The sequence below is a fragment of the Lepisosteus oculatus genome, chromosome 8 (assembly GCF_040954835.1).
Source record: "Lepisosteus oculatus isolate fLepOcu1 chromosome 8, fLepOcu1.hap2, whole genome shotgun sequence".
Taxonomy (NCBI): domain Eukaryota; kingdom Metazoa; phylum Chordata; class Actinopteri; order Semionotiformes; family Lepisosteidae; genus Lepisosteus; species Lepisosteus oculatus.
The window spans coordinates 36001210-36128127 of NC_090703.1; the positions used below are offsets into that span (position 1 = coordinate 36001210).

The window sequence follows — 126918 nt, forward strand, 5'->3', positions numbered from 1 at the left end:
AAGACAATGCTATTGTTTGCACTGTTCTCTAATATTAAAATAGATGTACCATACACACAAGCAGGTATAATAAATTAATGTGAATGTGGTGGTGCATTTCAAATGGGGAAATCACCAGTCAGAATTGTGTAATTCCAATGAATTTGGCTTTACTCTATGCTAAAATATATCCAGGTCTATATTTAATTAAAATGTTGCAGGAACTTTAAAATTGGCACTTACTCTTCACTAATTAGGGTGTTGGAATGGTATTGAATCATCGGGTAATTCTAAATCCCATGTTATGGATTAGCTGTTTTAACAGATTTTTCATCAAGTATTTTTGTTATGGCCACGCAGCTGACTAATACAAAGACAATCTCCCCTTTTCTTCAAAGTTTAAATGATTCATCACGTCATTTGGTCTCTCGTCTGTATCTAAAAAGTTTTAAGACATTAACAATTAACCCATGTTTATTATTAGTAAAAACAACGTTACATTATTAATGTTGATGTTTATTATACGTACTTTCACGTAATAATTCCAGTAAATTTACGGCTGTGCTAATAGCATAATCGGTTTATGACCTGTCCATGGTCCTGAAATCTCTCCAGGCTAAATTAGGGAAATTAAGAATTGATAGGCTGAAGCTGTTCTCCTTGTCTCGGAGAGTTACAAATCTGAAGATTTTATGAAGAATTTGCAAACAATCCATTTTGAAATACTGGGGGGATTTAATACAACTATGTAAAGTTATAGCTTTTAAACTGTTAAAGACTTGTTTAAAAGATTTCTTCCGTTTGGCATCGGATTTAAACAAATTTCACCATTTACATATTAATTTTCCACATGCGTGGCGACATATGGGATAGACACATGAATATGTCACACCATAAGTAATTTTACATATTTAATTTACAAACTGTATAGGGGTTTAAATTTAACTAACTCTCCGTTAAATAATTAGTCGTGATAAGGATAGGATGTGGTGATCTACTGTATATTTCATGGAAAACCTCATTCCAGCTCCTGTCCATCACCATCATTTAAGACTTTACAGATCTAATCCTTTTTTTTTCTTTTCGGACTAAAACTAATATTAATAAAAGTGTGTTTTTTGTTTACATTTCTAAATGCTATTCTTCAGTCAAAAATTTGAGTTCACCTTCAAGGGCTTCCATGGTTTGGATCCTGACTCCATCGGTGAACTCTTAACTCATTTTACGCCTACACGTGGTTTGCGTTTCATTGCCTCTGACCTTGATTTGGTCGGACGAACTCCAGTCTTACAGATGATCAGATACTGCATGTCAGTTAGCACTTTAAACTCCCGTTTTAGAAATTTAAGTGTATAAGGTATCATAGAATTTTGCTTAATTTGCCGTGTTAATATTTGTGTTTACTATTTCTTGTATGATTGTAAAACGCTTTGAGATGATGCACGATGTAAGTCTCTATATAAAAACAATCAACTTATTATTTTATTATACTCTCAAAAGAGTGTTGATCTTGTAAAATATGTCGAATATCCGTTCATATGTTCAGGATCCGCACTATTCTTACGACTGTTGCACTTTTTGAGGCTTAAATAACCCATATAGCCTGAACCATTATGAGTCAAATAAATATATATATATTATTATGATTGCAAGAGATACAGGTGTGCATATTGTACGTAGTCTGTAACTGTACTTGTTTAATTTTTTGTTATATTCATAAAAAACCGGAAATAAAAGCACGTTCAGATCAATCACAAATACCTGTCTAAATCATATTTAATTTAACCTTATCATCAGCTCTGCACAGTTTGGTGGTATCGACTTTCAAAGCGCGCCTTCATATTTGTCTCAAACAAATGAAATGTAAATGTGTGCGAACTCTGAGTGTGATGCAAACCATGTTCCTGTCCCGTTGAAGTGCCTTGTTCCTTTAAATGTGTCTTCGCACTTAGCCTTCGGAACACTTGTGCTGCTGCTCTGCATCACTGCTCACACTGTGTTGCTAAGCAACTAGGCAGCACACAGATCCCTGCAGAAATTCTCATTTTCTATAAACAAAATAACCTTATTTTTTTGTGCAGTTATTGTAATAGTGAAAACTCCAGTATTTTTTTATCACTTTCTGCTAAAAAGATGTATAAATTTCGGGACTATGCTGGTAGACCTTGTTCTCTGTGACATCAAAGATGGTCCCAAAGTGGCCAGAATTGCATAAAAAATGCACCGGGATACACTTACTGCATTTTAATGGGTTGCAGGAAGAATCGTCTCTTAAAGGCACCATTTCTCAACGTCTTTTTTTCGCCACTCGACGTGGGGGCAAGACAGATCTCTTTCGTCTTTGGTTCAGTGTTATCTTTATTGGCCATTTTTACTGGCATTAATAATTACTTTAAACATTTCGTCAAAGTTGTGATTTTTCCCTTACAATTATATTTAAAGTCGTTGTTTTTTGTTATACGTGATTTATTTCGATTTCATTTAAGCATCATCTGTGCAATGGTGCAATGGACGAAATAACGGAACTACAAAGGTGTACGCGGAATGTACTGCTAGTTATCGCTTAAACAAATGAGACCTATGTTTTTGCAACAAAGCTTGCCTATCTTTCGGCATTCGAAGAAGACTGCAAGATTACTAATACTGTGCTTGTACAGTTACTGATGGAATTCGGGATATTTTAAAATAAAAGGGTATACCTTTTTCACTAAAGGGTTAATATAGCCTGCTCTGACGTCTGAATCTCAATTTGTTCAGTGCATTTTTTTTGCAATGTGCAAATTTTTCCCTTAGTGACTTTGCAATGAGAGGAGCAAATCTACATCATCATCAGCAATAACAAGGGAATGCAGATCACCCCCCCACCCCTCACCCACCCACCCAAACGTTTACATCTGAAAAAAGAAAGAAATCCTTAAACACAAAACACACTGAGGAGCTTTCGCCCCTGGAAGGAGAAGATCTGGAACAATGTGTCTCCTGCAGATCTCGACTGGGAAATTGCAGCAGCTAATCTAACTTGGAAGAAGCTGCTGCATTTTTTTTTCCTTTATGTTACTTTGTTATTTTTAATTATTTTTGTACATTCGTTTATGTACAAGATGCCTGATTTTATGGTGTTGGTAGAAGGGATCTGTGGTTTGCACGGATTTCCTTAGGTGGGAAAATATCTGACGAATTCTTACCTTCATATATATATATATCCCAGCCTTATTGATTTTCGTGTATTTATTTATTTTTCCAAGTGGATTTTAATTAATTATTTTACTGAATTAGTATTCTTATTATTTCTTATTGTACTATTCGTTTAATTCTTTGGACCAAAGGCGGTTGGATTATTGAAACTGTGAAAAAGGAATAGTGGAAATGTGGGGTCTCCAGGAAGATAAATTATGTGGAATTTTCTGTGCTCTGGCGGCTCTGTCACTTGTCTGCTGTGCTCAAAGGTAAGAAAATATTAAACATTGCATTGAAGTATAAACACGTTTTTGACTTGTACACACGGGTACATAAATACACTTATCACAAGTACACTCAGAAATCCATACGCAAACACCATGATGTGCACACAATTTTTAAAATGAGTACACAACATACACTTTGTGTTTTTCTCCCTTTAAATCCATACTCTTAACACCTGAAACGCTAAAGAAAATGGCAAGAGTCTGCTGTTGATTGAATAGAAATTGACAGCTATACGGGTGTACGTGACAGAAGATCAAACACTAAATCCTATAAATCCACATTTTCAAACACAAAAAATAAGTGCACAAAATTACATTCATGGTGGGGTAAAGGGGTGGAATTATTTGTAGTGGAATGGGCTGAAGTCATGCAAATTACTAAAATATGGATTTTTCAAAGCAAATTGTTGATGTATTGGGGGATAATTCTAACCACGTAGTTTTTTAACCAGTTTTAATTGCACAGACAGGCATTGCACGTGCACAATATCACTTTAAATAATCATAAACGGAGTTTGAAAGATATGCTCTGTTTTATAGCTTATTACCGTGAAATCTCAATGCAATATCGTATTTTCAACAATAAAGTAAATGAAAACAGCGCAGATGTGTGTCAAAAGCAAAGGCTAACACCGATCATTGTGTGAGAGAAGCACAGGTGCAGTCAGGTAAAGACTTTATTTACAGTTATAAATACCTATAAGTAGATTTTTGATGGTATAAGCTTTTCTTTCAGTTATTCTTTTAGAGGATGTTCAAAATATAATTTGTCATTGTTGTATGTAAGATTTCTTTATATATGTGTGAGCAATGGAAATAAAGTAATCAGGGCCATTCTTATTACAATTATTTTTTATTAAAACGTTAAAAAACTGCTTGATAAAACGTAGGCATTGGGCAACTGGATAACCGTTATACTCTATAATGGACGTTTATTGTCGTATTTACTAAACCGCGGTTCTCACGAGTATAAACCAGCTGTAGCCATAACCTGAACAATATGTCTTCCATTTTGATATTGTGATATTTCAATTCTCTTGTTCTGTGTTAGACATATCAATATATTATACCTCAACATGAAATATATTATACATATCACGTGTTCATTTTTATTTTGCTTTGTAATAAGATCTACCAGCGTGAACCCTGACGAAAAAGGCCTTATCTTCGGACACATTTGTCAAGCATTTTATTTCGCAAGGTCTAAAATACAAGAAGTTAATCAAAAAGTCAAGATAATAAATTCATTAACTTTTTTCCCCTTTTATTTTGGTAAATACAAATGCATTTTAATTTTTCTACCAAGCTACTTATTTTTTATCTCTCTGTGTATTTGTATTAATGCAAATATACAGTACCCTGTCATCATGTCTTCAAAAAGCTCGGTTTTCTATTTTATTAATTTTATTTTTAACTGAAATCCAATTCTCTATGAAAGCCTCCCTGGAAGATTAAAAAATGGGGTTTGAGTGCATCCTTTCACAGTAATAGCATTGGTACAGTACCTGAGAATGGAGAATTATAAACAGCCAAAGGAGTTACAGTCTCTGCATCCCAAATTTTTTATGCTGTAATGCCAATTATGGACAGAAATATACTGTATATTGGAACAGTTTTGAAAACCAACAGTTTCAACGATTTCAGTTTAGTATGAAGTCTGGAAAAAAGTATTTTCTAATGTATTATATAACTGCTATGCGTTCGGCAGAAACATTCAACTTTTTCAGATTTAATATTACAAAAATGAAATGCTTAAAATAAATGTGTCATTGTTATTTTTTATCAGCCCTTCCACCGGAAATATATCTGTGGCAAAAAAGACAGTGGACAAATTGCTGAAGGGGTATGACATCCGCCTGCGACCTGATTTCGGAGGTATGATACTGTAAATTTCATTCTGAGACTCTGAACAGTGGTCTCTTTTTTCTTTTCCAGCGAACAGTGGGATTAGCGATAAATTGGCTTTATGCTCATGAAATATGGGAAGTTGTCATTAAATTTAAGTAACAAACTTTAAGACTTCATGTTCATCAGCTCATCCCACAAGCCTCCCTTTCACAAAACAGAACAATCATTTATCTGGGTCTGTCATTTCTGTAGTTAGCCAGTACATAATACAGACATTCAGATATGCTCCAGTCCAGGACAGACAGACAAATGGATCACCATCTGATTAATACTGTAGGTTAGGGGTTAAAAATCATTCTTTGATAATATTAGCCTTGGTCACGGCTTGTTTTTTTGTGAATAAAGTAATAAAAAGGTAATACCCAGATTAATATCTAGAAAGACTCACTAGATATGGCAGACTGTTTTTTTGACAGTAATCAGCCTTATCCTCAGGCCAAACACAGTCCATCATGTATTTCATGTAAGTTCGAGTGTCTGATGTGATTCTACAAAATGGAATAAACAAGCACAGATGTCCAAAAGTTACTTTGATCAATTCATATTTGATACTTTTGCGTTTTTTCCTTTAGCGGAAACTGTAGTTTCACGAGTAGGAAATGGTTGTCTTCTAATTGTTTGCTGTCCATTCATGCTGATGGTGTGTAAAAGCTGTACAGGTCAAACCTTTACAATGACTGACAATTTATGTTAGCAGTTTTTGCAGGTAGGTCCATTTCAGCTTCATAGACACCCTTGAAGCTCTTATTAGATTGCACGTTTGCAAAAAAAAAGGCACAAGCATAAAAAACTGCAAGACATCTTAAAACTGACAAGATCTAGTTAAAGTGGTTACTTTCTGTTATAAATTGCTTCTGTCATTCAGACAATAATAACATGGCATAACAGGTAAGGTCTGGTAATTTTCTGCTGAAGTATTTTAAGGTGCCACCATTTTGAAAAATATAATGCCACTTCCTTTTAAATGCACCTCTAGATGTTCTAGATTTGTTCTATTAAAACAGTTACATGGGGCTTGGAGTGTTGACACATGTCTACACACAACCCCAACCCTAAACCTAATCTTAGCTCTGACTGTAATCCTAACATTTGTCTTTTCACTAGTCATAAACATGACTTTAATCCTAACTCAAAACCTAGACCTATAGTTAGACTTTTTGGCATGAAGCACCAGGAGTTTTGTAAAGTATATCTGTTCTTTTTACATAAACCAATTGGACTCTCATATGTACATGTTCTTATGCTCAGAGGTTTTCTGGACTGGAGGGTTTTTAAACAGATGGTTTGGTAACATGCTCTTAAACTCTTAATGTTTTAAAGACCCAGTGAATTAGTATATTCATAGTTCAGAAAATTCTACCTATTTGCAAGTCAATATCTCAAAATAAAAAAAAATCAGTTTAACAAATGGAAACAGCACAGATAAAATTGGAAACATGCACTGACACACACATATATGTGTTTAAAAAGATCTGTATATTTTAAAATCATGTATTACCACCCTAATTTCTTCTAATAACAGAGTCCAATTGTGTATTTCTCACCTTCTGTCTTCTATTTTGTACACTTGCTGAATTTGCCATTTAAGGCAGAAAATCCATGCTCTGTTAAAGGAAGTAGAGAAAACTGCAAGTGAAAACAAACACACAGGCAGTTCTGACATCCTGATTGACAGGCTTGCTTTCTAAAACATTTACTTTTTGGGGCTGTTAATGAGTTTTAATGATTGCATTTAGTATTTTTCTAAACTCAGGTTTTTGGAAGCAGAGTTGCTGGAAAGAAATGATAAGAAAAAATGCAAAGACAATGACAAAAACAACAAGGGCTTTTTTTAATACAATTAAACTCTTGTAGTTTTTAGAAGTGATTGGTATTCCATTTCAACATCTCAAAAACAATATGTAACATATCCCATTCTGTACGTTCCAGCTAAAAACTAGTTCATGAGTAATGCACTCTGAGTAATGAAGAAACCTGGTTAAATTCAGCACATCTTCTATTACAGTTCACAAACAATCTCAAATCTTTTGAATCTGAGTTTTGATTCTTAAATGGTTCTTGTATTCATACCAAAGCTGTACTGCATATTACTTACCAGTAAAAACTTTTCTGGATTGGTCTGCTGTCCAATGTGAGTGAGAATGGGCTGTAATTGTTCTTGACAATTTTAAGCTTACTTTTATATTTCCCTGGTAACGTAAATACATTAGCTTCCATTATTATACACCTCTCTCCAAAAGTAAGGGATTATCAATTAACTTGAGTTTAGTGATAGCAATTTCAGTCATATTGAGTTCATATTCTTAAAATCACAATTTGCCTTTTGAGTGTTTTCTGAGGGCTGAATAGCTTCCATATTCCCCGTGGTTATGGGTGGTGTGAGTTTTTGATATCCCTACAAGCACAAAAAACATTTTCCAAGAGAAAAGGGTGAGACTTCATTCTTTGCCCTTTTTAACACATACAACCTAGCTATTTTTAAGACGTTTAATAAAGCTCTGAATAATCACTTGACTTGAAAGGGAAGTAGGCAAATATCAACATGTAATATCTTAAATATTATTATTTTCTATAATAGATGATTATGAATCTTTTCTCGTGAGGTAAATCGTGCATGGCATTAACAGGGTGAAGTTGTTCATATTTGCTTACTGGATTGTCTTCTGTCCAGTTGTTTTAAAAACTGTAACACAAGTAATAGAACCACTACCCAGGACCTTAAAGACATATCTGGATGACATATCTATTGCTAGAAGCCAGAAAAAAGTGTACTTGCTGACATCCTGAAGTGAGATAGGTGGGGCCTTAGTGAATTTTGACAAAACATATGAAAACATAGCTGAGGTATGATTGTCTGAGAGTCTTGGATGCTATCCCTTAACATATGCCTATGAGTGCATTCTCAGGTTTCCTGCCAAATCAGGTCTTGTCCAGGTACAAGCTGAGTTGTCTGGGAGTAGTATGTTTTTCCATTTGGCTTCATTAGCGCACTGCTGGCAAAAGCCATGAAGGACTGACAGAACACAGCACTTTCCTTTTTTTGGGTTCTGAGGGTGAAAAAACTGCACCATGAAATGAGCATTTTAAGAGGTAATATAACCCATTCACTTATTGCCACAAACAATATGCATGTAAGTTTATTTGTTACAGTTGTCTTATTGTGGTATTATGAGATAAAGAAGGGTAATTTCAGCATCAGAAAATGAAAAAAAAACCCATCATCCAACAGTCTACCTTTGTGAGACAGTGTAAAGTTCTGATGCTGGAGAAATTTACACTGACTACTGTATTTGTCTGATCATTTTCCTCATAATTTAAGTAAGGACAGAAAATTGTATGAAATGATTGGGAATCTTTTTTAATTTTCTCAAGGTTCCATTCCAGTGGCACAAAAAATAATGTTTTTCAACTTAAATAAACTTAAATAGGTAATAAGTCTGTTATATGTGGTATGTAAATCTGGTCCAATAGAGTATCGCTTTTAGTTCAAGTTTAATTCTACCCTATGCTTTATTGCACCAGTTCTTTTCCATATTTATTTGTTTTTGCTGTGATTTATCAACCAAAAGCATATGGAGTTATTATCAGACAAGGTCACAGCCAAGCAGAAACAGATATCACCAAGGGATGAACATACCAAATTTAATTAAACATTAAGGCCCAACAAATTTGTTAATTAGTAATGCGCCTAAGAATGTTCACCTTAGAATTAATTCCCAGGCTTTTACATTATAGGCTCTAAAAATGTTAGCATGTCTAGAATAAGATCTGCATGGTGGCACTGTGGTTAGCATTGCTGCCTTGCAGCACTGGGGCCCTGAGTTTCATTCCTGGGGTGCTGCATGGAGTTTGAATGTTCTCCCTGTGGTTTCATGGGTTTCTTCCCACAGTCTAGAGACATGCTGGTAGATTTTTTGGCTTCTGGGAAAACAGTCCCTAATGTGAATGTATGTCTGTGTGCCCCGGTGATGGACTGGCATCCTGTCCAGGTGTATCTTGCCCTGTGCCATTTGTTTGCTGGGACAAGCACCCTCTCCCTGCGACGATGGATTCGATAAAGAGTTTAGAAAAAGGATGGGTGGACATCTAGAGAAAAGGAAGAAAAAAGAAAACAGGAAAAACAGACCTCGCGTACACTTGTTAATCTGGTTTCTAATTACAAAATACTTTCAAAATATGAATGGGTACATTATTGCCTGATGTGTGACACTTACATAAAGTATGCATGAGATTAGCAATCTTGGTCTCCAGATTGCCCATTACTGGCTGGCTTACTGACATCAGTTATTAGCTACAGTAGATATAAGGTAGCCAATATGAGCTTAGTGAGGTTCAATTCTGGTGAATGGCCACGCAGTAGCAGTGTTCTGGTGCCTTGATTTGAGTTTCTGTCTTTGTATGATTACATGGGTAATTTTATTCAGGACACCACCTTGACCATTCTATGATGAAGTTTAATGTTCTGAAAGTGTGAAAAAACACACTGGTTAACTGTGTGTAATTTACCACTCAGAAATTGAAAATAAAAGTATCTGAGAGTACCTGAATCAGTTAAAAGCATATGCATATTTTTCACACAATCACAAAGATCACAAAAATTAATCAGAAAAAAGATCATAACATTTAAAGTACAACATGCTAACATGTACCAAGTTATACGTTACTTGTACAGTCTACATATTATACATTTCTAGTTTTAAAACCACACTCCTAGCGTTATAAGACACTACTAACATAATATATTACAAAAAACTTTTATAAAAGTTTTATAAAACTCTACTCCTACATGCCCTGCTTTTCATAACTTCATATATAACTGCCTCTCCTGAGTACACCACCCAAACATATGTCCAGTTCATATTTGATTTATGACTATTTTAGCAATACTTTTCTCACCATTTTTAGACATCCTAAAATATGACAAACTAAAATGGCTAAGCCCTTGCATATCTTGTTAGATAAAGCTATACATAAAATGTTAAGTAATATCGTTTGAAAGGTTTCTAGCAGTTTTATTGATGTTGTTTCAAATATTCATTAAATATTTATCTCATATATTCTACCACTATTTGACAAGAAAGCATCCAATGGCGATGTCCCTGCACATACTAGAAGTTAAATGATTTTGTGTAAAAGACGAAACAGAGAAGCTCACATGTGTTTTGTGGAAACCCCCATACAAGAAGTCACATTAGTCACTGGCTTCTCCTGAGCTGTTAAATGAAGCGTTTTTTAAATGTTAAGTTCAACTAATGGTATATTGTTCTTAAGGCAAAGATAACCATGTAGGTGTGAGGTGTTGATAGTATGTGTCATAGAAATGTACAGTAGATCATCATCTTATCAGCTCTGATGTTATGCTCGCCCCTGGATTAGAGATATTTATACTCCAAGCATCTAAGGAAATATTTCACTCTACTTATACATGTTGTTAAAATATAAATTCTAAAGAATTTGGATATTAACTTATTTTTGTCATTTTGATGAATTGATCACAATTTAATGGTGGCACAGTGGTTAGCATTGCTGCCTCACAGCTCTTGGGCCCCAAGTTATATTCTGGACCTGGGGTGCTATCTGTGTGAAGATTTTATGTTCTCCACACAGATGGAGTTTTCTGTGGGATTTCTCCAGGTGCTCCTACAGTCCAAATACATTCTAGTAAGTTAACTGTCTCCTGGAAAAAATGACTCTGGTGTGCATGAGTGGGTGTTTGTGTCCAGCAATGGCATCCCATCTAGGGTATATTCTACCTTGGCTTCTGTTCCTCGTCAGAATAGGCTTCAGCTCCTGCTACCCTGTACTGGATAAAGCAGTAAGAAGATGAATGGATGGACTGATAGGAATATATTGAAGTGACTTTTACTGTTGCATAAGCACTAAATCCTCGTTAGTAAGAGAGCAAAATTGGCCACAAGTGATTTAACCTGTTAAACAATGAGCACCATGAAAATTAAGGAAGAAAAGCATCCAGGAACCTCTTTTTGCTGCTTATCAAGAGAACATACAGTGCCTTGCGAAAGTATTCGGCCCCCTTGAACTTTTCAACCTTTTGCCACATTTCAGGCTTCAAACATAAAGATATAAATTTTTTATTTTATGTGAAGAATCACCAACAAGTGGGACACAATTGTGAAGTGGAACGAAATCTATTGGATTTTTGAAACTTTTTTAACTAATAAAAAAATGAAAAGTGGGGCGTGCAAAATTATTCGGCCCCTTTACTTTCAGTGCAGCAAACTCACTCCAGAAGTTCAGCGAGGATCTCTGAATGATCCAATGTTGTCCTAAATGACTGATGGTGATAAATAGAATCCACCTGTGTGTAATCAAGTCTCTGTATAAATGCACCTGCTCTGTGATAGTCTCAAGGTTCTGTTGAAAGCGCAGAGAGCATCATGAAGACCAAGGAACACACCAGGCAGGTCCGTAATACTGTTGTGGAGAAGTTTAAAGCCGGATTTGGATACAAAAAGATTTCCCAAGCTTCAAACATCCCAAGGAGCACTGTGCAAGCGATCATCTTGAAATGGAAGTAGTATCAGACCACTGCAAATCTACCAAGACCTGGCCGTCCCTCTAAACTTTCAGCTCAGACAAGGAGAAGACTGATCAGAGATGCAGCCAAGAGGCCCATGATCACTCTGGATGAACTGCAGAGAACTACAGCTGAGGTGGGAGAGTCTGTCCATAGGACAACAATCAGTCTTACACTGCACAAATCTGGCCTTTATGGAAGAGTGGCAAGAAGAAAGCCATTTCTCAAAGATATCCATAAAAAGTCTCGTCTAAAGTTTGCCACAAGCCACCTGGGAGACACCCCAAACATGTGGAAGAAGGTGCTCTGGTCAGATGAAACCAAAATCGAACTTTTTGGCCACAATGCAAAACGATATGTTTGGCGTAAAAGCAACACAGCTCATCACCCTCAACACACCATCCCCACTGTCAAACATGGTGGTGGCAGCATCATGGTTTGGGCCTGCTTTTCTTCAGCAGGGACAGGGAAGATGGTTAAAATTGAGGGGAAGATGGATGCAGCCAAATACAGGACCATTCTGGATGAAAACCTGTTGGAGTCTGCAAAAGACCTGAAACTGGGACGGAGATTTATCTTCCAACAAGACAATGATCCCAAACATACAGCAAAATCTACAAAGGAATGGTTCACAAATAAACGTATCCAGGTGTTTGAATGGCCAAGTCAAAGTCCAGGCCTGAATCCAATCGAGAATCTGTGGAAAGAGCTGAAAACTGCTGTTCACAAACGCTCTCCATCCAACCTCACTGAGCTCGAGCTGTTTTGCAAGGAAGAATGGGCAAGAATTTCAGTCTCTCGATGTGCAAAACTGATAGAGACATACCCCAAGCGACTTGCAGCTGTAATCGCAGCAAAAGGTGGCTCTACAAAGTATTAACGCAAGGGGGCCAAATAATTTTGCACGCCCCACTTTTCATTTTTTCATTAGTTAAAAAAGTTTCAAAAATCCAATAGATTTCGTTCCACTTCACAATTGTGTCCCACTTGTTGGTGATTCTTCACATAAAATAAAAAAATTATATCTTTATGTTTGAAGCCTGAAATGTGGCAAAAGGTTGAAAAGTTCAAGGGGGCCGAATACTTTCGCAAGGCACTGTAGGTGTGTTGGATACTGGATTAAGTCAGAGCACTGTCAGAACACTGAGGTTTTCACAGCCAGCAGTTTGCAACCTGGAAAGACACTACAGCCAGACCTTGCTTGTCAAAGACAGTCTATTATCTATCATGAGTAACCAAGTTTGACACGTTATCATGCTACATCTTCATGAGGATTTTTAGTACTTTTTTAACTGCATCATAAATGTCTGGTAGCACAAACCCATGCATTAGCAGTTCATTTTTGAGGAGGCAAACTGAACAGTCCTAATTTTCAGAAAAATGAACACAAAGCAGCCCAGTACACACCAGTATTCATCAATGGCAAAGATATAGGTAGTGTGAGGAGCACCCCAGGTGGAGTCACTTATAGGAAAAAGCCCTGTGTAATAATGAATTAAGGTGTATTGTAGACCAACCTCATGGATGTCAGGGAGCATGGTGCAGATGTGAAGAATGATATGCTAATTGCTGTGTACAACAGACCAATCGATGTGGAGCCCCAAGTGTGATGGACTGGGTAGGAGCGTCTAGTCGCTAGAGAACTCCAGTTGTGATTGATGGCAACCTGACCGCACAGTGCTCTATTAATCAAGTCCATGAGACCTTACTTGCAGCCCTTCCCGCAGGCTCATCCTAACAAGACAGCATTCCAAGAGGAAATGCATGTCCTCGTGATGCTTTTGGAACAATGGCTTTCAGTTATGTCATTCATGCCCTGCACACCAGACTTGAGCCCCATTGAACATTTGTGAAATTAACTGGGATGTTGTGTAGTGCCTAGAGCTAAGAGACCACTGAATGGGCACATATTGTCCAGCATAACACAAGATGAATGGGACAATTCCACAAGACAGCATCTCTAACCTGATGCAAAGCATACAGTATGTCATGTATTTCTTGAAATGCTTCTAACAGTGGCCTCACACCACTAGCCTGTGACACTCACACTAGATCCCGTGTTGATCACCCCTCTTCATGGGAAATCTTGTTTTGCATGATGAATTGTATATACTGTTTGTCTTGTCTGTTAAACACACTATCGTTCTGCCTGCTACAAAAATATATTTTCCTCATGATCAATTAGTGAATTTCTTGCAATTGCATGCAATGTGATTTTTTTCATGTTCAGAATATATACAATTTGTCAGTCAATCTATAAATTAACAAGTAAGTTTAAGGGCTTATTAAGTGTTTGGTCAGTCAGTAATTAAGCTTTGTCAATTAATATATAATAGACAGCAATTTCCAATATTACTTTAATAACACTGGCTGATACATGCCACTAAATTTTTAGCCAGCAAATACATAAATCTTACTGGTTCAGAGACTTACAGACTTTGAAAATCAAGTCTTTATACAAACATACTGTATTTATATACATACATGTACGTGTACACATACTGTACATACACCAGCCCCGAAGATCCCATGAATGTTATTATGTCTGGGGCAGTGATACGAAGAGTTCAAAAGTGGTATATCTCAGGGGAACCACAAAATCCAGTGTGGTTAGTGTCAACTAGAGATGACATTACTGACACCTGGGGCAATAAAAATAAATAAATTAAAACCATGTCTCATATTTAAACGAGACCAGAAGTGTTTGGTTGACATAGTATTATACATACACAATACTATATGCTGTAATTCCATTATCTTCCAATTTCCATCACTGATATTCAATGGTTTATGGCATTTGACAGTTATAGAAATGTTTTAGAATATAGGTTTCATCAGTCATCATATATAATGATGTCTGTTGATTAGTACAGTGTAAAACAGCTTATTAGGATGCAAGCCATGGTATTTGCCTTCTCAACCAAACATGTGATGCTACTAATCTAACCAGAGAGTATAATTGTTCCATGTTACGCATATAGAGTATGTGTACATATTTATTTATATTGAAGAGTCTGTACTATAGTTTATTAACATTATAAAATAATTATTAACATTATCAAATAATTTCAATTAGATTGCCAAATGTGATTCCAGGCTGGTGCAGCTGTAGTAATCTGTTTTCTATAAGAATCAAACGTGCTTCCTCTGTTTTCATTTTTTTCTAAGATCAAAGACTTGTTGTCTGGATGTTTTTCAAAAGAAATAGTCTTAAAATAAATAAATCAATAATTCAATCATCAAAGCGAAGTCTGAATTAAGTCACAACATGGGGAGGTCATTTTGCTTCAGGTCTGAAAGCATTATTCTGGTTTCAAAAAATGAACAACATGGCACACAGAGAAAATAAATTGCTTTTTCTAAATAGAAACATGAATAGAAGAACAAAGCTCAGAATATTAGGCGTCACAGGGGTTTGAATGGCATTAAGGAACAATGAAACACATCCATACTTCTCTATTAAAGTTTCATAGTATTTTGTAATGTTTTTGGTGTTTCATCAGTCATTGTTTAGGATAAAATGCTTTATTTCCTGTCTAGTGTTATTAAGGAGTTATTGCTTCAGCTGCAGCTAATGTTTTTAAGCACTTTTCATATGGCAGCTGCCTTATTATTGTTGCAAAATAATAACAACACATTTTTGGTTATTAACAGAAAATTAATAGATATTAGTAGGAGTGAAAATGCGGTGTGCATTTAAGGTAAAGCAAAATTCTTTAAAATTATCCCATATGTCTAGGATTTCAGCCCAGCTTAAGGTCTCAATTACTGATGTATCCAAGTCACTGATGGGCGCCAAATAGTTACCACTATTAAATAAAGCCGAAACTTTCTGAAGTTTATACCATTCTCCTAAACTTTATTTCTTGTGAGATTAATCAGATTTAAAAAAGGATTTAGTTAAAGCTCTGGTGAAGGACATCAGCATCCAAGATATTCTAATATACAGTGGAGTAGAATTCCTCTGCCAGCTGCAGGATTTGAACCTGTAACCTTCCAACCACAGGCACAGATCCTTAGCCAAAGAGCCACCACTCCACACCAGGTGGTAGGGCTAGAAGGCTGCTAATCTGAGTTCCCCCCCATATTCAGTTGGCAAGCCGACCTTGGCAGCCTATTTGCAGTAAAGGTACACTGCTGTACACCTAAAAGAGATAGAGGTTAGTTATAGGGGTTTGAGGCATAGGCACAGTAGTATAGTAGTTAGTGTTTCCCCCTTAAATTCTGGGGCCTTGGGTTCAAGTCTTGAGGTGCTGTCTGTGTGGAGTTTGTGTTTTCTTCCCATGCTCCTGTGGGTTTCCTTTGGGTGCACTGGTTTTCTCCCACAATCCATGCTGCTAGGTTAATTGGTTCTGGCAAAATAGGCACTGGGCTGAGTGGGTGCATGCTTCTGTCTGTGCGTGCCCTGAATGTTAATGTGCGTGCCCTGTGGTGGACTGGTGTCCCATCCAGGGTGTATCCTGCCTTGTGCCCATTGCTGGCCGGGATAGGCTCTGGCTCCTCCACAATCCTGTGTTGGATGAAACAGAAAATGGATTGATGGATGGATTATGTGGTGTTGCATCCATGACAAATGAAATGGTAGAACCACCAGCATGAGGTAGGCATCAGCACAAGAGAACAAACTTTGATTGTTGTCGGTTTGTTTTTGTCAGCAACCAAAGAAGGAATATTTGAAGGTGGTGAGAAGGATTATTAAACAAAAATATGGGTAAACTGAAGCAAAATTGTCCCAAAGCTTCAGGGCCAATGGCAGCAGTCTTTGAGGTTCAGTGCTGTAAATGGTCAGTAACTTGATAAATGGTGGTAAAACTGACAATAAATGTGGAAATTATGTTTTTGTATAGGAAATCTCAGGGTGGTCCACCTTATTCATTTTAGCAAGTACTGAGAAAATGAAAAAACATTTAACAGCTGCATATACATTTTGTAATAATATTTTTTTATCTTAAACTATAAGATTTGGACTAACTGTATTAAAAACAAAGAGCATAGACCTGAATATAAAAGTAATTTCTTTACAAAACCTCTTCTTAGTTTTCATTGTAATTAAATGGTACCTCTGCACTTTTAAATAAGCAGCCTTTGTTGATTGCTCTCATGGTATACAAAGCATTTGAAGGGGTTAGTACAGAATTTTATTATTCATTATGATGGGTTGGGCTGCATATCCTGCTTTATTTATAATTTTATTGTTTTAATATCCTTATTTGTATACCTTGCATACAGTGTTGCAGTTCCAGTGAATTGTGGGTATGAATAGTAACTTTCACTTTGTAAGCGAACCAGTTGACAGAAGTGTTTTGTGGCTTCTTATTCTGCATTTTTGCACCTATAAAATCAAAACAAAGATGGTTGTGACATTGTGATTGGACAAAGAGCAAAGTCATATTCGTTCCTAGAATTTATTACCTGGCATAGGAGAGGTAAAACGATTACTATTCCTTTTTTTAAAAAACTGCAAATATAATATATTATAATATAATAACGAAAATATAATTTATGTTTACAATTAATCCTTGTTTTGTATGGCTTACTCTTCTTTGTTTAATTGTTTAATAATACAGAAGTAAGCACCACATGCCTTTCCTTTGGCATACACCAAACTTTTTGCTTGTGGCTAAGCATAAAAAAGTCTTTGTTTTGTGGCAATGGTATTATTTTACCATTTTCTCTAGTTTATCAGTATAATTATTTCCTTATCCTTTTGACAAATGTAGCCTGCAGATATGAGGTATTAGCAGATGGCTATGGTTTCTGGACATCCATTTTGTTGATATTGTCACGATCGTTGCTCCTCCTCTTAAGGGAGCTCCAGCCCTTCCTCGTTCTGTCCCATTCCCCACACCTGTTCCTTATTCCAGCCCCTCTTTAGTTCCACCTTTAAAGCCAGACGCAGGCAATTGCTCGGGGCTTCTCATTGATTTCCGTGTCGTGAGAGCCCGGGGTCCTGCCGCGTCTGGCTCCGTTATGGTTTTAGTTTCCTGGTCCTGATTCCCTGCCCCGCCGGTCCCGACCCGGTTCTGTTTTTTACTACGGATGGATCCCCTGGTCTTGGACTAAACCTTCCGTCTTGGATTCCCCCTCTGGATTTACCCTTGGATTGTTCGTCCTGGATTCACTCCCCCTGGACACTAGCACTGCATGGACACGCCCCCCTGTCTCCTGACCGACTCCTGCATGATATTTTTCCCTATTCTTTCTTCACCTTTTGGATCGTGTCGCCCGCATAGGGCCCGGAAAGAACTGTTCCTGACAGATATGCATCCAAATTATGTCTTCACATATCACAAATTAAATACTGCGTATTGTCTGTTTTGAAACAATTTTTGTTAGGAAATAGTAGTGAGGACCCTTTATAGAAAACCTGAATGATATCCAAAGGCGTAGTCGGGAGGGCAATCCTAGGTCCGAAAGCCTTAGGTAAACAAGCCAGGCAAAAGTACAAAACCAGAAGCAGAGCCAAAGCGGTGAGGAAGCAAAGAGTCAAAACCAGAGCGATTAGTAAAGTGCCAAAACCAAAACCAGGAGACGTAGTCGGGGAACAAACCAGGGCCAATAAACAAGTAGTAAGTCACAAAGAAAGTGATAGTAGCTCAAGCCAGGAAAACCTTAATACTGAGCACAAAAGAATGTGTGGAGCAGCATTAAACAGGGTGGGAAAAATTGGCTAATTGGCAACCGTGCTGGAATGCGAAGTGGAATGACAGTTTTGCGCTCTATCTTGCACATTTCTACTGTAAACTAAAAAAAGTGACTTTCACAGTTTTAAAACATGTCCACAAATGATTGGACAGATACATAAAATAATGTTTTTTGGCCTTTTTTCAAACAAGGTTCTTATATATGTTTGAATACCCTTGCAATGCTTTATCTCAGTTCTCTCCTATTAGCTAAATTTCATAGTGGTTATACAGTACCTAAGTCTAAAAAATTGAACAAAACTGGATATTATCAAGGTGAATGCATGTCCATCAACGTTCTAACCACTTTATGCAGTTAAGGATCACAGGAGAGCTGGATTTCAGCAAGCAACAGGCGCAAGGCCAGATACACCCTAGACAGGATGCTAGTCCATTGCAGGGTGCAGACATACACAAACATGCACACACTTACACCAAGTCCAAGTTTCCCAGTTCACCAACAGCATGTCTTTGAACTTTGGGAGAAAACCAGAACACCAGGAAGAAAACTCACTCAAACATGAGGAGAACATACAGACTCCACACAGTTCGCACCTCAGGTGCCTCAGTTCCATAATTGAAGCCAGGGTCCCAGTGCTGCGAGGTAGCAATGCCAATCAGTGGTGAATGAATATATGAAAATAAATCAATATACTGCAGACTGCATTCATAAATTCATCAATGTCTAGAGGGAAGCCGTCATGTGCTACATGAATAAAATGCCAGAGTTTTTCCAGAAGGTCACTAAGCATGTCAATTAATACAGTAGGCGATAAGACTGTCATTTCAGTCAACAACTGATAAATAATTAACACAGTGGTCAGTGACAGAAACCACTGAATTTTGAGTTTGAATGAAATCATGAACTGATAGTTGCTAATCACATTTGCTTCCTAGAGTAAGGTACAGTAGTTGTGTGTGATGAAAGTGGCCTCTGTGGTCAAATGGAAACCTCATAAAAAGGATTGCCCAGTGAACTGTACCAGTGTTTTTTGTTATACCGTTTGCATGTCCAAGAATTTTAAATGCTTCTAGTAGATTTTTAAAAGCTTTGGTAGGATAATTTCAAGCATAATTATTTAATTTTAATTTTATTTAAACATGATTTTTTTCTCTTACGCCAATGTGTACAAGTATGTTATTTGTTTTTACAACATTCCTTAATTATACGATGAGCAACTTGGAGGAATAGAAGATTGCAGCAATGTTTATTATCTGAAATAGGTGTGTTTAAGTTGAGGGAAAATGTTCTCAATACAGAAACAAATGAAGGCTTTAATTTTCATTTATTTGATAATGTCTGTGTTTGAAATTAAAGGGTGGCAAGGTGGTAGAGTGGTTAGTATTGCTGCAGCACTGGGACCCTGGGCCCAATTCCGTGGGGAGCTACAGGCATGGAGTTTTTGTGTTTGAGTGGGTTTTGACTAGGTGCTCCAGTTTCCTCCCACTATCCAAAGACATGCTGTACAGACAGGTTAATTGGCTTCTGGGAAAACTGGCCCTAGTGTCTGTATCTGTGTGTGTGCCCTGTGATGGACCGGTGCCCCATCCAGGGGTGTGTCCTGCCCTATGCCCTCTGCTTCCTGGGATAAGGCTCTGGCTCTCCCATGATTCTGTATGGATGGATGTTTAAAATTGATTTTGGGGTTTTAAAGTTTTAAAATATGTCCACAAACTTGAAAAATATGATAACTACTGAAAATTAGCCTAAGAAAAATGTTCTTTCTCATTAATAAAATAAAAATGATACCACACACAGATGTAAGATTTACTGTTCAGATGGATGCAATTATGACCCTTTGAGACCCTTTGGAAGAGCAATTCCCCAAGTACTTTTTTGTGTATTACTAGATACATTATACTTTATTGGAGTTATAATAATAATAAACTTTATTTTATATAGTGCCTATACAGGATGACAACAACAATAAATAAGAAGAATACACAAGATAAAACACAATTACAATACAGTATATAGAGGAGACCGTGGATGATGGTACTAAGAAAAGCAGAGGGGTGAAGAATGGAACCAGTTAAGTAAAGGCTTTTCTGAAGAAGAGGGTTTTCAGTCTGGATTTGAAGGAGTATAGAGAAGGTGACTCTCTGATATCCTTGGGGAGAGAATTCCAGAGCTTGGGGGCATAACAGGAGAAGGCCCTGTCACCCATACAATGTAGACGGGCTTGGGGGACAGTAAGGAGAGCAGAAATAGAATAGCGAAGGTTGCGAGGTGGGGAGTTAGGTGATAATAGTTCAGACAGGTACTGAGTTCCTTACACACAAAATGCAAGAGTGAAAATATTTCAGAAGATATAAGGTGCTTTATGTAAAATATATTACTCAGAGACTGGTGTCATTAAATGGGAAATAGAAATGCCTTCAGTAAAAAAAAATCTATATTGTGCCATATATAACTAAGCATATGCCTGCATGTGAGAATGAAAACAAGTCTAAATTAAAATCTTTAATGAGAGATATCCTCTTGCCTCTGATTTATTTTGTCATTTGCATTGCTGAGCTTATATATTACACAAATGGCTCATGCATCTCAGATAAATCGCTATGCTCACTATAGCTAGAGAATAACAGAACTCATTAAGACAGTGATTTATTTAGTGCCCAAAGTAAAAGACGGGAAAAAATGTTACCACAGAGGTGAGAGTGAGAACCTGAGGCTATAATTTCCACTTTTTTTCCAAACGAGCATGTGGTCCTTTCTTTCTTTCTTTATATTTTCATTTTCCAGAAAAAGTCAAGACCATAACGATAGGATACATTAAGGAGATACAGTACCTGGACCATGTGAAAATTTCCAGCAATTTACAATATACAAATCACTTTAAATAAATTGAATCAAAGACATGAGAGAGAATTTTTAAAACAGGTTAAATAGAAATATAATATACATTGTCATACATCCATCCAAAGTCATGAAGGTACTTATTGTTAGTAAGGGTCAGAGCAGTGCAGAGTCTGTCCCAGAAATGCAGGACACAAAGTGAGATTACAGCCTGAATGGATTACCATTTTATAAATGGTCATTTAAAAACATACTGGTTGATATTTATTCCTCTGTAATACATTTTATTTTACTGTTAAATGGGAAGATTTTGCTATTTTAAAATCACTGTTAATGGACTGGTGTTTTAATTAAATATAGAAAAAGGTAAAAATGGTAGGAGGTCATTTGGCCCTCTATCTAATTTGTTCGCTAGTAGCAAATTGATCCAATGGTCTCTACCAACCATTTCTTAAAAGAGGCCATGGGTTTTGACAACCTGGCTAAGATTAGGTTCTTGATTGCTCTTCTCTGGACTGATTCCTGAGCAGAAATATTTTGTTTTGCACTGGCAACATGGTGACCAGACTATGCTGTCTGTTCAGGAGAGATCTATTTCCTTGACTTTATTAATGTCCCTAAAACTTTTAAATACTTGATTCAGGTCCTGTTTTGAACTTCTCTTTTCAAGTCTTAAAAGAATCATTTAAAATAAAACATCACTTAAATCCTGAACCTGTTGATCACTAATCTCCGAATTGATATTAGAGCACCAGTATTGTTTTTGTAACACCGTAACCAAAAGTATGCACAATATTCAAAATGAGTTCACACTACTACATTATACAATGTTAACACAATATCACTTGATTATATATATATAATTAAAAATAATTATATGTTAAGATTGCATCGTGAACTAGTAAGACCTACTATATTTTAGATTATTGTGCAAAGGTTTGGTCACCACATTGTGGAAAAGATGTACTGTAGCTTCTCTGGAGTCTAGAGAAGAGCAATAGCATACAGTGAATCTGGGGCTTAAGGAAATGCCTCACACTGACAAGCTGAAAGAATTTAACTTTTTAGTCATGAACAGAGAAGGTTATGAGGGGACAAGTATTGAAATTCTCAATCAACTTAGCAGATTTCTTCAGAAAAAAACAATGTTAAACATTACATATATATGAAATAGAGAGCACAATGTTGAAGTGAATTTAAAACCAAGAACAGAAGGCACTTCTTCACCCAAAGGGTTGTGGGAGTATGGAACAAGCTTTACTTAAGTGCCTGCGGCATTCAAAATTTATTTGTAATACTTTGGGAAAGCTTTGTGTGCTTGAAACCTTTGTCTTATTTGAGTTTGTCTATTTTGTAGCAAGAGTATTATATTATCATTTTCTCAAAGTTATATCTGTATAAATGCTTCCTTATTCTTTTGGCAAATTTGGGTAGATACGAAGTATTAGCAACTGCTGATCCATTTTCTTGTTGAAGACAGTTCCCTACCGTAGTTTCTTTCAAGCAACGTCCTTCTCTCGTTTATAAACTTTCTTATATTCTTATGTCTAGTACAAAATGCACTTCCTAAATCGATGCTGACTGTCCCTTAGAATCTTACTGCCATGGAAATGACCCTCTGTTTTAGTTCTAATTATCCTGCCTATAATCTTACATGTAATATAAATACGACTGATTGGTCAATAATAACTTGTTTCAGTTCTGTCACCATTTTTATGGATGAGAGAAGCATTAGCAATTTTACAGTGAGTGGGTATTATCCCTGTAGTGAGTGACTGTTGCAAGAGTTTTGTTAACAGTCTATAAATAACATCTCTTGTTTCTTTAAGTACAGTTGGTAGAATACCACCAATGCTGTGGGGATTTGCTAATCTTAAGTGCTTCTAGTACCTATAGCACTTCTGCCTGTTCCATTCTAATACTATTTAGTAGAAATACTATCGATGTCAGACAGATCACATTCATGTCAAGCTGTGGAATACAGTTCTTTCTTTTCTTATAAGAAACATTTTCACATTTTTGCAGCATTCCAGTTATGTAAGTGAAAATATTTGAAACATAGTACATAAAAGCAGAAACAGCACAAGACAATCACAGTGTAACACCCTGCATTAAAACAACACAGGTGTTTTAAACATGACTTACAGCTGCTTCATACTTAACTAGGCTTTTATCATGTGTTTATCTTGGTAATCCACTGCTCAGTTAACTTTCAGAGCAGGATAATGATGTTAGGGCACATCTGAGGCATTGAGTGTTTTCTACTTTATTGTTACAGTTAATGTTGGGGGGGTGCAGTAGCAGTCATTGATTTGGTAGAGAAAACAGAGTGATGTGAGAAGGAACTGTAAAGCAGCAGTGTGCGATGGAGTCTCCGCCAAGGGGATACAGTGTAATGATCTTGTGTATTCAGAAAACAAAAGCAAGACACAGAGGCTAAGAGCTGAAACAGTGAGTGCCTCTGATACCTCTGGAGACAGCAGTTTAAATCTAGCTGTCATCTCAAGTGAAATGGGTTTTATGGTTTTGGCTTCCACTGTTAACAAAGCTTGAAATAGTGGCAACATATCTCTAGCAGTGCAAACGTGGCTGTCCTCCCCATAGGCCTGGACCCCACCAGGCCATGAAAGTGAAAGACCGCTGTCAAAGCACTTGCCTCCTCAAGTTCTGTTTTAGTGCTCTCTGATGTTACAAAGCCAAGTAAAGCTACAGTTCTGCCTTTTTCCTACCTCTAACATAGGGAAGAAAAAGCAGGAGATGCTGGCGCATGTGTCTTTAAACTGTTTTTTTTATTTACCATTGGTGCACAGTCCTGTGAAAAGCTTAACAGGATGAATCACAATTAAACCTGATTTCAGAGGTGCATCGCACAGTATGGGCATATACAGTACATTCTATCTTAAAGTTCATTCTTTCAAATCTTTTACTTTATTTTCGAAAATGCTGATGATACCATTTGAGGTGCAGTACCTAGAAAAAGTTTTTTGAACCCTCAATACATTTTTTGGAAATTGTGATCTCTTACGATAATGCCAATGTTGAATCAAAACCATTTTTTAAATAACTAAAGGGGTCCGTATTTACCAATTCAAAGTTTCTTGAGATGCACTGCTTTGTGAAGAACAAAAAAGTGAATAGTTAAAAATAAGTAGATGTGAAATAATAAGTAATCCCCTAGTTACTTAGCACCATTATAGGGGTTACGAGAATCAGGGTCTTTAATAATTGGGTAACAGTCAAAAGGATGGAGTTTTGGCCTGAGTAGAGACCATGATGTCTCTCCCCAAAGCCAAGATCTCCTCAGCAGACACCTGAAACATCATACAGAATAATATCTAAGGATCTGCAGGCATCTGACACATTAGTTAATATTAGTGTTCATTTCCTCATCACTCAGAAAACAAGGGATGGGAATTATATTCATGTTTGGACAGTCGAGAAGAAACATGACTCTCTTAAATAGCATTACCTCTTTTCTCAAGTTTGTCATATTACAAGAAGACTGTTCTCTGGACAGATGCATCAAAAATGGTACTTTCTGGCCACAACAAGACATGTTTTTTGTGACAAAAAACAAATACTGCCTTCCAGAATAAGAACATCCTCCCAGCTGTCAAGTATGGTGGTGGGAGTATTATGGTGTGGGGATTCTTTGCTGCCTCAGGACCTGGATGACTTGCTATCATTAACTGATACTCAATTACAGGAGATGTATAGTTGAAGTCATTGCTGCTCGAGGAGGTGCCCCCAGTTACTGAAACCAAGGTTTACCATACTTATTCACACAAGGATATTTACTGATGGATATTTTTTTATTGAATAATTCAAATATCTTATGTGTTTGAATGAATTATTTAGTAGGGTTATCTTAATCTTCCATTAAGACTTTAATGTAGATTAACTTTTTTTAGGTCCGTAACATGGGAGTACATACATTTAAGGAACAAAAACTATGCTGAATTACCATATCTAAATGTTATGGAAAGTTTTCCTTAAAAAGTCCACAAATGCAATGCTAAGGAGCTCAAAGATCTTTTCAAGAACAAAAATAGTGAACTTATGTCAGTGTATTCATAGTACAACTGGCTTGACAAACAAAATTACAGTATATCCACACAAATATCAAGAAAAATATATTCTGTTTTACTCCCTTTTGCCATACAGCTCTGCTTGTCTGTTTTTGCTTGAGATACATTCATATTCTTCAATTGATACAACAATCTATAATGAATTAATAAGGACCTCAACTTTTCATTCATACAAATTAAGAATAGATGTCACACAGGGCAGTGAAGTAAAGGTCAGTTTATGATGAGGTTGCTTTTCATCATCCTTAATGTTTTTAATTACCTCTGAGTTTATGAGAATGCAGAATAAATCGTCATAATGTCTTCCAACAAATCTGTTAGATGTTTTCAAAAGAGGAAATTACTTCAAAGTAAGCTTAATCTAAAGACAGCTCATGGTATCTAAATCACTTTTAAAAATATTTGCTATTTTGTGAAGCTTTAATTAGAAACTCTATCATTATTAGTTATCTGCTTTATAACATTTTTTTGTATTTAACATATATAGCATATTAGATCATATACATGTGATATTTATGTTAAGTTTTAAAATTCCACCTTAACATAAGACAGCTTCAGCATACAGTATTTGCCTCAAAAGACAAAAATACCAGACAGAAATAGCTATTTTATTTGACAAAGAAAGTTGGAATAAAAAAATAATGCAGTTATAGCCTTAACTTAATTATTCACACAAAAAGCTGACTTTTAAAATCCAATATCTTTGCCTTTGAATTAGGAATGCCTTGTTAATTTTTTTTAATCATCTTTCCAGTTGTTCAAAAAGACTCTTTCCAGAGTTGAAAAACTGATATTAATTTACTGCACTGAATGGCAGTAAATTTCAGTGGCCTTATCCCTAGACAAGCAAACTATTTTAAGAGACACCTAGTTAAGAAAAAACATTAGTACATATATATATACAAATTATATGGCTGAACATTTGCTGCTTTCAGTATTGCAATAATTTCCCTTGATTCACACAAACGATAGACAACAATCACACAAAAAAGACAAATCACACATTACAAATACATATTTTTGCATAACACATACAAATTGAGTTCTATGCAGGCTATAAAAAGTGCATGCAGAGCCAGTGTGCATTGCACACCTGCACAGATTCTAATCAAGATTGCTCCTGATTCTACTTTTAAGTCACTAATTATTACTACTTATTTTTATAGTTTCTATAAATTGAACAATCTGTTTTGACAAAATGAATTATATTTGGGTCAAAGGATTTAGCCTTGTTCAATTCTTTTTTCATTTCAATCCCTTCCAGTTTTTTTTATTAGGTAGACACTGATTTAAATATCATAGAAAAAATAATATTGTGTCTTATTCTCTTCTGCCAAGGGTTTCATCTGTGATTTTAGTGTATATTGCAGTCAACAACATCATGAGATTAATGACAATAAAAGTGAGTTTGTTTATATAGGATAGTTAAGAAGGATTTTGAAGATTATTATTTCTTTAACAAACAAATCACTTGCCATCAAGTATGTCTTGTTGTGTTTACAGCATCCATGCATCCATTTTCTGACCACTTAGTCTAATTCAGGGCAGCAGGGGAGCCAGAGCCTATCCTTGCAACCAACGGGCTCAAGGCAGGATACACCCTAGACGGGACACAAACATGCACACACTCACACCAGCGACAGTTTTTCCACAAGCCAATTAACCTACCAGTATGTCTTTGGACTGTGGGAGGAAACAGGAGCATCCAGAGGAAACCCATGACAATATTAGAAGAACATACAAGCTTCACGCTAAGAACACCCCAAGTCTGAAACTGAACCCAGGCCGTGCTGCTCCATACACTATCTACCACAGTTTATTTTATTATTTTTTTAGTGTCTGTCCAGAGAATTACAGCACACATCAACTTTTCTCACTATTGTGATGTTGATTAATCATTTTCTCAACTGTACTTTAAAAGAAAGCAGACTTTTCTTTGTGGGGGTGGAGGGGCTGAAATGAGATCTTTGCATGGAAATATAACACAAATTACTTATTTATTTCTTGAAAAGAAATGTTTTATTTTCAGCATTCGTTTATTACCATACACATAATGGATCATATGAGAAAATATCAAATTGCAAATCATTTTTTTTTATTTTTCCATTTATCCATACATTCATAATCCTCATTTTATTCATGTCACTGCCTGCATTAAAAGCAATTTGTCTACACATGCAGTATACTGTATACTGTATGTACTGAAGCTATGGGCTAAAGCTACACACTGTAGTTTAAGTTCCAGCTAAACATACTCAGCATTAAATATCGGGTGTTGTCACCCTGTAAAAATTAATATACAGAGATGTTGGAGTGATCTCTTCCTAATTTTACTTATTGGTATATGATTTATACTGAATGGACTAGAAGCATTGTTAGGCATTGTAAAATGTTTAAGAATGCTTTCTCCTTATGTCAGGTGCAAAAAAAATGCTTTATCCCTACAGCATATTCTGCAGTGTTTTTCAGGATCTATAAAAATAACACTGATCAAAATAGTACTAGAGAATATCTCTGTGGATTTAAACCAACTCACATAAATTGTATACGTAAGAAAGGACATCTAAAATGGTATTTATTTTATTTTGTGTTGAAATTAACCCCTTATCAATGAATGTACAAAAGCCTAAAAATAATTCCAATGTTTTAGTCACTACCAAAGAAACATTTCAAACATGGGAACACCATGTTTGAAAAAACAATATAAGTATCTTATGTACAGTCTTTTTATCTTTTTGAAATTTGCATTTAATACATGTGTAATTAATTAATACATTAAGATAGAGAGTTCTTTGATATTTTGATACATTTGATACATTTTTTGTTTGAGGGAATTGTACCTCCAGAATGTTTCACATTGTCACACAAATACATCCATATCTTATGCCTTGACCGGTTGGCTAATGCATGACCTCAAGCAGGCAGACAAGCAAAGGCTAATAATTGTAAGAGAAAAATAAAACAACGTGGGAGGTACTCTAAGGTGCACTTACAACACATTATTTTTTTAATTTAAGTGATTTTCATGGATGGACAAAGACTCACAGATGAAAGTACAGTACATAATGTAAATACAGTATAAAGTCTTTGTGAATAATATGAAAATGCCTATTTAAGACACTGCTTCTAAATTATGTAACACGTTGTGTCTAAATGTCCTTTTTAAAAATCCAATACTTATTAGCTTGTTAGTCTAGTATGAGGTAGTTGATACAAGTTATAAATCTTAAAGACACCGACAGCTCTCAACCTAATGTACAGTATTTGTTCATAACTAATGTTGAAACCTGAAACGTTTTTACACAGAGGGTCGTTGGAGTCTGAAGCCATATTGCTAAAAATAATTATCTGTCTTACTTTAAGAAACCAATGGATGAGACTCTTAGATCAATTAGCTACTAGAATCCAAATGAGCTTGATGGGCCTAATGGCCTCCTCTTGTTTATAACCTTTTTTGTGTTCTTAAAGCCATTTAATTAGCTTTAGTTACGCTAATTAAATCTTTTAATGCTTTTGAAGGGATGATGTAGTTATTCTAGCCTTTGTTATATACTGACTTGATTTTTGTAAAAGGTAAGTAATCAGTTATTCTTCGCTATTTTAAAATATACTTCTCAGACACAAAATACGCAGCTAAAGAAATAAAATTGTGTTGAACAGCATTCATGATCCTATGTTTATGATGGAGAAGGTACTTAAAAAACACATTTTATTTCAATTTGAGTTCAATTTGAGAGTTGTACAGGTCATGTCCTTGAGCCATCCTTCTGCTCTTTTCCATTCTTATTTATCCCGTTACCTGACCTCACTGCCATTTACTAAAAGACATGGGATAATAGCCTCCCTCCATTAGTCAAAACCACAAGTATCAGAAAGCCATTTCATTAACCTTAGTTACACTAATTAAATCTGTTAATGCTTTGAAAAGACTAATGTAGTTATTCTGGCCTTTCTTATATACTGACTTGATCTTTGTAAATGGGATCTAATCAGTCTCAGTTATTCTTCAACATTTTAGAATGTTTTAGCATTTCTAAGTCATAAAATAGTTAAAGAATGAAATTGTTTATGTGTATTTATTAGCATATTGCAAATTTCAAAATAATTCAGACTCCTAAAAAACTCTACAGAACTATTAAAGGGCTTATTCTAATTTGAATATCTTTGGATATTCATTACATTTTTACGTTTCAGTAAAAGAACATAAAAAAGGTTATAAATGAGGCAATGGCATTCGGCATTTTGGTAGAAAGTAGTTAATTCATCCGAGGATCTCTCACAGCTCTTTCTAAATGAATCCAGGATATCATCCTCAGCAAAATGGCAAGGTAACATGTTCCATACTCTTTGAGTAAGCCTTTTGTTCTCGGTTTTCAATGCAGTTCATGTAGTTTCCATTTCTGCTCTCTGCTTTGTGTTTCACTCAAATTTGCTGGGATGACTTTAAAACCCTTACACCAACAAAATCCCTTTGTGCAATGTTATATCATTTCTAACCGACATCTTTCCTTTAACTCCATGTGTACTGTAACAGCGAAGCCTGGACAACTACTGTCATGCATTTATTTTAACATTTTAGAATTATTAATTTCATCCACTTTTTGTTAGAAAATATTAATGAGGACCCTAGGCAGAAAAACCAGGACGATCTTCAGAAGACTAGTCGATATAACTATATAACGATATAACTACGCCTGAAGAAGCTGAAGACCACACCTATAGAAGGCTCCACGGCCGAAACGTGTTCTCTTTCTTCTTTTTTTCAGTATGGAATAAACCTATTACTTGTTCCTTTGCAGCCTACGCATGCTGACGCAGCTACCCACCTGTAGTAAAAATAATGTACTTCTCCCCCAAGTACCATTACCTCTATTGTATGCCTCTGTGGATCTTACAGAATATTAAAATTTGATTTCTGCTGCCATTCTGCCTGTGCCATACAGTACAAGAGCCATTTCCTTGAACTGAGACATAAAGAAACAATAGGAGATTCCTAGTTGGTCAGACATATTTCTAAAGAAATCCTTCAAAACAAGAAAGAAGGTTTCAAGTAGCATTATATTAACACTCTGCTGACAATTTAAATTTATGAAAATTACTCTAAAATATAGTTGTACATTATAAATGTTATCATTTGCACCTTTGTTTTCGTATGCATAGTGCCTCTCAATGATTTTGTTTTTTTTTATTGCACACAGAAATGAAAGACTTGTAACTTTGATCTACACAACATCAAATATCAGCAATGTGTTGACTTATGTAAGCAACATCATGCATAATTTTTTGCAACCCTGTTTTTGCAACAATCAATAGATTTCCATTTTATTTAAGGTAATTTGTAGGTTCAATTGGGAACATGAAATGAAAACTGCATTATTTCTACTCATTGTTCAGTGTTGTTTTATATAATAATATTTCAGATCTCTTTACAATGGGGGCTGCAGGGCTCAAAAGAAGTAGAAGAACAATAAATCAGATTAGGAAGGTGTTCATCAGTGACATTTACTCTTGTTCCAGCAAAACTAAACATTTTAACATTTTCAGTGACTTAAGATTTGAAAGTAGAAGTCATTTAAACCAATTAAGTTTATAATTTATTCAAATAAGTCATTGCAATCTCAGGCAGCATAAAAACCAAGGAAGCCTTGAGCTGAATATTTGAAGTTTTGCAGCAGTTGTCTGTGTATCAAGCATCTACAACATAGGTTCCTAAACCTAGTCCTGCAGGGCAACAATCCTGAGATTTTCAGTCCTGTACAGCTCTTAGTGATCTGTTTGAAAAAAAAAAATCAATGTTAATTGGAGCAGGTTTTCAATTAAACACAGGAACCATATAAAAGGGGTATTGATATAATTTCATACATATTATATTCATAAGAAAACCTGAATAAAGGAACATTATTAATAAACCACTAACTACTGTATAACGTCAATTACGTATCATTTGAAATGTAGAAAGTTGAAGGTGAGTGAAAAATATTTTCCAGTCACACTGAAATTCATTCATTTTATTTGTTTAAAAGCAGGTACTGTAGGTTTTTCATGGGAAACTCAGGTTGTTTCATGTTGTGTCAGTAAGCTAAGCCATTGCTCATGTAGTGCTATTTTTCTGCTATTCCCATTGAGTAATTCTACTTTGCTATGGTAAGAAATACAAATAAAACTTTTTGTTTTGTAATAGGTGGGATGAAAGATTAGAAAAATAAAACTAGTAGATATTACGATCCCCAGAAACTTAAAAGGAAGATTTAATGCAATAGCTTTCAAACTAAATTGAATCAGCAGAAAAAACATCCGATCTGGGTGAGGTGAAACTGAAATGATACAGAATTTTGAATGGTTCTTTGGATCCTTAATTGATGAACTGGTGGGCATTAATATAGCTGTCAGCAGTATTTCCTATGAATTGTTGGCACATGTTTGTTTTTGGTAACCTCGTAATAAATAAGCTCTTTCCTGTATAGTATGTTTTAAATGGAATCTATTTATTATATTTTACAGTTGCATAAAATAGTAAACGTGGTGATGCAAATTGCTTTCAAACTGTCTGTTTTTATTTAAATCCTTGTTTCACTTTCCTTAAGGAACATCATGATCTTCGTCTGAACTGGAAATAAGTTTGTATATATTTTTGAATATACAGTATTTACCTCAGCTCTCAAATGAGAGCACTCTTCTGTCATCAATGATGTGTCCCAAATGGTAACTAGCCTTCTGTAGCCAAAGGATTTCCCCGCAACTGTGAAGTCTGAGTTATCCCATATGGGAGATTTTGAACATGGTGATAAATTATTCTTGACAGTTTTTCTTGCTTTCCACCTAGCTTTTAAACTGCTTGAAATCCCCTCTCCCATATGTGTAAGAGTCCAGTGAAATAGATGTACATACTACAGTCTCTGTATCTAAAAAAAAAATTACCACTGCTCTAGGTAGATCCATCTCCAAACAGGAGATTGAATAAATCAGGTGCTGAAAGTTTTTCTCTTTCACTTTGATTTTCTCTTTTGGATTGTTATTAGTCCTGCAACCTGAATTGGATGAAAATGGATGGAGTATTATTAGTTTCTATTTTTTTTCTTTTTCTAATAAGCTATTTCCTGTTTTTTAAGAGATACAACCCATTTCTTTTTTGAAAATGTAGTGATCATAGAAAATAAGTAGTTTAAGTATGGGAAAAATTTGAACAACATTCGAACCGCACTGATATTTTCTATTAAAAAGAAAGAAGACTACACCATCTGTGCAGATCTTCAGTAATCATCTCATCTCAAAGTGGTAGCATGGCTCAGGAAATAATATTAGTAGATATTACAATTCCCAAATACCTAAATGGAAGTTTTAATGCAATAGCTTTCCAGCTAAATTGGATCAGGGGTAAAACATATGATCTGGGCCAGTTGGTATTAATTCATTTATTGATGAGTTGGAACACCTCTTCACTAACTTAGCTTTTTAGTACATTTTAGTTCATGTGAGTACATAAAAATATATGTATAAACTAGTTTCATAGTACAGTATATACAGACGTTTGAGGTCTCAATACCCATTATGTTGCAAGTCTGTCAGATTGTAGCAGCCAAAGGTTCTTTAAAAATAGAGAAGAGTGGATTAAGGTCAGCCTTGTCTCATGCCCCTATACAATCAGAAGGAACTTGTAGTCACTGAGGCTGAAGGAGTGCTATATATAGTTTAAATCAAGTTAAATGTTTCACTAAATCAAAAATAGCCCAAAATTACAGTATGAACAAAAAGTACCACAAAATGTTTTTTCTACATCTAGAGAGATCATTAGTGTAGAAGTGTTGATATTTTCCAATACATGAATTAAATGGAAGAGGTGTCCAGTATTATGAAATAAATTTGTGACTTAAATGTGGTTGGTTTGACCCATTAAAAACTAGAACTGGTTCTAAACATGTAGCAAAAGATTTGTAGATTATCTTTAAATCAGTATTTAAAAGAGAGAAAGGCAAATAATTTGGACATACAGATGCAGCCATCTAGAATGTCTGTGGTATCCTAAGGCATGCCACGTTTGGCACTGAGGTGTACAGATTCCCAAATCTGTACATGTGGCATGTATATCTGGCACCTCATTCTTATTTTTCACAAATTGTCAAATGCAGGATTGCATTACTTTGTAATACTGCCAAGTGGCGCAGTGAAAACTTACGTTTCCAAAACCCTTTGCTGCTGCACACTGGTGTGTAGTCAGTCGAGGCTGAGTGAGTGTGTGTAAAAGGAATTAATATAATTTATCCCACTGCAACAATAAGTAGTAAAATTCACAGTTTTATAAGTACTGTAGACTATATACAATATTAACGATGACTTATTATAATTGATAATTATAATTTATATCATAGGGACAAAATAAACCATATCTGTTAATACAGTAGCAAATGTAATTACGGATATTGTGAATATTGCGAATCATACACATGTATTGTACTAGTAATGTTTTTGGGTTTACAGTATTACTAAACAGGTACGACTTTAACATTTTCACAATTAAAAGTTTCCTTCCCACTTACATTGAACACATTTGCAGTGGTGCATCACTCTGATTGAGTGATTTAATTTGTGGGTCAGTGGGAAATGTAGTTTCTAAGTAATGTTTTTAGAGATATGAGCTAAATTAGAAACTACAATCATTGCTTAGTGATGGGTTTATTTGATATGAAGCTTCATTTTCTATTACACTGCAAGGAAGCATTATGTAAAACATATAAACAACAAATAATTAATATTACTGACATCAAACAGTAATTTCTTGCAGAGGAAGTGAAACCAAACAAACCAGAACCAAAACGTAAGCATAATTACTGAGAAGAGAATCAGAAACATTATAAATAACAACATATTATAAATCAAAAACATGTTGTTGTTAATATTGATGCATTGTAGTGAAAGTGTGACTCTGAAAGAGAATCTCTGGTGCTCATTGAATATGGGTAAAACCTGGAACAGCAGAATGCAGTCAATAACTGAACAGTTATATTTATACATTTCTGTACTGCATTTCTGTATTGTTTACTTAAAATTTCTAGGGGAAAGGAATTCACTCATATTTCAGTATACTGTATACTAGAGTTCTTTCCAGCTGCTTGTACAGATGTAAATTTTATCAAACTCTTTTTGAATTGCTTTTCCTTTTTCTGCAGTGTTTGCTAATTCTCCAGAATTGGTATGATATTCAAACATGACTAGTTTACTAGCTTTCATTTACCATTGCAAAGGTTAGCAATGTTTACAGCTCATAAATTGATTGTCTGAAGGTGAATCACAGTGTGTAGGGATCCAAGAAGTCACAGAACAGTTCAGTGAAGATTAGAAAATGTTACACTTGGGGATATAGAGGTGTCTCCAAGATGGGAGTAGTGTAAATTTACAGTAGAAGGGGTGTACCACATAATACATACAGTTATACTCATGGCTTTCTTTAGAACCCTCTTTTTTAGAGGGCATTTAGTTTTATTTGATTTGCTTCAATGATTTTGCTACTTATCTTAATTAATTTTCCCAACCTATTATACTTAAGTGTACTGATTTTGCCAAACCAACAAGTATTTTAAAAGACTTTTGAAAATTTTGTAAATAGCTTTGTCTCTTTAAAGAAGCTGAGATTATGAAGAAAACTATTCTGTCGCCTTTTTCATAAACGTTCACTACATTTATCCCTGTTGTCCATTTACAAAAAACAACAATGGGATGATTTACGTGATAAAGACATATCTTGTGCAATTTAACAGCTTTCTTCCAACTACTGGCAACATTTTTGAGCAGGGTTGGGGAAATGAATATAAATGCTCCATGAACTGCTGGGTGATTTTACAGTTCTAGTACATTTTGTAACATGAAAAGTTAAAAATAGAAGTTGTGTTATTTGCTAGTATCATGAATGAAGATAGTATATTTTGTCTACTCTGTTACAGACATGCCATACAGCACATCATTTAGAAAAATGTTTGGGTTCCTAAAAACCAATTCATGGATACAGTAAATAGCACTTTATAAGCCTGTTGACCCATTTTTTTTGTTTTTTTTTCCTCTAAAGAGAATCTCTAAAGAGAAATGTGAATAAAATATAAAATCACAAAAAATATGAAATTGCTGTCCTACATTTATATCACAAAAGTCTCAATTAAAATGATCATTTTCATCGATTTGAGCAGTGTGTAAAAAATACTATACATTATAGACAAATACATTTATGAGTAACTGGTTGGCAACAGTAATAATGATTTTCAAATTAATTAAAATGAATAACCTTGAATTTCATATTTCATTAATTTTACATTTTCATATATGTATTTAAAAAGTAAATCAATAAAAGCTAGAACATGTTATTCCATAATAATGTGGCTCTGGAGAAAGTTGAGTAGAAGAAGGCTGAGTGGAAAAGCTGAAGTAATCACTGCAAAAATGGCATATCCCAGAAATCACCGGTTCTGCAGGTCCTTCCCAGCCCTGCTGATTTATAAGTACTTATGTGACTTATTTTTGTTCAGTCATGTGTTGCTTATTGGTTTTCATTTGAACCTTGCAAGTATTTATTGGAAATGTACAGTAGTTAAAACAAGCATGTTACAACCTTCCAAAAATAGCCACGGCAAGTAACTAACTTAAATAATTAAATACAAAAAAAATTATAAAGACATTGAAATATTGTTTTGTACCTTATATTTTTTATTTTTAGCTACCGCTACCACCCATATAAATATAATACATTTATAGTCAGAAATTAATATTTGGAAACAATGTAATATATGTGGGGTATTTTGTTTTAAATCTAAATTTCCCTTTAGTTACATGATTGCATATTAAGTGTTTTAAAGAAGTAGGCTTCTAGAACATGAATGTTATGGAACTGTACCTCAATTTCAATCTGACTGATCCAGACTCCATTCATGGCATTTAATCCAGGTTTCAGAAAAAAATAACTGTACAGACAAATTACATTTTAGATCTGTAACTAAACTAAGTATTTTATATTTTAATCTAACATCTAAAATATATTTTCAACAAATATGATTATTAGACTAACAAAAACAGATTAAATGAAGCTACAGTTTCAATAACATCTAATGCAACACAAGTGCCACATATTGATCTTTCTTGAGCAGTTAAAGGCTGGATTCAGAATACCTGACCAGAATCCAGTGTACAACAGTTTCGTTTCCACTAACATGAGTTTTGACGCACATACTATTTGGCTGCATTTGTAGAAAGTGGTCTTTATTGTGTTCTAATATTACTGAGTGCAGTTTTCTTTGTTTGTGGTAGATGATCGTATTTGAGCTATTTTTAAATACATTTCCTTAGTTTCTCATGAGCTGCTGATTTAAAGAAAACAGGATGTAGCCTTCTAGGATTGGAATTGGGAGCTACAGAAAACATATTTGTAAATGAACAAAGAGACTATAATTTCTATGTACTTAGCAGTATCATCCAATAATAGTAAAGGAGGCTTACTGAATAAAGGAATCAGTACAGTTTAAAACATGCTATCCTGAAAACAAAGCTTAAAGCAAGATGAGGGAAAGCCCAAGAGATCGGGTGTGTACTGTATAAGGGGTTAGAAGTGCGGATAGGTACCACTAAAACAGTACTTGGCAGAATGAGAGTATGTGCCATAGCTGAAGGGATTTCCATTCATATTGCCCACTGTTTGGTGATGCAAGGGTTTCCGAGAAAAAATAAGTAGGGATTGAGTCTGCACCCCCTAGTGATGGCAACTGCTTTAAACACTGCCATACAAATATGTACACAGATGATAGTACCATCTGTCTCCTGTTTGTAAAATTAGGGGAAAATACAGAATTTTGAAACCATCTAAAATCCTAAAGCATGAAGATTTCATATAAGGTTTTATCTTGTGTGAACTCAAAGCTTAGATTCTACTCATGAGTATGGCTTGGATGTCTCAATTTTCTGAGCAGTTTTATTTTTTATTTTTCTCAGCAGTTTTATTTCTTGTTCCTGATAGTAGTTCCTTGCTAAACTGAAGCACCTTGACAAATTCTTTGCTTACTCTTTAAATTCAAAGTGATCATTCTCCTTTCTTATTCTGTTTGGCCTTCAGATTTGGACTTAGTAAAAGAAAACTAGTAGTAAAGTATGTAATAAAAGCACATACTTTAACTAAAATATAAAAGGAATACATTAATATTTACATTCATGTACTCTTACACAATCATACAGCATGGATCCAAATAGTGCATTACGTGTTAGATGTGATGGACAGATATCCAAAGCTCCACCAAGAATATATAAGGTAATGCAGATTTCTAACTTTTACTCTACCTTATATTATATGAGTGGTATTGTAAATATGAGTGAAATTTTCAATACATTATTGAAGTCTCAATCATACTGTACAGAATATAAAGATGTGTCCATAGATATTATGTTAATCTGTTCATTAATAAAGTAGCTATTCCTGGGCAAAGTACAAATGTTAGGTAGTTAAGGGGCTAGGAGAGAGGTCTCAACACAGCACAGCAAGATCAGGGTCTCTTCTTTAAAACACATTAAGCAGTTCTAAAAAGTTTGCAAGGCCTTAAATTTATTTTGTTTTACTATGATCAGTTCTGTTTTCACACTGCATTATTAGAGTGGGAAGCTGTGTCAGCGTGTGAGCTGCAAAGCGAAAATCAGAAGTTAATTACATGCTGAAAAAATAGAATGAAGAAAAAAACTCACCATTCCAACTGTGAGCTTTCTGTGATTTTTTTCCTCTGATTTTAGCCAGAAAAGTGTTGGTAGAGAGGATGAAGAAAAGAAGATTGTCATTAAATGGATTTAGTTGTTGATTGTTGACTACCAAATTGACTATTTGGTACAGTACTCTGCTGATAGTGATTCGTTCTTGTTGAAGTTAACTGTGTTTGCATACACTGTAAATGATGGTCCTATATGAGTTCCAGGGCTTGAAAGAAAAATCATGTTTTACCTTTACATTGTTTGCATAGGATGTGTTCTGCACATAATCAAACTCCAAAATTGAGATCATTGAAAACTTTCTTAAAATGTGCCTTTCTTAAAATTAATTTCCTTCATGAAATGTAACTTCTTACAGAAAGTTCATATGTGGTTTCTGAAAGTATAATGAGTCTACCACTTTCTGTAATAACTTTTCTTTCTTTAATGTAATTACCTGAGGCAAGAGCCTCAGAGACTGAACTGAATTTGCGGCAACACATAACATTGTTTAGGAAACCTTCCTGGTTCTTAACTTAGATATGGTGGTAGTTGCAGTACCTTTATATAATTTACATTGATGTTGCAATGGATGAATTTTGATGCAATTGTTTATTCTTTATGAAAAATTTAATATTTTTTAACATAAACATAAAGCTCAATAAAACTCAAGATACTGTAGGTGAACAATTTAACTAATTTAGAAGTGTTTGCTGCTTGGTTAAGGTGAGTGGCTGCTCATGGGTGCTCTGTATTTTGGCTTTAGCACAGTATGATACAAGGCTAAATGGGAGGACTTCATTATAGAAGATTATACGTGATCTTCAGTGAGAACTGTAACTCTGCAAGTGTCTTAGCAAATCATTACTTATATTGCATACTAATGGTCATTGAACGCCTTATTTCTTGGAGTTGTTCCCAGCAAGAATTTGTGAACCATGCACTGCAGGATCCACTTTAATAGAAGGAACAGGTTCAGAGCAGTAATGCTGTCTCAACACTTTTCAAGACCATTCAGAGGACTGCCCATCCACATGAGCTCAACTAACAGTGTCCATGTAGAGTGCCTTCTCCTATGCAAACATCTGATGTGGGTAAAGAAAAGACAAGGAGCATTATAATAGTCAAAAGTGACATTTGAGATGCACAGAGACTACTGCAAAAGGTACCAAAATTCTCACAAATTCTGAAATTGTTTGCAAGAGAGAGGCCAATGTGGAGATGCAGTTGATGGGAGATGAAACCATTTTTATCCTGTGGCGTGATTCAAAAAGTTTTTTGTTTTACTGTAACCCAGTAAAATCAGGGCAAAAAGCATTCTGGGGCAGTGGAGCAGTGTGGAACTTTTTACAGTTGTGTCTGCATACATTGTCCTTTTAGAAAAGGAAAGATTATGTCTTTCTTCCAATCTGTTAGTATAAAGCCTCCAGGTGTTGAAAAATCTTGGTTAGCCATTTTATGAGAGCTAGTCCTCCTGACATCAGCACTTCTGTCATGCCGTTGCAAGCACCCAACTGTTCTCCTTTTTTTTCTAAGAGCAGCTTTCGCTGTCCTCAGATGGCTAAAAGCAGGAGAGCTTGAGGTTTTCAGTTTCTATTTCTGTGATCAACAAGCGTACTTCCAGGGGAGATGATGGAGAGCAATTTATCAGTTAAAGGTAGAATTCTTTCCAGTGTACAAGTTGAAGGCAGTCACTGCAATCTATGATTGGGCTGAAAAATGCCGGGCTACAGTAAGCCCCCACTAGCTGCTTGAATTAGCTTAAGGGTGTAAAAGACTTTGGAATTAGTGAGTTCATGGTCCACTGTCTGTTTCTTATCAGCTGATCTATGGCAGTAAAGCTGGTCTGGGTCTTGCTCAGACCCTTGTAGCTGTGCATTGCTTTACTTGGCAATTAGGCTCTATGTCTCATCACTGATTCACATCTTATCTGGTTCCATGGAAGTTTTAGCAATATTATTTATAGAGTTTCAAAAAGGCCACAATATGTGAGCACTTCATTGGAGAAGGAAGAAACTAGTTTTTAATTTTTACTGTGAATTGCAGTTGGAATGCTAATTGAGAGGTTTTGAATGTTGAGACAACGTTGTGGGAGTGATCTCAAGTAGGGCACTTGTCATGATTTCTTGCTGCTGGCTATTAAACATGGGTAATGATTTGCGTCTGTCTCCCTGGTCTGGTAAATGTAAGCGTTCGAGTTGGAGTTAAAAAGTGCATGGTCAAGTGGAGCATGTCTGTCATTTCAAAACCATGTAAACCTTTGAATGTTCAAGACATGAGCACCAGCTCCACAAGCCAAATTTTCCAGAGAAAATTCAGTAGCCTTTCTTGGATGTCATATATGTAAATACCACTACCATGGTGGATTGGCAACCATCTGTAGAAGTGATAGGGACTGTATTAAAATCTTTGAGGCACATGATGAGGTTCCCTGATTTTGTAGGGTATGCCTGTGCCAGGCGTTGATGCTGTTATTTTGTTTTGTTCACTTAATATTAAGCAATCTGGGCTTGCATTGCTCTCCGGTCTTAATAACCAAGGACTGTGAACAGAGAGTAATGTAGTTTCCTGCAGCCAGTTTTCCAGGACCTATTCACTACACCTCCTGGAGGATCATAATCCTATTTTTTATTCTCTCAATTTCTTTTAAGAATAAGAGACTGATTGGCAGAGGTTGGCTAGGTGCCTACCCAAAATGGTTTGCTTGTCTTGAGTCCTTTTGTAAACAAACATAAACTTTTTAATATAATATTTGATTTATTTTTAGACTTTGTACATTTTATTCATCAAGATGTAACAGCAAAACTGGGACTTGCTGTACCAAATGTGAGTTTGTGAAATCAGTAAAAAAATATCTTGTGAACTTTAAAAACCAGCCTAAGCAACATTAGCAAAAATTCAGAGCATGCACTGGTGATCTCAAGTGCCATAAAATGTATTTGTATTTTATTTTTAAAATTCATTACATTTAAACAGCCTGTATTTATTGAATATTTGTCAATATGCCTGAAGATTAGCAAAGCTTTCTTTTTTTAGCAGCCACCTAAATACATCCTGTCTTTAAGAACTAATAGAATCATGAAATTAAATATGAAGTTCTACCTTTGTAAATCATGTCACATTTTGTTTTATTTTACTTATTATATGTTAATACTAAGTTCACATATCACTCACTGCTGCAATCTACATGAATATAAGGACCATTGATTACAATGTATGGTCAATGTCTCAGAGTGTGAGAACTTTCTTTTAACCATTCTGTCAGACCTACAATAGTATGCATCAGAATTCCCATACTGCTTTTGCAGGAGAACCTGTTTTCAGCCTACTGCTTTAACACGGATCCCCCACTAGTTTATAATGATACTAAATCAAACTCAAATATCGTAATTAGTACACTAATGTTAATAAAATATTTAAAGAAATCCTGCGGGCTAAGAGATGGAGCATTTCTGTTGATGAGAGCAAAGTAAGTTATGGAGTCAAAGCATTGGATTGATATGATTCCTTTGGACAATGTGTTGCGAGGCTTTTCCAGTGATCACCTATTCTCCTTTGAAAGAGGCAGTTCTGACTCCCGTGAAGTGGGTTGTAAAAGACCCTATGCGGGATGGTATAATTCGGAAGTGTCTGGAAAAGCACATCAGGGAAGGTCAGGTCGACAGACAGGGGACAGTGACAGTGTTGGTCCGGTGCACGGGGAAAGGGAGCAGGTAACAAATCCAAGGGAGGTTCAATGGGGTAGTCCAGGCACAGTCCAATGTCCAATGCCGGGAGGTCCATCCGAGACAAAGACAGTTAAAAACTGGAACAGGGAACTGGGGTCAGGAACAAAGAATATAAAAACATAATGACACTGGGCGCCCCAGGCTCAGAGTCAGGACACCGTGATTCTTGTGCCAGGGCATCCGTCTTCCAAAGCTGAGCCAGGAACTGCGGAGACGCTGGGCTTAAATAACAAAAAGAGGGACAAGACTCAGGTGAAGGTACTTAAACTAAAAATATTACAAAAGAGGTAGGAGCGCCCTCTAGAGGAGGGATGACGACCATGACAGAAACCAAATTATCTTGTGACCCCAATTTGAAAACCTAGTTTTCAATACAGGAAGTCCTTATATGGAGGACTATTTCTTCACTTGTGCAACTCAACAAGGAACAGTTCCATCTCCCAATTAATGTTCCACCCATGCAGAAGCCTGACTTACCACAACAGCCATCCTGTAGTTGTCTCACTTTTTCATGATGCGAAACACATCAAACGCATTCTCACCAGTAATGCAATTACAAATACAAGAGATTCTTGTTTAGTATATGCTATTTTAAGAAGCAATCTTTCTTCTAACAGTCCTGTTACTGTCAGAAATGCAATTTAACTCTTAGATGCATAAACCATAAATACAGGAGAAAAGAAAATTGATAGACACATAAAAGGAGTGTCCTTAAGAGGTTGAAAGAATTCAACAATGCAACCAAGAATAAATCTGGTACAATTGCTTTTTAGAGTAGATGTATTTTAAATAGTATGATCAAAAATTATCTTCTGAAGCTACCTTTTCAATAGTGCGAATGTTGCTCGACTCTGCTATATACACTGAACGATTTCAAATTCAAACCACAGAAAGCTTTGACTAATCTTTTTTGGGGAAATATTTTCCTCCTGCCCGAATTGATTTGGGACAGCCATAACCATACATAATGAAAAAACTCAAACATGGTTTTTGAGAAGAAGAGCTGGACTGGCATCACGATGGTGCAACCACCACTAAATTTCTGTGGTTCATGGAACATGGTCAAATACAGTAGGTAGGAGGAGGTGAAGTAGTGAAGAGTGAGGTTTAGCTGAAGGAAGCTGAAGGAAGGGTGGGGGGTTTTAAATTGATTTCAGTGGGGGAAGGGAGTTTGATATCTGACTATAGAATGAGTAATATGTGAGGATATTTTTAAATAGACACCGTAGGTCAATTGCTATAACTTATTCATCATTGCAAACAGAGGAGACACCTCAGAACCAAAACAAATCATTATTTTAAGAGAAAAGACTAAAGTTTTAGAATTAAAATCAATTCTGCATTTTAATTAAAAAGATTAAAAACCCACAAGTACAACAAAGCAAGACTGCATTTTGTTTAAAGAGGCTTGTCATCTTTAGTCAGGGAAGCTTCAGAAATCAAAGAGCAGAATGATATACTGGCAAACACTCAAAAGACAAGGATATTTTTACATTCTTCGTGTGCCTCAGCACAAGACCAGTGTTGGCCTGCTGCCTGACGTTATTAAAAACACTTTATAATTCTTTAATTCATCTCATCAATACCCTACAAGATACAGTATCATATTAATATCAGAATACCTCTTATGCCCAGAAACCTCTGCATTTTTGTTGTTGGTAGCTTGTGTGAACACACGGAGGTGCTGAACACAATGCCTTAGTGTTAAATAATTTTAAGGTGCTAACAGTGTGATGTGTTAATTGCATGTAGCAGAGGAGATTTTTCTCTGTCCATTCTTAGCCTTGCTTGTGCTTGAGTCCTTTGAATTTGTCAGTAGTACAGAGTAAATGAAAAACTACAATTAACAATAGCATAATTTGATTTACAGTATGGTCCATATACACTATACAGTATAAGAGTGTATATCTTATATACAGTCTGGTGCTTAAATTCTCCTAAATATTTATGGCCATTCTGGGAACTGTAGGAGCCTCACAGAGTGCATCTTAGCATCTTGGGTTAAATTTTATACTGTATATGAACACAAATTAGAATATAATATATGAATTATTGACAAGCATATGTGGATTCCATGTAATGTAATTCCAAGGATGGCCCTAAGAAATAATCTGTCCTACACCAAAACTAAGCTTTTCATATATTTGGAGAGTTCTATGTCCATTTAACAGCTGTGTTTCACATGGTGCCTGACACTCCTGGTATTTCAGGCAAGCAGCATTTTTTTTGCATTCAGAAGATACAACAATAGGGCTGTAAGTAGTTGAGCAACTCCCTGGAAAATCCAGCCTTCTGTTTCAAAGGGATAGGTCAAAAATAGGCAGAAAGAAATCTTTGCACTCTCTGTTTACGTTTGTGCACGAATACAATCTGACATCTCAGAGGAAAATTGCTGCTGTTGCCTAGAAAATGGCTTTCAATTTGGTTTTTAGAAAGATGGGTCAGAGAATACCATAATGCTGCAGGGCTCTGAAGAGAGAGGTGGGATGCGGTGTCAATATGGCAGCAACAAAGATGAAAAAATGGGTATTATAGAAGGCCACACTAAGGAGAACTCCACTCACTGTTGTTGTTAATACTGTGTAAAGCAGAAGGTGGAGAAATATGATAATTGTTAGGCTGGACAGACAACAAAGATAGGAGAAATATTGTTGCTATTAGTCCAGTAAGAAATATATGAGGGGAAAAGCTAGTCTTAGGTCTCTTTGTGATCATAACATTTCTAGTTGTTATTTTTTAATGGAATATGATGGGTTCAGCTTATCAAAGCTTTTAAGAACCGCTGTCAGAATGCAGCTTCATTCTATACAGAGCCCTTTCTTAAAAACTGCGGATTGGGCTATCCTGCAGGGCAGCAAAGAGACACTGGAGACTTATGGTTCAAAGCTTAAAAAAATCTTTCAAATAGGAAATAAGAAAAATAAAAGGGGATAGACCCTATAAATGGGAAAAAAACAATAAAAATACAAAGCAATGCTAATGGCTTGGAGCACAACAAAAGAAAATAACTAATGACACATTGCAAAAGGACCCACTATTTACTCTGTGGAGTCCATCAAAAGAATGAACTAAAACAAAGCTGTCTCCTCTGCTTTTTAAAAAGACTGCAGTCTTATCCCAGGCTGCTGATTGAGTGATTGTCCAAACAATAAGAACAAGGCATCCTGCCACATTCTCATTTAGATGAATCACTCCATCAGGCCACCCAAGTAGGCCACTTGCAAGCCTAATCAAGGGTTTGTGTGCCTCATCAGCCAGACAGACAGCTCATCACACAGATGTGTATCAATTAATATCCTCAACACCAAAAAAACTATCAAAAAGAGTGGGTGGGAAGGAAGATGCTTTGATGGTTATTCATGGACAAAAGACAACATCTGAAATCCTCTTTGCCTGTCTTGTGCTAAATTAATCCCATAAAGATAGTGTTGAATGAGTACGCTAATGTAAAAGTAAAAACAAAAATTATTTATACATACCGTAAGTTAAACCTAAGCTCAATTACAGGCATTTCACAAATCAACAGAAATGTAAGGTGTAAGCATGTCAAGCAGTGAAAATAAAATAATCTGTTCTCCTCTAAACACATTAATACTGTACAAACATGCTGTTTAATTCACCTGTTTCACTAAAACATACAGTACATACCATATCTGTATACATAATAACTAATATGCATTATTTCATCTATAGTAAATCTGAAGTTTTATTTATTTGATATACAGGATTGTGTAGAAGTCACATAGTACAAGATCATATGGGGAATAGCACAGTTTACATAAAAACTGCTGCTACTAGAAAAGTTGGGTCTTACAGTAGGTGCTACAGTAGTTTTTGTTAACAATTTTAATTTTAATTGTAATTAAATTTTTAAAATTAATTACATAATTCTTATTAAATTTCATATAAACAATTAGTAAAAACAAAACAATCCTAAACAGGAAAAAAAAGCATTTGTCTCATATCTGCTAGAATGTGAAACTATGTATTCCTTCAATATGGAGAGAGGAAAGGAAATATATCTGGAAGAAGCTTATAATTATGGATAATAAGAGAAAAATAATTCTGAATCCTCTGGGATTTTATTAATCTTTATACCAAATTCCCTGCTGTAATTAAGTGTGCAATTATTACAAACTGTAATCTATTTCCTTCTCAGTGGCAATAGGGAACAGTATTATACTGTATATTACAGTATGTCTGTACCTGTACTGTATGTTTATATGGTCTATACAAAACCAGAATTTCCTCAGTTGGATGTACTGTAAGGATATAGAAAAGTAATATGATCAATGAATTTGGTGATACTTTATTATTTATTATTAATTTATTATGGTAATGCTTAATGTGAATGGACCTGCATAATACTTTAATAATCCCTTCATAACTGCTTCAGTTATGAAGACATGCTGAAACAAATGTCATGGCCTCTAATGCACAGGTTCTGTCAAAAAGTGTTATTGAAATGCAAGCTTGGCATCCTGCTTGAAAAACATTTTTTAATGTAATCACATGTAAAAAAGAACAATTGTCAATTGAAATTGTCAATGGAAATACAAACAATATTTCTGAGGTGTTTAATCTGTGTCATAAATGTTCTCTACTCTTAAAAGTAATAATGCAGACTTGGAGAAATTGATTTTACCCTCATAGAACACTGAAATAATCCCAAATACTTAACACATGAAACAAGAATTGAGAAGCATTGTCTGCTAATAACAAAATCTACAGCACACAACAAATATGCAACGTTGAATTTTGCTGAAGGAATTAGGGTTGGAGATAGTGGAGTTGAAAGTGGACATTCCTGGCTAATGCTTCTAGAAAAAAAGAAATTTGTAAGAACACTTGCTACTCGTTTACATTATTGATGAAGGATTGTCATATGAATTGTTTTTATCATATTCATGAAACTAGATCTGTAGTCCATAGGATGTAGAACCACATAAAGATACTTCCACTCAAGCTTGTCAAAGGTCTGATGGAAGAAGAGCACAAGAGGCAGCCAAGCCTGTAGCTTTTTATTAGGGGGCGCAGAAAGTTAACAGATGCAAGACTCCCTCAAAGCTAGTCTGACCGTGGAATATTGATTTGGTCAGACCATATTTGATTTGGTCATAAAGGTCTCTGGATGCCATAACGGCATGAGAGCAGTTTGGCATCAGAGCAAATTAAAGAGATGAGATGACAGAATGCTCAAAGTGAGGAATATTTTTTTCTTTTAAGGGATTTACAATCAGTAAATATTATTTATTAGCAAATCAGTAAACACTGTTGTTTCACATGTGATTCCTGTACCATGGCTGCGTATTTGTTTTACGTAGAGGAATTTAGCATGCATATGCTCCAGGGCAAATTACAAACATTAATCATAGGGGCTGGATCACATCTCACTCTCAAAAAGAAATAAATAATGTCTTGAATGAATAAAGTATATACAAAGCAGCTCCTAGGTAAGAAATAGGGAGACGAAACTGAAGAAATATAAATTCTTTTATTTTATTTCATTTAGTTAAATAGTAAACTCAATAACAAAACAGAAGAATTAACAAACACTGTAGAAACAGCAAAGGAAATACAAAAAGATTGAGACCATTGAGTGAACACTTGGCAGTTATAAGTGCAGTGTTGCGTGGTGTCATGCCCCACACTCTAACTCGGAAACGCCGTTCTGTCCCTGTCACATCCCACACTCTCCTTCACATGCATCAGATTCCTCAAATTCTCACTCCCTAACCAATCATCCAATCACACCCCTTTCCTTTCAGTATTTAAACCCCCTTCGCACACCTTCCCATGCTCACTATTGAGAAGCCTTTTGTAGTATTCTCCAGTGTGTGTTTCCAAACCTTTCAACTGATCTCCCGTTACGAATCTTCTACTTCCGCCTCTTGACCTTGCCTTCTGGATTTTGACTTTTGGATATCTCTTGTTACCAGACCCTCTGCCTCCCTTATCAACCCAGCCTTTGGATTTTGTCTTTTGGATTGCCCCTTTGCTACTCTGCGACCTGTGGGATTCTGGTCATGAATAAGGATCCTCCGATTAACAAAGGCTGTTTTGTGTATTTTATTGTGTCCCCTGAACTCTTATAACAGAAACAGTGATTTTCTACAATATAAAATTGAGGACAAGAGGCACTTTGTATACAGTGATATAGGAATTGGGAACAAGATACCCAGCCACGTTGCTGAAGCTGAAAGCCTGCTTTTTCTAAGAAAGGGTTGCATGAGAATCAATTGAATCAATTAGCTACTAACAACCAAAGGAACTGGACTGACCAAATATGAGGTTTCTCATTTATAACTACTCTGTATTTTTATGTTAGCAATAATACATACTTCAGTCTTGGAATCTGCAATAATTTAAGAAACTGGACAAAAACAATTTACTCAAAAGTCAATCTTTTTCCTCTTTAGTTTTCTTTTCTTACCGACTTGTCGTATTGTCAGGCATGAATATACTAACACATCCCAAGTATCTGTTTTTCCCAAAAAAGCTTATGCATGGTTCCCAGGTAAAATTACAGTCCTGATATATGTATGAAAAAGAAAAACTTGTGTTTGGCAAGCCTACAGTTTCAAAACCCCCAAGGAAGACATTTTGTTAAAGACAAAACTCATATGCCTCATGAAACAAAGTGTCACAATTCAGTATCAATAACATGCATCATCTAAGGAAACAAAATGGGAATATATTTTGAGCACAGAAACAAGTAAGGGCACATGCTGTATCCAAAATTGATATTCTTTACATAATCTCCCAATTAACATTAAATTCTACAACTATGTAAATGTGTAAGCGAGTGCATTATATGTGCCGAGCTTTTTCAGGTAACATGGAGGTGTTACAATGTAATGTCATACACAATATTGCAGCACACAAGAATACATTTTCTGTCATTTTCATTCCACCTTTCACATACAATTATATAACTTTTGTCCACACATTTTATGTTATGAACAATAAAACAGTTCAAGAAAAGAAAGAGAGGAACTGTATGAAAATGACCATACACACTTTTATTTTATGTTAGGGTAATCATAGCAAATGATAGAATTCTCAACAAATAAAGCATTCCCTTTTAATGATAGGACAGTATGCTTAACTATGATATATAACATTATTATAACAGTAAAATATTACATTATATTTGATCATATGCAAAGAAATTGATTGCTTATACCCCATGTTCATTATAAATTAGAAAGCTTGGTATTTAGAATTGGGGAAGGTGTCTGTTTGATCTTGACCTCCTTTCTAGTAAGGTTACTGGGTGGTATCAGAATTAGGCAATCGGCAGCACAGTGGTTAGTGGTTAAGTTGAATTCTGGACCTGGGGTGCTGTCTGTGTGGAGTTTGTATGTTCGCCCAGTGTTTGTGTTGGTTTCTTCTGGGTGTTCCTGTTAAAAGACACACTGGAATGTTAATTGACATCTGCGGAAATTGGCCCTGGTGTTAAGTGTGTGCATGTCTGTGTGCTGGGGTCCATCAATATGAAGGAGCTTGAACTTTTTTGCAAGGAAGAATGGGATAAAATTGCAAAGTCCAGGTGTGCAAAGTTGCTAGAGGCTTATGCACACTTACGCAACCAGGGTGTTGTAAGTTTTTTAATTTAATTTATTTTTCCTAATAATCTATTTTTTCTCTTGAATTTTGTTGGTTGCAAGGTCACATTAAAGATGGAAAAATGTCTGACATGATTTATCTTGATTTCTGGCTTTACATCACAAAAACCTGCAATTTCAATAAGGGTGTGTAGACTTTTTATATCCACTGTAGTTTCTTTTGATTTCCTTACACATTTTCATAGTGTCTTATGAAGCCCACAATTTTAGTTTATTAAGGCATCACCACATTTTTAAGAGTCCCTCTTGCTCTGTGGTTCTCTATCCTACTCATGTAGGATATTCCTCCAGTGTCTTTTGGTTTTGATCCAAGTGAACTCTTAATCACTGTATCGCTAGTCGGTCCTGTTAATTAAACATCATGTTTGATTAGACATTTTCACCCTGCACTCAGTCCTTGTTATCAGATACACTCTGCAGAAGGTATATCTTTGCCAACCACATCAAGAAACAGCTCCACCTTCCTCCTCAATGTCCATATGGAGGGATTTCTGTATTTTTTGTGTATCTGTGAATAGGTGAACAAGTAATGATGTATACAGTGTATTAAACCCTCCTTCCCCCTAAAACAAATCACTCCGTGATCTTTTCGGAGGCTAAGTCTTTTCCTGTACATTCCACCCGCCAGAAAGAGGCCATGTGTGAAATAATCCTGTGCAAGTCCTTGAACTGAAAACATTTCTTGACGTCCAAGAATAAATAAATCATACTGATTTGGAGACTAACTGATAAAGAACGTGTGGAATGAAAACCAAAAGACCCAGGGGTCTTCCAGGACAAGGGCTGAGAACCACAGCTGAGGACATGGCCTTCACAACATCCTCAAGTACAGTAATACCCAAAATAAATAGTACACGTTGCTTAAAATAACTACACTACTGAGATGATCTCTAACCCTTCACAAGCAATAATATTTTTTTTCAGACACTGCACAATTAAAAAGTATTGACATAAATATTACTATTCTGGAGAATTATGATATTATAACACCATTATAACATCGTTATAACAGTAATTGTATTTTGAGTGATTTTTGACAAAACTGTCAATTTCAAAATGTATACTGTAAATGTTACATTTATAGAAGAGAAAAATGCATTTTAGCCTTCCAATACACAAGAAAAAAATCAAAATGTGTAATGTATAAAGATGCTTAAACTGTTTGTTTTAAAAAATGTCTCGCAAGTGCTTTGTGTTAATGGGAAAAAGAACAACCAATGGTAACAATATTGGGTAGTGATTTGATTGATTTGGAAAATTGCACTTTTGCTTCAGATTTCCTTCTACATTTTCAAGTTTTCTTATGCAGACAATAATTTTGTTTCAACTCAACTGTCAAAGAACATCATTATAAATACTATGGTGAAGAAATGAAAGCAAACAATGATCAATTCTTTGATTTCACTGTATTTTTGTTGTTGTTTTTTTTTGCTCACAAACATTCCTTCAGGTGTCTCTCCTGGAGCTTTGCTGTGTTCTCCACATGTCACTCTCTTCAGGCAGCATGTGTTACTCAGGCTCAATGTGCTTTTGTGTTAAGCTGCTTATGTGAACATTTATAGCAGTTACCTCCAAATTATCATAAACTAGCCCCATTGAACATGAAAGGCAAAGTTCCCCATTTTTAATGCTTCTGAATTTGTATTGCTTTTGTAAGGCTTCCCTTTGAAATGTTGGTCATTTGATCAAAATATAAAACCACTTACAGTACATACTGTATATCATAGAAGAAACAAGCTATTAGTTTGCCCCTAAATGTTACACAGGGTTACTGGATACAGTTTTGGGGAAACTGGATGAGAATACTCTAGACCGATTTCCGTTGAAAATTATTTCTGACCACTTGTACACTTTTAGATAAAAATTTAATGAAACCTGAATTCATATTGTATCTCACACTAATCATAAATACTTCGGTAAAGTTACTTTAAATGGGTTTCTTATATAATGTAGTTTAAAATATCTTGTTGTTACTGCCTCTGTTTGGGGTTTTATGGTATTGGAGGATGGAAATTTTAATATACAGGAAAGGTTGGTGAGATTCATTAGCAAACGTACTTTACTCAATATTGAACTACAAGTGAAAAAGAAACAGCACAGTGTCTGAACGCAAACAGATAGAAGTATATTGAGATTTGTAGGCGGGACAGTGAAAAGACAAAAAAAAACTGACATTTCAATCAGGGGACTTACCAGGCCAACAAGCTCCTGTCTCAATAGATGTAATACTGAAGTAGCTTCAGAAGTTGCCATGTGCACCAATGTGTAACCATTGACAGAAAACAAAATGCTTTTACAGTATTTTGTTTCAAGTAATGATTGAAAGACACAGAAGACACGAGACACAGAAAAAGTTAATAATTTGTCTTTTGTTTCTTATTTATCATCCACAAATATGTTCAAAAGCTTGCCTTCTTTCTTCCTTAATATCACACACACACATAAAACATCCCAGTGGCCCGGCAAGATTGTTCTGCAGTTATGTAATGGTAATTTGTTTAGATATAGTGGAAAATAACTCATTTACATCCTGCTGAAGTGAAACTAATCTCCAGAGCTTGAAATTCTTTATTCAATACTATGAAAAAAAATCCAAATCAATTATGTGGGGTTGTAGAGGAAGCATCCTTGTTTGGGAAATTTGGAGCCATGCAATATATATTGATGCATTCTCTCTCTTTCTTGAGACCTGTCTTACTACGCAGCACATCAAACCACAGTATCATAAATGCTGTATAATAGGAAATTAACACACAATGAGGCTTTAACCCAGAGCTTAGAGAACAGGTGAAAATTTAATTATGGAGCCTGGCATCAGTATCACACTCAAAGCAGATACCCAGTCACTTACCAACAAAGCATTGCAGTGATGGAAAACCCGAGTTATGAATCACTGCATTAACACTACTGTGACCTGTTTTTAAATTATTTACTATGTGGGCATTATACAACTATTATTGATTGTAGTGTATTAATAATAGTACTTAATAATTGAATTTATTTCTTTGGAATTTAGGTTGTGTGAACTGTGACTACAGAGTAATCATTAATGACCTGTAAGCACATTCACTGCTGGAATCTATATCACACTGATATTTGTTTTGTGATACTTTTTATAAATTGTGTGTGTTCTGTTCTAATTTACTGTTCCTTGGAAACAGGTTGGTTTGTTCCTTACAAAATCATATTGGAATCAAAATATCTTTAAAAGCAAATTAATTTTTGCTTCAAGAGAAGGGAGTCTTGCCCCTTTGCTCAATGGGTCTGTTTTTGTATGTGTTTTTTTGATCATTGTGTTATAAAATTATTTATTGCAAACATGAACAATTTCAACTTTCTAGTGGTTTTTCTAAAAATTAAAATCAGTTGTTTTTTTGGAAATAAATGCTGTTCACAGCTACAGGCAAAAGCACAAGTAAATGATAAGCATGTCCCTGTTACTACACAAATTAACTCATCTTTTTTTCAGTTCTTTATATCCAGGCTACTACAAAACTAAAATTTTAATATGTCTTAACAGTCCCCTGGAACCCTGAATATTATTCTAAATAATGTACAATTTTTAAACCAAGGGTGGCACAATGTTTAGCAGCAGTGGTAACAATTGCACAGCAGTGCATCCCTGCCTTGCATCCTTTGGTTGGTTAAATTGGGATGCTATCTGTATGGAGTTTGTATGGTCTCCCATTGTTCATGTGGGTTTTCTCCCAGTGATCCAGCTTCCTTCAAAAGTCCCAAAACATACCAGGAGGTCAGTTAACTTCAGAGAAAATTGTCCTTGCTGTGAGTGTGTATGTCAGTGTCTGCAGGGGCCCTGTGTTTGACTGACGTCCCATTCAGTGTGTACCCTGCCTTGCGCCCGTTGCATGCCAGGATAGGCTTTGTCTTCTCTGCAACCCTGTGTAGGATAAAGCAGTTATAAAATGGATGAATGGATTTTACAATCTGGCGTGTTTGAGAGGGGAAGGCACCCAGCTTTAAAATGAAAATAATCAGGCATTTTATCTTCAGGGTTGCAAATGCTAGGGTAATGACTTGGAATGTTATTAGACCACTGTGGTTGGGCAACATTCTGAAGATAGCCAGTATTTCCAAAACGAACATATTTTCAATCCAACTAAAAAAAACAAACAAGTAAGTTCTGCCTTACTTGAAGGTCACAGATACACATCAATTTGTTAATGAAGTGTTGGAAGAAATAATAATAATAATAATTGAAATTATTCTGCATTTGAAATTCACCAAAATCTATGTAAATGGTTTGTTTATTTACTTTTTATTTGTTCACCACAATTACATGAATCACATCCACAGCAAGGAAAAGTAAACAAGTCAAACATTTACTGTACCTTTTCTTTTGAAAGTCTAAAGAAGTATAACAACAATTGTAAAGGAGATGGGTGTTCAGTACATGAGATTTTGCTTGCCTGGTTATTTTTAAAGTGACCTTCTGTAAAAACAGTGTGATAATCTAAAAAAAGTGTAAGCAGTGCAAATTGTATGAACACATGAGTAATGAAATATGCAGCAAGGAGTAAATTATGAAATTAGCAAAGACCCATTTATTAAATGGAATATTTTTTGGTGAGGTTGGCTAAATTTTGCTTGTTTAAACTTTCTGACTAGACAGTAACATGAAGTGTTTAAACTGATAAACTCTCATCAGATACTAATCAGACTAATCAGATGAGAAAATTAATGCATGGAAGGATTATACACAGTACAGTGTGTTAGGAAATGAATTACTGCCAATCAAAATGTCAATTTCTAAGTGTGCATGTGAGTAAAATTGATTGTCACCTACAATACCAAAAAATGTGTAATCCATGATACAATAGTTATACTATTGCAGTTTTTACAAACTCAAGTAGCAAGTTCTATGGCTTTTTTTAACTAAAACTTCCTTTGTTGTATTTAAGGAATCAGTGAAGTACAAGCGAGGAGAAATTTAATGCAGGAACAACCATGCAGAACATCTACTGTTTCTGCAGACATACCTGCAAGTCAGCACAATGCCTGCTGCTTATACAGGAACAATACAAAACTCCAGAGAGAAAACATTTCTAATGTCATCAAAGGAAAAGGTACATCTGGTAGTAAAACACTTTGCAACAGAAGCCGTTGTTGTTTATTCACTGGTAACAATGATATGTTTTTCATGCAATATTTCCACAATAAATTAAACAATATTACTAAACAATAAGCAATATTAGCAAAATTACTGTAACACTATTGCTCCTCAGTTGTTTCCAATCTTTGTCATTTACACTAATTTAAAATGTAGCTATAGTGACTCAAATTACAGAATGCAGTTTGAACACCACCTTGCCTAGCTATGTATTTACCCCAGCTATTTTTACAGCTACAGTTTTAATTTGGAGTATAGGACACACTCATTACTCATTAGATAAAAATGCTGGGTGTTCCTTTAAAAATAAGCAGAATAATTAAAGGAAAATACAGTATGATAAGTAACAATACAAAGTAACCTCATTTAAATGAGCTCTTCCACTCTTCTCTCAAAGTATTAAGGGGCACTGATTAAATAAGATAACTTACAGTATGTCGTTTTTAAGACTTGTGTCTTTTTGGCAGATGTTTCTGTACAAATTATGCTAGCAAAAAGAAAAATGTTTGTTTTATTACTTTTTTTCTTTTCAGTATCAAGACCATTATGTTTCTCAAACACATGAAAACAGGTCTTGTCTGCAGAATTCATTATGGCATGCTGTATATTTGGAAATTGGGATTGTGACACGGTATTTTAATATCATTTGTCTCTCTCTCTGCCAGACCTGCCAACTGAAGCATTTTCTAAAGAATTCTTTGGTCACTGTAGTTTTGGCTTTGACAAGATTCTTAATAATGACAGATCCTTAAAGTACATGTCGGAGAAATAGGATCTCTCCTTTTAAGATGTGACATTGCAAACTCACAGCAGCTGCAAATTTATGCATTGACATATCTTTTCTTTACAGTTTCATAAAAGGCAAAGGTTTAGAATACTTAAGAAGTGCATGCTATTGCCTGCTTATGCTCAGCTAAGAATTTCCAGGTGTGCTTCCTATACATTAAAATATATCAGATTATTTTTGGTTTTAAACATAAGACTAAAATTTGGCTTAGCACAGTCATTTTCTTTGGTGGCACCAGGCTTAAACCAATTGATTGTGGTATCCTTCCTCTCAGTTTGCAGAGGCATAGATTGGAGAAAAAGTGACTTACAGTAATCTGGAGTGAAGCCAATTCTCAGGCCAAATATTCAAAAAACTGTATAATAGCGTATGTAATGCACTTCACTTTTTACTTTTATACTAAAAGTAAAAGAAGGAAAGAAAGAGTACAGTGTATTACCCACATAAAACCACTTGCCAAATTAAATTATATATTAAAAAAGTTTAGTGAGCAGATAGGTCTGTAAGCAAGTTTTAAGCATGTTGAAAGTCTTAGTGAGTTCCACAGATGCAAAAGCTGGTTTTGTTCATGGTATGGAGCCTGGTCTTTGATAATGTAAGAAGCTCACACAGCAGATCAATGCAATAAATCCTTAAAATAACTTGGAGATAGACCATTCAATGTCTTAAATGTGAGCTAGAGATTCTTTAAGTCCATGGTAAATTTCCAGTGCAATTTGCGTAGAACAGACGCTATATGCTAGTCCAATGTAGTTCTAGTTCTTGACTCATATCATTCTGACTGTGCTGAAGCCTATTTGGTACCTTAGAGGTTAACCAAATAGGAGCCATACCAACTAAGGGATGATATCAAGATTATTTTCCACATGCTCTAGAAGAATGCCATGACTGACAGTTTCAAAAACTGCTAGAAAGAACAGATTATTACAGGACCTACTGCAGAGTCGGAAGCCATCAACAGATCATTAACTAATGTCACAAGGGTTTTAATTCAGCGCTGTGTCTGAATTCCAACTCCAAAATTTAAGGAGCTCATCAGATGCAACATGAGATTGGATTTGAGCTGCTCCTACCCATGTGAAAAAAGCAGTTGTGGGTGTATAATATGCAATGTTTGTGTGTGTGTGTGGGGGGGGGGGGGGTGGAGTTTCTGTGTCACCATGTCACCAGAAGGGAGTTAAATCAAATTTCTAGCACAGAAGGGTGTATTCTTATACAGTTCTTCTACATGTCGTTGTATTTCTATAAATAGTAATGAATTTCTGTTAATGAAGCAAAATTAACCACAGTTGTTTGAAAGTTGTATGTCAGGAAACAATGATGTACAAATTAATACAATATGTTGCACTCTATAGAAAAAAAATCCATCTGTGAATTAAGGGTTTCTAATTATCTTTAAAGTATGACTAGCATAGGACCTGACTAAACACTTCATACATTTTCATGAACAACTTCAAATACAGGAAACCTCATTAATGGAACCAGTTTACAAACAACAACAATAATGGATATACTGTACATAGGTCACACAATATAGTGTAATATATTCAGATTTTCAGAAAACATTTGATGAAGTATCTCATAAAAGACCAAGTCTCAAATTACAGGCAGTAAGTACTCAGGGAAATGAGTATGTTTGGATTGAGAAACAGTTAATGAATATGCTATAAACACCATAAAAAGATGTGAATGATCTGATTGGAGTTGGAGTACCATAGGGATCTGTATGTACTGTAACTACTGCTGTTTATTTACTGCTGCTATTTATATCGGTGATCTACATTCTGGTATAGTTAATAAACTAGTTAAGTTTTCAGTTGATACCAAGTTGGGAGGAATATCAAACACTACAGAAACAGTAAAGGAAAAAAAGATTTAGAAATCATTTTAGCTAATTATTTTTAATACAGACATACACAGGGTTTTTCATGCATGTAGTAAGAACAAAAACTAAAAATACAATATGAGTAACTGTGCTAGAAGTGGCTTCTTGACTTCTTGGTGTTTATTTTAACATATAATTTACATAATCTATACAATATGGGACAGCCAGTACAAATACAGTATAGTTACACCCATATACTGTATATAGTTAAAATCATAGAGTTTAGTCAAAGGATGTTATTTTAAAACTGTGCAATGTACTTGTAAAGCATTATTTAGAAAATTGTGTGCAATTTTGATCAAATTTGCTACTACCCTCTTAAGTCTCAAACAAAGAAAGTCTTAAGGGGACTTGATAAAAGTTTTCAAAACCCTCAAAGGCATTGACATCAACTTAGTGCCCTGGTTCAGAATGAACAGCGAAACACAGTGACAGAGCAGCGGCGGAGCAGTGGCACTGTGGCTAAGGATCTGTGCCTGTGACTGGAAGGTTGCTGGTTCAAATCCCAAGGCCAGTAGAGGAATCCTACTCTGTTGGGCCCCTAAGCAAAGGCTTTAACCTTAGCTGCTCTAGGGGTGCTGTATAAATGGCTGACCCTGTGCTCTGACCCCAAGCTTCTCTCTCCCTAAGCTGGGATATGTGTAAAGACAAATTCATAATGCAAGAAATTGTAGATGGCTAAGAAAGTGACCTTAACACAAAGCAGAGGGCAGAGGTGGCAGCTATGTGGAAGTGTCACACCACAACTAACCAGATTGCAACATGGAAACATTCTCACTTTTCTTACACTCCAGCCCTGAGCACTTCTAGCAAATTACATTGTTCTGACCAATCAACCAACCACGGCACTTCACTAACTACTGCATCTTCCACCTCCTGTAATACTTAAAACTCCACTGCCCTCTGTTCACTGCCCGGTATTGGTCTCTCCTGTAGGAGGTCCTTACCTCGCCCTCTCGTCCAAGTTACTTCTCTAGTCTTTTCGGATTTGAATCTCGTCCTCAACCATGTCTACAGCCTAGCCCCGTCTTCAACAACTAAGACACCGCATAAGGTCCAACTACTCGGAAGTGCCTTTAAAACTGGGAATGAGAAGCATTCTTTATGCAAAGGGTTGTGGGAGTGTGGAAAAAGTTGCCAAACCATATGGTTGAAGCTGATATTCTGTCTTTTTTCAAGAAATTGTTGGAGGAAATTCTAAGATCAAATGTAAATGTATTAATTAATCAAACTGGGGATCTGCTGAGGAACGGGTTTCACATTAAATCTACAACAACTCCAAATTCCAAAAGTTTGAAAGAAGTTCTTCTTTAATGGCACATTGTGCATCTTCTATGTGAATTTAAACATGGTAACATACAGTGCCTTGCGAAAGTATTCGGCCCCCTTGAACTTTTCAACCTTTTGCCACATTTCAGGCTTCAAACATAAAGATATAAATTTTTTATTTTATGTGAAGAATCACCAACAAGTGGGACACAATTGTGAAGTGGAACGAAATCTATTGGATTTTTGAAACTTTTTTAACTAATAAAAAAAAAAGTGGGGCGTGCAAAATTATTCGGCCCCTTTACTTTCAGTGCAGCAAACTCACTCCAGAAGTTCAGCGAGGATCTCTGAATGATCCAATGTTGTCCTAAATGACTGATGGTGATAAATAGAATCCACCTGTGTGTAATCAAGTCTCTGTATAAATGCACCTGCTCTGTGATAGTCTCAAGGTTCTGTTGAAAGCGTAGAGAGCATCATGAAGACCAAGGAACACACCAGGCAGGTCCGTAATACTGTTGTGGAGAAGTTTAAAGCCGGATTTGGATACAAAAAGATTTCCCAAGCTTCAAACATCCCAAGGAGCACTGTGCAAGCGATCATCTTGAAATGGAAGGAGTATCAGACCACTGCAAATCTACCAAGACCTGGCCGTCCCTCTAAACTTTCAGCTCAGACAAGGAGAAGACTGATCAGAGATGCAGCCAAGAGGCCCATGATCACTCTGGATGAACTGCAGAGAACTACAGCTGAGGTGGGAGAGTCTGTCCATAGGACAACAATCAGTCTTACACTGCACAAATCTGGCCTTTATGGAAGAGTGGCAAGAAGAAAGCCATTTCTCAAAGATATCCATAAAAAGTCTCGTCTAAAGTTTGCCACAAGCCACCTGGGAGACACCCCAAACATGTGGAAGAAGGTGCTCTGGTCAGATGAAACCAAAATCGAACTTTTTGGCCACAATGCAAAACGATATGTTTGGCGTAAAAGCAACACAGCTCATCACCCTCAACACACCATCCCCACTGTCAAACATGGTGGTGGCAGCATCATGGTTTGGGCCTGCTTTTCTTCAGCAGGGACAGGGAAGATGGTTAAAATTGAGGGGAAGATGGATGCAGCCAAATACAGGACCATTCTGGATGAAAACCTGTTGGAGTCTGCAAAAGACCTGAAACTGGGACGGAGATTTATCTTCCAACAAGACAATGATCCCAAACATACAGCAAAATCTACAAAGGAATGGTTCACAAATAAACATATCCAGATGTTTGAATGGCCAAGTCAAAGTCCAGACCTGAATCCAATCGAGAATCTGTGGAAAGAGCTGAAAACTGCTGTTCACAAACGCTCTCCATCCAACCTCACTGAGCTCGAGCTGTTTTGCAAGGAAGAATGGGCAAGAATTTCAGTCTCTCGATGTGCAAAACTGATAGAGACATACCCCAAGCGACTTGCAGCTGTAATCGCAGCAAAAGGTGGCTCTACAAAGTATTAACGCAAGGGGGCCGAATAATTTTGCACGCCCCACTTTTCATTTTTTTATTAGTTAAAAAAGTTTCAAAAATCCAATAGATTTCGTTCCACTTCACAATTGTGTCCCACTTGTTGGTGATTCTTCACATAAAATAAAAAAATTATATCTTTATGTTTGAAGCCTGAAATGTGGCAAAAGGTTGAAAAGTTCAAGGGGGCCGAATACTTTCGCAAGGCATTGTAAGAAAGACTGTAGATGTTGGTGAAAACTTCAACATCCTGAATATTACAAAACCATATTTTATTTGAAAATGAATTTCAATATAATTTTAATATATACTTTGTAGTCCTAAATAAGATTTCTAACAAAAAAAAATGGGAAAATCTAAAGTCATTGGTTTGTAATTCTGCTGATACACCACAGAGTTATGCTGTTTTAATGGCTTCCAATAGCATGAACACATAATGTGTAATTTTTATAACATTGATTTTCATGGAGATCATCTTTGTGCTTGGCAGTTCAGTGTCAGTGTTTCATGCCAAGCCTGGGATGCTGTTGGATTGCTTACATGGTTGTTCCAAAAATTTAGTCCTTGAGGCTTATCTTGTTTTTGTTCAATCTAAGCCTTTAAAAAGGCAATGAAAATAATCACTTACTTAATTATCCTAACAGTTTACCAGGTGTAAAATGGAGACCATAAAGTAAGTTTTAGTAAGACCTATAAAACCACATAAATTACATCTCTTGAAGTCTAACACCAAGGACGTTTGTTTTAATTAATCTTTTTGTTTCAACAGTTTCAATTACAATACATTGTGTGTTGCAGATGGTATAATTATTGTGTTTGTGTTGCTGTGCAGTCTTTTTAGAGCAAATTAGATGCTGTGGTAAAGACCAAATATGGTTTTCTCAATGGAAGTTGCCAGGACCTTAATACTTCTGTCTCATGAGAACAAGCCATCCAAATGAGACTCCATCTGGCATTTTCTGCTCCATTCCCCTTCATTACAACCCTCTGCACATTATTTTCCACTGCCTGGGTTTTCTACAGTGACCCCTTGTGGCACATATTGTGGCAATAATAAACACCATACCAATAAGGTGCTGTATATTTAAAATTTATACCGTCAGTAAAACCACAAAAATGTTGTTGGTTCCAATAGTAATTTCTTATGTTTTTAATGCCTCTTAGTGTCTATATTGTATATATAACAGAATATACTGTATAACTATGTATGTTCCATTCTACTAAATGTGACTGCATCAGAAGCGATGTGAATTTCTAATGAAGAAATTAATTCCACAAATTGAAAACCCTCTTTATTTTCTGGAAATATCTTTTTAATGTTATGCAGTTGGTACCTTGCAATTTTCCATGCTTTATCATTTACATCCTAATTTGCATGAGAAATTCCCCAGTGTTTCTCACGATTGTTGGGCGATCTCTACCACTGTAACCCGCTTGATGTCATGTATTTTGCAAAGCTACTGTATGTGTCATAGTCCTTGGATGCAGATATTTCATTTTAATTAGTCAACAGTTAGAAGTTAGAAAATAGAATCAGGCCAACAAACCTGGGAATGTCTCTGTTTCATTCAACCTGTGAACGTAGTTGAAGTAATCAATACTGAAGAAATTAATTATTTTGATAATAAGTCAGATCACCTCTGGTTTTAGACCTTAATCATTTGGTAGTTGAAGCATACATGATCATGAACATGAACAACCCACTGAAATTTTCCCTTCATACACCAGAGTTGCCCATCCCTGATATCAACAGATGAGTATTAGAAACACTGACATTGGTTATGTTGAAATGCCTCTCATTTCTGTAATAGATTCTAGCCAACGTTGAAATGGGAATATGGACTAGTTTCATTACAATAGATGAAAAGAGTACAAATCTGTGCCTAGCAATTGAAATTCATATGGTACTTTATATCGACGCTGTAAATTACAGATGTTACGGGTGTATGTTTGCATTTTGCCTATTGAATGTTACTTTTTTATTTGTACAGTACTTAGCCCAACTGTTTTATTAAGGTCATACAGAACACGTATTTCAGGGGCAAGAAGATTTATATGATCAGCTAAATTTTTTAGACAGTGATAGTCTCAAACACACTCAGAAAACAAGGGGAAATTCTTATTTTATTTGTTTATGTTGAGTAACTAAGATTTCTTCTATTAAAAAAGAAAAAGACAAACCACTTTGGAATAAAAAACATTGTTGACACAAGCAGTGCCCTTACAATGTCATTGTTACCAGATTAGGCTGAACCTGTGAGAAAACAGTTTATTGAAGTGCATTTGCAGTATCCATTTGGCAGTCATCAGTTTGCTATAATTTATAATTGTGCATTTATTCTTTGCTGAGCAGTTACTGTATTTCTCTCTGGCAGGGTACTATAAGGTTCTACACTCTATTGTTTTAAAAGCCAGAGATTCCTTATTCAGAGCCACAAAGGCAAGAGCTGAAGCTGATGTAAAACATCCGTCCATTTTCTAGCCACTTCATCCAATACAGGGTCACGAGGGAGCCTACCCCATTAATCAACAGACGTACTGTTGGCAGTATACACTCTGGACAAGATGCCAGTCTATCACAGGACACACACGGACACGAACACACACTCACACCAGGGCCAGTTTGCCAGAAGCCATTTAACCTACCAGTATGTCATTGGACTGTGAGAGGAAACGAGAGAACCCAAAACAAACCTACACAAATACAGGGAATGTAACGAAAGCGTTCTTCCAGAACCCTATGCAGACGACACAATCTGGGGAAGAGTGAGGAAAACACAGGGGAAAAAGCATGCAGGGGTCGGAAATGAAAACTGGGGGCATGTCTGTGGTACGCAGGTGTTCTAGGGGGTGAGTCCAGGGCAAACTTTCCAAAAGGGAGTCCAAAGGGAAATCCAAGATGAGGCAAATGTCCAGAGCCGGGCGGTCCATCCGAGAAGGAGACAAATGGGATTAAAAACCGGAGTGGGATCCGGTGGAGGGTCGGGGGGAAAAAAGGGGGCAGGTCCCGGACTCGCCTGGTACAGAAACCAATGTAGAGCCTGGAACAGAGTGAGTTTCTGGCTTTTAAGGTGGGCTGAAAAGGAGGCTGGAACACGGAGCACAAAATCAACTCAGAAGTGAAAGAGCCGGAGCGCCCTTAAGGGGGAGGGACTACAGTCGTGACAGGAAACGCACACAGACCCAGGGCACTGGTGCTGTGAGGCAGCAATGCTAACCACCGTGCCAATGTGCATCCCCGGCGAAAAAAAACAATTTTGTGCAGCTCAAATTAACTATTAGAATGAATTGAAAATCCAATTTGACCTCTATTTTTACAGAAATTATAACATATTAAGCAACCAAAAATATATTTTTTTATTTTTCAAGACTTTAAGCATTAAAACATGGCACTTAACAGATTTTCTCTTGTCTTATCTTTACCAGGTCCTCCTGTGATAGTTGGCATGAGTATAAACATCGCCAGCATAGATTCAATATCAGAAGTGAACATGGTGAGTATACAATTCACTTGTGTATTGATTAAAGAGTATAAAACTGGTCAGAGGGCCCAAGAGTGAATATCATTCCAGATTTAAAAAATTCAGGTAACTCTTGCAGTGCCACATTTTAACTTTGGAGTTTTTTAAATCAATTTAAATTTATATTATTGATTGCTTCCAATGACTTTTAATTCCAAAGTAATTTACATGTGTACCTACTGTATGTATACACCAATATTTTTTACTGAATAATTATCTGAGCATAATCCACTTGTAATCTCATTGTACCAAACCAGTGGTTCTCAAACTTTTTGGACCAAGTACCACCCCTGATTAAACCAAAGCATCCAAGTACCACTTACAAGTCTTCTTCTCATAGGAACCCCAGAAATTCTCAATGACCAACATGAGCGCGCACGTGCGCACACACTCACATACATATATAATACATATTATAATAATAAACTTTATTTGATATAGCACCTTTAAAGGTGGCTTCTCAAAGCCCTTTACAGAAAAAAAACAGGAACAACAACAAATAAAAATAAACAATAAAAAAGCACCATTTCAGTGAGAGGGCTGAGCCTGTTTAGTCAAGCAAAGCAGATGTGAATTCATTTTTTGAGCCTTGATACAATTCACAACAGAGTCTAACAGCTTTTAAATCATCAGGCAAATTCTTGACGGCAAAGGTCTCACGGTGGATGTTGCAATACGTCCTTTCATTTCTGCAGCAACTTCTCCAATTTGTGCAACAACACCGCTGTGTTCTAGCACCGCTCTAGCACCGTCTACAAACTCATTTTATCCAGTCGATGCCATTCTCTTCGATAAATTCATTAAGAAGCTGGAATATGTGCTCTCCTGTAGTTCCTGTTAGTAGCGGTTTACAGAACAGAAAGTCCTCATGGGACGTACCCTCAAACTCGTATCTAACGTAAACGAGCAAATTGGCCAAATTGACTACAGACTCATCTAATTGCAGTGAAAAGCATCTGCTCATTTTAACGCGCTCTACCAGCGTACTTTTGATATCATCCGCCATTTCAATAAGTCTGTGACTGTGTCTTTCAGAGGAGGCAGCAGGTCGAGCTGTTTAGCAGCTTTTTCTCCACACATAATATGTGTCAGCTCTTTTGCCAACGGTAAAAAAGGTTCTTCAAAAATAGTGTGGGGCTTACCTGCTTTAGCAATCCGCAAGCCTGCATTTTTCCCTGTTTCCGTTTCAGGAGTCTGTCTCAGAAGTTAAAAAAAGTTTTTATTTTATGCGCATGGGAGCAAAACAGAGACGCTCTGTGTATTTTTCTCAAATTAACCTAGAATAGTTCTTAAATATTTTTCTGTTATCTATCCCGCTTTCCTGTGCTCATGAGATTACCAGTGTTCCTAGCACACATTTCTATGCATTCCTGTGTTTACAACATTGGCATTGTTCCAAAATCACGCACATTCTCCTACCTCTTTATTTGCTGGAGATACGTTTTTTTAAATACAATTGGTCACTTACGTTCATAGCACGCATTCCTATAGAGTGGTATAGAATTACATTGTAGCTCTTGTGTCCACTCAAGTATTAGCGCGCGCTGTATCGTTGTATGTAGTCTGTGTATTCGACACGTCTTAAAATAGAAAATATGAAAACCCATCCCGATTTTTCAGTGCACACCGGTCCCGACCGCACAGCGGTCATATGGCATAACAGCTGGCGGCGCTCCGTGTACCAGGAGTGGTACCACAGTTTGAGAACCACTGTACCAAACAGTTAAAAACAATTAAAAAACAAACACAAAGACACCAAAAGGAAAGAGAAGAGGACATCCATGATAAAGAGAGCACTAACTACACTGCATCTAGTGTGCAAAAACACTGCTACACTGAAAATCCAAGACAAATCTTCCTTTTATGCAAGCTATGCATTCTCTCAATTTGCACCATTTTATCCAATGACTTTTGTCCATTCTATAAACTTTTTTTTCTAACAAGCACCACCTGGTCCTTATACTAAAGTTATTTTAAATAAATGTTAAATAGGTTATGTTCTTTACTATTTTTCATTAAATTACCTAGATATAGAAATGTGTGTAGGTTACAACAAGCAGTGTGTCATTGAGAAAATTAGATTATCTGTGAAAAATAACCTTCCTAAAATAAGTATATAGAAGGAAACCTTCGTAGTAAATGGTTGTCATTTCCAAGCCCATCAGGCATTTCAGTATTTACTGTATGTTTAGTTTCAGCTTGTTTCTGAGCTAAATTCTCTGTTCTTTAATGTTCTTTGAGCCCTAGTTTTTTGGAGGCCCTAGGCAAGATTTTGGAAATCTTCTCTCATCACAATTGGATCACAGTTTTCATGTACACTACCATTATAAGCTCCCAACCCAAACTTAGTTTACTATTTAGAACAATTAAATAAATGAATTACAGTATATAACTAGAAAACGTTTTATTAACCAGGTTTAAGAACACATAACAAATAACTTACAAAGAAGAACAAGAAGTAAACATTTTACAAAGATAACATGAAAACATTCACATGAAATGTGTATCTCCTAACTTCTATAGAACAATTCAAGTTATACATGTCTAGTTAGAAAATGTGGCATGTCTGCCACTCTCTATTTACATGAATCTGACAGGCTCAAAACCAAATGAAATGCAAATGCTTTCTCACAGTGACTTGATTTGGTGTACCTCATTTTTTAAGACTTATCCTACTCTTCTTTTCTGTGTTTCCTTTTCTCAGTGCCCGACAGGTACAGTATGTCCTTTTGGAGGACGATGTGCATTTACCAGTTGCAACTATATGATTTTAATTTAAAAGCATTACAACATAGTGTGCAATGCAAGTAAAAAGTCACTTGTAATTTTTTATTTCATGTAAGATGTAATGAAAGTTTAATAACACTGATTATCACAACATTTACTACTTTCCGAAATTAAACAAACAGCTTTAATGGTGCAGCAGCTGAAACCGCACTGATATTGTCAGTCATGGTGAAGATGAGAGTCATTAACTTATATCAACAGTGAACTAAGCTACTACACTTAGATTCGCAACTAATAATATTATAATTTATAACCAACAAACATTAATAGCCTGGCTTATCACAGCAGCAACAGAAAAAGCCACTGGAGGGAATTTATGTTTTACATTTGTGAACATGCTGATTTAAAAAAAAACTATGTTGTGTTGCCCATTGAAGGCCCCTTGGGGGCCTCAGGGCCCAAGGCAGTCACCTAATTCGCCTAAGCCAAGAGCCAAGCCTGTTTACAAAAACCATAATGCAGTGTAGTAAAGCAGTAAAAATGAATCCCAACCAAAACAACAGTAAAATCATGGAAATCAGCATATTTTGTCTGCTCTGTGCCTTCCTTCACCTCTGTCATAGCTTCATGGACATTGTTTACACAAATGTGTTCTGACACAGAACAATCTGGCTGATCCATGTTTTTTTGTGCATTTTTTGTAAGTTGTTGGGTGTGTAGTTGTGTATGCTGAGAGTGACAGGTTGATTGCAAAGAGCAGGGAATGATGTATAGGTATATCTGTTATTCCAAATCTATTCAGCATAGTGTTCTAAAAAACATTTCCTTATATGCAACTGTTCAGTATTTCCATAGGTACTTAAACTGGCAGATACACCCGGCATCTGGGGAAAAAGCAGCAGAAATCACACAATATGTCGTGAAGATTTGTGGAGCTGTGTTAAAGTGTTAGAATTCAGGCACAGTGCAGATTAGATATCACTTTAAACAAAAGCATGCTCTTGTTTTCAATTGCTGTTAAAACATGGGTATTAATATACAAATGTTAAATAATATAATGCATAGCACAAATTTAAATCACTTAATGTCTGATTATTATTATTATTATTATTATTATTATTATTATTATTATTATTATTATTATACATAATCTGAAATTACTAAACTTGTAAAGTATGTACAGTCTGTAAAGTAAGTCATTTATTAATTATTTTAATAGTGATTCATGTTAAATGTTAATATAAAAGTATTGCATATTTAGGGTATTTGCATTTGACAGTACATTTTCAATGCGTAAGACAACTGCTTTTTGAATACTTTCCAAATTCCACTAGTAATTGTGCTAAAAAGACAATGATCAATTACATGAATCATAAGTCAAAATATGCAATTAGCAGTTTCAATTGTAATTGATACATTGTGAGAAGCAGTTACAGTAACTGCATCTGCATACAGTACTTATAGGAATTAAGAGGGTAATTGGAGGAGATGAAGTGCTATGAAATTAAATATTTTATAAACTTTTAAGTTGTCAAATTGTTTCACAAACCGTTTTGTGAAATTACAGTATTTTTAAAATTAGTAGTTACTAATATAAATTATGATACTGTACATACAATATTTAACTGGGCGGCACAGTGGTACAGCGGTTAGTATTGCTGCCTTACACTGCTGGGGCCTTGGCCTCAATGCTTGGGCTGTTATCTGTGTGGAGCTTAGAAGATGGATGGATAATATTTAACCCTCATCTGGTCCCAAGCTACACAGAAGATAACTCATACACCAGAGAATATATAATGAGCAGTAGTTGAAATTAAGCATTAAATGGTTTTTCACATATTGTTTGTTTTCACAGGAGGGTTTTCTGATAAAAAAATGTGTTTTATATATGAGATGCCAAAACTTGACATTGACAGGGTATCAAAAGCAGTTGGTATGGACAAAATAGCCATATGGTTGATTTGCCTTGAAAGTGTGTGTTAAAAATTAAGAACCTCCTACCTAGTCATTTGTTATTGAGTCTCAAGGGGGAACACTGATTCGCTATTGTTAGTCAAGTCAGCCTCTATCTCCTGTCAATCAAACAAAAGGCATGCTTTAGCTTGTCAATGTAGATGGATTTTGAAATGTGCCAAAAAGGAAAAGAAGATAACTTGTAAAACCAGATACTATTGAAAATGTACAGAATTACCTGGAATATAGGTATTTTCTTGCAATAATTATCTATTTCTACTCTCTCCAAAATAAAATGTGGTAAATTTAAATGAAAATGGTTTTGGAAGTGAATACAAAACCTACAAATGAAATCGGTACTGGACCCAATGTGTTGTAAACAAACAAGTTGCTAGATAAGCAAACTTTTCTTCTTCTGTAAAGATTCCCAGCACTCTTCAGTCTGTTTGGGTGTTTAATTTACATGTGATAATGATGTGATGATGATCCTCTTTCTCAGCTTAAGTAACATTGCCAGTCTACACCATACACGTTGGCAAACACTGTCCCTTGATAACAATTACTTTGTCTTGGAAAAAGAAGGTCAATTGCACCATTGGATGGAAATTCTGGTACGGAATGCCACCTATTGGTCAACTAACAGCATCAAATACAGGAGTAAATATGTTTTCCCTAGGGGCCTTCCATCCCAGTAGTGATCAGAGCAACTGTGCTTAGCATTTAAAATCTGAAAAATGCTGCTGTTAAACCAAGAACTCCCTTATAGTTAATTGAATCAAGGTCTCTAGCATGACCAGCAGGAATATTTTGCCACTGTACTTATTATTTTACTAATATGGAGGACAGAACAAGAAGGAGTGAAAGAATTTTTGTTGACAGTGCACTATTGCAGTTCATCGTGCTGTTCATGATGTTATACGTGTAATGCAATAATCAGCTGTTAAACAGTGATGAACCATTTTGGCACTGTGACACAGAAATACTTAATATCAGAATTCTGGATTATATCATGCTTTTGAAATGTTTATTATGCAACCGCATTTTCTTCTCAGACTTCTTAGGTTCCTGAGATTATTTTTCTATTATAGAGACAATATTGTCCTTTTGTTGTGCTAGTAAGTAGATCAGCTTATATATTTCAAAGGACTATTCCTTGGTATATAATGGGCATCAGTTGAAATTAAGCAATACATGTTTTTTCAAATGTTCCAGTGTCTTTGCATTAAATATCATAATTTCGATTCTGCCACTAAGTTGATTCCAGTTGATTTATGAACCGATCCAAAAGTATTTAACAATAGTGTTTAACGATCCAAAGTATTTCAATCCTGTTGCACATATTCTCAAATACCTACCATATGGACTAACAAAGGGTAAAAAGTTAAAAAATAAAATGATAGTTTACATTAATCAATTATTAAAATTCCCCAAGTTAATTCTCCTTTTGTGAAACACATAGCTTCATACTGTGCGTTTATAAGTTATAGAAAAAATCAAAGCTTTCAATGCAGGTCTGCCTGTATTTTTCTGGTTTTTAACATTCTACTTTTTACTTTTCTGTCAAGAAGAATAAACACTAGGTCAAACTCAGGTTATGGAGGGGTTATAATGACCTGCAATTGAGTCCATGTTTCATCCATAATGCATCTCTTGCAACTAAAAGAACCTGCTTCACCAGTAAATTAGAAATCTGTATTTAAAAATACAAAGCCACCCTGCTCCAGGTTCCCTGAAAAGGCCAATTTTGTGATGCATTCAGAAGCTACAGCAGCTCTATAAATAAAATGAAGTCTGCATAGTGTATTTGTCTTGTTCAGCTTATTCATATGCAGTTGGTCACTGTAGTATGTCTGTTAAACAAGAGGGATGAGGTGCATGGTGTGGAAACTGAACACTATGAAAATGTTTTCAGCATGTATATTACATCACTACAGAAGATACCCAAAAGAAATGCAGATAAAATTCAACAGGAAACAAACAAAAACATAAATGTTGTGAAAGTGATTAAGTTAATTTTGTGGTTAAGCTGAAATGGAAATACCGTAGATTCCAAGCTTGTGTAAATATAATATTGTCTTTGGTCACAATGATGAAAATGCATGCCCTTGATGAATGTCATCTTAATCTGGTAATTAAGGGGGTAATTCTGTCCATTGTTCATTTAATTTGGATTTCTTTGCCTAGTGATATAGAAAGAGGAGTTCCCACTAATGGCTTTATGAGACAGCATTATCAAAGTGTGCTCAAAGGTCACCTTATAATGTGATTTTTATTAAATGAACAGCAATGTAATAAATTCTTGGAATGTTAACGCCCTGGATTTACGATTCAGAATAACTGTTGTTCCAAAAGAGATTAATGATATGACAAATAAATAATAAAAGCAGATCTTTTACTTGGCTTAGGGAATCCATTTGATTTGTAATTTATTAAACTCACCCACCGTCTCTGGAGGAATCTTAAATTAAATATACTATAAGTAGTATTCAATATCACAATTGATGAGGATTTATACTGTAGTTTTCCCTGTTGATGAAATAACAATTCAAGGCACCTACAGTAGCATGTGTCTGTAAAGAAAGCCACATACCGAGGGTCTTCTTCTTTCCTTCTGCTTTCATTCCTCATATGTACAGTATGTGTATGTGACATGCTTACTTGAAAATTAGATAATCCTGAAAGCAATGCAAAGTTGCCTTTTCAGGAGAAATTCCTTGCAGTGCCAGTGTAACGTTTTGCTCTGATGCAATTCTGCAGTAAACCTTTTTTAAATCTCATTTAAAAAAGCTTTCATTTCTCTTCCTTTGTTGAGCAATATGGTCCTTTGATTTATTCATTATCAAGTTATTGCAAAAACATCCTTTGTGCTCTGCTGTTTTTGAAGACACAGCATGTTCTTTTGGATTTTATTTTTTTGATTGCAACCTAAGATGTCCGAAGAACCCTTTTAAAAACAATGCTGAATCAGACAAATGTTGTAACTGGTTTCCAAGACTATGAAGTTTACCTATTACAATGCTCATGGACTAATTCAGATTTTATTTTTTTTAGAATTGCTGTAAGAATTGTGGGAATAAAACTGTTTATGTCTATGCAAGAACCACCTCATCACTTCTTTAATTGATAATTAGCAAGATCCATATAGCAATTAATGAGGTCGTTGCACTTAAGCAGATTGGAAGGGAATCTGACTATGCTTGCAAAATCTAGCAGACTTTAGAAGTGAATAAGGTGATAATTTGCAATGTTTTAGGATGCTATATTTAGGAAACTCTATATTTCAAATACTGATCTGACATTGGTCCAGTTTACATCACGTTTACACTAAAGCAATTAGTTTTGTTTTAATGTTTTATTTTTGGAGTATTTCTGTTTACAAAAACAGGCTGGAAATGTAGGTCATCTTATATCCAGCTGAATGACTGTCATACTCATGCAATATCCAACTGAAGGCCATATACTGTACAGAGCCTTGCAAAAGAATTCAGACCCTTGCAATTTTTGCATTTTGTTGTATTAAAGTGTGCACTCATGACACACTTAATAAGTAGTATTTTTTATATATGCAACATACTTCACACATCTGTGGCAATAATAATAAAGAAGTAAATATTGAATATGAAATAACAGTGGAAAAGTTATGACTGAATATACAGTATATTCAAACCTTTTGCTTGGGCAAACCACATTTAGGTATATACAATTACATTAATTAGTCATACAATTAACCAAACTCCCTGTCTGTGTGTAATAATCTTATTATTAGTGTTGGTATTAGTATTAGTATTAGTATTAATATTAGTATTATCTGGGATTTCCAGCTAAACTCAAGCTGAAACTGGGGAAGGTTAGGAGATGCACCACAGGGATGCAGTATTTGTATGTAGACAAACTGAAAGATTCCAAAGAAAACCAATTTCAGTATTCCACAGGAAGAGGTACAGAAGTTCAGCAAGGCCATGGAAGAAGCATAGAAGGAAGTGCTGGGCTTCAGATGGAACAAGAAGGAAATATGAACCAGCAATGAACCTTGGAAGAAGATTGATGAAAAAAAGGAGATAAAGAAGAGATTAATGGCTACTAAATCACCCCTGCAGAAGGAGAAAGTCGTACAGGAAAATGTAGCCAAAGACATGGAGATCAAGACAAACAAATGTACGGTAACTTCGCTTTAGATCTGCAGACCCGGATATAGACCTTGATCCTATTACAGAGGAAGAACTTAGAAATGCCATCAAGTCGCCAGTATGAAGAAAGCACAAAGAGATGGTGCAGAAATGATCAAGGCTGGTGTTCTATTAACCCAAAAACCTCTCCAGCAAATACTAGAAAATCTGGGGCACTTAAAGAGTACCTGAAGAGTGGAAAGTTGTCAAGTTGACAAAGAAAGAGGACATAGGAAAGTGTGATAACTGGATGGGCATCATGCAGCTCTCACTCAGAAGTCTTCAGTCGTATTCTGCTACAGAGCACTTTTGGTCTAAAAACAAAGTTTTAGATCTAATTCAATCACAACATAGTGTATGACTCAGACAAAAATGTTCCTACTGTCAAGCGTGGTGGTGCCAGCACTATATTGTTCTGCTTCTCATCATCAGGGACTCTAAAGGTTTTTAATATTGATGGCAACATACAAGAGATGGAGGAAAGTACTGGCAAATCTTAAACAGGAAAACCTGCTTCAGACCTAAAACTGGGACAAAACTTCACATTTCAGCAAGACAATGACCCAAAGCACATAGCCAAAGCTGCATCTAAGTGATTTCTGAATAAGAAAGTAAAAGTCCTTGAGTGGTCAAGTGCATGGAAAGACATGAAAACTGCTGTTTATAAATGATCACCCAAGTAAATTGAGATAACTGGAGTAAATCTGCATAGATACACAGCTGTGCAAGATTTTTGGATACATTACATTAACATCCATTAACACTTAACATTTCCCTTTAAATACTGGAAAAACATGAAAGAATAGGCAAACGATGCACCAAACTGGTGTGTAAAGTTGGAAGAGATGTATCCCTAAAGGTGCTTCCACAAAATATTATGATCAAGAGTCTGAATACTTATGCAGTCAACATGTTTCATTTTTTCTCTTTAGGTTTTGCTGACATTTACTGTGCCATATCTTGCTCTTAGTATTCTTTAGCATGAGTGTTCAGGATTTGACCACAATATTAAGTAAAGGATGCGTACACATTATTTTGTACTTTCACAAAATGGGACACCATAGGAAAGGTGTCCTTTAATTTAGCATATCTATCCTCATGCCCGTTATAAATTTAGATTTAAAATATGATTGACTCATTCTTTATCACTGATTTCCCAAGATTTTTGTAATTTGCCCCCATGAGATTAGGTATATTTCATCACATTGATCAGTAGGATTTTGTGCAGACATCTGTTACAAGGCATTCTGGTCAGGTTTTATGTCATCCAGATTGGAAATGTGACAGAAATATTTAGTGACAAATTGGCAAAATAAAAAATGTCATTGCAGCAGCAATGACTTTAGATGACATATGAGGATTCATGCATTATTTGGCAAACCATACATAAATACACTGTTGTGCAAAAGTGGTACAAAAATATTTTGTATTTTTTCATCCTTTAATACTTATATTTTCACTGATTTATACTGAAACACAATTCTATAGAAGTATACTAAAATGTTAGCCTTGTTGAAGCTAATAGTCAACCTGGAAAGATGTATGTATTTTGTACGATGAAAAGTAATCGGTTCAGTTTATAGAGTAGATATGTTAAAAAGCACAATTACTGTGTGTTAATGACATGGAAAAGCTGACAACAACTCAACAATATCTGCTTAGTAAATATGAAGGATTTTTTTTTAGTTTATATTAGTTTATAATATAGTTTATTTTGGCTTTCTGTGCATTGTTGTCCTTGAGTTGAGGTGTGATCACATTTTGGTTGGATCTGATCCCAGTTAAAAACTCCTAAATGTTAAGCTTGATTTCTCCCCACCCAGATTCACCTATTTGGAATGAAGTAATTAATGGAATAGCACAGAGGTCTGTACTAGCATCACTGCATCAGTGATCAGGAAATTGTATTAATTACTTCAGTTTACAAGCAGTAACAACAGTGGATACAGTGGATAAATGCAGAGCATACAGTATTAGGTCATACTCATATTTTCAAAAGTATTTTGATTAATTTCTGATAAAACATTCATTTTCAAAATACAAACAGTAGGTATTTGGGAACATGACTTCATGTTCATAGATAAAAAATAAAGAGCACAAAAAGTGTTGAACGCTCTGATTGGGGGTGTGCCACAGGAATCTGTATTAGGACCACTGCTGTTCTTTGGCAACAAATTCAATAAATAAAGTGTAAAAATGTAAACTGCAATTACAAAATGGGAAATGCTAAGCTAGAAGAGGCTTTGATTTGAATGTTTATGTTGACACAATATCTTGGTGTAGTTCCACCTTTTAGAAAACGTGGGCAAGTAGTTAAAAAGGAAAACAAAATGCTAAATGTACAGTCCACTGTAAAGCATAGTATTGGGACAATGTAAATTGTTTTTTGTTTTTCTGGCTACCAATGACATTTGTATTTCAGATAACTGGATCAATATGAGGAAAACGTATAACATTTCAGCTGTTTTTTCTTGGTATTATTTTGCATATAGGTTTAGTCGTCTTTTGTTGTGTTCAGTCTGAACATTTCAGGTGAATATAAGTATTAGAAATATAGACAGGATTGTTCAAGACATAAAAGAGCTGTCAATGTACTGCCTTGGTTCCAGCCTTTGGAGTTTCTTATTTAGTTCTGCCTCTTGAGATAGAAGGCATAAACCAAGATGAAAACAGGAGAGTTGTCTATAATGGAAAAGCAAGGAATTGTGAAGATGGGAGCAAAGAGAATTCCAATTAGAACAATTATGAATAGAATGGGCAAAACAACAACGAAAACAGACAAAAAGAAAGAAATTACTGGATGAGAAAGCAATCGGCAAAGAACAGGATTTCCAAGGAAGATACTGTAACAACAGTTTTGATGACAGAAAAATCATTAGAGCCCTGCAGAACCATCCTAAAAATAACAGCAAAAGAGATTGTAGATAGTCACACAGTGCAGAGTTGAAAGTATCTCGATTTACTGTGCGCAGAAGAGTATAGACTGGAGAAGTACAAGAGCTACATTGCAACATGAAAACCTCTTATCACTGCTAAAAACAAAAAGACCAGATTATAATTTCCAAGGAAGTAGAAAGATGAGCCACATCAATTCTGAGACGAAGATAAACCTTTACTGAAGTGATAGAAATGCAAAAGTGTGGAGAAAGTGGTACACTGCAAATTATCCTAAGCACAGCACGTCATCTGTGAAACATGGTGAAGGTAGTGTCATGACATGGCTGCCTCTGGAACTTTCTCACTGGTCTTTATTGATGATGTAACTGATGAGCAGCAGCAGAATGAATTATGAACAGTACAAAATCAACTTGTCTGCCCAAACTCATTGGGTGGAAATTCACGCTGCAGGAAAACAATAACCCAAAACATACAGAGCAATTAACTAAGGAGTTCATCAGGAAGAAGTTGAAATATTTGGCCAAGTCAGTCTCCTTATCTGAATCCTATGTAGCGTGCATTTACTTGTTGAAGAGGAAACTGAAGTCAGAAAAAAACTGGCAAAGCATCTCAAAGGAGCATATCAAGAGTATGATGATTTTGATGGGTCGCAGACTTGATGCAGTTATTGTATGCATGCATAAAGAGTATGTTCGTTTCGTTAAATTTTCTTTAAGTTAATTTGCCCCAATTAATTTGCTCCAATGCTAACCTGAAATGTGTGTGTGTGTGTGGGGGGGGGGGGGTGGTAAATACAAAAACAATTTTGTTCTAATGTGGTTTATCATTTATGCACAGAAATATCTAGACATAATAGCTAACATTCTGTATGTCTGCCTCATATTTAGAACTGTACAGGTTTGAACAGTACACTTGAAAATGACTCATAATGTCTCAATACTTTTCACTGTATAGTTAAGAGCATAGAATTTAAATAGAGATGTTATGTTTAAATTGTGCATTGCATCATTTAATGCCTCATTAAGAAGACTCTGTATATTCGTGGTCATTATGCTACTATATGCAAAAATATTGCTGGTCTGGAATCAGTCCAAGGGCTTAAGAAAACATCTGAAAGAAGTGAGCCTTTTTGACTTATTCATGTATGTTATACAACGCTCAGAAGATTTAACAAAGTCCACCCAGTGGATTTCTTCAGAATGAACATTAAAACACGAACAAGAGGGCACAAGTGGATACTACATGAAACACATTTAAAACTGAGAACAAAAGCTTACCCAAAGGTTTATAGGACTATGGAACAAGCTACCTGACCATGCTGTTGACATCAATACCCCAGCTTGTGCCACAAAAATGGCTAAACTTTGGATTAATTGACTACTACAAATGGGCTAAATGAGTCAAACGGCCTCCTCTTGTCCTTCGCCTTTTGTATGTTCCTACAGTATATTCTTAATTATACTGTTTGTATAGCAAACATAATTTCTGCCATTCTGGTTGTGTTAGAAGTGCGTGGTCTGTCAGCAGAGAAATGCTTATTATTGTATGTATTAGCTGTCTTTGTAGTGTCCAGTAAAATGTTTAATACATTTGACAAGTGTAGAGTGCCAGATTAAATTATTTTTAATATTCCACTATGACCCCTGGAGTAGTGAATGATAAGCCACAAATCTATAGGTTTTTCAGTTGGAATATTTTGGGATACAGGACTAGCATTGCATTAGTGTAGGTTCTGCTCAGGAAAATTGGCTCTGTTTTACTATTTCCCCTCCAGTAGAGTGCCCCTGTTAATCAGGAAAAGATCAACCATATTTTCTATTTTTGTGGACTCAACAGCACTTTATCATTTCTTTGATTTGCTGAGGCATTACAGAATAGACCTTGAGAAAGGACTATCCCCTATACTTACCTATTCCTGTTCATACTGTATGTACAGAGAAGTGGTGTTTTAAAATGGGCATAAAAAATCCTAAAACATAAAAAAAAACAAAGTGTGACATACTGGGGCAATTAAAACAACAATAGTTTTGTGCAACCAGCAAAGAGCACGGTATTTGAACTTAGTCTTATAAAACAAACTTTGCACCGGAGGGTTATAACACACAAACCATTGTGAAAGAAGAAAAAAGATCAAATGTATTTAAAATGTATTCAAAATATGGGAAAATAAATAAAAATACCACATTGATACAGCACGTAAACTATAGTCTATGCAGAGTCTAATGGTTGTGGTGTAGGTCATTGAATCACCTGTAGAACAATCCAGTACACACAGCAGGGATATATAACACTGCCTGTGTATACAGCTGCCCCTCTGACAGATTCATTGATATGCACAATCTCAGACAGATTGTCGGCAAATTACAGACATACGGTTACAGGCCTGCTTTGCGCCTGCACCGAATGCTAAGTGAGTTATTCTATACTAAGTAGCCCCAATCTTGGCATTGGACTATAATGAAATTCCTTCTAAAAAATAGGTTTGCTCTCCCATGTTCATGTTTCAAGAGACAGGATATCATACTCTTATACTCTAATATGTTTAATCACAAGGCACAAGGTTGTGGTTATATCATTTAACAAAATGCAATATTTTGATGTGCCACAGCTACATATCACTATAATATGTAAAAAAGATTAACCCTACTTAATGATTCCTAAGTTGCCTCTCACATATATTTTATGTAATACAAGCGTTTACATAAGGTGCCATGAATCACATTTTAAACTTGTCCACTGTCTGGGCATTTCTGTCAACAGCAGCAATATTTTTTTTGGCAAACAAAGTTCCATAAAGCCATTCTAATATCTCTTCCAATCAATATATAGTTATTGTCTTTTGCAAATTCCATTAGCTTTCATGTCATTTGCATAGGTAAAAACAAATCAGCTAAGATTTCCATGTGTCACTGGCCTCCATATTTAAAATTATCTGTTTGTGAAATATAAATGGAACTTTACTAATTGGCTGAATAATAATAATAATAATAATAATAATAATAATAATAATAATAATAATAATTGCTTATACTTATGTAGCGCTTTTTCTGGACACTCCACACAAAGCTCTTTACAGGTAATGGGAACTCCCCTCCACCACCACCAATGTGTAGCATCCACCTGGATGATGTGACGGCAGCCATAGTGTGCCAGAACGCTCACCACACATCAGCTATCAGTGGGGAGGAGGGCAGAGTAATGAAGCCAATTCATAGATGGGAATTATTAGGAGGCCATGATTTCTAAGGGCCAATGAGAAATTTGGCCAGGACACTGGGGTTACACTCCTACACTTATCGAAAAACGCCCTGGGATTTTTTAATGCCCACAGAGAGTCAGGACCTCGGTTTTACATCTCATCTGAAGGATGGTGCCTGTTTACAGTATAGTGTTCCCGTCACTATACTGGGGCATTAGGACCCACATGGACCACAGGGTGAGCACCCCCTGCTGGCCCCACTAACACCTCTTCCAGCAGCAACCTTAGTTTTTCCCAGGAGGTCTCCCATCCAGGTACTGACCAGGCTATGCTTTTTTTAAAAAAAGGAAAGCTGTTGACATCTTAAAGATTTGGAAATGAAGAAGCTTCTTCATGAAATTTATAGGAATTTTGTTCCACACTAAAAAAAAGATAAAAATGTAATTACACTTAATTTTTGAAGTTTTGAAGTGCAGGATTGATCAAATGAGACACCTCCCCCTCCCTCTGACTACTGAATTAGTAAAAGACATTGATAGCATTTATGTACACTGTGAAGGTACATAAAGATATGAATTATTGAAGATATTGGATAAGCCTTGACCAAAAAGATTAGAAAAAATGTTAAAGAAAGCAGACAGGACAAAATGGGTATCATCAAACAAAGAAAAAAGTTCAATAATGTATAATTATTGTGAAATCCATCCATCCATTTTCTAACGACTTTATCCAATACAGGGAGCCAGAGCCTATCTCGGCAAGCAACAGGCACTAGGCAGGATACAACCTGGATGAGATGCCAGTATATCGCAGGGTGCACACAGACACAAACATGCATACTACTAATACTAATGTCTACTGAAGCATGCTTTATTGCTTATACAAATATTAAACAAAAAAAAGAAAAGCATGAGAAACAATTAACATTAACTGCATGCTCAGATTAATTGTTTGTGTGATTAACAGCCATGGTCAAATTTTAAATAAGTATTATTAAATTATTTTAAAAGGTAAAAGGTGAAATGAATGAGATACCTTAAAATCCTCAAATGTCCCTGAATTTGGTATGTTGTTATTAATAAAGCTTAAACTAAGTTATATTCTTTTTTTCTTAAGGTCTAAGGTTTGCATTTACAGTATATTCTCCATAACAGTAAAAACAAATACAAAAATGTATGGAAAAAAGATTCAAGAAAAAATCACGAAAATAAAATGCTTATGCAAGTAAACAAAGGAAGTCATTTTATTTCTTCTTCTGTTTTAGCTGGAATCACTTTAAGCCATTATCCAATTTGAAATGATATAACACAATTTGTATTTCAATTTTTAGTTTACTACTAAAATATATAAATAATCCATCTAAAATTAATAATGGGATACTCTCTGGGGAAATTATATATTCTGTTCTTAATTACATTGTTCCAAGTAGTCTTGTTACACTTTACAGTTTAACAGGTGATTATTTTTCCAAATTAATGTGTCCAAGCACTTGTTTTCCCAGTAATGAAGAGATTAATTTTCCATCTGTGTGAAAAAAGTCACAAGACTTTTCTTGCTCACAAAATAAAAAATACTGTTCAGTATTCATTCAAATGAATGAAAGTCTCTTTTTTGAGTACCTGTAAGTAAAAAAGGATTCTTAATCTATTTTACTTTTTCTCAGATCTGTGTTGAAATCCATTTTACATTAGATGTTTTAGCAACTTTGCTGTGAGGATGCTATCCAAAATGTATAGTCCATAACTTGAAAACAAAAGAGGAGAGTCTGTCTTTATCTCATAACTTTTAAAAAAGGCTTGTGTTTGTGAGAATGTCAAGGACACTTGAGCTGCTTGTTGTAGTATTAATTCATAGATTTAAAAGGGTACATTGCAAAGCTTTTTAATAATGCTATTGTAACTGCACTTTGTGATGTCAAATTGAATGTTGCTTTACGTCCAGCAAAGCATACAGTATACTGTATACTCTTGAGCACTGAGACTGAATAGAAAATGTATTGGCCAATAGAGGACCAATTTAATGGTGAACACTTGTGGATACCATTAAACTAATGTGAAGATACTAATTAATAATACCTTTTCAGAAAGGTATTGTTGTCCTTTCAGGGGCTCCAGGATTTTTCTGTAGTTAATCTGGTAAAATATACCATTCTTTGTTTATGTAAAAGTGAATAATTCAACATTCTTGAAGATATTAAAGCATAGTATATTTCAGCCACATCATCACAGATAAAAATAGCCCCATCAGGTATGAAATTCCTGATTTTAAATAAAAGAATAAAGAACTAGTATGCATACTTATTCATCTCACAGGAAATTGCAAAACAAGGCAAGTCTACTGTATACCTTCAAAAATAAAATAACAGGAATAAGAAGTTGTTTTTAGAGTAGTGCTCTACAAGTACTTCCAATACTTGTAGAAAAATCTTGCTGCCACAACAAAGAGTAGACCAAAGGCAGAAGACAAGGAAGTATATATATATAATTCAATAATAATAATAATAATAATAATAATAATAATAATAATAATAATAATAATAATAGGGCCACTGGTTCAATTCTGGATTATATTTACATGGTTATAATTTGTTCTCCAGATGTTTGTGTGGGTTTCCTCCAGGTGCTCTGGTTTATATTGGTCGGTTAATTAGCTCTCTAGGAAGAATCTCCCACATATTGGTAGGTTAATCACTCTGCTGTGAATGTGTCCGTGTTTGTATCTGTGTGTGTTAGGTGATGGACTGGTGTTGTCCCACCCTGGGATCCTAATTTGGAAAAACTGGTTTGAAAATGAATGATTGAATGGAATCATAGTAATGGATAAATATACAGTATCAAGACAAATTGTTGTTTCTTTTCACAGGATTATACAATTACAATGTATTTCCAGCAAAGCTGGAGAGACAAACGTCTAGCCTACACAGAACTTGCTCTCAACCTTACTCTGGACAACCGTGTTGCTGACCAGCTCTGGCTCCCAGACACCTATTTTCTTAATGACAAGAAGTCTTTCCTGCATGGTGTGACGGTGAAGAACCGTATGATCCGTCTGCATCCGGATGGTACAGTGTTGTACGGCCTAAGGTAATTTTTCATTAATTGTCTGTTTTGATGTTTTGATGCTTGATGGTCTTGCTTGTTGAATAGCTTAGGAAAGAATTTAATAATGTACAACAATTTATTCCTATCACACAGAAAAGCCTTAATCGTCAAACACACCACATTACTGTATATGCAGTATGTCTTAGTATACAGTATGTACATACAGTGAAATGTATTAACCACCTGACAATAATGTCACATTCTGATAAATTGCAAGTAATGTATACAATATTCTATTCCAAACTTCAGTATTCAAGTTTAAATTGAAAAAAAAAAGTTAAATTTACTGATTGCATAAGTACTCAGCTCCCTAAGCCAGGACTTGGTATAAGCACCTTAAAAAGCAACTTCTTGTCTTGTGTATGCCTCTATCAGCTTTGCCTTGTGACTGAGGTCATTGTCCAGCTAATATATATATATATCCCAGTTTTAATTTTCTGTGTGTGTCACTTTACATCCCTGCAGTCCATGCTATTCAGACTTATCCCCATAATGTGATACCGCTATCATCATACTTTACTTGACAGCTATACAAATCAGGTTTGTGTAGAGAATAGGGTATTGTCAACAGTACGATAAACATGCATCAAACTTTGAAATACTAAAGGTTCCCAAAAAGAAATGTTAATTTAACAAAATCTATCTCAATTTCTTCTCTGCATTTGCTTACAGTGTACTTAAACAAATCCTTAAAAAAATACATTAATACAATATAAGCAAACAAAAACCTAAAATCCTTGAGTAACATCCTTGGAAAATGAGTGAAATATTGAAAATTTAGGGAAGTGCTGAAACAGGAAGTTTAAATCCTGCAAAGAAAAATCTAAAATATCTTCCAGGTGGTCATGCTTTCTATCATACAAAATGGAACATGGCTCTGGCAGTTATTTTAAAGGCTGGTTTGCACAGACTTCTTTCTCCAATGCAAATGCAATGTTATACAATAGATAAAGGCTTAGCTGTTTGAGCTGTGTTAAAAAAGCAGATTCTAATTTTTAAAAACAATCAAGAAAAACATTTGTCTTCTTGAGATATTAGGCAATTATGCCAGTGAAACGTATGTCAGATACCTTTCACAATCAAATTTTCCAACATTTGTGCAATCTGCACTAAATTACATATTGACCTGTGCAATACATTATCTTGATTTTTCATTTGTATTTTTCTTACGTTGCATTTTCCACAAAGAAATTGATTTAAGGCTACCTCTTAATAAAATATTACATCATATTCTAAAGCAATTGAGTATATATAAACATCATTAACTTGATAACTATGTTCATGCTAAATTGATAACAGAAAACAAATTCCTACCTGGAGGATTCATTAACAACAAAGAATGAAGGATTAATGTATTATTGTTTGCCGAGATTGCCATTGGAGGCACATTGTGGACAATATTACTGCACTATGAGAGACATTTTTCAGGTTAGTTTGATAGCTTTATGCTTTTTAACACACATGGGTGGCGTACAGATACGTAGTTTTTTAAATGCTTCGCTGTACAGAAAAAAATGCTTTGAGGATATAAAGCACCATGCCTCAGAAAAAAAAACACCGTCACCTTTTGTAAGAACCCTTTTGACTTGGGTGGAGGTCACCCTCACAGAATCTCAAATGATTGCAAGGTGAGTCAGTTGTGTAATTTAGCAGGTGCCTAACTGAAACCCCTAGAGATCAACTTTGTCCACTTGGGATAATAATTTAAGCTTCAGATGTAAAGACCACCTTGAATAACCAGGAAAAAGGGTACTCATTTATATTGTCTTACTCACACATATACAGTACAGTAAGAGTGACATGGTTAGTGAAAGGACATAAAGGGCATTCTATATCCAATAGCAAAATTAGGTCTGGCAAGAGCATATTAGTTCTACTGTATACTGTTTATGTGCTCCTGCCAGACTATTTTTGCTGCCATTGTTTTGCTAATATAGTGTACATGTGTATATATGGTCCTGCCATCTTACATTTGTACTGTATGTCAGCATATATTAAATCAGATATCTTGTATGCATACAGTATGATATTTGTAAGTACTATACATACATACACAACAGTATTTTTAGTGTATTTACAGTGCAGCCATTCTAATGACCTGGTTATTTTCTGCCTGTTAAACCTCTTTTTCGCTTGCATACATCCTATTCTATAAATAGCAAAAAAGAAAATAGCATGGAAAAGAAGATGCAATGCACTCGTAGCCTTTATTAAGGGTTATATAAACAATGATGTTCCACAACTGTTATTATTTGTTCCACAGGGCAAAAGCACATACTGTAGTAAAATGTTTCAGAGCTAAAAATAGTCAATTATGTTAATTATCAGAAGCCTCCAGCTATTGTACAGTATCAAACCTTCTATATTTCTCCCCCTTCCTACTTAATAGGGACACCTTCTTCTTAGTCTCATTATGTCCAATATATTTGCTTAGCATCCTTTACAAAATTGATTTCTAATACTATTTGTTTAATGATTATATTTTCAGACTAAGAGAAGAAAAACTTGCAGAGATGTGAAATAATGATAATTAAATACTTCTCTGTTAATTTACAAGCTGTTGCAATTTCATTTGAACTGGAGGGAGGGGTCCTCAGAGACCTAACAGTACAGATTGAAGTAATGCCTGACTCGCATAACAGAAAGGTCGATGGCTTGCACTCTGCTTAGCTGCTTATCTGACTGGAAGCCCACAGGAAACATTGCATTGGCCTCTATTGTGACATGTAGTCCAAAGGGAAGATTATGTGGATTTGATTTCTTATCCTACTAACAAAACCAACCAAGTTGATGCTGTTCAATTTTCTTCTGATGTCTAAAAATGTCTATAAAAATTAGGACGTACAGTAAATCTCACTGTGAGCTTGACACTGGGGAACCTCTACCAAGTGTGACAAGACGCTGGTGAGCTGAGAACCTCTTGCTTTTGTTTCCTTGTTTATTTTCTTAGAAGTGAGAAAAATGAAGATGAGTGCAAAAAGTTTTTAATACATACTCAGAGGGAATTCTCAGAGGGAGCAAGCTCTGTTTCTTATTTTCTTGACAGAGCTGCAAAATCTTACATTTCATTTTTAATTAAAAGGGTGAATAGTTCTGGTTAAGAGAAAGATCAAAAACAGTTTTAGAAAATTGTCTATTCTGACTTTACTTAGGCTCTGAAAAAACATCCAACTGGTCCAAAGAACATTCCTGTTTCGGTGTTTCTGATCATTCCAGCACATACTGTATTGTAACGCTTACGGCCGACAAGCACTGTGTAAGAGCCGGCGTACCAGAGCAGGTGACGTCACCGCCCTTCCCTGTGATAGCAGGACTACAGCTACTGGGCTGTAGAGAGATCTCTCTTTAGCTCACGGGGCTAGGTCGCTGCAGAGAGACGCAGAAGTCCCGGGTTCGAGCCCCGGACGGTGCAGGGGCCGACCAGATGCGGCAAGGGCGCCTGCCTGAGCCCCCGTTGCGTTACATTGGTGTCAGAAGCGGGGTGGGATAGCCCTTCGGCGGGGACGGCGATTTAAGCGGGGGAGAGTCTAACGCTTACGGCCGACAAGCACTGTGTAAGAGCCGGCGTACCAGAGCAGGTGACGTCACCGCCCTTCCCTGTGATAGCAGGACTACAGCTACTGGGCTGTAGAGAGATCTCTCTTTAGCTCACGGGGCTAGGTTGCTGCAGAGAGACGCGGAAGTCCCGGGTTCGAGCCTCCAGTCGGGATGGGGCTGACCAGATGCGGCAAGGGCGCCCGCCTGAGCCCCCGTTGCTTACAGTATGTATCTCTCAAACTTATTGGCACAAACCTGATGGAAGCAAGAAATAAGAGTAAATTGAGATATAAGGGAACTGTAGATACAGACAAATAAGAGAAGGGACATCCAGTAAAGTTTCTGGTGAGCAACCCCAGAGGATAGACACTATTCTAATGCACTGATAGAAGATGAAAGGAAATATGATATATTTGATCACATTCAGTTTTTGTTAAATATTATTTACCAACCTTACACTGATTCTTTGTTCACATTCCATCTAAAACTCAGGCTTTAAACTAACATGATGTTATCATATTAACAGAAAAAACCCTCAAGGAAAAACAATGTTGGAAAATTGCCTCCCAGGCCAATTAGAAACACAAATGTTTGAGACAAGCGCACACTCATTTTAATGAGGGCACAATTGTTTGCCTGAAATAGCAAAGTGAGCCTGTCATTTCATGGCAGATCTAAATTAAGCATCCAGTTGCATTTTTTTCAGTTAATGTTGAATTTCTAATTAGAAATTATTACCTGTTAGAACCTACCTATTAGGCAAATGCTTAGATGGATTCTGCTGAGATATGATTTAAAGACCAAACATGTGAACTAGTGTACTGTGACAAACAGATTTTATAGAATGATGTCTAAGTGAGTACAGTCTAATAGACTTCTGTTTTTTTTTCATTCTAATAAGCTGTAATTAGGAAGACATTTGCAATTGGGTCTGTACAATCTGCTGATTTTTTCACTATGACTGTGAGGATGTGAGTGAATGCAGAAATATACTATAGGTGACAATTTTGAACAAAGTGAGCACTACGATTCTTAATATTAAGTCCTTCACAAGATTTACAGGGCCAAAGAATATCTCATTGTCTGTAACATTAGGAGATTACAGTTACAAGACTCCCCTGATAGGAGCACAAGTCCTTTGCAGGTTAACAAAGTGAATGCTGATACTGTTTTTTTAGAACTTTTGGCTGATAAACATCCCATGTTTTCAATGGATAAGTTTTAGTGATTTGTTACATTTACTATATATAAAATGGTCTTGTAACTGTTCTGTCCTGTGAGTGTCATGCCTCCCCCACAAGGACTACTCTGGTGCAGTAGTGTTGCTGAAATAAAAGATGAAGTTAAATTCATTTTTGCTTCCTTGGATTGCAAACTGTTTCATTCGCAATAAGAGTAAAAGAGCTGACTGCGCTTGTATGATTCAGTATCCCAAATGTAATTATTAAAATGTGCTGCACTAGCAGGCAACCTGTACAGCCACTAGACCCCCACACACCTAATATGTATCAAATTCCCCCTGTTTTGTATCACTGCATTCTTTACCAGAGAAATGATAAAATGACATTCATTCTGTTCCAAACATAGAGAGGAGTATTTCATTTGCAAAAGGAGCTGAGAGCTGACAGAGCTTGTATGATTTAATATCACAAATGTAATTACTAAAATGTGCTGCCCTAGTAAGTAATACGATGCCACACTCCCCCTCACACACACACATGAATACTCAAATATGTAACAACATCAAATGCTGTTTTTGTACTACTGGTTTCCAACTGAAAGAAGTCCAGTTGAAATGACTTACTTTGCAAAATGTGCCTTGTTATTTCACAAAGAACACAAAAGGCTGTTATGTGTAAGGCACACAGATGAAATTGTGCTAAAAAGATACAGTACTAGTACTATTAGACAGAAGGGTTCTTTAGTGTACTATGTGGCCTAAAATAATTAGGCTTGTGTAGGAAGCCCCTGATGGAATGCAGAGAAGTCATCTCCTGTAGCTGGGTGTGGGGTGTGAAAATAAATAGCACACAAGATGCTGTCCTGGAGATGTAATGATTTCTGTTCCATTTCTGTTGTCTCTTTAGTTCCAAGACATCTTTTTAAGCACCAATTTTTGAAAAGATAAAGACATATCAGTTGATTTGACGAATTGGCTCAAGATCAAAAGATATGTAATCTTCCTAGGGATTCTCCATACCAGGGGATCACATTAGAATGGCATTGTGTTATTTTTCTTATGAAAAAGTAGTAGCAAATCTTGTTAGAGGTTAAAGGTTAATGATCATGAGCCCCTATGCATCTAATAATACCACTGGCTTTTACTTTCTTAAGTTATAATCTTTAGAAGTGTTTTGCAGTAATATCAATAGCCATTGGTGAGAGAAATATAAAAGATCTACTGAAAAATTGATTAATCAGAAAAAGCTTTAGATACTGTATATTTAAAAATATATATGACAATTTTTTAAACAACTTGTCAGTGTTATTTTTAACATTTTGAGCACTAAGTCAAAGACAAATGTAGTGTTGATGCTGTATGAGACTTATCAAACAAACTTTAATTATAGCAGGTCATGCTTTTGAGGAGGTAGAGGGATTGGATTTCTGAAGAAACTTAAGTTATTGCAAAAGGGTAACTAATTTCACATTTTAATCTTCATTCCCCCTTAGGAAAAATATTTTTTTTTATGTAAACCCTTTATTCACTATTCCAGAATAAATAAAAAGCTCCATAATATTCCACTCCAAATTAAACTAAAAAAATATTAAGAAACAGATTCTTCACATCAAGAATAGTACAGGAATGATGAATCCAAAATAAAATAATAAAGGTTTTATTCTTGTTTATTTGCTTCTTGTTTACAGTCACAGCAAAATAAGATTTGGTCTTTTTTTATTGATGGATACTGGGGTAGAAAACAAATATGCTGTAAAGACAACAACATTTTCTAAATGCAGAACTGCATTGAGATTTAAAACTAATTTAGACCTTGATATCATACGGAGTGCATATCATGAAAGCATTTTCATAATGGCCATATTACTGTCAAACATACATTGTCCACAATTTCTTAAATGTTTTCATCTAATCAAAACTTCGAGAAAGTCTTGGAGCTTCTCCACCATGGAGTTCCTCACCCCATGGAGACTTCAATTCACTTTTCCTGCAGTGAATCTTAGCCGCAGGCCTCCAATCTGCTCCACTCCTGTGCTCACACAGTACACCTGCTATTACACGGGGGATCCTCAGACTAAACTCCTAGGCTTTTTAAGCCCTTAGCCTAAAACCCTCCCTGTCAATTCCTGTGTTTTTCCACAAAGCTTTCATCTATCCAATTAAGTAATACAGTATATAACACTGATTTAGATACAGGTCAATGCAATGTGTGGACATGGTAACAGTATACAATAACAAGGTGAGGTCATTTCAATGAGCATAAAACTAATAGGGCCTTTGTTCTGTTAAGAATTTGATGTGTTCTGTTAGAGAATGTAACTGTATTACAGGAAAAAGGGAAAAAAACAGATAAATGGCCACAATGAAAGGCAACTCACTGAAGCCATTCTATCCCTTTGGCCATGCTGACCAGTCAAAATTGCAATTGTATAGCTGCTGGGGCTCCCATTCTCTTCTAATGATCTAAATTCCTGCTGATGTAAATATCACTGCACTTTAAATCCAATTCTTTCCTGCTGGTGCTTTCCCAAAAGGAATGCTTTTCTATCCTCTTTGTAAACATCATTGAATGTGATGCAAAAAAGGGCAGAACGAGGTTATACTTTTTGCATGGTGAACACATGGCATGCTCCAAGCAGGCGCTGGACAGCTCATTGAAAGAGCTTCTACGATGTGCTTTCCTGCTTTTTCCATGGGCAGGAATGAAAAACAAAGGCCCTGCATCCAGAAGAACAGCCCAGTTGCAGTGTTTCCCTCTTTTCCTGAAGAAGGACCACAAGCAGGTTGTATTCAACCTTAGCAAGCAAGTGATTAAAATTTCTTTCAGCACAAGACAGCAGCTGCTGAAATTACTCATTTAAAGATTCACGTGGTGCAGTCAAGGCTAAGCTGCAATTTCCAAAGGTTTCCAAGGTAACAGTAATTCTTTCTATTCCTTTATTTTTCAGGATAACCACAACGGCTGCCTGCATGATGGATCTGCGGAGATACCCCCTGGACCAGCAGAACTGTACCCTTGAAATCGAAAGCTGTATGTTTACTCCCAGCCCTGTTTATTTGTATTTATTTTAGCTACATTTAACTTTATTGGTATTAGGGTTATTGCACAGTACAATTCACTGTCTTAATCTTGCATTAAAACCTTTAAAGGCTGGGCATCTTTACACTGTAACACAATTTTTGCTCTATGTGGTAGAGTCATGTGTGAAATATATATTTCCTGTTATCATAAGTGGCCACACTGTAACCATCTGGCTTCATAATCCCCTTTTCATGTGATAAGTCAAATACAGCCAGAGATCATAACGTTGATTTCAAATCAGAACCCAAACAAAATCTGTAGTCATTTCATCTGCCTGATATACTGAAAAAGGGTGAAACTTCTGCTCAAAATCTGTCCTCCTTTTTGTGAGACCTTTTCTCAAAGTGTAGTTCCCCCTTTTTGATTTTTGAATAAATATTCAGAATTCTGAATCCTCAATAGAATTTGATAAACCAATCGGGAATTATATGCAAATTCCTCTTGTGATATACAGCATGTATGCCCAGTTACGTGTTGTGCAACTGCATTATTTTTGTGACGAATCTAAGGACATTCTTCTATGAGATCCTTCAAACAGCCAGTTGGCTTTAGAAAAAAATATTTGGAATTCTATGACACTCACTAGACTAGTCACACAACAATAAAACCCTGGAGGATGACAAGAAGAAATATTAGCTAAAAGGAATAAACAAAAAGGTGAACAGGGAACATCCAAAAATAATAATAATAAAGCTACATCTAGAAAGCCAAATGATGGATTTGTTCAGTGCACCACAGACAGCATGTCCCAAAGGCAGAGTATGCTTACTGTAAAACTGCTTCCCTGTCATTTTGTGTGGGCTTCCTTAGTATCTTTGTGCATTGGGCAAAATCTGTACCACTAGCTCAATGTCAAGTGTATAGTACACTTACTGTATGCTGTAAAATTACAATGAGCATCTATTGCACCAGTGTTCCTCAATAGTGTAGTATGTACCTCCTTCTTAAGGTCCTTTTCAACTTAATGCTGTGATTATATCTATTTATTTTGTGTTAAAAATGATGTGAGTAGTTGTACATCATACAAAAAGGAACATATACGAGCACAAAATACATACTGTTAAAAGTAACTTTTAAAGTGTCTCCTTCTCTGCCTAGAGAAGAAAGCTCATCACATGTGTTGCATTCACTATTCTAGGTAGTGTAGAACAAAGTAGAACAAGCACTGAAAAAGACCGTGGTGTTGCCCTCACAAGTAAAGATAAGTTACAAGCTGAAACGTCTTTAAATTAAAAACTAAATTTAAATACAGAAAAATTGTGCTTTCAATCCTGCATACTGCTTCTGTATCTGTATGATGTGATTTTTGAGTGAGTAGTGCAGTGACTGATTTGAAGAGAAATGTTAATGATATACAGTATTCATGATAAGTACTGAAACTCTTCCTAAACCACACCTGGTCCAGATAAATTAAGATGAGACAAAGCTACAGATGGTTTACATATACTACTAATAATAATAATGATAAAAATAATAATTACATTGCTTACATTTTTATAGCACATTATATTTTTAATTTTTGCTCTTCAAAGGATACCAAGTTCTGCACCTATCATGGTAAAACACAACATTCCTTATGCTCTAGCACCCCCACAACACAGCAGATCACTACTTCAGACCAGACTGCTTTACCAAACGAATTAAGGAGAAAATTATAGGACACCGAATGCAGAATTTATCCAAGACACCAGGATTAACATTCCTACTCTGAACAAGTAGGCAGGATCTTGGTTCAGTGTCTCTGCTGAAGGATGGGACCTCCTATAGCACAGTGTTCTCTTCACTGTACTAGTAAAATCCAGTCTACATTGGGATGGGTCATTCAATCAGCACTAAACCTCCTACACATGACTGCACAGACACTGCCATGTTAAAAAACTAGGCATGTTTGAGTCTGCACACACTTCTTCATTTTCCCCTGTGGGTGAGAGAATGAGAGAAGATTTGAAAAATATACCTTTTTAATACACTGCCAAAATATACTATTCCAATCGGTTGTGTTTATAACAGAAAAGGGGTTGTTTATAAATCTAGATTCAACAAATGGGATACAATTCCCAGCAACTTGTTATTCATCCATATTGATGCTCAACCTGTACTTATATAACCATATGTCACTTAGTCATTTAATCAAGAAATAGGTCTTTTGAAATAATTGTGTCAGCAACTATAAACTAAACTTGCTGTGGAGATGTTTTCCCACATTTCCTTCCTGGGTGTGTTATAAAGTTCAGAGAGTGTCAAGTGCTCATAAGTACTTCATGTCGGTTGGTAGCACAGTTGTAAGTCCAGTGAGGATGCATAAATGGGACCAAGTGTATTCACGTGGGAATGTTCTTGCCAGCAAAAATTCACACAGTATTTTACTTCTTTCATTGAACTTTGCTTAGTGCCTAAAATAAGCAACACTGTGTTTTAGAACATCGAAGTGAAAACACACTTATTTATTAGCACAAGCACAGTAACACCCTCTGTCATTTTGTGGTCTGGTGTTAGTAAATTAAAAAAAAGTCTGTGAGCTCTTACATTTTGTGTAGAGTTATCACAGTCTCTAAATCCCATAAAATAAGATTCTAAAAAGGTAACTGATGTTGCATAATTATTAGTTACAGGTGAAAATATATTTTGAATATATTTTTAGTCTTCCAACATACTGTACCTACAGACCAAAAAAAAACACAGAAAACTATAAAACAACAGCTTACACTAATACACTGCATAGGTCTCCATTCCAATTTCTGTATTTATTTCTAGATTACAAATAATTATAAAGAAGAGCTTAAATTTATCACTTTTTTGGTTCTGAGAACTTAAATTTTGTCCTACGGTATTGGCCAAAACCTGCTGTGATCAGTAAAAAAAGCAATGGTGTTTCAAGGAGAGGTTCACCTTCACTCTACGTGCTGAAAATTTGAGGTATAAAATGTATTTTTCCCTTTATGTAATCACCAGTTTAGAATTGCTAGCTACATCCCAACTCAAAAGTCACAGGTCAAAGAATCAGCAGGACAAACACAAAGGTGTCCTCCAAATATAGCTGTGTCGCACATTCTCCTCATTTAGCACATGCAGTCCAGAAAGCAGACAAACTATTTAATCAGACAAAGGACCCACATAGCTTAAACTGGATGCCACACAAACATGCAGCCACAGGCAAGGCAAGAGAGCAGTAAGTCAGGGGATTCCCTGCTATTTTAAACCCAATCAGTTATTGAGGTGCCCACCCAGTTGTGCACCACTCTTTGGGAGCTACCATGAATAATCACTAGAATACACATCATGGATTCAAACCTGCAATTTCCAGTCTTTGCCAGGTACATGCTGGAAGCTGAGTGGCCAAGTGACTTGGGGGCTATGATTGATGTTAGCTTATTCCTCACTTAAGAGCATGTTAAAGGCAAGAGGACCAGGTCACCAACCTTACCCTTAACCTAGGCATAAATAAACCATTACTAATAGATGGGGGTAACTTTTGAGAGACTAGAAAAAATGTTTTTGAAGTTATGAATCGGAAGCACAGAATATCAAAACAAGAAGTAAATTAAAAGAGAAAAATTAGGATATTGTATCAAGTGCTCACCTAAATAAAACAACCATGTAAACTCCAACTATGAACTTACTGTACTAACTTAAAATTAATTGGGAAAATGATTTACTTACTGTGACTGGGGGCCAACAACTCACTCACTGATGAGAAATATTGCATTGGAAAGATACAGTCAAATAGATTCCCGTTTGAATAGAATTGTGATCATTTTAATATTTCACTATATAATCATTGATTTGTAGCTGTGCATAAATCTTAGAATGCAGGTTTTGCAGCCAATTAAAACATGCTGGTTATGTGTGCATTCTTTACAAAAGACCTTTCACAGAACATCTGATGAAAGATGATTCTCAACTTCATTAGAAGATGGAATTTTTCCAAGTTTAGTCGTTGATACCATCATTTGTTTTGACAGTTTCTCCACAACATGACTTCCGAAGACCCCCTTGTACAGAGGGATGAGCAGTTATGAGCAGTTAACTGTTTGCTCTCTCACAAACATGGCTGTCTTTTCTTTAAGCTTTGTTTGCAATTTTTTTGATTGAAGGTAATTAAATGCTAGCACCTGTAAACTCAAAAAGAAAATGATACCTTAACAAGCATTTAAAATGAAAGGAGAAATCTTATCATAACAAGGTTCACTTCTGTTGATGAGTAAGCCCTTCTCTTCAGGTGTGAAGGGGCTGTTATAGAAACATCAGTCGGTTCCCTGCAAGGGGAGTGCAGATGCTGTAAAGTAAATAGATTTCTGATAATGATGTCTTGCAAGCGACAAATGAACAGTGAATCTGCTGTTGATTCACCGTGATGCTAGTTTATTAAAGACCTTGTGTTTCACTGATAGCTTAATGAGCCTTGAGTGTGCAGACGAAACAGGCAGTCCTCTTGTTCTGCAAATCTAGGTGTTGTCTGCATAGATAAAGTACATTGGACAGTACAAATGATTGTATTTCTAATAGTAAAGAAAATACCTAGGCCCTCCTGAAATGGTTGTCTGTGTTTGAATGTCTGTAGAAACTGAGACATGCAGTTTGAATGTATACTACCCTGTATTGTACATTTGTTCTTTCTTGCACCAGGCTACAGTATATTGCTTGCGTTTTGCTTTTAATCTGTTCCCTTCTCATTTGGTTTTATTATTGTTGCCATATGCAGCATCAAAAATTGCTGTATTGCAAACTATTATTGATTACACAGCATTCTCTGTTCTAGTAGGAATGGCAGTTTTACAAAGCAGGAATTGCTCTTTTTAAAAATGAAAGGAAATTAGGGAAATGTAGCAAATTGCAAATCTGTTCATGCATAGGTTTTATTGGGAGATCTTTTCTATGTCTAGCCCATTATTAATATACTCTATAGTATATTAATATAGACACTTTTGAGACATGAGCAATTATGACCAAGAACAGTTAAAGAATTACAACCACTAAATAAACAATAGAAACAGATTAATGCCTAGCCTTCTTAAAATATACATCTGTGACAGAAAACCAGCACGCTGGTTTGTTAAAAATGAATGAAATGTGTAAAGGTCCAGGAAACCAAAAGCCTAATAGAAAATTAGGAAACTGAATATAGTGTAGGTATTTTTTCCTGTTGGAAACAGAACTGGTAGCATATCTAAAAATACTAACTCTAATCTCAATAAGGTATAACTCGACTGTGTTTACTGTGTCCTAAAAGACACCATTTAAGAGTGAAGAACAAATTCATACCAGTGACACGAGCATACAGTAAATGCTTTTAGCTCCAGAGAAAGAAAATGCTTAATGACATCATCTTTGAAAGTCAGCTACAACAAGGTAATTTAAAATAAGGAATCACAACACATTTTTTAATTAAAATACATGGATTTGCACATTTTAAACTGAACCAAAAAGCTTCAAGGGGTGTTCTGCTAACAGCTTATTACTACTATTGCTATTCTGCTAATAGTTTATTACTAATATTACTATTACTATTAAACTTACTTTCTTAGTACTTTATCCATGTTGTTCTGGAAATAAATGTGGTCCAGAACTGTTCAAAAGTTCTACATGGTCTTGGAGCTTTATTTTCTCTCACTGTACAGTTCCTTTTAAAACCTGTTTTGAGAAGTGCAAAACCCTGACTGTCCTTAATTGTGGTTTCTTTCTTATAGATGGATACACGACAGACGACATTGTATTTTTCTGGCAAGGGGGTGACAATGCAGTTACAGGGGTAGACAAACTGGAACTGCCTCAGTTCTCAATTGTTGAACTGCGGCTGGTGTCCAAGGAAGTCAGGTTTACAACAGGTAAGGGTTAAATCTGGTATGCGGATTTCATACCTATCATAATAACCAATACAGTTTGTTTTCCTCTATTACATATGCTTATTTTTCACTTTCTCCATTTATTATAGTACAGTACATATGTTCACAGAGGCAGACCAAATTAAATCCTTAATAAATATTCCTTAATAGTATTGTGACTGCACAAAAATATAGATAAGCAGAATGGACAGCCAAAATACGTCTCTGTTCAGTAACATATCTAATATCTAATGTATACACAGAAGCATTGCGTAAAAGGTCGACAATTCCAATATGGCTCCAGGTGTTCTGTTCAAGATGACGGAGCTCACATTTATTCCTATCTTTCTTTTTGCATATGGTTTGGTAGAATATTTGGTATCTAACTTCTCCACTGGGCTGCCCATACTGCATTTTGTCTGCAAAATCAAATATTCAGTAGGTAGTAAAACCATTAGTAATTAATTAGTTGTAGAAGCATGAGAAATTCATAAGCATGACAACTGACTATCATTGTCTCTTTCTTGGAATTCTTAACGAGACATTTCCAGTTTAATTACCTTCCATCATCCCACATCAAATATTTAGCAAATAGCACTGATCATTGACAAAAAAAAGTAATCCGTGGTGAATTTACACTCAGTGACTCACACACTAGGATAAATGGGAGAGTTGTAGAAAGGGAAGTGAATTGTCATGAACATTCGATCGACTATTTGCTAAACAGGAAAACAGGATAACTTGATCATTAAATCCACAGAAGCAAATCGAATTCACAATGAGGTACTTAGAAATTCAGAGAAAGAAGCCAAGAGCTTTAAGGTCACTCTCATGACATTCCTTTGAAATTGTGATTTGAATATGTTGTTATAATATAAAACAGCTTCACCTCCACACTTAGTCAGATCATTGTACAGCTATGATGGTTAAATGTTAAGTTGTTGTCTTCTTTGATTAACTCCTTTCCTTTTAGGAGAAATGACAAGCAACAGGGCAGACTGTCTATTTTTAAGTCCAGCAAAAATGATACTTTGTCAGCTTTCCTTCTGCTTGAGTTTTAGCAATATGAAATAATCAAGGATTTTGTGTTAGCATTTACTATTCAAGAAAAAGGATCAATTAATTTTCTGTTGTAGCTGCAGCTTTGCAAGAACATTGTTTTCTCCTCAACACTGCTCAGAAATCACAATTAAGTCAAGCACAATTAAGATTAGCTGACTATCTTTTGATTTCAATAGCAGTGCAAATGTGTGATACTGTATTTCTGTCTCTTCCTTCACCATTAGGACAATAAGCTTTAAACATGGCACTACTCTGTTTCTTACCTTTCTTGTTTCTGTACTTTAGTACTTGGTAGGTTGTCTACCCTATTGTTTTTGCATATTTTAGAAGTGGTTTTCTGTTACATGTGAAGTGTTTTATTTGATATTACTGTTTCTACTAAGGTAATGTTTATGCATGTCTTCCAAAAACAAGATCATGGGGGACAAAAGTATAGAAAATAAATAACAGCTGAAGAGAGAAAAACTCCAAAGTTCATATTACTAGACTTCTCTGATTCTAATTAGCATCTTCTGAGCAACTTCCTGTTAATTAGCTGGAGATGTCTATTCAGAAGCTATTTATATCCAAAAAGCCTTGTTAACATGTTTAATAAAAACAGACAAAAGTTTAAATAACAGGAAAACATAATTGATACACACCATTCAATTGAGGGGTGCAATACAACTAGCAATTGAAACAAAATAAAAAAACTCATTAAATTACTGTATCAAATACATAATAATATCATTCAATAAGCTTGTTTCTTTGTATCTTGTTTTATGGGACCACTATTGATTAATGGGATTGCATTTTTTACTAGATCAAAGTATTTCTACACAAATGTTTTAGTGTCTTCAGATGCTGCAAAGGGTGTGATGCCTCAAAACAAGTTCCTCTTTGTGACTCAGGCATATTTAGTGACTCAGAAAGCTACACTGAGAGGAGTGAATGTTGATATTGAGATTGTGGAGTTATGGAGATGTTTGCAACATACAATTGTTTCACAATAAATTAGTATACTTTGACTTGCACTTTGGTATAATTTATGTTTGGATTTTATTATAACTGGATATTCCTGTTTACTTCATCATGGTCAGCATCTCAGTTTTTAATCATTTAGGTATACTGGAAGATATCAGGAAATCACAATATATTTTCAGATTTAATTATTAAATATATGTTTTATTATAAAAATAGTATTACGAAATATAAGGTTTTAGCACCTTTCCTGCTTATGAAATGACAAAATTTGAGATATTGTAGGTGCATAAGATATTGTAGTGTACAAGCTTAAATAATCAAGCTTCATTCAAACTATTAATATAGCACCTTTTGCAAAAGTGGTGCTTCAAAACAGTTTACATGAATGAAATATTAACATGGCAATACTAAACATTTAATTAAAGTATAAGCAGGAATAAAATAAAAACTAAAAAATAATAGTAAAATATTATATAAAAACAGTGAATACAGAACATAACAAATATAGAATAATAACAATAAACTATAAAATAATTAATAACTAACAGAAAGGTTAAAACAATTAATCTATGAAACCCATATTCAATCAAATAAAACAATCATTTTTAGGAAGAATAGAATTTGTTTTCTTAGTCTAGTTTTTGTTTTCTGTTGGTCATTCCGTGTCAAAATTGTTATTTTTTAGATAATAGCAGTAATTTGTATTCCTAAAATCCCTATTCATCATTTAATTCATTATAGTTTCTTGGTAGAACATGATTATCCCCTCATAAATGTGCAGATGAGCTTCTCATTAGATCTAAAAGGCCCAGTGGACTATTACAACAGCTGTCTGCCCCGGCAGACAAGGCATCTAACTTCTGTATTCCAGATATACCTTCTGGGTCCCTCTAACATAGCGGCAGATCCACTGTTCATGAGTGGCCCAGAGGATGTGGAATGACACTTCCATCTGGAGATTGAATTCCATATGTTGGAATGCTTTTGTCGGGAAGCTGAAACATTGTCAGTCATGGTTCTTTTTCCAGGAGTGGGACTGCCTATTGGACATAACATTACTGGGTTCAGTCATGGCCCAGAAAACTCCTTAATGGCTTCCTATATAGCTCTCTTTCTTCAGTGTCTCCTGTGTCTCCTGGGACTCTGGCTTGTGACCTTTCTTTTAGTCAGGTAGGCCTTGATGCAGGCCTGCTTTGAGCCTCTAGATATGGCATCCCCCCACACACACTTCTAGGTGTTTGAAACAGCCTTTCTTTCAGGTATCACTTTCATTCACATGATGGTTGAGATTCAATCTCTGATAAGTCTCTGTGACTGCTCCCTTCGGATTTCATCTGACCTGTTTAGGTCCTCATTGTGACCTAGCTTTCTTACATAAGACAGTTTTGACCCTTGGGGGTTTGACATGGACCTGTTGCTACTTTTGTAATGTCTGAGTTTGAGCAATGGTGGTCTACATGTTTCCTTGTACTGTGCCTGTTTAGCAGTAAGATATCCAATCCACTACGTGGTATTTCTTCATTTATAACATTTAAAGCAAGTTGTGAATGTAAAGGTTATATTGTATGTATATCTCAGTTCATGAACAACACCTGCGGGAGCAAGATGTGCCAGAATTTCTCAAACTTTCTGTTGTTATTATTTTTTTTATTAAGGGGGAGATTCACTTCGTAAACTTTTGGATTCTTGATGTGAAATATCCCAAGCATTCTTTTGTCTTCTCCAATAGTGTATGGTTATTTAATACTTTAGAGAGAAAATGTTGGTTCTGTTAGGAAATGAAATTGGCTAATCACTATCTGTTCTTTGCTTGGAGCTCTAAAGAGTTTATATTAACTTACTAATATAATATTAAATAACGGCACTTGTACAGTATACTACAGTATGTCAAATCTGAGTGTTTCACCACCAAAATGATAGGCAGATGATGAAATGTACAAATCAAAATGCATTCCAAATTGCAATTGTTTTGGAAAATGCCTGAGTTAAATAAAGCATTTTGGCAACCTGACAAGTAATTAAGATATTTAATATTTTATCATTTTGATCTTTCTGCATAGTTACATTTGAAATAATACTAAAATTGATCATCAGAATAGGGACCTAGTACCATTTGTGTATATATTAAAACATTAAGAAAAATAACAAATCAATTGCAGTAATTTGTCTTTTTCAGCAGGTTGGATAGATTATTGGGCCAAAATATCTCTCCATTGTTTTGTTGTTACAGAATTGCAATTTGTACTCAGAATAAAAGAACCTTGTGTTCTTAGCTCGGAAGAAGTTTATGCTTCGTTTCCTTTTGTGTCCACTGTTTCAGTTTTTGTGCTGAAAGTGATTTTGTGTTTTGATAATGCACTTAAGGGGTATTTGAATAAAGAGAGAAGGTTCCCCAGGCCTAGCTCATGTCATAAAATATGCTATAACCCATATAAATGTTCACACCTTTCTCCCATGGTAATAAAGTTGCTTTTCTTTTTATCTAGGTTCCTATCCCAGGTTGTCCCTAAGTTTCAGGATAAAAAGAAATATTGGATATTTCATTCTGCAAACATATATGCCTTCTATCTTAATCACAATCCTCTCCTGGGTTTCTTTCTGGATAAACTATGATGCCTCTGCTGCTCGGGTGGCACTGGGTAAGTGTTATGTTTGCATTGTGTGATTTTGGCTTTCAGAACCAGTCACTGTTTAAGCTGTCAATGTGCTTGAGGGGAGCAACTGCATTTGTAGCTGCCATACTGCACAGCACAACCATGTGCTTGGTTGCTAAGAGACCAACTGCTACAAGGCGAGATGGTTTGTGATTAAATAAAGCAAAACAAACAACAAAAGTTTTTGTTCTTTGCAGGAGCTCAATTTGTTTTTGTTCTGAACAGATGACAGTGCCTGTCCCCAGTTTAAGGCTATTTGCAATGCTGACTAGTTATCCTAATAAGAAGTCACTCATTTACCCCTAACCAACATGTTGATGAAAAATAAATATGAGAATGACCTACTATCATAACCTTACAGCCGTAGGATACTTGGAGTTCAAATGGTTTATCATTAAAGATAATGACAGTGTATTGTCTATGTGCCTGCTGAACTGTACACATCAACTCTATAGGATAATGGGATGCTCTTGAACATTCATTGCCGTTGTTCCATTTTCTTTCGTTGTTTTAAAGGTGTCACAACGGTGCTCACCATGACAACCATCAACACCCACCTTCGAGAGACCCTCCCAAAGATCCCTTATGTGAAAGCCATCGATGTCTACCTCATGGGCTGCTTTGTTTTTGTCTTCTTGGCCCTGCTCGAATATGCCTTTGTGAACTATGTCTTTTTTGGCCGAGGCCCCCAGCAACAGAAAAAAATCAACGAGAGACTGAATAAAGCTAACAACGAGCGCCCACGATATGAAGAGAAGCGCCTGAGGGAACAGGTTTGCATTTCCACTTCTAACTTTGTCTCTTATTACATCTTTCAACATGTTTCAGGTATATGCCAATCAGAGTTTCAGAAAAATGCCCAGACTTTGCTTGCCAAGAGACTCTTTTCCAGGGGGGTGTGTGTAGACAGGAACGCTGATGAGTCTGTACAGTATATCTTTTTGAATAATTAATTATTTTTTTTATTAACATATTCCTTTAGAAAAAAATGATCAATATAAATGTATCTAATGTCCTTTTCTAGCTGCATGGGTGTATATTTTAAAGTGCTGTATTACTCAGCTTCATGATTAAAAACTTGGAATAGTGTTTATTTGATCAAATTCTACTGCATAGTTATTTGAAATGGGATTTTAGACTAATGTTCAGTTATCTGCATTACAATATCAGCTCTTTGTCCAAGGCACTAGGAAGTATTCCTGAATTTTATCTTTGACAGATGCACATATTACACTCCATATAATAAATCCATCTGCCATTGCTTTCACATTTGGCCCAGTCATACTCTGCTGAGTTGTGAGTCATTTAAAACTGCTTTTTAAATATAGAATTGTCAGAGGTGGAGTAATGAATATTTCCATTCTAGGCTTGTTTTGAAATTAATTTTTCATGTAAAATTTCTACAGGATTTGTAAATGGATACCATACGAGGTGGTTAGACAGATGCTCAGGCCTCAAAATATTTTTTGAAGATATTTTAGTATGTGTATTGTGTATTGTAGTATATGACATTGGAATTTATGGAAAGCATTCCTAGAATACAGGAAATCCATATGCAACCCTTTTAACTTGATCAAGGTCAAGATTAAATTGATCTTTTATTGTGCAGTGTATCCACCTAACTTGGACTTGCCAGTTCAGTTTGACTTTATATCTATGACTTCTGGGCTGCACAGAAAGAACCAGGTCCTGCTCTTCTGCCATGTCCAGATGTCAGAGCCATTTCCTTTTTTGAAATATAGCAAACTCCTCCTCCAACTAGAGAAGCAGTCCATCTCTCACTGAGTTGACTGCAAGCTAACAGGCACACAACAAGTAACAAACAACCCTACCCCAGTGAAGATCTGTCAATTGTATGCTGCCACTTGGAGTATTCCAGTCACAAGTGGATAGTGACATGACCCATCCTCAAACAAGCATCCCTAGTAGTAAGCAAATGAACAAGTAATAGGTTTATTCCATGCTGAAAAGAGAAGAAAGAAAACACAACGTTTCGGCTGTGGAGCCTTCTTCGGGTGTGTTTTCTTTCTTCTCTTTTTTAAGCATGGAATAAAGCTATGATTCCTTTGCAGCCTACGCATGCTGACACAGCTACCCACCTGAACTACTATCCCTAGTAGTAAACCTGCTCTCTAAATTAGAACCACTTGGGAGCCTGAATAAACTGATCATGATCCTGATTGAATTTCACCTTGATATTAAATTAAATGACAGAAGAAAGAAATCAATTTGCATTAGTGCTGTTATTATTATATAATATATTAGCAAGCCGTTCAGTGCTTAGTAGGTTTCAAAGTTTTTTTCCAGCACCACAGTTAGTTTATTGCTCATCTGGTAGAAGAGTTGGCTGGGCTTTTGCTTGTTTCTTATGATAATTGTTTTGTCTTTGTTTAAACAAAATTGCGATGTGTTTATGTATTGCTTTACTTCATTTTTTACTGTAGTTGATTTTCTGCATATATATATAAATATGTGCCTTTTTGTAGCTGTTTTACGGACGTTTTAATGTTCTTTTCATTTTTTTTTCAACATTGCAAGGATTCCATTTCAGCGCCGTATCAAACCAACACCATCAGGTCATATTCACAACGAAGGAATCTGTATCTCGAGGAACAAAGAAAAGTTGGGGTACATGCATTTAGAAATCATATTACTTAAGAGGCAGCCATTTAACAAATAGCGAAAATGTAAATACTGACCTTCTATGGCCATTTTTTAGCAATTGGTATTCATTTGAACTGAAAAAAGGGCAACTGTCTTCAAATAACGTAGTATTCGTATTTTCTTTGGTACAGTATCTAACATTTAAGATGTATATTTAACTTATACAGTGCATTTTATGTTCATAAACCATCATTCCATTTGCTTTGCGTTTAAAGCAGTATTAAAGTAATCATGTTTTCATTAATACATTTTTCTTGCAGTTCCTAGCTGCTTGTACAGTATCTGTTAGGAACTGCAAGAAAGCTACATTTTGACAGTTTGTATGTTTATGTGTCTTAGGTTGATCCTTATGGGAACATTCTTCTGACAACATTGGAAATGAACAACGAGGTGATGCCTTCTGAAGTTGCCAGCAGTGTCAGCGACTCCAGGAATTCCGTTATGTCTTTTGATAGCTCCGGGGTGCAGTTTAGAAAGCAGATGGCATCGCGAGATGGGTTTGGCCATGCCACACTTGACCGTAGTGCTGCACGCAACCGTGCCAACTGCCGTCTACGGAGGCGATCTTCTAAGCTGAAGCTTAAAATCCCAAACCTTACAGACGTCAGCACCATTGACAAATGGTCCAGGATTGTATTTCCTATTACCTTTGGATTTTTCAATTTAATCTATTGGTTGTACTATGTGAATTGATGTGCATCATCCCAGGAAACGTGGGCCATATTTTGAGAGCACATAAAATTGGCTTTGTTATGACTGAAAGAATTTACACACACATATATATGAAAATATTTATATATGTGTGTGTGTGTTTAAAAGACTTACCGATGTAAAAAGTATTATAAGAATGACTTGAATGTTTAAGAAAAAAAATGAGATAAACATTTCAAGCCTTTGTATTTCTTTTAGTTCTTCTGAAAAATAATCTAAAAAAAATCCTACAGTGGGATTGAACTCAAGACTGCATGATATTTTTGCTAAAAGAAAGAGTTCTTAAGCAAAGACAATTCAGACTGTACCACTGGATTTTTATCAGTACATGTTCTACTCAGCATTCTGCCAGCAGCTCATTCAACCAGTGGAACTTTTATTTTCCAGGAAATCAGCTGTACAAGTTCATAAGCAGCGTCTGAATCTTCTTTTTGTTACCATGGATAAACATACAGAATTCTCTGTTTTTACTCTGTATAGTAACTTTTTGAAATATGTGTTGTTCCTCGGTTCTGAATTGGAAAGGAATTGCTTAATGGACATTGGCTCTAGCTCTGGCCTACGTTTGGTAGCCATCTTGAGTAACCTGATATGATTCAGAGTCAGCGCAAAAATGTTGATTTTCATGTCATTATGCTTTGGAGAAATTCCTTGGGGTATTTTTTAATTCTTATTATGATTATTTTGTCTTGAAAATAATGTGTTTCAGGAGAGTGTCACCATCACAAGCTCTAGGATTTGTGCATTATTAGATAGTGAGGCACAATTATGCATAATTAATTTATATTTAAAAATAGCATCTACTGTACATTCTTTCAATCAGTAAGTACATTTTTACATGGTTAGTTCATTACTGTATTATTTTTATGAACTGGTTCTTAGTGCTCCATCTGTTCTATAGATATTCACTGCTTTGTTTTATGTGTAAGTAGCGAGAAAACCCCTAATGAGCATTGATTATTCACAGTTTGGATAAGAAGAGTATTCCATCAACCATATTCAGATGTATAAAAAATATTGTGTATTAAAAAAGGAATATCAATTTACATTTTTCTATTTTAAATGTAAAACTACATCTCAACACAGTGTGGACTATATGATATGCTTTGCTCCTTCATCATATGTACATATTCTTTTTTACACCCTGGAAGTGTTATTAATATTTCAGGTTGTTACCAATACCTGTCAAAAGTTTCATGAATTGATTAGTTTGCCTTTTAAACTGGTAGCATGGTTAGTGAAACCCTGCCCGCTAAGATCCATCTTAGATCATATACTATTTTATGCAGCCTGCAATATCGTTTCTACAATACATTTCCTTTGTGCACAGCTGAGTATGAATCTGGAAATGGTTGGAGTTTCAGGGGGTTAAAAAAACATTTTAATGTCAAACTTTCTGTTCCTTCATCTTCAAAACAAGTTGTACTCTTGGATGACCTCCTTTGCACATGACAGGTATTCAGCACACCTTAAGAGAGAATCTGTCAACATTCTTAGGAGCCTTCCTTCATGAGAACAGTTCTGTAGCATCACTCTCCTGTATATTTCAGTCACCTTTCACAATAGTACATATCAGTCAGGAACCCCACTGTATCTCAAATAGAAGTGCTACAAAGTATGATTCCTGTTCAAAGACGTTGGCTAGAATTCATGGTACTTGACAGTGGCCAGGACTCCCAAGTGATGTTTTGTAAGTGACTGAGCATTGTCATCTGTGCTTCAGCTGGCCATGATATCCTAGTCCTGCCACTCAGCAGTGACTCCTGGGATTTACAGGCGTCTCAGTGAGAGGCCTGTTACTCCTCCGTCTGACAGTAAATCTGTTAGACACTGTAGACCCCATAACATATCGAATGGTGGGTGGTTCTGCAGGAAGCATAGAATTAATTAATTTTGTAGAGTGCTTTTCATTCTGTTGAATCCCAAAGTGCTTTACATATAGGAAGGGACCGGGCTCATCTGTTCTATTGGAGTGCAGCATTCACTTGGGTGACACGTGGCAGCCATTATGGATCAGCAGCTCCACTGCACAGCGGATTAGATAGAGAACCGAGAAATGGAAGGCCAGAAGGCCAGATTTTGCAAGCCCTAGTGAAATAAAACCATGACATTGGGATTAACATACCTACACTTGCAAACAGCGCCATAACATCTAATCCAAAGCATGGCACCTCCTTCGGCACAGTGTGACCATAGTGGTTTGCATTAGAAAGTCTGGTCCAGAGGCAAGAGTGCCATCTACAGGTCCACAACACCAGCTGCAGCAGCAACCTGCTTTTTCTTAGAGCTCATCTGAGAAGTAATCTGGCCCAGCCTTGCTGAGATGTAACAAAATCAGGCCGCAAGGTGGTACTTTTGCTGTCAGAAGAAAAACAGTCTAAGTTTTCGTTTCCTCCTTGCTAGTACTGGGGCTATAGCCAAGATAATAGGCTTTCGAATTTGACAATTCCAGACTGAGTGTCTGAGTGTCTGAAAAGATAAAATAATTAGCAATTTCATTTTTTTAATTACAAATGCAGCCATCTTATTTGTGAGATGAAGATTTTTTTTTCACAGCAATGCCAAAGAGGCCTCTTTTTCAGTGTCATTGTTACTGCTTTTTCTTTTAAATTTGAAACTTTACTGTGTGAATACAATCACAAGATAGAATCGTGACTGCATTGATGAGCGCTGGTTTGTAAACGGAATGGAAAGCTGTTGAAAAATCAAACTATTTATTGATTAGCAAGTCGTGGTGAACACTAAAGGAACGCATCGAGAGAGTAGTTTGTCACCTGCACTTACATGTCATTTTATTTCTCAGTCAGTGCCTGTCCTGTTGTATGTGTCCTGCTGTATTGTCAAATATCTTTTGTGCAGATTGCTATCTGACACACAAATGTACTATTCCAGCAAAAATAGTAATTGCTGGAAAGACTTCAAAGCTCAATCACAGAAAGTCACAATGGGGGGCTTAAGAGTAGAGCACCAGCTAAAGCAAGATAGGCTGACAAATGGATTCATTTGTGTCATATATTTTCTCAAAGGGTTGAGAAGACATTTCAGAAGCCAATGTTTTCTTGAACAGTTAAAAATGCTAATTTCCTAATGGAAGAAAAAAACAATCACACAAAATGCATCACAAGAGAAGGCAAGGTAAATAAGGAAGAGGGAAGTAAAGATGATACAATTAATTCTTACAAAAACAAAAAAGGAACATGCTTGGCACAAGTCCTTTGATTGGAAATAAAAATAAAACAGGATCACACTAACACTTGATATCTTTGATAATGGTGTGATCACAGCAGACTTAAATTTGAGATTCCAATCCATAATAAGGTGTGAGTCTTCACACAGAATTATTATGATAAACCAGTTCCCTATGACAATAAGTAGCACTTTTATTTTGAGGTGTAATTTTTTTTTAAATGTTAGCCACTTGAATTTTTTTCTAGGATTATTTGTTTTTATTTGTTTTACTGAATATACTTACACACTTAGTTATGCTACCAAACACATGATAATTTTAACGAAATATCTACAGTAATAAACATGTAAAATGCCTTAAAATAACAATGAGAAAATGAATTAGTAACTTGGGAGTGATAAAGAGTGACTCCAAAAAAACAGTATTTGTAAACCTAGTGGATAGAATTATGAATTAGAATAAAGCACCCGTATTTCCATTTTTATAGAGTTTTCTAAATCATTTCAGTAAATACATTATGAATAGTGTTGTGTATCTGTGACTTCAGATTACAGCCAGGCTTTACTTACTTCCTATAAGAACTTTATACTTCTAATATGATGAAGAAAGACATGGATGCAAATGTGCAAGAAGTTAGTGGAACAACCAAGATATTGCTATAGCTGAATTAAAAATTCAATGACATTTACAGGGTGTAAAAATAAAATAAGAACCAAAAAACAAATTTTAAAAGTTAAAAGGATGTATATTTAATAAAATATAGGCCTATAATTTAAATGTATGAGAAAATTATTTATTGTACATAAGAATGCCATAAATGGTTGCCAATTTGAATCTTATATCTGTAAACTAACAAAATAATATAACCCTTTAAAGGACATAAAATGAGCTTCAGAGTAATATCTCAAGAATAATCAACTTGTTAATTATGTGCAGTAGATGAAAATCTAAACTCTTCTGACTTTTTTTTCCAAAATGCAATTAATATGCACAATAAAGAACTCTGAGCTATGGTTGAGCGGGTACTTAAATTTATAAAAGGAGGTTAATATGAATTCAAAGTGGGAAAATGAAAGCTCCTTCTGAAGTTTAAGAATTTGTTCCAAGTAGTAAACATGTAAATTTTTAGGATCTTAAATATCGGCAATAGCCAATGTTCAGCTGCATTGAGAACTATTTGATTTCCTCTTGAAATTTTATCAGCTAACCAGGAAACCATTAATGTATATCTACTGTAACTATGCATTTTTGCTTTATAATGTTAATACAAATGCATGTATCACAAAGAAATTCTGCACTAACATTGGTCACAATGCAATGTTTGCACTGCCTGTCCATGCAATTCAACTGCTTTGTCTAGAAATCGTAATTAAGACACCTCCCCCAGACAATGAATGAGCTTTGCATTATATATTTCTCTATAGTGCCATACAATGTGCTAATCAAAGGTGTTTTAAAACATTTTTTAAAGTGACTGATCCATATGTAAATTAATCAGGAATCAATTGGAGTTAGCTAACATTTAAAAGACAACACAAACATATGGGCAAGTTACTGTTTGTTCCGTGATTTTAAATATTATTCAGTCGCTTGGTATGAAAGTTTACAGATACCTCAAAAAGATACAGTACAAAACTGAACACACTGAGCCTTATGTAGATGATAAATACTCTGATATTTATTTCTGAACTATAATACTTGAAATAAAAGCTTTCAGTATTAGACATGGAAAAGAATAAGGAAATGCATGGCCAACTAAATGTGCTGTTATTTTAAAAATACATGCAGTAGTAAAACATTGGTGCCAATGTGCTTATTTTGTAGATCTGAAATTTGTTCACATTCTCTGAATATAGTGTAATCATCACTTTTATGAAAGGGGCTGCAGAAGAAGATTATGGTGCCACGTATTTGTAGTTTTGCGCATGACAGGTATACAAAATGTGCACAAGTTGATAACTACAATCACATGAAAATAGTTTTCAGCAATGTTTTGGTTTAAAGCACATTTTCATTGTCCCATGTTATTAGAAATTAAAGTAAGAAAGGTTGAATGATGTACCAGTAAATTAACAATTCTGTGACAACTATTACTATTTAAACCTGAAAGCCATAGGTTTATTGAGCAGAATCCAGGACCGTTAAGTTTGTTTTTCCCCAGATTCTTCTAATGTGGCCTTATCATAGGGCGCCACATAAAAGAATGAAAAAAAGTCATCAACCATAAGTTCTGACTGAGTGGAAGGCAGTTGTTCAAAGCTACTGCGTAAGGACCAGATGTTCGGTGGATTCAAATATGGACTATGTCACGAAGTGGAATTTCTAGCCGGCAATGAAAATTCTTGCCTTGCACCTCATGGGGGCTTTGCCTGTGTGCCACCTGTGTATCTAATAAAGTTTGACCTTTTTCCATCTTCATTTGGGTTGTCAGAGTTTTTCAACTCCAACTCCTGAAGGGTGATCATAAAATGTGATATCTGGCTGTGCCAGTCCATGGCATTTAGTTCTTGTGTTTCATGTTTCAATTCACCCAATAGCCAGGTTTCCAGGGTTGTTATAAAGAAACCATTCAGATTCTTTGACTTACAGCCTTGTGGGCAGTCTGATTACTTTTATTGTGAATGGATGGAAACCTTGTTGAATGCTTTTCTGGCCTTAATGGAAATGAAATAATTTCCCGCAGCATTTAAGGCATTTTTAACCTTTTCTTCAATGTTAAAACTGGTGACCAGATAACAAACGTCACTATACTGTACATGTAGTTTACCTTGGTGGTCACAAATAAAATCTTATCAGCTTACGGAGTCGCACTGTGAAATCCCTTATGCCACAACTTTTCAGTGACAGTGGGAGTATACAATCCTCTTAATATCACTGTAATATCCCTTTAGTCTCTTTGATAAAAAAAACATAGTAAAGACAACCCTCCCTGAAAAGAAGTGCTATTTCCTTTTCATAGCGGAATGACTGGATCATAACACATCCAAGTTATGGATTTAGGAATAAAAATAACCTATGCAGTTAAAAGTCCCAGCAATGTCCTTACAAAACAATATTTATCAAACTGTTTTTGTACTGGAGTTAAGGCTCAAGAATGTGGCCCTTTTTTAACAATTCTGTGTATAATACTGCTCAGCTGTAGCCAAAAAAAAATAAAAATATTGGACTTTATAACAACCCGTTACGTGTTATACACATTAATTCATTTTGGGAAAACTGCCTCTTGGTGCTCTGGGCTTCAGAGCTGACCCTTCGTACTGTCTTAGGAGGCTGTGAAGATAGACTGGGGATAATGTACTTCTTTTTCTCGCCATATCTCTTTCGTTGACACATCCACATGACACGAGAAGATGTGGAGGTGCAAATCTGTGGAACTGTTTCAATGTGAATTTTTTGCCTCTTGTGTATGTGTGTAATTACATGTGAATTGTACTGTAAATATAATAACTTCACTTAATATTTCTTAATGCATGAACAACACAGGGCAGTACGTAATGGCAGCTCGCTTTTCCTCTTAGGCATGTACAGCTTTTGCAGCACTGGCATTCTTCTGCAAATGAAACCTGCTGAAAGGTCTTAATTTCGCATGACTTTAGTTCAAAGGGTTTATTTTTGTATCTTTACCAAAAAGTCCTTTTTGTATGTGTTTTGTTAAAATGGTATACGAAATTCCACAAAACCATGTGTGTGATAGAAACTGCAAATAGTACTTCACAGATAGTAGTTTATCATCACTGGCTCATCATTGAAACACATTGAAAAAAACATTTACAAACAGAAAAATGCTACAAAATACTAATGACGCTAGGGTCCACAAATTGCTCTCTACTGGTTTGAAGTTTGTGCAAAATACATTGTAACAGACATGTTAGTACATAAGTAAAATTATGAAAAGAATCACAGAAATGTTAACTGGAAGAAGCTAAATTAAACTCACTATTATGGGGTCACTCTTTAGATAGGCCCTTTCTTTTCCCTTCAGATGAGCACTTTAGGACATAAAATGTGAATATTATTGTAATTGACTGTGATATATGCAGAACATGGTCATATTTTGGTATAAAGAATAAGGTTAATGACTAACTTTGTGAAACGTTATCACACATGCTCAGTTTCTATTACCTCTCCATTGTGGAGTTACTTCTTGAACATGGATCTGTAGAATTTGTTTAACAAACACAACTCTCTCAAGGAAAGTTTTTATCACAATGTACAAATTCTCGGGAAGTCCTGCAGTATACAATTCATTTGCTAAAGCCCACTAAACACAACACTTTTTCTTTCATTTACATAATCCAATTGGAAGAAAACACATTTCTAGTTACATCCTGCCCTGAAAAAAGTGCATTTTTTATGATATTGGTTTACTCACACATTTAGTGATTCAATTATTTATTTAAGTGTTTTGTTTCTTTCACATACAACTCTTTTTCATAATTCCAAAAATTTGATTCATCTTTTGTATAAAGTTAGCTATAAGCTGTATTCCTTCAATTTTTTGTCAGTGCCAATTAATGTAACGTGTAAATCTGCTTTTCTAGATGTTTGAGCAAAATGTGTTTTTTACTAATTCAAGATGTATGTGGTATACAAAAAAAGAGTTATAATGAAACCGACTGAATTTTTACAAATAAAGGCTTATACTGAATGAGAATGCAAAGTTTTTTCATTTGCCCTTTGAGGACTAATTACCACTATCTTTTTCTTTTGGCAATTTCTGTTTGGTCTCAGGATTTGTCTGATTGGTGGCAAATACTGGCATTTACTCAGTTAGTCCCCAAATGGTAAATAATTACATTTTTGGAAAACAGTAAAAACAAAAATTCTGTACCGTGTTCATTTCAAGCCATTCTGCTGGTTTTTACTCCCTGTTTATTAATCAGTTCTTTTCACAAGAGGTGTTTGATAATGAGATGGGTAAATCGATTGGGCTTGTTTCAGTCATAAGTGAAAAAAACTTTTGTTTTCTCTTGGAATGCATCCAAACTCAATTGCAAAGTTGTCATATCAGAAGGAAATATCGTTTTTCTTTTTTTTTCTGAATATAAAAGCAAAATAAATCTTGCTGAAGCGCACAGAGTTTACGTTTTCTGAGTGAATAGCCCTTTTCTGAAGAAACGTTACTAACATAACAAAACATCCAAAACGTGAATTGATGAAGCAGAGCTATATAATGAGACGTACTGTAAAGAGAAGTAAATTATTTGACACTATACAATTTGACACAATGATTGCTTGAAAAGACCATTCTTCAGACAAAATGGGAACATTTGGAGATGTTTGAAAGATCTTATTTCTATTTAATTCATTTAATTAGTTCTGTTTCTAGTTGACAGGCATTAAGACCCATTGGCTAAGACAAGATACAGTACATGGTCAGTGTAGGATTGTCAAAGGTTAGGATTAACATTGCTTAACCCTTTCATCGTAAACTGGTTCTAACTCTATGTCACTGAGAATGACAAGCAACTGCTTTTACTCAGTTATCCTCCCCTTCCGTCTGAGTAAAAAAAACTTTGAAAAAAGACAACTGCTAGGTGTCTGAGGTGTAGGGAAGGAGATGGTATCCTATTGTTCTTTATTCCTCTTATACTGATTTATTTCAGTCTAATTCCATCTTGTTTTATATCAGCATAAATGCCTTTTTTTCCTGTAGATCTTAGCTAGCCTTAGTTTTGAGCATTGTTGTGTGTGAGCACTTTACCAAACTTTAGATTTGGTTTTGATCTAATTTGTCTGGGAATTAATGCTTAGCCTAAGGACCAGAAGCCCCACAAGGCGGGATGAGTCATTGCAAGGGCAATAATGGGGTGGCCAAAAGAACACAAACTGATGAATGGTGGGAAAAGGGTGTTTGTTTATCATAACTTTACCATACAGGCATATATGAAGTGGCTTAATGTAATTAATGGATTTTTAGGTTTCTGGCATCCAAAAATGCGAGACAGGTGGAATGTCTTCTCTCGTTTTGACTTTTTACTTGAGATATTCAAAATGTTGCATATGTAATATGTACTTGTATATTCTGGGCATCAACAGAAACATCAATTATCACTGCAACAAGTTTCTATCATTAATAATTTATGAAGTTTCTATCATTAATAATCAGAAAAACAAAATAATTTGTGTAGAAGGTACACTGACATTTTATTGAACAGAAATTAAATGGAGTTTACAAAGAAAGATTGGGAAGGGATTATGGCAGCCAAGTCCAGTTTGCCTAATCTGTCCTAAATCATAATTATTTCTGATTTCATTTCATACATCTAGAAAATAAAAACGTAAATACCATAAGTCCTTTCTCTAATTCACTTTCATCTTTTGCATCCCCCCTCCACCCCAACTCTACCTTTGCAGCTACCATATGGTTAACTCCTCACTCTGTATGGGAGTTTCAGCCTCTTCATCCTAAACTAAGACAAATTTTCTTTGAATAAACACTCAATTATAATTTTTCGATACATTTAATGTTTAGTTGTTGTTATTCTTTTGGAATTCATTATCTACTGTATGATATGAACATTTTGTCATTACATAATATGATGACATTGTCACGTACAGTTCTTTCCAGGCCCTATGCGGATGACACGATCCAGAATAGTGAAGACACAAGGGGAAAAATGGTCATGCAGGAGAAGGGTCTGGAGACGGGGGGGCGTGTCCATGCAGTGCAGGTGTCAAGGGGAAGAGAATCCAGGCGAACAATCCATGTAGGAAATCCAAACGGGAAATCAGAAACAAGGGCTGAAGTCCATAGCCAGGTGATCCATCCGGAGGGGGGGAACAGGAACCGGGTCGGAACCTGCGAGGGGAACCAGGAACTAGGAACAGAAAGTTAAAAGCATAACGGAGCCAGACGCAGCAAGACCCCGGGCTCTCATGATGTGGAAATCAATGAGGAACCAGGAGTAAGGTCCGTGTCTGTCTTTTAAGGGGGAGCGGGATTAGGGACCAGGTGCAGACAATGGGGCATAACAAGGAAGGGCTGGAGCGCCCTTAAGAGGAGGGGTTAGCGATCGTGACAGACATCTGATAACATTTGTCATTGTCGATCAACGGGGGATCTACAGTGAAAGTCATAGGCTAGTAGCATATTGTATGTGACAACCATTGGAAGGTGTAAATTAGTGACACATATTTTGTACTAGGTTGCGGATGCTTTCTTGTGGGATTCTACTCTATACCTCTTCTAGAGATTGGACAAGATTGTACCTATTCCTTTGTCTCTGAGCACTGATGCCACACATCATCGCAGCTCATTCTGCAAATGTTCAATGGGGCTCAAGAGTTGTCTGTAGGGCATCCATGGCAAAACTTTCACACTTCCATCTCATGAGAAAGGCTTTGCTAAAACCAGTATAAGGACACGTGTTTTGTACTGCTAGAATCGTGTCATGATAAGCCCACAAGGGCAGCAAGTGTGGGCTTGACCAATGGAGTGCCATGGAGTTCTCTAGTGAAGACATTCCTGTCCAGATCAACACACTTCGACTTCCCCAATGTTGGCAGGTTGTTGTCAACAATTAGCATACCATTCTGTTTCACACTCCTTGTTTTCTGGCAGAGTGGTCAGTACAACACCTTGACTCATCACTAAATAGGATTTTTTACTAAATAGACTTCTGGTAAGTCTACCAGAGGTGTTGCTCCTATAATGGCTTTGTTCTCTTGATAGGTGGGCCATAGTGGTTCCTTTCCATGAGTGTATTTGTTTTTTCTTGCATTATATCAAGCTTGACATTAGTCTTGATGTGGGCTGTGCCCACTCAGCTGTCTACCTAATGAGGTGATTTAGTGGTCATGCAAGAAAATTAACTGAGATCAAACCTTGCAAATATGGCATCAATGCCATAACTGTCAAATTCTCATGGATTGCCCTGCTGGAATGTTGTCACCTCAAGATGAGCCACCAAATGACAGCAAGTGAGGTACCAGGGCTTGGCTGACAGAACAGAGCATATATATAATATGATTGCAGTCAATCACATTTGCAGACTGGTATGTCTAATGTGTGAATCTGGTATTGTGATTAAGTTATCATGATAATTGTTTATCTTGGCAAGATGCTATAAGTCATGGTCTATCACTGAAGTTCTCTGTCTGGCTACAATATCTTGTCAATTTAGAAGCTGGTGGCTGTGCATATCCAAAGTGACAGCATACTGACTTAACCCAGGCTCCAGCCTAGAGATGACACAAAGGCATTATTCTCTTAAAAAACATACTGTATTGATTTGTGTGTTATTCTTGCATCCATCCATCCATTTTCTAACCATGTCTTCCAATTCAGGGTCAAGGGAAACCTGGAGCATATCTCCGCAAGCAACAGTCACAAAGTAGGGTACACGCTAGGTGAGACGCCAGCCTGAGCCTGTGAGAGGCTGTACATTGCAGGTCAAATGGACACAAACACTGATATGAACACATTCACACCTAGAGTTAATTTTCCCAGAGGCCAGTAGATTGTTTTGGTCAGTATGGTTTTGGACTGTGTGAGGAAACTGGAGCACCAGGAGTGGCAAGGCAATTGAATCCTTCTAAAACAGTCAAAGTCCGTCAAATGTATTACAGTAGGTCCCAAATGATCAATTAAAAGCTCAATTTTGTCTTAATATATCCTGAGTATACAGAACCGAAAAGCAACACACATTCTTTTCTGTATTTACTGTATTTACAGGCACTATTCCATTATATAATCATTTGTTAAGAGGTTCTGTTTGTAACAAAATGCCACACTTTCTTATTAGTCTGGTGGTTCTGCTTACACTGGAAAAGCTAGAAATGTACTTTAAACAAAATAATCATTAGGGAAGAGAAATGAATCAATTTGCCTTAATGCATCCCAAGCTGATGGAAGATTTAAGTTACATTTCTGATTCAAAGTGTGTTGAAAGTATTGAAAAAGTGAGATACGTTTACAATTTCCTGCTCCTTTACAATTACGGATCTATTTTTTGCGTTATTCTTTACAGTCCTAATTTAAACTTTTAAATTTTGCAAAAATGAGCATTATGCTATTGTTGAATATTGTCTTCTATTCTTAAGATACTTATTGCTTTCTATTTTTTTTTCATTTTATATGAGACAGTTGCAGTGAATGTAGTTTAAACACTGTAACTACAGAGTACAGAGCTCACCATTCTGTCTTAAATTCATATGGATCTACTGTTGGATTTGCTGGAGAGACAGATTACTTGGCCTTTGTGGAACTGCTGGAGAAACTGAGGCCTTTTTGTCTTTAACAGTGAAGATTATGACGAGACCTGATACATGTATTCATAATCCTCAAAGGCTTTGAGAAAGTCAACCCATCAGATTTCTACTTAATGAACAATGGAACACAAACCACAGGGCACAATTGGACATCATCTGGAAGTGTAGGTAAGTAGGTCCCTTTTCAGGCCATAAAGGCACATAAGGAATGGGGGGCAAGGGCCACCATTTTTCTTGACCATCCGACACTGGAGGTGGAGGTGAATGTGGTCAGCATCACGCTCAGGTTCGACCTACTACCCCCAGAAGGATTAACCCCTTGTACTCATTTGGAAAGCAGGCTGAGTGGGGTCCCCTACCTGGGTTTAAACCGAGGACCTTCCAGTCAGGAGCTAGACGCCCTTGCTGTCTGAGCTACCAAAGCTCCAGAAGTGTACTCTATTTAAATCTGAAACAGGAGGAACTTTTTTACCTGAAGGGTTGTGGGAATGTGGTTCAAGCTGCCCAAATCAAATTGTTGAATATGATATTATGATTTCTTTCAAGAAACTGGTGAATAAGATCCCTGGATCAATTACCTACTAACTACTAAATGTGTTAGATTAATTAAATGTCCTTCTCTCTTTTGCAGCCTTACTGTATGTTCTTAAACTAGGAGATCTGAACATAAGAGGTCCAGCACAAATTGAATTTAAGAGGATTGGAGGAGGATAAGCTCAAAGGTGGACTTATCAGTAAAAATATCAAACTATTAATATAAACTAAAAATATCTTCCCCTAAAACTGGGATATGTCTCGTCAGAGTGCATTACAGATGGCCAAGGGCAGGACAGAAAAACCCATGTGTTGTCAGCCAGATCTATTCTCTGAGCAGATAAAGCACTTTGTTATGTTTCCTCGATATAAAAAATAAATCATAGGAGATCTAAGATAATGAGGTCGCTTGAGGAAAAAGGTAAAAATTGGCTGTGTTTTTAGCACGATATTAAGAGTATAATGTGGACAGACATCATATGTTCATCTTAGCACCAGGGAATGCAAGCATCCAGCTACTTGTTTTTCACTCCCACTTTTTACGCTAAACCCACAAAAACTGGAAATTTCTTCAGCAGACAAGAACCACTTAAAAAACCTTAAGTAAATAACACTGTTAAGAATAAGGATGCAAAGCTGTTGGGATAGACACCTAAGATGTATCCACTGCTTCTTCCATTGTCAATATTTCATAAAACCATAAATATTGAAAGAGTGCAATAAAATGGACCAAGAAAATGGTTCAAGAATGTTCTGCCTTTACTTGTCTTTGTTCCAGGAAATATTGGATTTTATATTCAGAGATGCATTAGTATGAAAGTAAATAAACAAAACTCACATTAGATATCTATGGTGAAAAGTGAAATGCTGGTATCAATCTTTGAGTGATAAATGACTCTGAGTAAATTACCTGTATATGGATTTTCATATTCAAGTCTGGAGACTTACAGTACCTTTTTATTGAGGCCATCTTGGAAAATTGTACCAGATGCAACTGGGTTAAGAGTGGCAAAGGGGGCAAAAGTTACATTCATAGGTAAACCAATGTAAATTGACACTTGTCAATTTGCAAAATGTCTGTCGCGGCCAACATTCTTCCCCTAGAGGGCACTCCACTACTCCTGTCATTAGTTCCGTGATTGTTGCTATGTTACCCAGGTGTGGCCTGTTATGTCTACCGCTATTTAAAGTCTAGCGCCTCCAGTCCTCGGGGTTCAACATTAGGGTACAGATGTCGCGAGGCCCGCCTAGCACCGGGATACCCTAAGTCTGTCTCCTGAGGGCATAGGCCTCATCCATGACACCTCCCGTGTTCTGAGCCCGGGGTCTGGAGGACCTCGCCCCATTATCCCAGGATCTCCATGTCGGTTGTCTGTTCGTGTTTTCCCCATTCCAGGAGATTTTAACCTTGTCATGTCTCAGGATGGATCTATTGTTGATGGACTCTTGGACTGTGCCTTGATTCTCCTTCGAACCTGTTCGGATTTGGACACCATTCTTTGTCTCCCCCGCTCACTGTCTCAAAGACTGTCACTATTATTTTGTGCACAAATAAATCCCTTTGTGTTTTCCCATACCACGTCTCCTGTTTCCTCCAGCTCTTACCGCATTCCATAGGGTCTACCACAAAGCCTGACACGGACTGGAGACCCTGTCCATAACAATGCCTCAATTCAGATCACGTAATTTGCTGGTTAAATGACCAGTCAAGGCCAAATACCTAATTTCCAGTTTGGTTCTGGTGCTGCTTTTTAGAAATGATGAAATGTCAATGCACAGTGTGAATCAATGTATTTTTTAACATTTAGTTGAATAATAGTTCATTTTGATGCTGTAATAGACAGCATCCAGTCTATTACATCTCTTTTTGAGACACATTATTACCACTTAAAGCTTATGCCTCACATCTTAGGTAGACTTGATTATTTATTACTTTCTAGGTTATTGGTTGGCTGTTGGTTCATTGAGTTAAAAAAATGTGGACTATATATGACCCCTCCGAAAGAGAAATTCTTTGTAATGATGTATTATCAGTATGTTCATGAAATGCCAGCACTGAAGAAATTGAATTTAGGAAAAAAATATCTTCTCATAACAGTACTACTATTCTCTCTATTTTTGACTAAAAGATATGTCTTAATGCAAAACCAAAATTAATTTAATGCATGGTGGCAATATTTCACAACCTAGTAGCTCTCTTGTTAGTTTGTTTTTTTGGGGGGTTTGATTGGTTTTGAAAGAAAATGAAAACCTTTCATACGGGTTTGCAAAACGGGTGTTATTGCATCCAAAATAATGAAAATTCTATTTTAATCCCTGACTATTTACTTCATCTTTATATCCTTATTTTTTCCGAAAGGTAGAAAATGAATGTCTTGCTCTAACTTTTTTCTGACCTAAATGCAATTATATCTCTAAAATGATAATACGTCACCCATGTCCCATGTCTGTGTGCAGATTGTATGTTCTCCCTGTGTTTGTGTGGGTTTCTTCCCATAGTCCAAAGACACACAGCTAAGTTAATTGGCTTGCTGTGTGTGTCCTGTGATGGACTGGTGTACCCAGTCTTGTACCCGTTGCTTGCCGAAATAGGCTCCCGTGCCTTTGCAACCCTGAAATGAAAGGAACAATCAGGAAATGGATAGATGGATCCTACAGTACTATAATTAAGAATTGATACAATATTAATAAAGAGTTATTTTATGTGTTAAAAACATGATATTATAGATTTGCATGGAAAATGTTGTCCTATGTTAAATGTTAAAAGATGCATGATAAAAAATCTACATCCTTTCTCAACTACGGTCCTTTGCAGCAATTTAAATAGAAAGCCTTATTTTTTGTAATGCATCCAATTTATCCATGTAAAAACTTTCAGAAAGAAAAGAAAAAACATTTGTGTGTAAAGGGGATAGATAATATTTTTAACATTATAATTTAAATTCATAAAACATGGGTATCAGGGTGGTGCATTGGTCAGCATTACTGTCTCACTGTGCTCAGGCCCTGAGTTCATTACCGGACATTGGGATTTATCTGCACTGTATTTAGTGTGAGTGAGTGTGTATGCACTTGTGTCTGTCTTCCCTGAGATAGACTGGCACCCTGTCCAGGGTGTATCCAGCAGTGTGCACCTTTCTTGCTGCAATAGGCTCTTGTTCCCTTGCAACTTTGTATTGGACAAAGCAGTTAGAAAATGGATGGATAAAATAATGTCTGACCATTTTTATTGCAAGAGCTCTTTGTAGGTCATAATTTAAGACTGGTCTGTATATTCAACCATTTTACACAATTTAATAAATACAGCAATGCAATGTTATCATTAAAACATAATAATCATGTTCATGATTAGTTTGTCATTTGTATAGCATAATATATGTTAAAGTGTTACCAGCACAGTTAAGAAACCATAATACATTTCCTTTATTGAAAATATTGCCATATTGTGGCCAATCACGATGATGACAAAGGAACAAGGTCTTTGTTTGGAAGAGAACTATAAACAATGAACTTTGGGTTGCGCCTGAGCCCAGTAAATGTCTGGTTTCTTTTTACTTACAACTCACAGAACAGCTAATGATCCTTATGAATTTCACAGAAGATAATATTGTTGCAATCCACCCTTAGAAGTGGTTGCAGTAATGGGCAACCTGCCACTAGAGGCCGCTAGATTTTCACTAATCTTTGGAAATAGCTATACATTGGGTGTTGTCTAATTGAGTAGATTAGTAGCAAAGTCACTATAATTCTTACAAGAATGTAAGTCAATTTGTAATTAAATGAGTTTTTAGAGTATTAGTGATGGTGTTTTTCCCTTTTGATGTGCTTTTTATTTTTATCTGGCCTGAGAAGACACACTGCCTGCAGACTGAATTCACCTTACTTGACCTTTGTGTGTTTTGGTGTGTGCAGACCCTTGGGACTGTCCTGGTTAAGGGTAGGGTCTGTCAGAGATGGCTTACTTTTATGTTCAAGCACTGCACAGGTCTTAAGGACACAACTGGGTTATAAGATGTGTGTTAAAATGTCCCATAGTTTCTAAATCCTCCTACTGCTACTTAATACTTACCATTTTTCCTTCCCTCACAAACAATTATTGTATAATTCAATGGAATCAGACTCTATACAAGATTATATTCATCCACACATTATACTGCTCTGTATTCCTTCTCCCCATTTACCTTTATGATCAAATTCTGTATACAAATTTCTAAACAGTATCCAAGGCCATGTGTTCTCTGGGAATCAGCAGTGCTGCCGCTATATTTTAATTCAAGGTTCACAGCAGTCTACCATGCAATCTTCTTCTCCACATCTTTCCAAGCAGAATTAAAGCAGTGAAGAGAGCCAGCAAAAATTGGATCCTTAAGAAAGCAGACATAGCAGGTGAAAGGAAATGGATAGGAGAATCTCGAATTCAAATCAAGAGCTCAGTCGATTTCTACTGTTATCCAATACTACTTAGTCCAAGACAATTCATATCCTTCTTCCATTTCTCCCTTACCTTTTTACTTATTCAGCTCTATGGATAACAGCTTCCTTTGTCCATTCCTGATTTCTTGTCTCAGGGTTCCCTCTGCTGGTTTCATCTTTGATTGCATAAAAAACCTTAGTACTAATTCAAATCATTTGATGTGAACAGCTATTCATTACACCTACTGTATATTGCATGGAAATCACCATGCTCTCTCGTTGTTTTGAGGAATGCAGTTACAATACACTGTTATGTTCTGTTACCTTCTCGGAACTTCAAGTCTAGCTAGATTTTTTTTTTTAAACTGGATAGATGAAAATAAGTAAAAAGATTATTTCAGTTCATGATTTCTGAATGTCGTGATATGGCAGGAGTGCATTCAGCGAGCCACAGTTAAAGCCAGGCTTTCTGGGGCAAGTGCACTCTTGATTAATTTAAATTTACTCTGGACAAGAATAGTTTGCTTTGTGAATGTTTGGAATGGTGTGATAAGTTTGGCTAAACCCGTTTGGTTGATGAGTTTACATTTAGAAGGAATGAACCAAGTGCTAGCTGCAAAGTGGAGATGGGGAGGAGGAGGAATGCTTGAGCTGAATGCAGAGGGAGGTGTTTGTGTTCGAGATAGAGTATGTAGCTAATTTTATAATGATGGTGATCAGGTACAGCTGTGTGAAATAGACTTTGTTATCTCTACCAAACTTCATTTAATAACCTCCATTTATCACTGATCCCTGGTTATGGCATTTTTGAAGTTTTTTTTTACTTTTTAGTTGAAATTAGAAAAGAGAAAAAAATAACAAAAACCTGTAAAAAAAGGGTCATTTCCATTGTCAGAACCACTTTGGCATTCGTCTTAAATGCACATACAAATTATATTCAAAATCTAAATTTAGTTTTAAATAATAAATTGCAGACACAGTGTGTGCAGGTCAGTGTACTCAGTAATGTCAGTCTATTAATGTTTTCATGTTCAAGCCAAGAAATTTGACTACTTCTATGAAGCTGGTGATGAAAAGTTGGGAACTGTTATTAGTTATGAGTAAACCGCGCTACAGAATATCATCATATCATATTACAGTACGTCTGCAGTAGTACTTGTATTGTAGAGGGCTGCTGATGTACGTATTTAGATCAAACTTGTCCGCTTAACACATTTTACAAGATTAATGAATAGATTTAGAAAACCATGACACTAGCTTACTTAGACCTCATCACTCCAATTGACGCATTAGGCCTCCAAAAGGTCCCACTATTTCCTCTTCTCCTGTGCTACTTTAGATGCTTCCTTCCAGCTGAGCCCATAGTCTGTTTTTAAGTTCTGTCTCAACTGTACACCAGGTTATCCTTGGTTTTCTTTTTAATTCTTCCCTGCTGCTGTCTAGTACAGGGTCTCTTTTGTACAAATCCACCTTTTCTTGATGAGGTCCACCATCATATTTTTCTGATTGCATGTTTCTTTTTGTTACGACCCCAGGTGTCTAGGAGTAAAGGGGTGTAACATTTAGGATGGGTTTGGATGCAGGTGAGTTTCTGGTGAGGGACTTAGGAAGCGTGACAACAAGATTTTGGTGCAAAAGTGATTTATTTTAAAGTGAATAAGTGACTGGTACGCATACAAGGAAAGGGAACTAGAGCAGTGCCAAAGGAAAGAAAATAACAAACAAAATGGAGCTGGCTAATAAAGTGAGGGGAAGCTGACCTAACTACAAAACAAAACCCTGAACACTTGGTCTTCGGTGTCTAATGCCCTAGTTAACCTTCACTGACTAGCCGAAACCATACAAGACAAAAGGAACTCACCAGTCCTAAACTAGTGTTTCTAATACAAAGACCAACTATGCGTGCACAATGTACCCGACAACCTTCACTAACCCTTTACACAAAAGTTTTAATAAGGTTGATAACACGTTTGGGCAAGGTAATGGTGAAATAAAGGATAATACAAACAAACAAAAGTACAAGGAGGAGACGAACACAAACCAACAAAGATGAACAAGTAAAAGATTTATTCCATGTTGAAAAAAAGAAGAAAGAAAACACAACGTTTCGGCCATGGAGCCTTCTTCAGGTGTGTCTTCAGCTGTCTTCAGGTGTGTCTTCAGCTGACGCAGCTACCCACCTGAATTACTACAATAAAGCTGAAGCTATACGGAAACACACACACAAAGCAAATGAATGAAAACGAAGAGAGACAAAGCCGAAGCAATATAAAGCAAAATGAAGCGGAAGCTGAGCCAAGCAGAACCGAAGTTGAGCGAAAGGCCCTCTACGTTCTGAAAACCTCCAAGTTAAATGCCAAAGAAGTTGAGTTCTGATTGGTCGTGAAACTGATTACGAATGACATAATATGGCAAGGTGGATGAACCAATGGGGAGGGAGAACATCCAAAATTTGGAACATAGAAACTGTCACGCCCTCGGCAGCCAGAGGGCGCTCCAACTGTCCTGTCCCTAGTTTCCTGCCTGGCTGGCCTTCCGGTCCCTCTCTTTCCCTTGGGCTATATATTTCCGGGTCTTGCACTCTGCCCTCGCTCAGCATTGACGTTCGGATGTCCTGAGACCCGCCTAGCACCAGGTCGCCCCACGTCCGCTACCTGAGGGCATAGGTTTCTATACGGCACTCCTGAACTCTTTGCACTTATGAGCCCGGGCCTTTTTCCCGTTCCGACGCTACGCATATGAGTCCTGCTCTCCATGGTTAGTCCCTTTGGATGTCCGTGACAAAACAAAAACACACACACGGACCATGCAGGGACGTAACACTTTTATATCTTGATTGTTAACTTTTTTGGGCCATCTGACTTTTAGGATGATTTTGAGAGAATCAAATTTTTAAGTTAATCACCGTTTCATTTGTGATGTTCCCAAATACTGAACGATATAGAAAAAAGCTCTTGATCTTCAGATATTGTTTGATTTCCATATTGGCTTTAGGGTTGCAAAACCAGCTCTCCTCTTGTTCATGTGGGAATGCATGTCTGCAATTATGCCTCCTCTGCCTTCTACAATACTACCTAGGTAGATGAAGGTGTTTATCACATAAATATCCTGGCTGTTTATGTGTAGTGATTCTGATGTGTCTATGTTGATTTTCATCTGCTGATTCAGAGTCCAGTTTCTCTGAGGTGAACTTTATATGGTTAGTTTTGAGTTTCATTTGTTTGAAAGTGCTTTATAATAAACAGAGATCTAGCACATGCGAAAGGTCTTCTAGTTGGGTTTTGAGTGTCCATCTGATTCTAGAACTTTTTTGTCACATCTTTTTTATGGCCCAGTTCAGGGTATCAATCCTGAACTGATAAACGTGTTCGACCCTGAATCCCACTATAACAATTGAGTGAGATTACCTACATGTAAGCAGTAGGAGTTTTTATATAATGCTCTGAAAAGGCTGTTGATTTTAGGGGGTGTGCCATTTTGGTGTAGGATTTTTTTAGAGGTTTTCTCTGTGAACACTGTCAAATTAATCTTCAACAGAAATATGTAGAATGTAGAAATTTAGAATTTAGAAAATAGGAAAAATTAGGAAAAACTAAAGGAAAATAGGTCACTAGATACTGTGTAAAGTCCAACATTAAGCAATATTAAAAAGAGTTAAAAAAAAACTAAAAATTTTAGATTTACACAGAGAGAACCAGAAAGAATTGCAGCAGAGGAAAACAATGATGAAACATGTTTTACAAAAGTACAGCATTTAAAGCTACAATAACAGACTGTGAGACTTTATGGTATTGGTACTCAGAGAATAAAATGAAATAGTAAATTAATATTTTATGCAAAATAGGAAATACTTCTTTCGCATAAACAGTTGTAGGCATTGGGAGGCATGATTGCGCAATGGCCTGTATTCCATTTGAAGGAGGTTCTATCTGCGTGTCATTTGAATGCTTTCCCGTGTTCACATGGATTTCCTTCAGGTGATCCGGTTTCCTCCCACAATCCAAAAACATATTAGCTGGTTATTTGGCTTGTAGGAAAATTGGCCCTGCGTGTCTGTATTTGTATCTGTGTTTGCCCTGTAATAGACTTGCTTCCCATCCAGTGTGTACTGTATCTTGCCTTGTGCCTATTGCTCCAGCTCTCCCATGACACTGTATTTGACAAAGCGGTTAGAAAATGGATGGGGTTCTAGGTGTTTGGAACAGGTTCCCCAGCTACTGTAGGTGGTTAGGCTCAAAAGTCAAGTACAACATTTTTCAATTGGCTAAATGACCTCTTCTGGGTTATTGCCTTTCTTATAATAGCTAAAGGCAACAGTAAAAATGTCTTCTTGCCACCCAAGATATTATTAACTATTGCCAGCACACCCAAGATGAAAGTGCAGTTAGGAAATCGGGTGTGTCTTCCACAACAAAGAAAGATAGACATTGGTTGTAATATGCCCTTGTGTGTGTTATCAGCCAAAATTACAGATAAGCCAGTAGCATGTGTGTATAAAGACAGATAATATGAAAAAGCATATGCTTCATATTCTACATGTCTGAAACAGGTTTGCTTAGTATTGAAATATGATTTCAATACCTGATCTCATATACTGTGAACTGAAGCAGTTTGTCTTTAGGAAATTATTGTATTAAAAGGTGTGAGGATATACAATAGTATAGCTTTTATATATTGATTGCATTTTAAAATTAATAAATGGAACAAATTGGGGAAATGATAAAAGTGTGTGTTTCTGGAGACATATACAAAATAAGTTCTGTTATGTTTAGTTTAGCACTCCAATGGACTGGGGTCCCATTCAGTATGTACCCTGCTTGCGCCCATTACCTGTTGGCTCCCCAGTGACACTGAATTGGATGAAAGGGTTACAAAATGGATGGATGTTTAGTTTAAGAAGGAGAGCAGTTATGTTTTAAAGTTTTACAAATAAATTGTTATCCATACCAGTGAAATTATAGACTTGATTCCTAGTTGCATATTGTATATTGTATTTTAAACAGGAAAAGTAGGTGCAGTAAATGGATAAAGAAAAATATTATCATACTCTGTACCCCAAAAGCTTGTAGTTTTTTTACCTTCACCATATTCAACAAACAAATATCCACTTTCCATTCAACTTCCAGTTTCATCCAGTGTAGGATTTGATTGGTTGTGAGGTCATTTTTGAAACATAACAATAATTTGAGAGGATGTACCATCCGTGATGGTAACAGTTATCCGTTGTTTTCTCACAGTGAGTACCTATTCAATACAAGCCCTATGTGCACCAGAAACTCCCCAAGTTTTTGATAATTTTACTATAAGTTGTTGAATGAATAATACAGTGACTTATGTATTCTGTACTGCAGCCTCTGACATTCGACTATATCATTGCTGGGAGTGGTTTTCAGCTCTGCAAAGTGAGGCATTAATTATTAACTATACCTATTTGTTATCGCCTTTGCACAGGGTGACTCGGTTTGTATGATATTAGTAAGACAGTTTGATAAGGATTTATTTTTCCTTGAGCGAAACTCCCCACTACTCATAGAGAAAATTTGCCTCAACTTTCTGGCATCATACACATTTTGTTATATGCATCATCAGCCAACATGTATAATATTTAATGACAACATTTGAAGTGAGTAAAACATTGTTGATCTTGAATTCCAGCCAAGGAAAAATAAACTTTTCTTCTTAAAAAATAAAATCAGCTTGATTTATTTGAATTGGCAATGGGCAACAAGTATCCAATAGAGATTGAATCTGGAACTTCAAACTACATAATTCCAGGTTCTTTTTCAAGAGTCTTGAGTTTCAGTAATGTCTTCAATCACTCAATCAAGCACTGTTAAAACAATCATTGTTACAAAATATGTTAAGGTTTGAGTTTAGAATGTTTTACTTCTTGAACATACTAATCATTAGCATTGTTGTTTTCATGTAAGGCAAGTTCACATGATTATGGAAACTTATATTAAGAGAAGATGTTTAGTAACCCAACAATTTATATTCTAAATTATATAATGTACCATCTGTCTAGACATGCAGGCCTTGCTCTATAAGAATAAGCTACCTGAGCCACTCTTGACAAGACAGAGTGCTCAGCTCCTTTCCTCATTGGTTCTGCTGCTTGTGAGATAGTTGGAATCAAAAGTACCCTGTGAAAATACATGTGAGCACAGGAAAACATACAAACTCTGTCTCTGACAGGAAAAACAAACAGATTGGGTGGATGGTATAGAAGAATGGTGTCA

The 126918-nt window shown here is 35.9% G+C and overlaps 1 protein-coding gene across 2 annotated transcripts; it reads left to right on the plus strand.

Moving 5' to 3' along the window:
* Window positions 1-1995: 1995 nt before the first annotated feature.
* gabrb4 (gamma-aminobutyric acid type A receptor subunit beta4) lies at window positions 1996-111603 on the plus strand. Of its 2 annotated transcripts, XM_015351096.2 has the most exons (10): window positions 1996-3425; window positions 5230-5318; window positions 63519-63586; window positions 81419-81639; window positions 89323-89405; window positions 95144-95281; window positions 99790-99942; window positions 100474-100730; window positions 102496-102585; window positions 102961-111603. In XM_015351096.2, exons 1-10 carry the CDS (start codon window positions 3346-3348, stop codon window positions 103312-103314), a joined length of 1533 nt encoding a protein of 510 aa, XP_015206582.2. In that variant the 5' UTR covers window positions 1996-3345; the 3' UTR covers window positions 103315-111603. The 2 variants fall into 2 exon arrangements, with proteins under 2 accessions (XP_015206582.2, XP_006632678.2); XM_006632615.3 differs by lacking the exon at window positions 102496-102585.
* The last annotated feature ends 15315 nt before the right edge of the window (window positions 111604-126918 follow it).

Coding starts and splice junctions, on each gene's coding strand:
- gabrb4 (XM_015351096.2), top strand. CDS start 3,346: ATGTGGGGTCTCCAGGAAGATAAATTATGTGGAATTTTCTGTGCTCTG. Junction 5,319..63,518: donor CCTGCGACCTGATTTCGGAG/GTATGATACTGT, acceptor TATCTTTACCAG/GTCCTCCTGTGATAGTTGGC. Junction 95,282..99,789: donor GGAAGTCAGGTTTACAACAG/GTAAGGGTTAAA, acceptor CTTTTTATCTAG/GTTCCTATCCCAGGTTGTCC.